At 42.2% G+C, this 144,179-nt stretch overlaps 4 protein-coding genes across 4 annotated transcripts; 1 reads left to right on the top strand and 3 right to left on the bottom strand.

The window, feature by feature from the left end:
- Positions 1 to 3,135: 3,135 nt before the first annotated feature.
- mrtfba (myocardin related transcription factor Ba) lies at positions 3,136 to 12,719 on the bottom strand (the record flags this gene model as incomplete). The annotated part of the gene is made up of 15 exons (XM_083903742.1): positions 3,136 to 3,647; positions 3,928 to 3,988; positions 4,147 to 4,281; positions 4,401 to 4,550; positions 4,661 to 4,783; positions 4,925 to 5,968; positions 6,739 to 6,904; positions 7,631 to 7,881; positions 8,001 to 8,123; positions 8,217 to 8,392; positions 8,478 to 8,639; positions 8,870 to 8,945; positions 9,274 to 9,329; positions 9,464 to 9,529; positions 12,560 to 12,719. 15 exons carry the CDS (start codon positions 12,717 to 12,719, stop codon positions 3,136 to 3,138), a joined length of 3,261 nt encoding a protein of 1,086 aa, XP_083759868.1.
- A 7,048-nt stretch (positions 12,720 to 19,767) lies between these two features.
- On the bottom strand, positions 19,768 to 24,311 carry ercc4 (excision repair cross-complementation group 4; the record flags this gene model as incomplete). Its single annotated transcript, XM_083903743.1, has 10 exons — positions 19,768 to 20,516; positions 20,611 to 20,723; positions 21,055 to 21,730; positions 21,862 to 21,966; positions 22,080 to 22,211; positions 22,294 to 22,474; positions 22,561 to 22,768; positions 22,854 to 23,049; positions 23,176 to 23,356; positions 24,135 to 24,311. 10 exons carry the CDS (start codon positions 24,309 to 24,311, stop codon positions 19,768 to 19,770), a joined length of 2,718 nt encoding a protein of 905 aa, XP_083759869.1.
- A 22,004-nt stretch (positions 24,312 to 46,315) lies between these two features.
- On the bottom strand, positions 46,316 to 73,451 carry cpped1 (calcineurin-like phosphoesterase domain containing 1; the record flags this gene model as incomplete). Its single annotated transcript, XM_083903744.1, has 6 exons — positions 73,326 to 73,451; positions 70,791 to 71,009; positions 61,985 to 62,157; positions 61,169 to 61,294; positions 60,851 to 60,983; positions 46,316 to 46,548 (listed from the first exon to the last, which is right to left on the bottom strand). The coding sequence occupies exons 1-6, from the start codon at positions 73,387 to 73,389 to the stop codon at positions 46,316 to 46,318; spliced, it is 948 nt and encodes a 315-aa protein (XP_083759870.1). The 5' UTR covers positions 73,390 to 73,451.
- A 2,039-nt stretch (positions 73,452 to 75,490) lies between these two features.
- Positions 75,491 to 118,860, top strand: shisa9a (shisa family member 9a; the record flags this gene model as incomplete). The annotated part of the gene is made up of 4 exons (XM_083903629.1): positions 75,491 to 76,005; positions 76,707 to 76,813; positions 110,259 to 110,510; positions 117,998 to 118,860. 4 exons carry the CDS (start codon positions 75,491 to 75,493, stop codon positions 118,858 to 118,860), a joined length of 1,737 nt encoding a protein of 578 aa, XP_083759755.1.
- Between the last annotated feature and the right edge of the window lie 25,319 nt (positions 118,861 to 144,179).

Consider the following 144,179-nt stretch of genomic DNA (forward strand, 5'->3'; position numbering starts at 1 on the left):
GTTTTATTGCAGCCAAACGGTTCTGTCAGATATGAAGGAAAAAAAACACCTCAGCAAACCAAAAATATACACATGAAATCTGATTTTACACAAGCAAAAAAAAACATATGTTCCACTGCCTTTTGGCAACAAAAATATCACGTCTGAGCCTTAAAATGGACAAACCAAAGAAACAAGGATAATTAATTACAAGTGTCAACTCCTCTATAGCACACATAGAATATATCAACTAGTGACTCTTATACTCATCCCTATGCAGGACTGACCACTCACAGCAATTTAGGAGACAAAAATACATACAACATATGTGTAGTGGAAACATATAGAACAAAGCCAGTCTGTGCAGTATTTGGTGCAACTCTAACAGCAAAGTGGGTTTGGGCACATCCAACTGATCTGATGATAAATGTGTGACTGCAGCAGTGAGTGTGTGGATATAAAGGGCTCTCAGTCACATTAGCTCAGGTTTCCACATTATTGCTGATATGAGCAGCAAAAAAAGAATGTGAAAACAACAACAAAAAAGTACAGACAAATAGCCCATTTTACATTTTATGCTGCTGGAAACAACCCTGAAGAACCACTGAAAATGTGCCTTCATGCCATAATTAACTGGAGCGCAGGCGCCCTCTAGTGTCCACAACAGAGTGGTTCAAATGGTAACTATAATTTCACTGAACATGACTGATGTAAAAAAAAAAGGTTTTCTTTTCTTTTTAAAAAAAAAAAAGCAATCTTATCTCAAAGTGCCATACAGTAAGACAAACAAAAACAAAACCAGACGACTGTCATAAATCAGTGTCATTATTTAGAGTTGATAGGAAACATTGAGTGGGATATGATGCATTCCGTTGAAAACAAAACACTGAGTATTTATGATGACTTTTTAAAAGAAAGGGAGCGATAAAGCCCTCAAAGGTGTCTGTGCGTTTTTTTGACCGTAGCACACCGAATGAACACAGATTCACAACAGTCATCAGAAGCCTTCTGAAGTATAGAATACGCAAAACGAAGCGTAAACAGTTTGATTTTATAGATTATTAGCAACGTCATATACGACAGGAGGGCGGTACGGGCAGGCGTCGGCTGTGAGGGAGCGGGAAACAGCCGGAGATTAAACGTGAACACAGTCATGCACACGGAGACGCACAGATGTTCATGCAAGAGACAGGAAGACGATTCCACACGTACACAGACACACGTCCACCCATAAATCAACATGCTTACTTCTCTCTCACACAAACGGTCAGGAAACTAACTTTGTCAACAGGCCGCAGCAGCTGATTCGTCACCATCAGACCATTTCACCAGCCAAACGCTCCTTTAGATAAGAACAAAGATCCTCAAAATGACGGTTGGCCTCGCGTTAAATGAGCTGGTCAAGTAGACTAAAGTATCAGCTGCAGGGGATCTACACCGTCACGTTTTGGTGGCTAGTGTTGCAGTTATTTCCCGCTCACATACGTACGCAAAGTGCAGGGATATTATAGGAAAAGCTGGATAATAAAGCTCATTTTCTCCAAAGACATCTTTCTCGATACAATTCGCAATTACGTGTCTTGTAAAATGGTGTTATGTTCCCTTCCTGTCAGTTTAATATCAGACCAACAAAAAAAAAAAAGCTGCCAACTTTGTAAGTTAATTCCTATTTTGTGTTGGTTTTTTTTCTTCAAAAAGTACATTCAAAGTAAGAGACTTGGCCAACAACTGCAGTATCACTCGAGCGATCGGCCACTCGATCGCGATCACTTTCTATTAACAATCACCTTGAATATGCAAGAGTTCACATTTCCTTGTTCTGAGGTGAATGAGGCTCGTCGTTCTATCCCTCGGCCTCTTTAGTGCATAGCTCTCACTTCTGGTCGGAGGAGCTGGCCTCCTCCTCCTCCTCCTCCTCCATCGTCCGACTGGAGTCCAGTCTTTGTTCTTTTAGAGTCACTGGTTCATCGCCTTGACCCAAAATGGCCGCGATGAATCAGAGGAAAACAGTCACGTCTGATACAGCATATCAGATTAGTCAGGAAAAAACACATTCTACAGTATGTAGGAGGCTGGACCAGTGTGGACCTCAGTTAGGATAGTTTTTAAAGTTGCCTCTGAGATGACATGACACCATAAAGGTAACAGACTGATTTGACTGTCCAACACCTTCTCAGATATCTTCTATAAACCGGTTTAGTCTAAGTGTTTGCACTTACTTCCATAAAACTGTAAATAATCCAACAATAATCCGTCATCTGTCTTCAGACACAGATAATACACATTAAATGCCACCATTTATAAGTCAGTATGGCACAGTGAGCCTCAGTGGGACAAAGGCCCTTCGAAATCATTACACCTACAGATGCATCTGTGGACTGTTACTGTGCTCACACAGTAATAAACAGATGCAGGAGTCAGTAGCTATTTTTACATGGACACGATTAATCAGAATCAAGGCCTGATCGGAATAAAAATATGTCATACACAGCCCATTCGGAAACAAATTTAATTCCGAATGAGCAGACACACATACACCGCGCATGTCAAAAAAAAGTCTGTCCTGACGGAATGCTTCACGGATGTGCACACAAATCACAATCGAATAATTTCATTTTGCGTCCAAGCAAACTACGGAATTTTAAGACTCCAATCGGAAGGAATCTTTTCGAAAATGTTGCACATGTGAACACAGCTACTGGAAGCACAACCAGCAACACCTCCAATAGGAATGACTGGGTTTTGACTCGGGGGTTATTTTAGTGTGGTGTGAACAGTATTTACAAACAGTTCATGCTTCATTGTCTACATTTGGCTCCGTCTCCCTTCTTTTCCATAAACCACCACTGAAAGTCTACTTCCTTCATCTCCATCACCTTAGTGATGACATTTTAGACCTTCTTTTTAAAGCTGTGCTAACTAACTCCTGCTTGTAGTTCAGCTTCATCAGTGTGCTGCCTGTACAAGGTCTCCCCTGTAGTATAGTGGGAATATTACAGATGGTATGGATGTACTATTAAAGAGTGATTTTTCACCTTAGTAAAAGTTTTTAAACTCAAACCCTTTTATGGCTGCCACCGTCTTCATCTTTTCATCCATCCTTCCTTCACTCCTGGCTCAGATGTTGCTCAGCTGTCTTCCTTATCGAACCCTCCTTCAGTCCCAGTGCAGCTGCAGATCTTGGGTATCCAGGAAGTCTGTTGGGATCCCCAGTGGTGTGAGTGCCCCTGCAGGTCCAGGCGGCATGGTGAGGTCAAGCCACTCCATATTATCCAGTGCCGGGTCAGACAGACCCATGTGAATTGACGAAGGTGAGGAGGAGTCGCAGAAGGACAGGTCTGATGTGTCCATGGGCGAGTAGGGATGCTGCTCCATCAGCTGAGCTTGAAGCTCCTCCATCAGGCCCTGCGTGCGCAGGTCAGATGCCGGCGACGTGTCGGCCAGTGTCCTCTCCAGAAAGGCCTCCAGCTGATTGTCTGTGGCCAGAGAGGAGAGGCTGGACAGGTTGGGGTCAACAACAGGGCTCAGACTGGTCGGAGGGGCCAAATGGATATGTGGAGGAGGTCTGCAGAGGGCAGTGTTGACAGGAAGGGTGGTGATACTGGCTGTGACTGGGTTAGTCTTATTGAGAGACACTGCCGGCTCCTGCTGGATGAATGGTGTCATTTCTGGGAAAGAGTAGGACAAAGGAATTAAGAAAAGGAATTACTTAATGGGTTCAACCCAATAACATGTTTTGAAACAGACTTTTCAAATAATAATAGAACCAGAGCAGTATATAAAAGGCTTATTCTAAGAATTTTAATTTTTAGGTGACTATAAACTTATTCTAACATAGTTATGGGTAGTATATAACATTTCTGCCTCTTATGCTCATAAATGTTACATTGGACCTTTAACCCCTCCTCAATAATTAACCGACTGTTCTGTCACTTTGCACAAAGTTACCTCCACTCTGTATGAGAATGTCAAATAAGTCATCCATTTGCTGGCTGGTTGTCGTAGGAACCTGAGGACAAAGTCAAAACAGGTTAAGAGATTTGAATCTGGTTCACAGAAAGCAGAACAATTACTTGAAAACACTGTTGTATTCTGCTGTTGTATAATATGATGCTAGCGAGTTGTAATGACTGTGATTATTGGTGCAGTGGCTGGTGAGTGTCTAACCTGCGAGGCGTTGTTGACGTGCAAGTTGCGGCGCTGTTTGACGGCCTCCTCATAGCGGGGAGGCTCTCGTGTCTTTGGAGGCTGAGTGATGAGAGAGGTGGGCTGGAGGATGAAGGCAGGCTGGGGAGAGGGAGACTGCAAGAAAAAGAGAAAAGTGGGAAAAAAAGGACAATGAAATGATAATGAAAATGCATCAAATAAGTAGCAATGACTTAACCAATGACTACACTCTGGTATTTACTCTGCTCTGATACCTTATGAAGAGATCCATTGGCAATGTGGCGGTTGGGTGAAGCCCGTGGAGAGACCCTGGTTTCTGGGGAGCGTCTGAGGAAACTCTGGGGGTTTATCTCCTGTCTAGTCTGGTTCTCCAAACCAGTAGTATTATTGCACATTGTCAGAGTCTGTCAAGGCACAAGAGAAAGTCGGACATCAGTCCATAACCTAGGATAACATGACAGCAAAAAAAGGAGAAAGAGCTACAAAAATATATGTTTGACGAGTAATGACTGACCTGTAACAATGGATTGTGGCCTGCTATCTGCTGGCTAGGAGCCGTCTCCATCTTAGTGCTCTGCAGCTGAGGAACTGAGGCCTGTATCAGACCCGGATTTGAGACTGTGGCCTGGAGAACAGGCTGGATGAGAAGGAAAAACAGATGCCTGAGCCTACACGACAAGTTGTGCAAACTAAACCTGTTTGTTAAAGCCTGTAAACATGATTTAATAATAATTTTAAAACCATATAATATGCCACTAACTCTTAATATGTCACTTACCTGCAGACTGACAGTGGTCCTTGGCAACTGGATCGCAGTAGCATTGTTGGGAAGTGACACTGGGAGGAGGATCTGAGTCCTAGCCTGGCCAGTAGTGGTCAGCAGAGTCTGCGGTTGCCTAGCTGTGGTTAAAAGGGTCCGAGGCTGACCCAGCACCTGGGAGACTCCACCTGAGTGGCTGATGAAGAACTGCTGCAGGCCCGCAGCTGTGGGTTGGGACTGTGGTCGAGTCTGAAGTGTGGGACTTCTCTGCTGCTGCTGGAGCACCTGTGGGCTCGTGCTTCCTTGGGGCTGGAGGTTTGTCATGAGCTGGATGGGCTTGCCAGCAGAAACAGTCACATCCTCCAACTTCACCACAGTCGGTCGGGGGCTAGAGAGAGTGTGGGAGCCTATGATAGAGTTTGGGATACTAGCAGTGGTGGATGAACAGTTTGACAGAACTGTGCCCTCCATTTTTACTACATTTGAATTCTGGACAGGAGGAACGGAATTCATGGCAGGTACAGAGCTGAGTTTGGGGGACACAGAGTCAGGAACGCAGCCACCTTGGCCCCTCTTCTCCACCTCCAGCTGCATCTTCAGCGCCTCCACCAACTTCTGCTCTTGCTCCAGCTTCCTCATCAACTCTTCTATCTGCCGCTCCTTCTCGTGGAGCCTTCTGTCTTTTTCCTCCGGCACTTGAGGAGGTGAAGACCATGGACCAGCTGTGCCGGAGCCCACTGTTTCAGTAGATGCCTCATACATGCTTACATCCTGCTGTCGAGTGGAGGCTCCAGTCGGATTGGGTGAGACTGGTGGTGTCGAGTGCACGCTCTCTGGAGCCACCTGCTTAATTGGGAAAATGATGGCAGGGGTGGTGATAGTGTTAGAGGCAGCGGTGAACTCCATGGGGATGGAGGTGGTAGCGGTAGTAGGAGGAGGAATGGTGGCGGGAGCAGAGGTGGCAGGAATGTCCTGGAAAGGCTTGAGTCTTTCTATCAGATCCGTCTTTGTCCCCGACACAGGAAGGCTTCGCAGCTTTAGCTCCAGTTTCAACTCCGCCACCTGCAAATATGAAAATGGGATCATGTCAGCATTTTAAGATTTTTTTTCGACAATTAAATGACGTAGTGCTGGGCAAGTTGACGCGTTAACGGCGGTTAACGGCGTCAACGTTAACGCATGATACTTTTCCATGACGACGGCCGGAAAAAGACGTGTGTGACGTTTTGTTTACGCGCCGCGGCACTGGAGCCTATGCACCGTTTACCAGTTAGCGCCGTTAGCTGCATTAGCTGTTTTAGCGCCGTTAGCGCGCCTACAGTCGAACTTGAGCAGTCTGTTTATTAAACGAAAAGAGTAGTGGTACAAATAACCAGCGTATCTGTGTACTGTATACGTGTGCCTCTGTTTTTAAAGTTTAGCGTTACTTTAGAGACTCATTTTAACAATCGGGAGTCACGTAAACATGACGTCGCGTATGTCTTTTTCCGGTCAGTCGTCATTGAAATGTGTCATATGTTAATGTTAACTGCCGTTAAATTAGTGTTAAGCATTAATTAGCTATTTCTCGCTATTTCACACATTATATCTTATTAAAAAAAGTAAAATTCCCTCAGGACAGGACAAAACTTTGTCAACCCTGTTAGAGTTGCCAGTTTCCAAAGAAAGTCCCTGTAATAATCTTGATATAGTTCGGTTTTACCAGCTGGGCAGGTTGTTAAGCAAATCAATCTCTCTGTGATTTATGAAGCTTGGATCATTTTTAAGCTGCTAAGACACGATGTTCCAAAGGTACAGGTGTGAAGATGACATGACGATAAGTTTCCACAGACCTTCATCTCCTCCAGGTTGGCAGGTAAGACTCCTGGCTTGCGGTTTGACAGTGAATTATTTGGCCGAGCTGCGGTGAGTGGGGGAGGCGGAGGGGCAGTGGGAAGAGACACCACAATAGAGGTTGGCAGGCTGCTGGCAGCGCTGCTCTGACCCTCTGCCACAGATCTACAGAAAGAAAGAGACACAAAATGTTGAGGTCATGGGAGAAGATAATTCCGTCACACGAGTAAAAAAAAAAAAAAAACAGAAAAAGAGGAAGATGAGGTGGGAGAAAGAGGGACGGTGGACAAAAGAGTATTGTTACTGAGAGGAAACGGAGAGAGGAAACTGCCCTGCGCCTCACTAACAAAACCCGTCAACCAAAACCATAACGCAACAAGCACAGTTCAAAGAAAGCTCAGTCATGCAGCTGCTGAGAGGACAGCAGCTGGTAAAACAAAATCCCGTTAGTTATTAATATGATTAAAAGCACGAGTTGTTATTGGAGACCAGCTACTGGGACGCTGAGTTTGTTGAAAACAACAATATTTGGCTTGCTTATCATGGAGAGGAGCCAGATTAGAGGTATCGGAGTAGAAACTGAATTGTAACATCCTGAAATTAATACCACACAAAATACAGCTGGGTTGGTGGACCCATTACTACTGTTGATTGTGCACAGAAACAAAAATAAAACCTCTAAGTTTTATTTTATTATGGATTAATAAAATACAGAGAAGTCAGGAGAATAAAGCACTGTCATCTTATGAAGAAAACATTCAGTCAGTGATCCAAATATCATTTGCCAGCTTCAATGGCCACAATCCAATTAAACTCTTTTATATATTCAGAGTATTGTTGTGGTTAATACATTTCCCCATGTTTGAAGAGGGCACTTGTTTATTGACGTACTTGAGTGGTGCCGGCAGAATGGTCTGGTAGTTGTAGTGCTGCTGCTGCTGTTGGCTGAGGATCTGCAGCTGCAGGAACAGCTGCTGCTGCTGCAGTAGTCGGGCATAAGAGGACTCCATTGGCTCCTCGCTGGCCTCCTGCTTCTGGTCTGGAGGAACATACTGGTGGTATTTGAGCTTCTTCACCCTGGGCCTCGAATCTTTGCCCTTCTTGCTGCGACTTTTTTCTGAGGGCGTCTTCTGCTGACTTTGCTGTGTCGGTCAGAGAAATGAAAAATCGAAATATGCTTTTGACAAACATCACGGAAACGCAAAGCAAACACATTTCGCAAAGCAAACACATTTAGGAGGTGATGGTTTGTTGCCCTCACTTTGACCAGTGTTGGGCCTGGTTTTGTGGGAGCAGGGGTAGCAGTTGCACGGTTGGCCAGAAGCTCATTGGCAGAAATCACTTGCACAATGTTTGAAGTTGCTGGTTTAGCGATCGGGAAGGTCTGAAACACAACAAAAAGGACTTCAAAATCTGGGATTACAGGACAGGTAAACACAAACCCTATTATTACACCAGTACAAATTCTCTATTGAACCTGCAGTATGGTGTTATGGAGCGTTGGTGGTGCTGGAGCAGGAGAGGGCGTCTCTGCGGCTTTGCTCTCGCCTGGTGAAGGAGCAGAACTCTGAGACTCTTGACTGGCTGGCTGCTCCGGAGACAGGGCTTCACAACTGTCTTCATCCAATACCTTAGGGTAATTCACCTGGCCCACTAAAAGAAAAAGAAAATGCTTTAAGTCTTAAACCTCAATAATGCCACGTGTCTTGTGGTCGTTTTTTTTTGCTCTGTCTCTCACCGATGATGGCTTGTTTAAGGCTGGAATCCACTGGGATGATGTTCTTTTCCACCAGCTCCATTGGGCCAGGTCTCTGAGCGATCTTTTCGTTCAGGTTGTCGGCCAGTCGAGCCCTCTTCAGCCTCATCTGCGTGGCCTGGAGCGAGGGCTCTGCACCGGTCTCTGGAAAATGTAACACACAGTTTAAAATTGACTGACTTTATTTGCAGTTTCTCAAATTTGATAGCCATGTTCTCAATGACATGGTCCACTGGTGCTGAGCATGCATACAGTAAGAGGAAGTTCTTCATGCTGCCATGTGAAGACAGCCTTTCTATTCCTGTACTATTGTTCAGGAAACACTACAAAAAACATATATGTGTGCATATTGTGAAGCAGAGAATTATCCGTACCCTGGAGGATGTGCATCCTGACGAGCTCTGCTCTCTCTGGACGACTACGGATCTTGTGCTTCAGGAAATTCTCAGTCTTATAGAAAAAGGTAGAGATATAAGAGTTAGTAAATAAATATTAAATAAATCAGAAATACACTCTATACATTGTTAATGTGGTAAACGACAATTCTAGCTGCAAACGTCTGGTTTTTTGTTGGAATATGTACATAGGTGTAATGAGGCCCATTTCCAGCAACCATCTCTCCAGTGTCCTAATGGTACATTGTGTTTGCTAATCACGGGAGAAGGCTATTGGCTATTATATTTTCTATTCATTTTGCAACTCTTTTGATGAATAAAAGTGTGACTTTTAATGGGAAACACACACAAATTGTTGAGGTGACCCCCAAACCGTGCCTTACCCTGGCTCTCTCCAAGCTGCGAATCTGCCCATGGAAAGCTGCAGGGCTTTTGAGAGCTGCGGGACATCACATTTATCAAGTTACCATATACATCATGTCAGTTATTGGTGTATTGGGTATTAGAAATCCAATCAGTCCACATAAGCTTTTTTCAGTGAGTGATGGAACACCTAGCATTACTGATACTCACGCGGCATAATGCCCTGGTCCACCAGCTGTTCCCGGGTTCTCCTTTGCTGGAGCTTCAACTGCAGGACTGAAAGCAAAAGAAAAAAGGAAAATGAGATCAATCTGAGGAGGTAACCGCATACTAACCTCTCATCTCCCCCCGGGTCTAAGTCATATCCTGTTTTTGAGTCAATATGTTGACATAACTAATAACAGTGTTATCATCTAATCAGCACAGTTACAGTTGAGGCACACTCATCATCATGACATCACCAATTTAAGCAAAAACTTAAGCAATGTGAGTTTACATTTAATTTAACCAGAGTCTGACATTAGGAACCAAGCAACCATGAGAGGTAAAGAATATTAACCCAAAACATCCATAAATGAAAGACTGACCGAAGCACTCAAGTCTACTTGAGTTGAACAATAAGCACCGTACTATTAAATGCAAGTAAAAGTAATGCTCACCTGCTTTTGCGCCGAACCTAGCACAGCAGTTATTAAAGGCCATGTTTTTACAACTTGCTGATAGAATACTCCAAAACAAAATGGAGTGATTAAGCCGTTTGATTCCAGTTTGACAGCCTTTCAATTAGGTTATGATGAATGTAACATGCAAAATCTGCAGCACTGTAACACTGCCTGATACCTCCTGTATTTCTCTATCTCTCTCTGACTTGTGCTCTTTTTTTTTTTTTTATTGTTACAAAGCCACAACCTCCCCCCTCTATGGTTACTTCCCTCTCTCACTCTTTGTCAGCTTCGGATGGTTAATTTTCTGGCTAAAAGTGATTCAAACTACACCGACTCCATGAAAAACGACTGAGGAACAACGGAGTAAATGGCTCAACGCAGCATCACAACAAACGTATGTGATGCAACTTGTGCCTAAAAGAAACGAGCGCGCTACAACAACACAAGTATTCTGACGTGCTTTCATGTCACATGGTAAGAGGGACGACAACAACAAAGGGAAGTGGAACAAGTAGATTCCTACAAAATCAACATCAGCCATGAGCACAGACACTTCTCCATTCAGAGAAAGTGACACATCAAAGCTTACTGAGAAAAACTATATTTTCGCTCGAGCAGGAAACAACCGGCACTATTTGATTTGAAGTTGATGGCAACGGCTTTCGTCATTCGTCACCACCGATTACATCACCTTTTTTTGCTAAAACGTTCAACAAACTTTGTTTGGGAAATAACACAGCAGCTTTGGTAAAACATTCACAAAAACTCGACCATGGCTACTGTTTATAAACTCACACACAAAGTTGGACAGTGGGGGAACAAAGGGTCAACAGCCCTGACAGTTGAAGTGAGCAGTTTCGGGCCACACTAAGGACACTTTTCCATTATACAGTTCAAGTGCTACTCGACTTGGTTTGGGTATCAGGCACATTGTTTTCCATTACTTCATAGTACCTCCTCTTAGCTTACTGCTGTGACATCGACAACCTCCTGATAGATCTTCTCGTTTTGAGTGGATCCATCCAGCTCTCTCTGGATCCCAATCGGAGCAGCGTCTGCACCTCGATGCAGCGGCCACGTATGCTCGATGTAGCGCTCTTGCTGTTTTTTGAAAATGACACGTTTGATTATTGGGTCGGATGACACTTCCAGTGACAACACTCTCTGACAAATCAGTGGCCAAGTAGCAGATATCAAAAACAGCACCAGGTACCAGATACCATCCCTCATGGAAAAGCAAAAACACCCGAGTAAAGTCAAGACGAGTAGCGCTTGAATATGTACAAAGGAAAAGCCCTGTAAGTGAACTGTGAGAAAAAGGTATTCAGCGGGGGAAATGTTTGTTCAAGGTGATTCATAAACACTTCCAGTCTGTGGAGTTCTCCTCAATAACTCCAGGAAACTCTCTTCAGCCGGACAAACACGAGCTGACCTATGACCTCAACAGGCTGAGGTGAGCAAAGAAAGAAATGACTGAGCTTGTGTTTACATCACTTAAATATAAATTCAGTCAATAAATGACAGAGCAGGGAGAGAGAGAGAGAGGGAAAACCTGTTGAAAATCCCAAGATGCAAACCAATAACTGATAGAATACAACAAAAATTAATAACTAAATAAGAAGACTTGTGTTTAAAGGTTTACTCCTGCCGAGTGCAGCACCATTCCCAGAGGTGGTCTGAGACACTCACACCTGTCATTGTGACGACTCAACACTTGCTTGTTAAAACCAATACGAGTAAAAGGACTGGGCAGAATGTGGAAAGTATGAGCTAGAAGCTAAGAAGATGAGCGGGTGCTACTACTGTTGACATTCCGACAGACGTTTTCCCCCAAACGAGGCATTAACGCACACAGATGGTTGTGTGCACTAACGCACAAAACACACGTCTAATCCAGTTGGGGATAGCTCGATATGAACACCCTGCGACTGTTGACGGTAACTGAAAAATTGAGAACTTTATATGCACGGTAATCAGCATCACAGTCAGTAAACCAGACGTAGATCTCCCTACGCCATCTAAGCCGTGATTAGGAACTGGCAAACGCGAGCGTGAATCTAAACCCATTCCCCAAAATCTGGAAATCGCATACCCATCCATCAGTGTCTGACTCGGTCCTACTTGGAAGCCAAGACAGCATCGAGAGGGCGATGAGAAGCACGCGAGCTGGCAAACGCTAAAGGATAATTTGGTTGATTCAGGAAGTATGCTCGTGTACGTGCTTTTAGATTAAAAAAAAAAAGTGTGACGGCCATCGATGCAGAACGGCGGTGTTTAAGGTCAAACTGGGATGCTGTAACTAGTATATCACCACAGTGGAAAAACTGCACCACAGCCAAAAGATCCTGACATTATTACATATAATAAATGCTGGGTGTTTGATTTTCATGATATTTTGAGTGTTTTTCCACAGGATACAACAGTGTTGGAGTATTTTATCACAGAAATATGACGTCTTTGGTAGGGTAGGCTTTTGATGACAAACACTAGAAATTGACTAGAAATGACTCAGAGCATGATGATGTTGCCTCAGACTCTTTTTTTTCTCCAAGTGGTGTCTTTTCTTTGATTTAGAAGAAGTAAAAATAAATGTATTTTTTTTTGTCTTTCTATGCCTGTGAACGGCCACGTGTGACCTTACCATTTTTGCGTTCGCTGAGCGAAGGTAGATTGGGCGCGGGCTGCAGCGACAGCTCCTCCATCTCGTGGGTCACCGCCTCGCTCTGTGGACTGGGCACCAGCAGACTCAACATCCCACAATCCCCCTCTGCACCAAGCAAGTGGTAAGCCTGGGGCTCCATCCTGCCTCAGGAGAGGGGTTTGGGGAGGGTTTTGCACACAAGCAACAAGGATATAGGTGACCGTTCCCTTTATGGTATGTCTCACTGCTACCTGCGTGGACACAAGGCAATGAGAAGAGAGAGTGAGGAGTTAGCAGGAAAACGAATGACTGCTCTTCTCTTGCTCTTAAACAGGAGGAATACATCACATTTTGTGGGCTCCTCATGAACAGTAATCCTGAATAACCATCATCATCCTGTTGGTATGACTACTTCACCCAAAGAGTGGCATTTAATTCCAGCCATCTGGAAGAGCTCAGTCGCAGCCCAAATTAGTCATTAAACGAGCTGGGTTGGCCATTACGGCGAATAATCGCTTCAAAAAAACCACTGCTCGCGAGAAATGAACGCCAGTCTGCACATGAATGTTCTCTCTGTTCAGACAGAGGCTTCATAATCTGGAATATGACGTCGCTGTGGCGATTTCAAACAGAAGTGGGGGCAGGAAAACTTTTTGGGGAGCAAAAACAAACAGTTTAGTAACCAGGGCTTCACAGCAGTCTCTTAACCAGGAGATGACGGACTGCTTCGTTCTAAACATGTAGGCTATTTATCGCTCTCCAAAAAAGCACCCACACAATCCATTCCAAGGCATGAGCGCACTTTATTTACCGTCCTGATGTGTTGTGTTTGGCCGAGAACCACCGTGGTTCCTTCCTATGGCTTCTTTTATTTCTCTCTGCAGACCCTGAAGCGAGCCTGAGGCATTAGACGGTGGAGGAACGACGAGTGAAACAACACGTGTGACTGCTGAACGTGGATGTCGTGCAAATGCATCTGAACACAACGAAACATTAACACCTATAGTTCATCACCTCATGCTTTTCTTTTCTAGCACGTTCTCTTCCTGAGGATAATCGTTTTTACATTTTGCATGAACTACCGCCCCTCTGCTAATAAAACACGGGAGGAGGATGGAGGTAAAAATTAAACGAGCTTGAATTAAAACTGCAAGCTCCATTTGCTAAATGGACGGATTGAGAAAATTGCTCCAATAAAATCAATGAAAACAATGCAGGGTTTTTCCAATGTTACTCGGAAATAACTTGATACTATTTGTAGTGCTGGGCACTACGTTATATAATAAGACGCGCGTGACGTCATGTTACGTGCCGCGGCGACAGAGTCCAGGCACCGTTTACCAGTTAACTCCGTTAGCACCGTTAGCTCCTTTAGCGGCGTTAGCGCACCTACAGTGGAACTGGAGCAGTCCGTTTATTAAACGAAAAGAGCAGTGCTATAAATAACCGGCGTACCTGTGTACTGCGTATGTGTGCCTCTGTTTTTAAAGTTTAGCGTTACTTTAGAGACTCATTTTAACAATCGCGAGTCGCGTAAACATGACGTCTGGTCAGTTGTCATGGAAATGTGTCATGCGCTAAACTCCGTTAACGCATTAACGTGCCCAACACTTATTATTTGCTATCTGACTCCCATTAAAATGAGTGTCAGCTAATCCCAGCTGATATGGCACTTACTAGTAATCTGAATCTGAAAACAAGTAATCAGGCCATTGCTTCACAATTCCCCCACTCCTCAAAACTTGGCTTCGCAGACACTTTTAATAATGATTAAGTATCCCCTAAGACACCATACAACAGGGAGTTTAAGCTCAGTGGTCCAGTAACAGCATGTTTAATAATTGAACTGGCCTTTGGTCTGCCACATGTAAGCCTTTCCTTAGAGATTACAATCAAACAGTGCATCGTGTAATATGAGGCTTTCACTTCGGATTTTCTGGGCCATGTCCAAGCTGTTTGAAGAGACTCTGCTAACACTGACCCTGATCGAGGGCTATTGTTCTACCGTCATCATGTTGGCTTTCAGTGGGAGAGGAAGCCGGTGTAGCACTGGGAGTATAACTCCCATTCCCTGTTTTAATGCTGGGAAAACAAAAACTAATTTTGCAGACATTTTTACGGCTCATATTTGGAGTGGGATCAAAGAGGAGAGAAAGTTACACTGTTGGGTCTTTAAAAGAGCATTTGTCAACTTTAAGTTTGACAAAGAGGTTCACAATGAAACGCACAAATACAGAAGAAGCGATAATGGGGGAGAAAAAAAGGAAATACACATGAGACCTCTTAAACAAAGTCATATTTGTGTGCTTGTACGTGCAAGTGTGACTGGCTACCACAACCACAGGGAAGGCTGCGGTCGTCGTTCTGTCGATGAGTTCACTCGTACCGTTGGTAGCAGAGGACAGCAAAGGGACGGAGGAGAGAGACGCCCGGGTTAGTTGCTGCGCAGAGTCACGCTAAGCCATGGAGTCAAATCTGGAGGAAGACAGAAAGGGAGCAACCATGAATATAACATGGAAATTCAGTACATTTTGAATCAAGGAGGCATTCGTTTCCTTTTAGATGACATTTGGAAAACATGGCGGTATTGCTCTGTTCATCCCAAACAAAAAAAAACAGAGCAGATGAGTCGATAATATATTTATTTGCTATTTCACAGCAAGAAAACGTCACCGAATCCAAACTTATCAATTAAAAAAAAGGGAATTACATAACGTGGCCTTACATAATTAACGCCCATTGAAATACAAAATGAGAACACACACCATCAGCGTAGGACCTAAACTGAAAAGGGGCCGTTTGAAGATTAATAGAGACTAAAAAATTCTAAGTGGCCACATAAAGACGTGTGAATGAATCGAGCGCACACTCAAGGCTGCACCCAAGGTTCTGAGCATTCGTGTTGCTACAGGTTGCTAGGAACATCTGCAGTGGTCTCTATGATAAAGGAAGTGGGTCATTCATGCAGACAAAAGAAAACTTAGTACTAATAATGACTAAAGAGCTGTAATGTGGTATCCACTCAGCAGCCTGAGGGAGAATGACCGACACTGACCTCACAGTCAACATCGCATGGTTTAATATAACGTCTGTTTTTTTGTGTGTTGGTTCCTTCCTTGATACAGCATTATTACATTATATACATTTTATAAATTCTTATATTAGAAACAACATCAACGGTCATTGGATTTTGGTTGCCATGAGCTTTCCATACACGGCTGATAGTTGAGTCACGACTGATAAGAAGCGATCTTTGACAGCGGCCTGTTAAAATATCCATAAAGTCTTTACCGTCCTCAGGCTGGCAGAATTTGGCATGAACTTGGAAGAAACCACTATTGCCACACGAGTGAATACAATGCCCTGCTTTCAAAACCTCCCGCACATGTGTTTTGAGGACATAGGAACTTCTTTTTTTTTTAAAAACTGCAGTGCCATGTATCTTTAACAGGGCCAGAGAGAACGTGTCAGTTCCCAGTCCCCTGCATTCCGACGCGAGGAGGTGATAGGTCAACTTTGCAACAAACAGGCCTTGGGCTGTGGAGAGACTTTTAGCGATAAAGAGCTCACAAGCAAACACAAATATGTCCGGAACCAGACTCAATAGTGCGACCAAAAATCTGTACATTTCACAATGGTGCACAATGCACATAACATTTCATTTCATTAAGTTTCGTCTTTCGAAATCTCTGTCTGTGAAGCAAATGAAAGCCTCTGATAGGCTTCATCTTGATATTCCTGTTTACTGCTCCCTGTGTGTGTGTGTGTGTAACAGTCATTATTAGAACAGTGACAACCAAGATGCACTAGAAAGTCACTCAAGATAGAGAAATAGGCTTATAGCAGTGGTGTAGCCGACGTGATATGCAAGACTACGCTAAATACCCACAACTAAAAGGGCCAGGATTTACATATAACCACCTAAAAATGCACGTTGATACAAGTCAATACCGTTTTTTTGCGCTCTTGATTCATTTGGCTCATATCAATTGGCTGTGTAAGCCATTAATTAAACCATGTAAGACATGTTAACCAATGTACCCGACATGCCACCTCTGTACACACACACAAATCTTGAGAGACACTCGGTAACAAACAAAAGTTTGAGTCTGCAGTTTTTTTTTTTCTTCTGCGCCTAAAATAGAAACCATGTCTTTCTTGTCCAAGAAAAACAAGTCTTGCTTTTATCCAAAGATAAAAACACATGAATGATGTCATCGCTGTGGCTCATTCACCAGAGTCACAGTTCTGCTCTGTTCCCACGGACACGCACACACACACATGCGACGTGAAGCCGTTTTCCTTCGCGAGCGACAGGGAAAAGGACTTGACAAATAAAATAATAATCATCATGATAATAATAATAATTTTAGTATGCAGTCAAAATCAATACGACGGTCACACCTTGATGTAAAAAATCACAGGTCAGATCATGCTGCCTGCAATGGCTTGTCATCACACTTGTTATATAAGGCAGTTTCTGTGGGGGGAATACAAATCAGAATATTACAATAGGGTCCTGAACTGTGTGCGCTCGGACACTAGAGATACACGGGGTGGCAGTGACACTCTGTGAGAAAATAGCTGTTAGCGCCTCCATATTAAGGCAGAATTTGTCAAGAATCTCAATGTCAACAGACTTATCACAAAAGATAGGTTGTGTGCTAGTTTTGTTTGGACAAGAAAATACCATAAATGTATGATGAAGAATGATTTTCCACACTTTACTTGAATACCTCACATTGCGACACCTTTCAGAGGATTGGTTTGACACTGTTGAATCCAGCTGCAACGCCTATTTCGTTCTTTAATTAGAACAATCTGGGGGGTGGTTTTGTTTAGAGTATTAAACGATGTTTTAATCCAATCCAGTTTTATTTATTTATAAAGCACGTTTTAAACCACAGGGTGGACCAACTCGCAGTACATCCAATACAAATCGACAACAAGAGGGCTAAACGACACACGTAAAAGCCAATAAAAGTGTAAGAAAATAAGCTAAAACACACATAAGAAACAACTCTCCTTTAAAGACAAGAAGTGTGGGGGCCTGTCTGATGTGGAGTGGGAGCTCTTTCCACAATTTAGGAGCTGAAACGGACATTTAAATCTTTCTTCTTCTTTTTTTTTTTTTTTCTTATGTTGCTGAGATGGAAATAAAGCATGTCATCGTTTGTTTTTTTCTCCACAGGCTTCTAACTCTGGGATTACTGTTGTGTTAGCATCAGAAAGAAATTGATAATCATTGTAGTTTAAAACCATGTTACTGAATGTTTACTTAATATCCTGCAGTCTCACTTTATTATATATATATATAAATACACATATATCATTATATTGTATTTGCCACAGGGAGAGACATGGAAACATTGGTATAAAGACATCTGAGCAGGGAGTCTTCTCGCAAATGACTACAGCACTGGGAGGTTAGAGGCACATGAAGGGATGATTACTTTGCCATCCAACCATATGCACAGTGCATATGAGTAGCAGCTAATATTTCACACGCTCCAATGACAGACAGTCAGACAGACTGGATGGATGGATGGGACTGAAATCCTCACATCCTGCCTGTCTGGATGATTCACACACACACACAAACCCCAAAACCCCTGCCAGGGGTTTGCTGCAGCATCAGCAGCACCTGATTCAGAAAATTCACAAAGCATCCACAATAAAAGAGGTGAGATGGAAACCCTGCACATTAATAATATATATAGACATTTAAACCTAATATATATATATATATATATAGCAGCATTAAATAACGAACGTGTGCAAATTGTCACAGAGTCACATGGCAGTCAGTCACTGTTATAGCCGGGGAGAAGGGCGGGTGTGAGGGGGGGGTGAGATAACGTTGGCATGTTACTTCAAATCTGACAGGTGAGTGAGTTGCAGACAGTCATTAAAAAGACAAATAGCCGCATTCACAGACATCATTTCTCTGACTAACGTTGACAAAATGTGGTCGAACACATGCTGTAAGAGCCACCCGGTGTTCGGTCACAGCAGCACCGCGTCTTGCTCTGCCCCGTTCGGCACATCATGAAACGCTCCCCAACAACAGCCGCCTCACAATTTTCGCTAGTTAGCTCGGCTTAGCGGACACGGGCTAACATGCTAAAAACAAGACAGCGCCGCGTCGGGTGTCTGCTCTTACCGAACTGTGGAGACACGAAATCCGAAAACGTCCGAGCTCGGCTTCACATATCCATTGGAGTCGGCGAAACCGTCCGCGGTGTTATGCTGTTTTTTTTTTTTCCTTCCCTCAAGCTGAGAGATTGAAGTTTATTTCACGGAGTAAAATGGCTGCGACTGGGTCTCGGTTCGGATGCAGACTGACGTCATGACGCAGACGGACAGGAAGCGTTAGGGGGCGTGTCCGGAGGGCAGGGATCAGGATGACCAGCAGTCAGTCATTCAACGTTCATGGACTCATGATCATTTTTAAGTCAAATTAAGTACATTCTGATGCCACAACAAAAGTTATGAACTTGCACAGAGAAATAAGGACACCTTCATAGACAAAATAAAGTCTCATTTACTGCAAATACTATTTTTTAAAACCAACAGCAAGAATACAGGATGCATTACAGCACAATAACAATATTTTCTTCCATACAAAATCTTGGTTCTCAAATGGACAAAGTTTTTCCAGGTTCTCCACTTTCCTCCCACAGTCCAAAAACATGCAGATTTGGGGATAAGGCACATTGACCATAACTAACGTAATGTTAACTAGTTCCTCTCCTTTAAAATTATAAGCAAGGTAAAAGAAAAGTCAATTATAGTTGCTAATGTTTGTGCGATATCAAACAGCTGGGTTAGGGTTAGGGTTAAGGTCTAACAGGAAATATATATTTTACCTTTCTAATATTGTATTTATTACCTTATATTTACAGCTACAGTTTACTCTTGTGTGTGCATTTACACCCATTGAAAATAAGGTCATAAAAACTATTATTCATAGCATTTAAATGTTTTATTCAATTTTTTTAGCAAAAATATTCTAATAATTTAATAAAAGGGTCCACATGTTGAACACATTTGCTGAGTAGATTCCAAAATACAATACAAAAACCTATATAAATTCAGTTCACTCAACACATTACTATAAAATGCAGTATGGACAAAGACACTGTACATTTTCATCCAGCTTCACAATCCTGATGTGAAGAGAATATACACACAGATAATTCATGTTTTTATTCCTTTGATACGTGTTTGGTCTTTTGCACAGGAGCAGGGACATCTGCAGCATTGTGCAGAAACTCAAACAATGACTTAGCATTGTTTGCATTTCCAAGTATTTCTGCGAGTTTGTCCTGGCTGAGTTTGGTCAAATCTGCCAGACTGTCTGCATTTTTTATCAAGGACCTGTAGTTTTTGGTGCTCACCCCAGGCATTTTCAACAGGAAGTCATAAGGTCCCGGGTTGTAGAGGCCTGCTGATTCGGTCACCATGTCCGACTCGGCCGTGACCGCCTGAGCTGCGGCGGCATCGGGTTCCAGGCGGCCTTTCTTCAGCTCTACAACGAGGTCTGCCGTAGCGTGTGGGGAGGGACACCAGAGTATTCGCAGCCGGGGAAAATGCAACGTGAGAAGAGTGAGTTTTGAGGAAACGTCATTCGACGATATCTCGTGCCGGAAATCGGACCGGGCCGTTAAGGAAAACGGTTTCGCTGGGTCGAACTCGATGAGCAGCACCGGCTTCTTGTAGTAGCGGGTCATAGAGAGACACTGGGTGTAGAGGCGGCCGCTCTGCAGAGAGCCGATCAGATCGCTGACGCTCTTGCGCTCCACGCATATGTCCGGCGTGAGGATGTAGTCGCCTACTTCGAGGGTGACCGGCTCGATGTCCAGTCCACGGCGATGCAGCATGGACGGGAGTTCGCTGCGGAACTCGCGCATGTCTACAATGACTCGCGAAGGCTCTTTCGGCAGCTCCTGGCCTCCTGGTGATTGGTAAAAAAAAAAAAACATGGAAACACTTTTATTGTAGAACTTTTCATTACACTACAAGTTTTAAAGAAGTCCAAACAGACTTGCCTGCTTTGCGGGTGTTGGTAGTTGCATTGGCCGGCTCTAAATTTCTAGCAAGATCGAGGTTGGTGTCTTCTCGTCCCTCCCTCTCCTCTGGTATGACCATAGTAGCTTTTTCCCTGCAGTTTTACACAAACAAACAACTCATTAGAAGCAGAATCGTAAAGTACACATATTATACCCTATTTCTCCAAGTTAACCTGGTTCCCTGGTGTCCTAATGAACATGTCTAAAACGTCATAATACTTTAAGGATGAAGCACCATATCAGTTCAATCACCCTGTTCAGAACGCTCGCTTTTGAGTGCCTGTTTCTTTAAATGCAAATGAGACACAAGAAACTACGTCGGCAGCTAACAGCAGTTAGAATGATTAAAAAGTTAAAATGATTAAAAAGTTGATTTTGCATAATATGTCCCCTTTAAAGATAAACACATTTTTCATTTCTGACCTGATGAGGTGTTCAAAGGCTTTCTTTTCCTTGGAGAGTGCTGTCAAGTACTTCTGCTCCTCTGTCGAGCCTCCGTAAATGAGGAAATAAACCCGGAGTGCCTTTCCAGGCCGACTGGCTTTGTAGATCTCCAGCTGTCGCACAAAACTCACTTCGGCGTCGTACAGCACCACAAAACTGGGTTCCACCTCGTGCAGCACCCGTGTCAAGCTGTGCGGGTCAGTGCAGCCTTTCAGAGGGTGGATGACAGTCAGAGGCTCCTTCAAAACACCGTAGTACGCATCAGAGGACAAATTCAACTTCATCTGTTCTTCCTCGCTTTCGTCCTCGTCCATAAGTCCTTCGTCATCTCCACTGCTGCCCAACGCTGCAACTTCCTCCGTCTCCCCGTTACCAACCATTTGGGTCAGGGTCAAAGATGGTCTGCTTTTACCCTTCGTGGATTTTGAGTTTTTCTTCTGTGCGGGCTCCTTCCCCTTGCCTCCTTTGTTGGGCCAACCTTTTCCTTTTCTGTGTGACTCAAGGTCCAAGACAGCAGCAGCAGCGGCTGCAGCGGAGTCCCGTTTACCGATGGTGCGAGCGTATAATCTGTGCAGCAGCCAGTCTGAGCCGTGCCTGATGTACTGCTGCAGCTGGGCACAAGTGCGGTCGTCGCTGGCACAGATCAGCACACGACCTGGAGGCAACATGTGGGGCATCAATTCAACCGCCATGGTGTAAATAATATGCTTACATCATAATCATTTCAAGCTATTAAAAATAATGTCAGTTGGACAGTGTCATGCTCTAACAACAGCAAGTTCTAACCTGGTTCATGTTCTGAGCTCTTGTTCTCTCTCTCAATCTCCTGCAGCACTTCAGTCAGAGCCTCCCACTTTGGGCTTTTCTCCAGCACCAGGTCTCGTTTCACCTCTAAAAAAATAAAACACAATGAGCCATAATCTCAATAATACATATACAGATGACTGATATCCACTCTGAGGATTGCTGCTGTCACATGGATGTGTTCAAATGTCGTCTGTCACCTGAGGCAGAAGATGACTTCTGTTTCTCAGCCTCTGATCCCACTTTGAGTTTCTTCTTGCTCTCAGCGATGCGGTACACTCGACTCCTGGCGTTCACAAACATGGAGGTGCTGGAGTCGAGGAAGAGCCAGCCTGACAACAACAACAAGGACATGCAATCAATCGTGGAACATTTTGGGCATTGAGAAAACAATATTATATTGTGGAGGTTTACCTGAATTGGAGCCAAAGCTCTTTTGGCTGGAGCGCAGTGACTCAAGGAGATTGAGGAAGGTGACACAGTCATACTGGGTGAGGTAAAGCAGAAGAACTCGGAGTACCTTCAGGTCCTGGACCAGAGCCTTGGTCTTGGCTCCAAGCTGATGCCACAGGGGGTCCAGATAGTGACGAATGGTCTAAGCAGTCGAGTAAGATGAGGTTTAAGTGTCATATTCTCAAAAAGTAAAGACAGTAAATCATCTGATGTAACACAGTGGCAGACCTTTTCAAAAGCCTTTCCGAGTGTGTTTTCCACTGAGAGGTCCTCAACCTCCAGAGACGGGTTGTAGCGTTTCAGCTCCTTCAGACAGGCACCCATAATGTCCAGGATAGCGCTCTGGATGGCCCTCATAGCTGGCGTCAGTGTCACGTGAAGCTCCACCACCTCTGGTTTATGCCTGTCCAGTGCTGTGTTCACTGATGCTTGGAACCTGTCAAATGAAGCAGGTGAAGAATAGAGTATGAATAGAGTACTCTTCTTTTACCTGCTATGATGTGTAATATGTCCCACCATACCTGGGCCACAGGTAGAGCTTCTTGACAAAGAGGTTCCTCATCACACGCTCCACCTGACAGAAGCCTGAGGAGAGCGCTGTGGCCTTGTCAGTGAAGGCCTTAATGAAACCAGTCTTGTTCTTTTGTCTGAACAGGCGCAGGATGAAACCCTCCTGACAAGACTCAATGATTTTATGGGCACGATACACCAGGATGCCTGAAGCATTAGTAAAGAAAACCAAGCAAATAGGAACACTTGTGAAATATACTGCAGTACAACACCAAAAATGAATAGATCTCTAATAAAGTGATCAGTACATAAGCTATAGTTTAAAGCTCTGACCTGATATGAGATGAGCAGGGATGCGGTCAGTGAGGAAGTCCACCACCAGGATTCTGCTGGTGACAAACAGCACTCCTCCCTCGGTGTAAACATTATAACGCTCTGTGCTCTGGACATCGCTGGTCACTGTCCTGGGCAGGTGGGTCACACCCTCCACACGCAGCTGCTCTGTGAAATACTCCTGAGAAGGAAGGACAATATGCAAGAAAATTAGACCACTATTATCCACTAAATATCGTTTTCATGTCTGCTCCCAATTAGGGGTCATCACAGTGGATTTTTCACCTTTCCTTTCCACATCATCTGACATGGATTTGGCATAACATGCACCTTCCTGAAACAAACCTCTCAATATATTGGGACTTGGGATCAGCACGAAGTGTGCACTTATACAGTGGCTTAATTCTTTATGTAAAGTACACTCACCACCAGAGGAGAATGATCCGTTTTATAATGACAGAAAGGCAACAGTTACAAGTTTCAAATAACCACACGTGACAACCACAGTATGCAGAGGATCATCTATGAACACACTAGGTATAAAGAAGACAATCATATTATGTCGAAATTTGAAGGAGATGGCAGAAAACCTCACCTGGAGTCACTCCTGACACTTTATTAGTGCACATAGCAAAGTGGCTAGTGAGTGTATTAGCAATAAATTAATAGAAGCGCTGAAACATGATTAAAAAGAGAAAAAAGATTTGAAATGAGACCTGCTTGTCCATGATAGCATTATTTATTTATTCTCCCAACTCCGCTTCTTCTCCTCGTTCACTTGCTGTTTGTTTACATTCGCGAAGCCATCAACATGGCCGCCACGTCCCAGAATGCAACGCGGTGCCCGAGCCCTATAGGACTTTTGAATGCATGAAAGATAGATACACCAAAAGGCACGGTCTTTGGTGGCTTTAAAGTGTCCACCAAAGACCTGGAGCTCCCTCGTTCAGCTGACAAACCTGTTCGGCTGTGGTTGTGTTGAGCAGAAGCACCAGGCTGCCCTGCTCCGAGTAAACCCGCATGAACTGCAGCAGTATGCGGTCTATGCCGAGCCCCTCCGCCGCCACCAGCAGCCCGTCACAGCCGAACACACTCAGGAACATCTCCGTCTCGTACTCCAGGAGCGGCCCCGCCATGTCGGACACACCGGAGCGGTCCTCTTCGCTAAAAAGTCAACAAGTTTCCTTTCACTTTTGTGATAAATATCAGCTAAAGACGCTTATTTGAGACACACGGACGCACACAGACGGGTTGCTCGCACCTGCTATTCAATGTTTTGAAACTGCACATCCGGTCACGTGGTAATAAAAACAAAGGAGGACTTGTATGTGAGTTTGACGATTAAGACCAAGAGCGCCATCTAGCGACTCGGAGGTTTATAGCGGGTAGAAATAGGATTTTTTTTATCGACTTTATTCACTTTTCCCATAATAACAATACAAAATACAGCATTTTTATTACACTAGCTTTTTTAATGGAGTAAGTGCAGCAATAATTAATGCACATTAATAGGGCTAGGGTTAGAAATAAAAGCTATAACAATAGCTATATTGTGGCAATAAGTAGATATATTATCTATTAGTAGATAATATTACATCCAATATCCATTGTACTGTAATTTAAACTGTTACCACATGTAATTATTGTCACTCATCAAATCTTGACTCATAATGACACACCTACCAAATCAGAGAAAAATAACTTATGATTATATAAGAAAATTAGGGATTGATTTTAGAATTTAAGATTTAAATCAGTTGTATGTGGTTTTCCTTTTTAGCACAACAGTGTCCCCGTGCAAAGGCTGTGTGTATTTGAATACAGTCAGAAAGCAAAACAACAACAACACCAAAAGGGCCAAATTATGTAATATTTCATGACAAAGATTAGGAAAAAAGTATTGCAGAAGGCACTTTTGTTTTTATAACTCCTGCTACGACAGGTCCACAAGAGCAGAGTCTGCTGTGGAATGACCAAGAAAAAGGCAAAAATAGATCAAAAGCAACATGAGATCAAACACGAATGTTCTGATAACTGTAACTGTAACATCCAACCTGGATGTCTAGGAAAACCAATATCCTTTGAATTTTGAATCCTGCTGAATTTAAAGTGACTGATAAACAAAAATAGAAAGTTTATTTCAGTCAGAGCGTCTGAAAAAGCCGTTTGATCACTAGGAACAATAAATCTTCAGCATTTCAAACGTCTCCACTGTTGCAGAGGCACAAATTGACTGAGGATTAAAGCGATGCACCGTCTTACACAAACCTATAGGGAGCAGTGGAGCACTGGGTTCTGCAAAGACCACGGAACTCTGTGTGTGTGTGTGTGTGTGTGTGTGTGTGTGTGTGTGTGTGTGTATGTGTGTGTGTGTGTGTGTGTGTGTGTGTGTGTGTGTGTGTGTGTGTGTGTGTGTGTGTGTGTGTGTGTGTGTGTGTGTGTGTGTGTGTGTGTGTGAGATCAATTGTGTTCTCCCATTCTTCCTCTGGGACACAATCAGCAGCTTCATTTCAGGATGACACGAAGACATGAAGACGTGAAGAAAGGCCATTTGGATGAGGCGGCAACAAGACACCTTCAGCACTGGGGGGAGAGGAGAGAAAAAAAAAAAGGCAACATAAACTGTAATTATTACAGTTCTATGGCACATGAAATTGAATCAAACGATCCATAACTGTGCTCAGGGGAATGAGCGCGTTACCATAGACGACTGGCACATGTGGGGAAAAACCCAGGCGAAAGCTGCTCGTGGTGAGCAAAAGTGTACATTTGGCAGCTGAGGTGTATCCTGATCTGATGACTGGTCTGGCACCGCTGTAAATGAGAGGAGAACAGCTTGAAATTGATGGCAGGCTGGAGGATAAAATAAGATGAGATAGTTAACAGTGGCTTGCCTGGCTGCACGTGTAGGAGGGAGGAAAAAATGAGGGAGCGACGAAAAAAAACAGCGAGAGAAGAGAAAAGAGCTAAAAGCCTGATAACATCCCTCCAGCCCTCATTAGGAAAAAGAGAGATGCAGCAGGGTTTTGGTTGTAAATGGAGGGCTAAAGCCTGAGAGCTGAACACACACTGAGGGCCAAACATAAAGCCTTGATGTTAACTCACACTCTCTCTCTTCCTCCTCCTCTCGTTCACTCTCTCTCTAAAAGGAGTAGCTCAACACCTCAGGAAATACACTTGCTGGGAATTTGTTTCCATGTCAGCGAGTGACCACCTTTGACACCAGGTCCTCGAGAACTTCCTGTCGGTAGCGAGAAATCGTTCTTTTTTTTTAGGCATCAAAGCACAGTGTTTGCTGCTCGTTGAGCTTCTGAAAAAAACACTTTCCAAAACTGCAAATTCAAGTGGCCGCGGAGACGGAATGAGAAAGCGACGGCGTGATACAAAGTGATGATACAAGTAAACAGCACTAACGCTTATATACCGAGGCGAAGTTTGTGAACAGGCAAGGCAGGCAACTGCTTGGGGCCCCCGCGTTGATAGGGGGCCCCCCGACACACAGAGCCTGAGGGCTGTTTTTACTGAAATGTGCAGTGACCAGCCGCCTCCCTGTCCCCCTTAAAAAACAATGGGCGATTTGCAATGACGTCTCAGTAGGAGACCTCCCTAAAGGGGCCCCACCTCACTTTAACCTGTGTGAAGTTATCGTTCTGCAAGTTTATTTACAGTGTAATGCATATCTTTTTTTACTCAGTTTATATATGTTTTTTTCAGTTATCTATATATTTATATTGTTTTATAATGTAGGTTCTTTACAGTGTAATGTATTTTATTTTACTAAGTTTATATAGTTGTTTTTTAAAGCTATTTACAGTATTTTATTGTTCTTTACATTTATATTTTCACATACTTTTCAAATACATTATATTTCATTCATTTAGAAAAAAAAATAAAAAAAATTGAACTCATACATTTTTCTTTGGTGTCAGATTATTTATAACATAATGGTGATGAACACTGGTTGGAAGGAAGGGCCCCCTGGCAATTTTTGCTTAGGGCCCCTACAGACTCTAGAATCGCCTCTGCTTATATAGGCCCATTCCTGTAAGTGTTTTAATGGTCTCTTGTGTTTAAATGGCAGAGCGGTGCCGCGGCATGCTCGCTCATTTAGAACACTACAGAACAAACTGAACCAAAACATAGACGAGGGACATTTTGGCTCCGAGAGCTGAGGTCAAGCATCCGCCCGTAACTGCAATGACAAACGCGCGCACGAGTAATTGCGTTGTTTACGGAAACGGCGGGAAGATGATTACGAAAAAGAAAAAAAAAAAAAAGACGGACATTTTTGTCTGCAGAGCTGCAATTTGAAAACATTATCAGTGACAAAAACAAGAGGGATTGAACATCACAGCCTTTTCTTTCGTGGTGAAAACACAGCATGCAAAAAGACCGGAGTTAATGCACGGCTATGATGAGACACATGGTTGACCGTCACGTCCACTTTTGCAAATCACTGTGACGCCGCGTGCCAATAGAGGAGGAGGAATGTGGCATTTCAGAGAAGAACAGAGAAGCTGATTTAACAAATTAATCTTTCTTTTGATGTTTGGGAAACTGTAGGACACAATGGCTGATTTTTGTCAACCGGGCACGATGAGATTAATAATTCAAAGCGGCCTGCAGAGTCGAGCGTTTGGAGGACAGTGTCAGTAGGTGAGAGGGAAGACAGATGTCAGTGATGCATGAAAGGGCTTTAAGTTCTTGTATTTGTTCCCTCTGTAGGACCTTTTTCTGAGTCCTCATGGAGACCAAAACCTGGTCCTAATGAGGTAGAAGGCCATTTCTGAGGTTAAGTTTAAGGCTAAGATTGACTTGTTATGATCACGGTTAGGTTAGATAAGGCTTTGGTTACCGTCCAAATGAGTCCAAAAGTCAATGCAGGTCCTTAAAAGAACAGCTGCACCGACCTGTGTGTGTGTGTGTGTGTGTGTGTGTGTGTGTGTGTGTGTGTGTGTGTGTGTGTGTGTGTGTGTGTGTGTGTGTGTGTGTGTGTGTGTGTGTGTGTGTGTGTGTGTGTGTGTGTGTGTGTGTTCTTGTATGGGTATCTTTGTGAGGACCAAAAAAAAACTTATATACCCAAGGAAGTGAGGACATTTTTGGGAAAATGTGGACATTTTGGCTGGTCCTGACTTTCTGACAACCCTAAAAATGGCTTTTTCAAGATTAAGACCTGGTTTAAGGGTTAGAATTACTGTAGGTTTAGGGTAAAGGTTGGGTATTTGGGTTAGGGTTAGTGATGGGTTAGAGTTAGGGTAAGGGACTAGGGTAATGCATTATGTCAATGAATGTCCTCACTACACTTTGAGAAATAAAAGTGCTAAGTAGAACCTTATAAGGTTCTTCAGCTTGTCCTCATAGGAGAACCCTTTTTGGCTCCAGGTACAACCTTGAGGGTTCGACCAAGAACCCTTTTAAAACTCTTTTAATCAGGAAAGGGGTTTTAAAGGGTTTTCTGGATCAAAACGGTTCTTACTGGAACCATTAGTGTTACCAAGAACCCTTGAAAAACCCTTTCCTGAAGAAAGAGTTTTTCAGAAGCAAATGGTTCCAGGTAGAACCTCAGCCCTTGTAGAAGGACACTTTTGGAACCCTTATTTCTAAGAGTGTAGGAATGCTATGCTCGAATGCAAGGAAACCCTTAAAGTTAGTTTGGTGAGTATCAGTGGAAAAAAGGTACTGAACATTTCAGATTCTGAACGACATGCTATCATTAAAAAAAATACCCATAATACACACAAAGACATTCCAGGAGCCATTAGTGAATCTCCCTCTGTCTTTCTTGATGGCAACGTTCTCACCCCAACAAGAATTGTCTGTTTGATTTTTGCAGACAAACACTTTCCCTCTGCATAAACCAATAAATCCTGAATCCCGAAGACAGATCCGAGGCCCACCGTCATCGACCCGGCGCGGCCCGACTCAAATCGACAACGCTACACTTCCTGGACTGCAGAGATAGAAGGGAGGGCGAGGAAGAGCAGGAGGAAAACCAGAGAAGGCAGGCAGAGATCAAAGCCGCTCGGAGGCTGATTTAATCTCTACCAGCGATGTCCTGGCGTGGTAAACCTCTCTCTCTCTGTGGGTGTGTGTGTGTGTGTTAGTGTGGCTGATGTTTTCACAGCAGTGGCTGCATCTCGACGCCGAAGCGATTCAAAGCCGCGGTCGTGAAGTTTCGAGCAGGAAACGGCGTCGTCGTCCCACCGCCTCCTTCATCTCAGAGTTTGATAATATTTATTTTTTTGATATAGAAAAAGACACATGAACAGAACATGATGGACTGTCTTGTAATGAGGATGTTATTGTTACACCATGCGGTCGCTGTAATGTGATCACTAGGAGTCGACCTTCCTTAACTGGCTACTATTGAGCTACTGGAATTTTAATTTGCAGGGGGGAAAAAAGAAGGAGAACAGGTCCATCCATCAATCCATCCGTCCAGCTGGAGGCAGAGTATGGACAGTAATAGGAATTAAGACTTCTGGTTTGGAAATTGAAGCTCAGGAACGGGCGACACTGCTGCTTGCAAGAAGAAAATGAGTCCATTGTACTACTCGCTCGAGTTGTGACATGAGTAAAGAGTTTCTTGAGGAGTTCATGGTCTTGGTTGCTAGTTTAAGGTTCTCTTCAATCGTAGATTTTGTTCCCATTGAGAGGAAAATGGATGACGGTTCACCCAGAATCGTCCAAAAGGGGCCTGATCTCAAGGCTTTCAGAACGGAAGTTTGTTTTGCTAAACCACAAGCCGGTCTTAAAGGAGCCATATGTAAGAATGTGGCCCAAAAACAGTTACTACATTCAAATTCAAAATACCGAGGTCTTTTAGGTTTCGTTTTCTGACGTCACTGGCAACCCGTGGTTGCTCGGTAGCTTAGACTCTACTGACTGCAATGATTGGTAGACGGCGGTAGGTGGCGCCACATGCAAAAACATGATTTCAAAACATAAACATGATTTTCAGTCTGCAAAATATCTTTTTTAGTGCAAATGTTTTGTCTGTACTGTTGTTGTTGGTGAGTTCAGTTTGTTATATGAACATTATTCCTGAGTCTCTGTGACATATTAGGAGGATTTTATGGCCAGTTGCTTTAGATTTATTACATAATGCACCTTTAAGTATAAAGTACCTTAAAGGCAAGTTAGATACTTCTAACTTTACTACAGAAAATGACTTTGGTAGACGTTGAAGTCACTTTTTTTTATAGTATTACTTCACTAAAGTCTTAAAGTATATGACTATTATTTACTGTACTTAGGTTTCAAAATTAAGTTTTGTCCCAAGGTCATGGGTTCAATTCCCGGTTCTCAATTTCATGCTCTCTCCTGTGTCAACAATTACGTTGGAGAGAAACGGCCGCGCACAGACCACCGCAGATATATGCTCGACAATTTCCAATTTTGAGCGCGTTATTGACAACATTTATTCAAATGTGTACAAACAGCCAGTGTGAATTGCAGTTCCTCTGTAGCTGCGGGCGAATGTTATAAAAGAGAGCGCCGTCAGACTCTGTGCTGCCTCCACACAGGTGCTTTATTTATTTATTTGTTTATTTTTTTTTCCTTTCTTGCCTTATTAGGCTTTGTAGACACATACAGATTGTGTTTATTCACACCATAAATCACGGCAGACCCTTATTTCCCAGGCAGATGTGTTGACACGTAATAGCTTTTAAAAAATGCGGACGACAAATACACATGCATAAATCTTACAGTCTTTTAACAGAGGTTTGTTGTTTGTTTATTTACAGCAGTATGTGTGATGGATATGTAGACTTTAGGTCCATATGTTCTGCATGCTGGCTCCAAAAAAATGGTATTATAATATTAGTTACATCTGTGTTTTACCGGCTATGAAAAGTAAAAAAAAAAAAAGGTATAGGACTTAAATTATACTTATTTTTACATGGATGTCTGGTGACATCACGGAATTCCCAGAATAACCAAACCCGAGTCCAATTAGTCAGAGTAACGGAGAAGTGTGTGGGCGTCTACTTCCCCAATTATCGTCTGCATGTATTGTATATGTAAGCGATTCAACAGCTAAACCCACCGGAGGCTAAACTAAGCTAACTGTAGGAAAAACAACGCAACCGAAAGCTATAATTTCATACTTTAACTTGATTTATTATTCATCACCATGTAATCACCTCGGAGGATCAGCAGGTTTGCTAATTAACACGGGCGAGTATATAGACCCGCAGTGCGCGGCTCATTTAAATTCAGGTCAGCTATAGGCTAACTAGCTAACAGAGGGAAAATGTCAAGGTGCGTGCGGGTGTGACGCGTGATTATCAAGACTCGGGAGTTCAGATCTGTGTGATGTCAGAGTCCCCGAAGGAGACGAGAGGAGGAGACGAGAGGAGGAGACGAGAGGAGGAGACGAGAGGAGGAGAGCCTGGATCACGGTTCACACACAAACCATCTCAAAGAATCATCTGACCTATTGTCGGCTGAGCGCTGCACAAAAAAAAGAAGGTTCAGCAGCTGTGATGAGTGACGCAAGGCCTGGTGTATTGACACGGGATAAAGTACACACTGGCCTTAGCCAAAGTTTAGCAACACACAAGGAATTACACACACACACACACACTAAAAAGCCAGATAGCTGTCAAGCGGCTGATGCAGTTTAAGTCAAAGGCAAAGGAGGATTTTCAAACATTTGCATTCCTCCATAATTCCTTTTTAATCCAAACACTAACACAACAGTAGGAAGTGCAATCTAAATGAAGAGCGGATGAAAGCCAAGTGTGGGAAAAGATAGGTGGATTAATTAGCATTGTTGTGCGAGTGCGTGTGTGTGTGTGTGTGCGTGCGTGCGTTTGCATGCGAGAGGGTAATTGTTACTTTATATGGAGCCACTATACTTCATCATAAGAAGCATGTTTGATTGGATTTTCCTTCCCCAGTTTTAATCTCTCCGCCTCTATTTTTTGCTCGTTTTGGTGCGGGCCCCGGCTAATTACAATTACGGATTCAGTTTGAATGTCAACATGTTAAAGGCATGCGTTCGCAGGCATAAACGCACGGAGGATAATCAGGAGGCGGCCATTTTAATTAATCCATCAGTGTTGAGTGTTTGTTACGGAGCCTGGGAAGAGTCATGGTGGGAAATGTTTTGAGACCCAACTTTTGCATTTCCTTGCAAGAGTTTTTGTGCGATCCCTTGCGAGACATTTTCGTTCCCTTGTGATACTTTTTTGCGTTCCCTTGTGATACTTTTTTTTTGCATTCCCTTGTATTACTTTTGTGTTCCCTTGTGATACTTTTTGCATTCCCTTGCACGACTTTTTGCGTTCCCCTGTGAGACTTTGCGTTTCTGTGCAATACTTTTTTGCGCTCCCTCGTCATGCGTTTTGCGTTCCCTTGCACGACTTTTTAAGTTCTCTTGTGATACTTTTCACGTTCCCTTGTGATACTTTTTTTTTGCGTTCCCTTGTATTACTTTTGTGTTCCTTGTGATACTTTTTGCATTCCCTTGCACGACTTTTTGCGTTCACTCATGATACTTTTTTGCGTTCCCTTGTGATACTTTTTTTTTTGCGTTCCCTTGTATTACTTTTGTGTTCCCTTGTGATACTTTTTGCATTCCCTTGCACGATTTTTTGCGTTCCCCTGCGAGACTTTGCGTTTCCGTGCGATAGTCTTTTGCGCTCCCTCGTGATGCGTTTTGCGTTTCCTTGCACGACTTTTTAAGTTCTCTTGTGATACTTTTCACGTTCCCTTGTGATACTTTTTTGCGTTCCCCGCAATACTTTTTTACATTCCCTTGTGATACTTCTTTACGTTCGATTGTGATACTATTTTACATTCCCTTATGATACTTTTTTGCGTTCCCTCGTGATACTTTTTAGCGTTCCCCGCAATACTTTTTTACATTCCCTCGTGATACTTCTTTACGTTCGATCCTGATACTATTTTGCATATCCTTGTGATACTTTTTGCGTTCCCTCATGATCATTTTTTGTGTTCTTTTGCAATGTTTGGCATTTAATTTCATTTCTTTTTGCGCTCCTTCGTGATACTTTTTGCGTTTTTCCTCACAATAGTTTTCCCTTCCCGGTGCCTCAGGCTCTCTCCGTTCCGCAGGCAGCTCTGCCCGGCCATGCGTGACACTTGCTCCCTATACGACAACTCCCCGGAGCTCCGTGGCCCCGTGCCCCAGGCCAGCACTCATCCTCCAGGTCCACGACTCCAAATAAATGGAGCGCGGAGCGAGTGCCATGCACGGCTTGGCCTGAGGCGCGGGGAGAGCTGGGGAGGAGACACAAAAGTTAAGTCCAGCGATCCCTTATTTGTAGCTGCAAGCTCCAGCTGGAGGGTAGCGTTCAGTGGAGTTGCCCTCTGGTGGCGACACAGTATATTATTTCCTCCTGATTGACTTCACAGAGGAAACTGGAAGACCTAACTAGGCTTATAAAACTGTGTATTTTCAGTTGAGGAGAAAATAGAGACATTCCAGGCACAGTCAGCCCTACATCAACATGGGAACGTGTTCAGTGAAATCAACAGGTTCACCTATATTCATAGCGGTGCCTATATATACACAGCATTTCCCCCTTCTGTTTCCCATGTTCACATGTTTCTGTTGACTGAATATTGCGTGTTTAACTGAGGTCCATGCGTCCTCTCTTATTTCATTCTTCCCCGAGAAACTGAAGAATATTAAAATTTAGAGTGATCGTTGCCTCGCCTCGCGATGCCGTGCCCCAGAGGCACTTTTGGCGAAGCGCAGCATGTCGGCACCCGTTAGTTTATTATGTTGTTAGCCTGGATCTTAGGTGCTAATGTTCCCCCACTGTTTACCGCTCGGTGAAAAGGCTCCATTAGCGCCGAAGCTCGCAGTAATGGCATGCAGATGGGCTGTCATGCGTTAAAGCAACGGAGAGCTGTGAGTCAGAACGTCTATACCTCAATTCAAACTCAGTGTGTGTGTGTGTGTGTGTGGCTAATGTGCCATATTTCCCCGCACCTGTATATAGTACAGTCAGTGCACGTATAGAAAATCTGTGTGTGCACATTATTATGGTTGTGTCAGTGTGTTAATGTGTGAATGTTTTGCAGCTTTTACATTCTGTTGCTCCTCGGGGGACTTATACAGAAGCACAGTGCAGTGGTGGGGGTGTGTGTGTGTGTGGGGGGGGGGTGGTGTTGCGATGACATTTGGAAATGGCTGCTATGTCACACTACAAAGTGCTCTGCTGGATCAAATGGCCTGCAGGAACTCAGAACTCAGTGGGTACATTCCAACTATAATTATGCGGGAAAAAAATGTGCTGCCTTCAAAAAATGGAACTCAACCGAGCTTGTGGTTACAAAGTGGGAAAATGGTGTGTCACAGCACGCATGGCATGGCGGTGAAGGGATAGGCACACCATGGATCCTAACGTCAATGTCACTGTTGGTAAAATGTTTTATTTATTCTTTATTTCAAACGTGGCAGCCACGTTTGTGGAACGAGCACAAGTTCAGAACACCAAATGTCGAACCGGCCCTCATGTTGCCAGCAGGTGGCGCTATGCCGTTGACTTTTCATACATGCTGGTGATCACTGGCTCGTCCCTTGTCTCACGTATGATATTTTGTACAGATTGGTCAATGTACGGCAAAGTTACAAGCCACTTCCTGTGTCCTGGCAAAAAGTTGGTCAAATTCAAAATGGCTGTCTTCCTGTTTGGGGGCAGTTCATGCTCAGAGACGCGTTCAGAGTCGGTCTCTTGTGTCAGATAAGAAGTTTCGAGTCGATCGGTCAATGTACGGCGAAGTGACAGGGGGCACTTCCTGTTTCCCGCCAAAACGGCTGCCAAATTCAAAATAGCTGACTTCCTGTTGAGTTGAGGCCATGGTGCTCATGGAATTTTTTGTACATAATAAATTCCTAATCTGAGCTCTCTTCAACAGTAACAGATGGGCAGTGTCGCTCTTGGGAATTAGGTTAATCTGTCATTAATTTCACCAGATTAAGATAAAATGAACACTAGAGCAAAAATACATTCAGAGAATCTGATATAGTAACAATAAATTTGGTACACATAAGTAACTTTCAAATGTTATAATCATTTTCTAACATCCTCGAACTTTGTCCAAAAAGTGTAATTTTTTTTTATGTGTGTCAAGATAGTTGTTGATTTTTTTTTTACATTTTCCCAATAATTAAACTGTGAAAATTAATCCAATATTTTTCACCTTCTGCTAATCATTCTCTGCCTGAAGTGTGCAAAATGAATGTCAATAAAACTGCTATGTGGCTCCTGTGTGAACCAAAAGTGAATTTATCACACAACACAATTAAAAAAACTTGCAGACTGATGTTGCAATTACAGCCTTTTCAGCGTTTGTTGTTCTCTCCTATAACGTCAAAAAAGAAAATCTAAAATCATTCACCGGCTTCGTCTCAAAGTCCCACAAGATGAGTTGCATCATTACCCAGAGATATCACGTTATTGATTTATTTATTTCCTCATCTATTTTCATCAACGTGCTGCCACAGCGGACCTGTGCTACGCTTTGCTGCTTTTAAACAGGTCGCCGTGTGTTTTTCATGTTTCACAAGAAGAGGCCTGTGTCTCCTGTGGATGATCATGACCTCTGACCTCCTGAAAGCTCTGGGTTCACGGGTCGTGTTTGCTCACACAGTTATCGACTGCTAATGAAAATTATATTCTCGAATTGTATGTTGTAATATTATTGTCATTTCTGTTTGTTATCGTTTCATCATTTTCAATTTGTCTGAGGGAAAATTACAATAATCCCAAAGGCCTGAACTTTTCATTATGCTCTGCGTGATGTTTCCGATAGATTACCAAATTGTCAACGTATTAAGGACCCATTGGAATAACTGGAATTTATTAATTCCCCCCCCCCCAAAGGATCGTACTTTGAGGCATTATATATTAGTGAAAACGTACATAAAAGTGGTGGAAAATGGCTCAGTAACGCCCACAAAGGTGAAACACGGTAGTACAAGCCGAAACGAAGTTGCACCAAATTTCATGAAACTTGGTAGAAACATGTCACACACCAAGACGAACAAAAAAGTCCATTAAACCATGGCCTTAACTCAACAGGAAGTCAGCCATTTTGAATTTTGAAATTTTGAAAATTTGGTGCCCTTGGTAAATTATTGGGAAATAATACACAACTCTTTATAGACGTTTATAGGTCACATCTTCAGGGCTTTACAAAATGTTTATGTGTTGTTGAGTCACAGTTATGATTAATTTTATATTGTATATTTGAAAAAAAAAAAAAAAAAAGTGAAAAATGATAATTGTGCAGAAATCACAATATACAGTTTTTCTTTCTTTTTGTTCATAAAAACAAGCCAACTTTGAAATTGAAACATTTTTAGTCCTTTTTGCTCAGGTGTGTTTATATAGTATGGAAAAAAAGCCTCTCTATATATTCGTTTTAACATAGTAACGGAACAAAGCAGCCTAAATGCTCTGTGTTCTAAGGCTTGAAATGCATTCATTTGTTTATATTTAAAAGTGATGCACTACAGCATCAACATGAAGCAATCACGTCGCCGTTTCTCACTTCACAGTGGTCCAGCCGTGTGCACTAATGTATTCACACCAATCACTCAGACACATGGACTTCACGTGCACGCAGTGGAAAACACACGACGCCCAGCGTGTCGCTCGGTGGGCGCAGGTGCTCGTCGTGGTCCTAATGAACCACTCCAGCCTCACTCAGCCTACAGATCCATTTACATCCCCGCGCGCTCGTACGTCGCCGCGCTTCGGCCATTTTTAGTCAGGCAGGTGTCCTCGTTGTCGGGGAGGTTTTTATGCGGCGCTCGGTGCAAATAAACTGTTAGAAACAGGTCCACCATCTTCACTTTGTGAGAGAGTGGGAGTCCAGTCGGTGGTGGTGTGAAGAACGGTATTGTGGGTAAATGTCACGGAGAGCCTTCTGTTGCATATGTGACTAAGAAGTGAACGAACAATAAAAACAGCTCAGCGACTGTATATCCACCACTTTGCCTGCTCGATGTCGCACATACCGTCCTTTTAGAGGAAACGCACATGAATTATTTAGATTCTAAATGACTTGATTTAGAAAATCCGATGAACGATCCGATTGGTTTTCCAGTGAAAACTGTCACTTCCTGTGTGGTGGGCGAATCTACAGAAGGCACACGCTGACTAATGATCGAAACCACAGACTGTCACAGGCATATGGCTCACTTCCTGTTGCTTGCGCCTATGACAGGGGTTGGATTGCACAGAGATAATTATTCCCAAGACGACAAACTACAGGTGATCGCATCAGGATATCGTGGACAGTGGGAAGTGAACATTCACTGGGGACAATCCCAGCTGACGGAAGGCGAAAAGGCGGAGTGTGTGAGTCCATCGTAGAAACACATCTTTGCTATTTGTTTACTTTGGATTCTTCTGCTTAACATATATATATTTTTATTTTTATCACTTAAGCAAAATAACGTTGTATGACGGTTGTGACAAAGTAACATTAGGGGGGCGTTCTGGGAACCAAGAGAGAACGTTATCTGAAGGTTATATGAAGGTTGTGAGAAAGTAATGTTGAGGAAACTGCATGTGTAACCAAAAAATAACATTAGGAGATTGTTAGGAAAACTTTCCATATCAACCACAGGAGAACCTAGGGGGAAACCTTCAGGGAACGTTCCCACAACCAAAAGGTAACATTCTGGGAACCAAAAAATTGTTAGCTGGGAGGCCCAAATGGCTAAAAATACATTGGTAAGTTTTTAACTGTAGATATAATCCAATATCCATGAAGTCTGAGTGCCTTAGAGTAATCGTATTTCCTTGTAAATTCATTCAATTTGTTTTAAAATTCGGGCATTTGGATGTGAAATTTAGAATTTAGAATGTCACAACAAAGAATTGGACATTTATGGGAAAGTAATACCTCTGACGTGGACCTTTTTTCTTGACCTAATTCCTGATCTCTGGTAATTCATTATGTGCCGGACTGCAACCAGGAAACTTGGAGCTGCATTGTGCAGGAACAGCAGCAGCTGTGATTGACAAACGCAGTCTAGAGAGTCTTGGTATTTTCAACTTCATACAACCGTCTTGCTTTACTAGTGCGGTATAGTTGTTGCGGTATACTTTTAAGTACTTAAAAGTACCATTTGACAATGGATTGAACGTAACGGACATTTTTTTATACTTAAAAATTACACACTGTAGCTTTAAATGAGCAGAATTGACTATATATATATACAAATATTGTAGCCATATTTCTTTTAACACGCTTCATTGACAGTTTCTAAGCGGTTTTACAAGCGAGGTCGTTCAAAGGTTTCGAAAAACTGACCTGTGTGGGATAGGAATTCAGGTCCAATCCACATGGAGTGTGAATAAAAATCAACCGTCCAGATTTCAAAGAAGAGAAAAGTTTCGGTTTGGAGCAGAGAGACAATTAGCATTTTCATTTCCTCGCCGTTTCCCACTCTCCACCTACTGAATCCTCCGAGTTATGTAATTCTCTGTCAGCCATGATTAACCTGGCTGAAAGGTATTTAAACCATCACTCACGTCTTTGGCTGTCTCCGTTATATCCCCCTCGCAGATTTATTGCTGTGACTGCTGGGTTAGATGGAGATAAATGAAGAATGAAACCTTCGGGGGGAGAATCTCGTATTCATGAATAAATTTGGTTCGGCGATGTTTTAATCTGTTTTCAGCGCCGCACTGACTCCAGATCATCGGTCAACGCGGAAAAACAATGTTGAACGACGGCGTAAAAAATCAATACGCATTTGAGCGGAAATGTGAGGTATTATTATTAACGCAACAGTCGGGGACGCATCTGTGACCAGTCAGACCAGAGAGTCTGAGGCCGAAAACAAGTCGTCGCATTAAATAGAGTGAATCACGGACATCTCTGACCTCACCGAATACTAGAATCATCAAAACATGCTCCAGATTGGCGAGCGAGAGAGAGAGAGCGCTGATCCCAGCCAGCTCTCCCAGTCTGTCTCGCTGGCTCTCAGCCCGGAGGACAGGCCACAGCGATGGATAGGCCTGTCTTCGGCTCTCTGCTGCCCAGATGGCTCGCTCTGTCGGCGGGCTCGCGGCCAGAAGGGGCGGTGCCGTGACGTCAGGCCCCCCCGCCCCCCCCGTCCCTCCCACCCCCACCACCGACACCTGTGGACTGTGTGGAGAAATGATGGGGCGGTGGTGCCGGAGCCTTGCTGAGTGTGTGATTGTGCGGCTGTGGACTGATTTTGTCTCCTTTGAGCTTGAAAAAAACAGGCAATAATGTAAGAATAAATACAAGATAATATATGAAAATACATGCAAGCCATACATGAAATATAAAGTCAGTCATAGATGTGGTTATATAGCCTTATGCAGGACCGGCCCTACGCATTCTGGTGCTGTAGGTGAGATTGGGGTTCGGCTTTTACTATTTTACTGTTTTTTTATGGTTTTACTTTTTATTGGTCGTACAGCACAACTGTGTTGTCTTTAACTTTTTAACACTTAAGCCTCAAAATGTCCATAATTAATTCAGGACAAATGGGTAAAACCACTTAACTCACAGGACATTTCCATAAAAGAGCCAGAAAATGTCCTGTGAGTTAAATGGTTTTGCCCATTTTTCCAAAATAACTTTCAATATCTGTGAGTTATTTACAATGTACTGCATGATAAAATAGTGCAGTTAAATATTATATTACGAGTGAAATTACCGTAATAACCACGTTTGCTTTGAAGTGCAATTTGTATATAGCACAAACCATCGCTCAATTATTGGAAAGTCCACTTACGCAAACGTGTCGTCTACGATACACTCGGTGTTAAATTTCTTTATAAAAAAAAGTAGTGCTTACGGCATTGGTTCTCAAAGTGCGGCCCGCGGGTTTATTGGACATTACTGGATACAGACCAATAAGTGTAAACTGTACAACTGTATTCACTATGTCATCAAATTTTGGATGACATAGTGACACAGTATAGTATGACGTTTTTGTCAAATTTTGGACCAATTATTTTTTTTTTTTGAAAAAAATTGTCAAATTTAGGACGACATAGTATTGTACAACGTTTTTGTCAAATTTTAGACCAAAAACGTTTTTCCCCAGAAATGTAAAAATTTTGAACGACATAGTATAGTATGATGTTTTTGTCAAATTTTGGACAAAATTTTTTTTTTTTAAATGTTCACATTTTGGACAAAGTTGTATAGTATGACATTTTTGTCAAATTTTGGACCGAAATTTTTTTTGAAGAAAATTGTCAAATTTGGGACGGCATATGTCATTTTTGTCAAATTTTGGACCAAATTTTTTTTTTTTTTTAATTTTCAAATTTGGGACGGCATGTCATTTTTGTCAAATTTTGGACCAAATTTTTTTTTGAAAAAAAATTGTCAAATTTAGGACGACATAGTATTGTACAACGTTTTTGTCAAATTTTAGACCAAAAACTTTTTTCCCCAGAAATGTAAAAATTTTGAACGACATAGTATAGTATGATGTTTTTGTCAAATTTTGGACCAAATTTTTTTTTTCCAAAAAATGTTCACATTTGGGACAACATAGTATAGTATGACGGTTTTGTCAAATTTTGGACGCCATAGTTATTACAAATGTGATTTCTTTCAGTTTTTTTTCCTTTGGCGGCCATCAGTCCAATGTTGGGTTCCTAAATTGGCCCTCAGGTATCAAAACTTTGAGAACCCCTGGCTTACGGTAACTTATGTTAAAGGCATTAACAGCGGATAAAGGCATTAACGGCGTCAGCGTTATGGTCATCTGGTGCCCCTCCAGTAGATGGTGCCCTAGGCAACCACCTATATGGCTTATGCCTCTCTGGTCTTATGGATGTTGTACAAGCGAGTGTGAAGGTTTACTGTGTGTCTTTAGAAGCATCTATGGGCAGAAACTGAATATAAACCAACCCATAAATATATGTTTATAGACTAAGTGTATGATATAGCTTTAGAAGAAGTCTTTTAATATGATCGGAAGCACAGACGAATAAATGGACCTTGCACTGGGACTGGATGTGAGTGTTTTTTAGCTTTTTACAATAATATCCATGTTTACACTACATGTAGAAGGGATTAAGTCTTTTGTCCGTTTTTCCATTTCACTAATTTCACTGGCTGAAGAGAGAGAGAATTACCGGTGCTCACAATAATAACGTGATTTCTCGGGAGTCGAGCGGCTCAGCGCGACTACATTCATTTCGAGTGAACCCTTCTACTTAAGCCGATAATCATATCACAGAAGAAGAAGAATGAATAATAATGCCACGACGACGACGACGACGACACAAATCCATTTAGAAAAGCAATTCTGAGTTTGGGTGTAATTTTTGATAAAGCTCTCAGTGGTGTCATTGTTTACTGCATAAATCTGCGCCATTTTACTGCCACTTCCTTACAGACTCTGCCACAAAGTCATTTGAGGGAAACCAGACAATAGTGGATCCAAGTCCTGGGGCTTTATAATGCAGACAATTTCAGTTTGTGAAATGACTTCCTTCTCTATTCCAAACAAGAGGAGTGAGGCTGTAATTGAACTGCCTCCGCTGTCATTACTCTGAGTTTTAAAAACCCCCAACAACTTTTATGAAAGTTGGCAGCGTTATTCTTTTCTCTAAGTGTCAGCGTCACATTCAGGATGTCTCACAAACTTCCTCACCTGTCGTTATCCTTCAGATTATTATTTAATTAATGTCTTAAAAAGCTGTTGAAATCTGGCAGGTCAGTTCAGGTCTGGCAAAATGGGATATTGGCATAGGGCACAAACCCGTTTGCAGCCCCAGTGCTCTATAGCGCCATCAGAAGGCGGATCACGGTCAGACAAAAATGCTCGAGAATGTGGCCAAAATTGTGTTAAATGCAAAATTTCTAATTTGCACATAGTTGTGCTAATTTGAACCAAACTTGGTGCACGTGTTGCTCTCCTGATTCCTAACTAATTTCTAATGTACTTTCATTAGCTCCGCCCACCCAGAAGTCTGCCATTTTGGAAAAACAAAAAACTTACTATATCCATGGATATGCGTTCATTTTTGAGGGGGTTAACTTGTAAAAAAAAAAAAAAAAACTCTTTTGCATGGAGGTCAGTTCTGGCAAAACTGTGATATTGGCTTAGGGCACGAACCCATTCGTAGCCCCAGGGCTCTATAGCGCCCCCAGGAGTCGACATTTGGTGAATTTGTCAGACTTAATCCAAAGTGTCTTGGGGAACTTTTTGGGGAATTTTTGACGCTAGAGAAAGTAGCCAAAATTGCGTTACATGCAACATTTCAGCACATAGTTGTTTTGATGTTAACCAAATTTGGTACACTTGTTGCTCTCATGATTCCAACCAAATTTCTAATGTACTTCCATTAGATCCACCCACCCAGAAGTCAGCCATTTTGGAAAAACAACAATGGCTAGTCTACACATTCAAACCCACTCATCCATTTGCTCTCGTTATTATTATAATATCCTTGGCTTTGCGGAGGGGGTTAACATAAAAAGCATAAAAACTCGAAACTTTGCATGGAGGTCAGGTCTGTCGAAAATGCGATATTGGCGTAGTTCCTAGACCCGTGTGTTGCTCAGGTGCTCTATAGCGCAAATTTCCCCGATACGAACAAAAAAAAGTCTACTGCAAGCATGGTGTCAACTCAACAGGAAGTCGGCCATTTTAATTTTCGTCGCACCGACATAAAATAAGGTTGTGATTAGAGACACAATCTACGGTTTACCCAATAATCCATCATGGTGTGGTGTGGATGACGTCATGATGTGATGTTTTCCATGGGCCTCTCAGATGAAGTCTGCGATGAAGTCAGTGACCCCAGCGTTTCGGATCCATAAACAGGAAGTACATTTCAATCCGTCACGGTAGAGTAAAAGTCTCCTACAGGGAAAAAACAAAAGGGCAAAGGTCACAGTACACTGACCTCATGTCAGGTCAGGAATCTGCAATTGAATGCGTTTTTCATTTTGTAATGTCAGTCATTTGTTGCGACGACAGGGACAATGATGTTTTTTTTCCTTGGTTTTCTTTCTTCTAATCGTCACAATAACACACAATAATAATCTATACCCACCTGCTCGTTCCCATTTGGCTGCAGTGAAGTCAACTATTGTCTTATTTAACCACATAATAATCAGGACGACGACATGAAGAAGGCAATAGGATTCAGTTTTAGACTGAACGTGTCGCATCTTATCATAACAGTAAATTCTTATTAATGCAAATCTAATACTTCAGTGTTTTAATGATCAAAAACTTATACAAAAATATATATATGTATATATATTTAACTCTGAAATAGCGGGCGCACCAGCAGAACTGACGCCGAAGCTTTGTTGTTTGTTCGTCTGCAGAGACCAAACACAAAGTGTGTCGCATGAATACTAAAATAAACCCAGACACGACGACGACGACGACCGCGGCACTTTCACCAGTTTACATCACAAAATCATGGGACTGCGATTCCTTGTGTGTGTGTGTGTGTGTGTGTGTGTGTCACAAAAGCTGGACTTCAGTGAGTCTCAGAACAAGCAGGAAAATAAAAAAAACAAAGGTGTTTGCAGAGTTAACTCAAGCTTAAGAGAAAGGTAAAGTGACGCACAAAAGGATTTCGATGTATAAAAATCAACATTTATTAATTAAAAAAATACAACCGTCACGGGTGTCAGGTCAAACTGTGAGGAGCGGCTCTCTCTCTCTCAAAGTCACAGAAGAAGCTCATTCACGACGAACACAGGATCAGAATATTGTGACCGAGCTCGGGGTCCTAACACGGAGGATATAAAAATAGATAAGGAGAACAAGGACGTAAGGGTTCCTCCTCAGACAGGAAATGAAGGCGATGGACCGAGTCGTCTTTCACACATCGCACTCATTTTCAATTCCTCTCAGGCGCAATCCCCCCCCCCCCCATCCCCATCATCCCCCTCTTCCTCCTCTCGTCTTCACTTTTTTAGAAAAACGGACAGAATCTGTAACTGTGAAATGAGGTCAGTGATGGAAAAATCACCTATGGTCTCCACCAGATCACGGACACACACACGCAGACGAGGAGTGTGTGCACACATTCTCCCAGTTTCTATCTCCGAGTTATACACACTCACACACACACAGATGTGTTGCTAAAGGGTTGCTATGACAACTCTCTTACATTTCTACTTGGTCAGGGCGAGTGTGAGAGTGTGTGCGTGTGTGTGTGAGAAGAGTAATGGAGTAGAGTCATTAAGGGCTCACAAAGGGAAGTCATTTTGTTGCAGAAAATGTCCATTTTTTTCAAAAATGACGAAATAAAATGTGCAGCCAGAAGAAGCTCAGGACTAAATAATCTCGGGGTAAATCCAGCGCTTCTTCTCCTCTTTTACCACCGTTAATCACGGCGTCTTCATTCAACAACACCGTCGTCAACCAGATCACCGCGCAGCTCTCAAAACGCACAGGTTAAAGAGATTAGACGTGATTTCTGCGAGAAGCGTCGCATCAAAACTTCAGGACTGAAAAGCACAGAACAATAAAAAAAAACAAAAAAACGTCAGGCTGCTACAGATCCACGCCTGGATAGAAAACAAATTGATATTGCAACACTTAAAAGAAGAAAAAGACATTTATGTCCTCATCCTTTAAGGTTCTGATTGTTAATGCTACCATTTAGGGGTTAGAATGTGTGACTTGTTCCAGTGCATTAAGGAACAAATCAAGCATGTTATTAGAATTAAGAGTTGTGCCTATGTTCCGATTTGGTGCTATACAAATAAAATTGTTGTGGAAAAAGTCTGGAAAATTAGCATTTCTTAACTTTTCAGATGTGGCTACACAACAAGTGCATTTGCTTTTAAATGACAGCACATAGCATCGCTTTACGATAATCCCTCTCATCGAAGTTAATTAGAATCGATTCTTCAACAATCGTCCAGAATAAATATTCTCACTGCGTGGGCAGTGGAAGGAGCTTCAGGATCAGAGGTAAAGAGAGTCAGCGATATATATATATATCTTTAGGTCAAACATGTACTGATTTACACATTTATAAAAACACACACACGTAAAATAATGACGATGTTTGCATAGGACGGTCAACAGCTGGATATTTTACGGATTATCATCATCGCACGAGACATTCAGCACCCGTTCTGCTCAGCGTCGTCGTTTTAGGAACGGAATCTTTCTATAAACTCTCGCAGGCAACACCTGACGACAGCAGAGCATCATGGGATTTGGTTCAACACACCGCACGAAACACAAAGACGGAGCAGGAGCAGGTGTCAGATCTGGTGCTACTTCAGACAGAGGACTGTGCAAGAAAGTAGAAAGAAAATATTCACTCATCTTTGAGGACACTGAAAAGAGAGCATTCATTCTGCCAATGGATTCTTTTTGGAAAACATTCAACTTGATCTTATGATTCTGTAATCCATTTGTCGCTTTGAGGGTTTTTACATGATGAAAACAACATTTCCGATAATTTTAGCATCTTAAATGTGAATATTTTCTGGTTTCTTTGCTCCACATAAACAAAATCATTTGAGAACATCATCATTTCCTGGTTCGACAAACACTGATCAACGGTTTACGGACCAAACGATTAGTCGATTAATCTTTTGAAAATACTCAACAGATTAATCGATTAGGAATATCATCGTTGGCTACAGCTCTAGCTTGAGGTTTTCATTCACTACATGGTCAAACACACGCTGAAAAATTCAACTCGCATACGACCACACAAGCCTGGTGATAATGTGGGGCTGCTTCAGTTTCGATGACCTAAATCTACTAAAAAAAGACCATGTTTTTTCAGGCATATTCCAAAAATGATAATCCCTCAACACCACTGAGAATATCTGAGATGTGCTGCTACAAGATATTATTAATATATGAATGCAAATATGGATTGAAATAAACGTTTGAACGTTGCATAAGCTCACGTTGGTATTGAACTTCCTCTGCATCGTCAACTATCCCACGTGGGTATGTGAGGAGTTAATCTGACCAGAGACGGAGCTCGTTACGGGGGGTTTTACAAAAATTTGGCCTGGGCAGTGACAAATTATGAGGTTTTATTTTGATAAAGAACGGTTTATCATATTCTAAAGCGATGAAAAGCCCATTTTGTGCCTCTTAACAACTTTAAAATCCATACAAAGTGATGGACTTCCTTCTGGTTTACTGTTGGTCCTGCAGAAGCTTCCTGAGCTCCTGGTCCATGCCTCCAGCTCTCAGCTGCTCCAGGCTGTGGTAGCGGTGGACGACGCCGTCGGCGGTCACCACCACCACCCTGACGCCGTGGGCGTCGTCGCCGAGCTGGCAGCCGATGGCCGAGCTCACGACCATGTCTAAGCCGCCGTGGCAACCGCCGGCGTTCCGGTGGTAGTGGCCAGAGAAGACAGCCTTCACCCCTGCGGCGGAGGGGAGAGAGAGGTGTGTGAGAGAGAGAGAGAGAGAGAGAGAGAGAGAGAGAGAGAGAGAGAGAGAGAGAGAGAGAGAGAGAGAGAGAGAGAGAGATTTAGTACAGTGAAGAAATGAAAACATTTCAAATGTGAGAAACAGTGGAAGAATATCTGTGGTGACCTGATTTAGTTCAGTCTCTGTTTGCGTCACTGATCTAAGCCGAGACGTTCACACGAATAGACAACAAGCCGTTTTTAAGACGCATATCATTCACACCATAGTGCAAACAAAACCACTGTAAACACACGATCTCTGTGAGGAGACGACAGGCCGAGTGACCGACACCACTGACTCAATATATGCTCTGAAGATCTGAGGCTTTAAATAAACGTACTTTACTGATTCTGCTGCTGTGTGTTTTTACACAAGAGGAAGAAGAAGCTGCTGCTGAAGCTGCTGCTGCACGTTTGAAAGACTGATTTACATTCTGTTATGGAAATGTTTGCAAGCAGGAAAGAAAGACAGAAAGAATGCAAGAAAACATGAAGGAAAGACAGAATAAATGCAAGAAAGAATGAAAGACAGAATGCAAGGAAGACGGAAAGAACGCAAGAAAGAAAGACGGAAAGAATGCAAGAAAGATAGAAAGAATGCAAGAAAGAAAGATGGAAAGAATGCAAGAAAGACAGACGGAAAGAATACAAGAAAGAAACGGAACGAATGCAAGAAAGAAATATAGAAAGAATGCAAGAAAGATAGAAAAAATGCAAGAAAGACGGAAAGAATGCAAGAAAGATAGAAAGAATGCAAGAAAGACGGAACGAATGCAAGAAAGAAAGACGGAAAGAATGCAAGAAAGATAGAAAGAATGCAAGAAAGAATGACAGAAAGAATGCAAGAAAGATGGAAAAGGCAAGAAAGATAGATGATTGCAAGAAAGAAAGAATGCAAGAAAGAAAGAAAGAATGCAAGAAAGAAGGATAGATGATTGCAACAAAGAAAGATAGAAAGACAGAAAGAATTCAAGAAAGAAAGACGGAAAAGGAAAGAAAGATACCAAGAAAGTAAGATGTTTGAAAAGCCAGAGAAGTTTCATTAAGAGCAGCAGACTTTTCAATTAATGTTCAATTACAACGACATGTTTAATAGAACGTTGCTGGAGCGACTCAGCCCTGAGGCTCTGACTCTGTCTGTGACAACTGGAACAACTGCTCACTTTAAAATGGCACCGCAAACAAGACCTGCTGTGAATGAGAGGGACAAAATGAGCTGTGTGTGTGTGTGTGTGTGTGCGGTGCTTGCTTTGGTGAATAATTTCACTTTGTAACAAGTTGATTTAGCTTAGAATATTTTAAATGCAAAGAAAAGAGAAGGAAACCATTGGTCTGACGGTTAAAGAGTGTATAGTATCTAGAGTTGACAGCATGTGGTGAATTCTTACGTCTTCTTGCAGGACGTGTGTACGTCTTTATACGAGCGTGAGGTTAAAAAAAAAGGATCCCAGTTGACTTTACAGCAGGTTTTTTGGCAAAAGAAATGAGCTGCTCTATTTTCTAACCGTGCTCCCATTTTTAGAGGAGTCTGGCTGCTGTGTCTCGTCTCCGTGGAGACACCCAGCCAAAAAATATAATAATAATAATAATAATAATGAAAGCCCAGCAACAAAAGCGGATAAATTGCAGCCTGTGCGTGAAAAAGACATCGGTCTGTCCCAGAAATCTGCACAACAAAGACCAGGAAGATCCCACGGAAGGAAGAAATAAAATATATATTTCCATTTCTCCATCCAGTGCTGATAGTACTCCAACACTTTCCATGAAATTGCTCAGAATCAAGTCTTGCCGTCGCCGGCGCAGTTATCAAAACGGCACCGGAATACAAATGTGACCTAAATTTATATGAATATTCGCAGCTATGCGAGGACAACAGTTGCACATTCATTCAGGACCATTAAATAATTAATCTGCCATAGATGGAAGCTGATGATTTAAGCCCGGCGTGTGCCGCCGCTAAATTAATTTACAATCAAAACCTGGGGGCCAGCGCAGAGTGAAGCCCACCCTCCTGTGACTTGTGAGTGGGCCGGCAGCTATGTCATTAAGAAATGCACATTTAATGAGTCTATTTGTGTGAAGCCGCGTACGAGGAAAGGAAATTATTGCATTTCTTATAACCTTGCAGCCGCTCTAGGTGAATAAACAACCGGCCAGGTCTCAAACGCGTCCCCGTGTTTGCTGGAGTAAATGTGCGAGTCCTCGGTGTCGTTTCTAGATGACGGCCGAAAAAGGCCACAAGTGCCCTTTACGTCTCCGGGCCTGGAACTCATTACTCCGTCGTTGACGGACACCTCGGAGTTTTCCATCTCTCCGGCGAGGCATTACACAGCTCATCCGCAATTAATCAGAGCCCGCGAATGAAAACAATGTGAAACAGCAGCAGCAGAAGAAGAAGAAGAAGTGTGAGCCAGGGGAAATGTACGATAGGATAACCTGATGACTCAGCACGCACGCAGCGCTGATTGTGGAAATGTTGGCTTTGTTACAGTATCCTCTCTGTCACCTAAGAGACATAAGGAGGTGGGAGGAGGAGGACGCTGCTAAAACGGCGATAGTAAAGAAGTGATAGACACAAAATGATGACGAATGAACCGCCGGGAGACTGAGAGAAATCTTTTTAAAGCTGAACCTTCTCTAAAACTCCCAAAGACGCCGTGATAAATCATGCCATCAAACACAGGCGCGTGGGAGTGTGTACGTGTGCATATGTGTGCACGTGTCAGTGTGTGTCGTCTGAGTTGTGTCACCGCCGCGTCTCTGACGATCCACGTCCCACACAAACGCGCCGCAGCGCTGCGACGCCATCACCACGCAGCAGCCGTAAGCTTCTCCTACACGTACTACAAGTTGAATATTTACTGTATGATGCGTCCATGTGGAGTAGTCTTATCTAAGTGAAGCACTTAGTCCTAAATGTTGCCGCAATTACTTTCCCACTTATTGTTTGGCAGCTGATTAGCTTAGCTTAGCAAAAAGTTAACTGCTACCCTGGAAAAACAGCACACTATCATCATGTCTGTTTTTATTCAGCAGGCTTTAGATGCTTGTAGGTGAACGTTGTTAAGATTTCCCTTGCTTCCTGTCTTTATGCTAGGCTAACTAGCTACTGACAGTAATAGGACAATAAAATAGCTATAGGCACAATCTAGCCTGAACAAAACTAGCTCTACTTTATTGTGAGTGTGAATGGTTCGTATTTAGCGTGTAAGCTTCTCCTACACGTACTATAAGTTGAATATTTACTGTATGATGCGTCCATGTGGAGTAGTCCTATCTTTAAAAGTGGTGCTGCGTTTACTTTCCCGCTTACAGGTATTATCTTGTTTTGCAGCTGATTAGCTTAGCTTAGCAAAAAGGCAACTGCTACCCTGGTAAAACAGCACACCGTCATTGTGTAGTAATATTCAGCAGGCTTTAGATGAGATTGAGATTTCCCCTGCTTCCAGTCTTTATGCTAAGCTAAGCTAACTAGCTACTGACAGTAATGGGACAATAAAATAGAATAAACTAGCTCTACTCTATTCTGAGAGTGAATGGTTCGTGTATAGTACTTTTCCAGGCTTGATGACCACTCAAAGCTGCTTTATCCTAAGTGCCTTGCCCGGGGACACATCAGCAAACTTCCGAGTTGAAAGACGACTCGCTCTATCACTGAGCTACCTCTGCCCCCGAAGTCTATCTAGATGTCTCCTCCCAGGTACAGAAGTCCACAGATAGTCTCACTTTGCCGACCTCTGTGAAAGAAATTTCATTGGAGTCATCGGTGTTGGTTAAATCGTGTCTTTACTTCATGCATGAAGGAGAGAATCTGTCACCGAAGCTGGTCTAAATGTTCTCTGAAGTTGCTTCAGAGAGCTCAAACATATATACAGTCACATCAAAGCAAGTTACAACAAGACAACCCACTTCCTTTATGACCCACACATGTCATCCTGTGCCCCTCATGCCGACCCCTGCTTTTACAATCCATCATTTGTTCACAGCTTGACTTTTGGTTAATTGTTATCTTTAACAACATGGAGATAGCCTTACACTAAAACCATCCACGAGAACAGGAACACAATTTATTTCCCACACCTCTCCGATGTCTACAGGGCAAAAAGTCGTCCTTCTTTGATCGTAATCGCACATGCAACAGACCTTCTTTCGACATCTGCAGGAAAAGGATCTGAAATTTACTAAAGCCACAAACAATTCCCATGTCATGTAAATAGATCTCACTCTGCTGACTTGTCCCACAGGACCTTGTGGCGTAAAAACTGGGATTTCAAAGATACAATTTAGCATGGATCCAGCATTAACTCCATGGCCTGAATTCATTTGGGCATGTCCCTTTTAGCGCAGCATCATTACTCAGGCTTCAGATGTCAAACCACTCCACCTGGGTCCTTGTCTGCTGAAAAAAATAATAATAATAATAAACTATTTCTGAGAGAAGAGATGGCCCGTCGTGGACAGAGAAGTATTTTCCACTTCTAAAACATTGGCTCATGAATAAAAGATCAACGATTGGAAAAACAAAATAATAATAATAATAAAGAAAGAATAAAGAAGTCAAGAAAGCTCCACTGCAGTGCAAAAATTGTCTGCCGGAAAATAAATGGGGGTTGAGGCTGAGATCGTCTACATGCAAATGCAAATAAATGCATAGAATAAAAATGTTAAAACAAACAAAACATTTTTAGAATCTGCGTCACGGTGATCAGCGGTAAACCCAAATTGACGACGTTGGGAGATGGCACGCATATTAAAGAGTAGCAACAGAACAAGCAGAAACTAGACTTGACACAGGTCATATACCTCCCATGTCCACATGTCAGCAGAGGTCCATTTCAGTACAGGGCTATAAAAATACCATTTTACGCCCATTTTCCGCGGTGGCCATTGTGTAACCTACAGCATGTGGGCTAACACTCCTACCGTTTGAGTGCAAGCACTGGAAGACTGTGCTCTCTCTTAGTGGCACAACAAAGCTTTATGGTGCAGTTGGTGGCCTTTTTTTTTTTTTTTTTTTTTTTAATGGTCAAAAGCAAGAAGGTCTGCTGATGCCCAGACATGTACAACGCACTGCTCAAAGACAGAAAAAAGACGGTAACCACATGACGACAACAAAAATACCGCCACAGACTCTCATGTTGGTATGAACAGAACTGCGGCCTTGTAGTGGCTCTCCATGGACATGGAACATAGAAGGAATGACCCAGGCCTTAAAAGCCTTTCACATTCACATCCTATTTAGTATGAATAGGACCAGGTGTTCCTTTGTGGAGCAGCTTGTTGAGGTAAGGCACCCAATGGCAGTATTGGAGAAGATGAGCGATTGTGTGCGCAAACTAGGTCAAAGTCACCCAAAATATGGTTCACATTTATAAGATACTTCTTCAAAACATGGATAGAGAAACAGTCTGAAGCTCATGCTAATCAACATTGTTAGCATTAATGTGATATACAAGGGTATCGGATATTTGGATTAAGTAGTGGAACCCAAGTAGTCTTTTGACATGTTTCCACCGGCTCGACTCGCCTCAGTACGACACAGCAAAGTTGTGTTTCCACGAGCATAGTACCTGATACCAGGTACGTGTTTTAGTGCCTGCTCTGCACTCTTTCTATAGTGGTACAGGACCATTTGTCATAGAACAGTATTACCAAGTGCACCTTGCTGCAGTAGTTCTTCTGATGAAGGGCAAACTTGAAAGTTTGTAGACTTCCAATTGAATGTTCTAAGCTACCGCTGCCTACAGGATAATCACAGCTGGCACTCACACTGGACTTAATTAAACATATTTTCCTTTGCATCGCAATCACAGGAGCACTTTTTTTTTTTTTTTTCCAAAGTGCCTCGTGCTGCAGTCAGTCGGCGTGGGTGGCCTGGTGGGACGCAAACCCTTAACTGCGGTAATATGAGAGCCGCGGCTCAGACCACTAAGCTAATTCAAGAATGAAATCCAACTCCATTGACAATATCTACTTCACCCATTCAGCGACACAGAGAATGAAACGCACAGTATATCCAAGCGTCTTGATTTACCCACTATACTGAGACGTGGGTATGTGTTCAAAGTGAGTTAGATCAGCAGTGTTGCATACTGTAGAGCAGGGGTCACCAACGTGGTGCCCGCGGGCACCTGGTAGCCCGCGGGCAGCCAATACGGTGCCCGCGGGCTCACTTCACTTCACCTCACTTGCATGTATCCGTATGATCGCTCAGTAAAATATCTTTGATATTGTTTATAAAACTTGGTAATCGTTAGGAGTAAGCACTGGAATTAATGTGTATGCAGTTGAATGCATAATATTAATCATTTAAATGGTAAACAAACAAAAAAATATTATATGGTAGCCCTCCATATTATTTTTTACCCTTAAGGTAGCTCTCATCTCAAAAAGGTTGGTGACCCCTGCTGTAGAGGAATGTTAAAGCCAGTTTCCTCACAGTTTTTGTCTCGGTTCCCCTTTTCTCTCTCCTTGCTGAGCCCCGTGCCCTTGTGAAAACATGCACTCTGTACTGATAATTCCACGCCTTGTCTCAGCCTCTGTGGAAATCCCATTTACCTGTCAGCCTTGAAACAGCGCCGGTTCTTTTGTGCTTTTCTTTGTGATAAAGACTCCCATCTGGGGGGACCGGCCTTTGCTTTGACAGACAGTGGTGGGGAGGGAGGCGAGGGGGGGGAAGGGGGAAGGGGAGCTAGATGGGGATGTTACGGCGCTGAGAAAATACACAGAGTAAGCAGGCAGAGTGATGGAAACACACTGAATGCAAAGGGGAAATTAAATTCTGACGAGGTGTTGCAAGAAAATGCTAAGAAATGAGAGAAAGGTGCAAAAGTCACCTGAGCTATGTTGAAAGACATTTTTACAAAGACTGATAATTAATGCCGATATAGTGCACTGAAAGAAGTGAAGAAACATCAGTGAGTGGAGTCTTTTGTTTCCCACTCTCTGATATCTTCCTTTCATCTCTGGCTCACTGATTTGTAGGCAGAAAGATTGGATTTGCAAATTGCAAGCTAGGTTTTTTTAACCGTGCCACTACACGTCTTGGCGATTACCTCCAGAAAAAAGGCAAAGCAATTTCTCCTTCACACCATGTTTTTCCCGAAGACAGCAGGTCTTCTTCGTATCTGCGAAAATGGAGTGCGTGCGCGAGAGAGGAACATGCGACACGTGCGCTCACGTTGAAGGGTAGCTGTCATTAATGTGCAGGTCTAGGAAACGATTCATCATGGAACGGAGGCTGTTAATAATTTGCATGACAGGGGCGGATAGAAAATGATGAAGCATGGTGAGAGGCATGTTGCAGCCCTGGCTACCCATAAATCACTTCCAGGATGTCAGTCATTGTGCAGCTTTTCCCTCATGTTCTCCACTTAAAGTTACAAAAGGGAAATGATAGTAGTCAGCATGATATCTACCGGCTACAGCCATGGAAGCGTTTTGACCATTTGGTACCCAACGTGGTACCCATTATCGCTAGAAAGGCTTGATTGTGCTATACATCAGACATGTACATATGTATACATAGTGTTCCCAAGTCTTCTGAAAGCTTATGTACAAGGACAAAATGTACAAAATGGAGCAGTACAATGGGAAATTGAGAAGACCATAAAACACAAAGAAGAAATGTGAACAATGGCAGAACTTATTTGAGAAGAAAATCAACAACAGTGACAATGATGTGTCCACTTTAGGCTCTTTCTTAAGAGGTAAAATGTATTTCACTCTCTTTTTTAACAACCATGCCAAAGTACAGGACGCCTACGTCCCAATTGTTACCCCCTAACCCTTCCAGTATTCTGAGGTGTAGTGGGCAAAATCTACCCCCAGAACATTCAAGGACATGAAGTCATCACGTAAGATGTAAGACGGCACAAAGTTATGTTGCAGTTAGCGAAGCTACACAACATGCTAACCAATGCTAACTTTTCGATGTTCATGCTAGTTTCTTTAGATTCAGTTTCTGCAAGAAATATAACCCTTTATTTGAGACGTAACCCTTAAAAGTCTCCATTAAAAGGGCTAGGGGTTAGTTCTCACACTTAACCTGAGCACTCCAGCTAGAATTGACAAGTTGTGTTGCAGTTAACGAAGCTGCACAACATGCTAACCAATGTTAACTTCAAAATGTTCATGTTGGCTTCTTTAGACTCAGTTTATGCAAGAAATATAAGCCTTTATTTGAGACGTAGTCTCCATTCCAGTCTCCACTCTACCTAAAATTGAGCCTCAGTGCAACAGGTCTTGTGGATAGAACCATTGAGGATTTGATCTTTGTAAGAAGTAATCCCAGGGTTTGAGACCTTAATCATTTCAAATCAGAGTCTAAATCATTATATAGGTAAACAAGGATATCATCCACTTAACTATTTAAATTATTTCAAGCATGGAGTGGTAACAGGTCAGTACACAAATGCCTGGATTCACTTATTCAGAAAGGCTGCTGCAATTGGCAACAACATACAAACAGATGTAATTCACTGTAGCACTCTACCAGTATAACTTCACTGCTTAAAACTGACCTTCCCGGGCCACGTTTTATCATCTCATCCACAACTAAAACAAGACTCTATGACTAATGTGGCTCATTTTCAGCCCGAATGGCCCGCAACTCGTCTCCACCGACCTCCACCTTTGGCTGCAAGGAGAGAGAGAGAGTTCAACAAAAGACACTCGAGATGGGGGTGAAAAAGAATAAGGCAAAAGCATTATTCAGCCTCATCATTAAAACAATGGGGTTAAAGGCTTAGCCGTAAACCTCTTATCAAATCCACCCAGTGGATGATAAATGTGCCTTTGCTTTGGAAAAAGAGAGGGATCCTCGCTGATAAAGATAAACCAGCAGCAAGAGAGCGAGTAAGAGATAAAGAGGTGGAAAACTGGAGAAACTATGCAGAGCAACATACTGCTCATCCGCGCCTCTAATTAGTTACTGTACGTACAACTCTATAGCCCCGAGCAAATTTGGGGAATCCCAACGTATTTCTCGACTGCTTTCTTGTTTTTTTTTCTCATTTTACATAAACAAGGTTTGGAGGCGAAACAAAAGCAGCGGGGGGAGCGTGCTTCTGCCTGTCTATCGCCGCTCATTTGTCCTTGTTTGTATGTGTGCGATGAAGGTATCCCGAATGTAGGATACAAACCTTGGGAGAGAGAGAGAGATGGAGAGAAACGTGGCAAAGAAATCTAATTACAGTATTCCATCTATGAGGAGCGGAAAAGGCTGACAGCACTGCTGGGATTTGTGCATCTACAATCACGTCTCAGAAAGGAGACACCGGTCCCAAAAGATTCTGAATGTGAGCAAAAAAAAAAGTGTTTTAAAGAGAGTTATGCTGCATTCAAACACAGTGGCATAGGTGTGTTCGAAACTAAACCCAAGAGAGCATTATTTACTATAATTAAGGGTTTGACACGCAGTGACAAGACAACACATGAGTATATAGTACATAATAAGAGAAGAACTTCCTCCAGGGTCTTCAGGGTGAAGAGTGAGTGTTGCAAATTGACCATACTGTACCGACCTGTTCCCGTCTAGTTTTCTGGTTACCGTAAAAAATATCTTCTTCTAATAAGACGCTAGGTTTTAACAACCGGAGAGCTAACTTTAATATGTGTAAAGTTGTAATTGTTTGTGCAATTAAAAAACGTATTTCCATGATATTTGACGTGCCCGCGAGGGGGTCATCGAGAGACAGAGTGTCGCTGATATGAGCTGGATCGCAGTCAACGGTTCCCCGGGTGGAACCGTTCCCTCTGATGAGCCAGAGGAAGACTAATTGGTGCTACACCTTTCCCATGTGCAGCTGTGTCACCGAGATAACATACAGATACACACTCTGTATGAATGTATCGTGCCACGGCAGAGCAATTTATATGCAAAATGCATACATGGATGCAAGACATGGTCGAAATAAAGAGTTCTGCACACATAATTAATCAAACATGTCCACACATTCAAATTATATGAGTAGAAGAAGTAGGCAGAGCAATGAAAAAATACCCCAGTGAGGGAAAAAAATCTATTAAATGTATCTTTGTCTGCAGGGGACGACTCTACATTCTCTATTTCCATTACGTGTCAGTGAAGTGGTGGTGGTGGTGGTTGGGGGAGGGGGGGGGCTGCAGGAAACCAGCAGCAGCAGCAATAACAGCGTCTCATAATGGTGAGGAAAAATCCACAGCTGCCTGTAAGTTAACCGACACCATGAAAAGACGTCGGTGTCTGGAGTGACGACTAATCTGATGCCAGAGAAACATTTTGTGAAACATCCGGTGATCCAGTTACACGGCTCCCTTCACTAGACTTTGAATTAGGAAACAGAAGAACGAGGAAAGTCATCCAATTTTACCTTATTGTTCTTGCCAGAGTGAGGTTTCCTCTCTGCTGAAGCAGAACTTCAAGGCTGCCAGCGAAGGAGAATGATCAGAAAGTGTGTGTGTGTGCTTTTTTTTTTTTTTGAGAAACACGTGTGTTATTAGAAGAAAGAAATACTATTAGACGTTTGTAACGCATTTTCCCCAGTCTTCCAATAAAGAATTTTACAGCAAGAAATGTGGGATCCTTCAGCTGCCATAATGGCTAGATTTGTCTTAGAGGGCAAATGACTATATATGAGAGCTGGCTGCACAAACTGAGAGGGGAGACTTATCCATGTCAGCTGCTGGATTTAATAAAAATCTGATAAAAAAAAAAAAAACGACATTCATGCTTCATCTGTGCCAATGTTTGAACTGTACGACGAAATGGCTTTTCTGACATAAACACTGACCTTGTCAGGGCGAGTCGTCCAAAAAATGGTTTCTAAATCTCTGAGGGGCAGGTTAAGTTCAGGGTGAAGATTTAGGTTTAGGAATCAAGTGGTTTTAAGTGTCTGAGATTGGGAATAATGCTTCGTATAGGCTGTGCCGTCAGCGAGAGTCCTTATAAGGATAGCCGTGCGAACGTGTGTGTGTGTGAGGTTAATGATGCTGCCCTTTACTGTAATGACAGTAATGATCACCAGAGTAAAAGAACACATCTGGAGGATTGAGCGGTGAGGACAGACAGATGATGCGTGAATAAAGCAACGCAAAGAAGGGGAAAAAAAAATTACCAATGTGGCCAATGAATGTGGAGAAAAAGGCACGATTTAGCATGGATGAGCGGAAACGGAGACAGAAAGATAACCCGTGCACATATATTCCACGGTTCTTTTCTCTTTACCATGCAGTAAATAATGTGAAATGGCCTAGTTTGCCTCAATTCTTCACTGTTTTTTTTTTGTTTTTTTTAGGGCTTACAGTCTCTCTCTTTGATATATTTGTCAAGCATTCGTTTGCTTTTCAGGAATTTCTAACCTCGTACACTTACCAAATGTTGTTTTTATGTGAAGTGCACACACAAAATAATTTTTTTAAAAGATTAAAGCGGACCTAGACCAGAAGCTCCAATTAACGCTGTTTTTTTAGTGTGTATCCTTACCTTGTTTAAGAAGCCCTGAAGGTTCTAAACAAACAGTTCAGCCACTGCTGAGAACGCTGTGTTGTATTGTAATCTCGGGCTCAGCGAGATCTCTGAAAAAACCCGGTCCGGTTACGTAAACACCGGTTCTCCTGAACAGCAGATCCTCCTGCTCCGGGCACTAGTCCGGGTACATCCGGTTGCGTACATTGAACCGCAGAAGAAGAATAACGTCCGTTGTGGAGGTGTTTCACGAGCGACAGTGTCTTCTGACTCTGGGTCTAACTCCGGGTCACAAAGGAGTTGTGACGAAGCTATTTTTAAACAATGTTTTGATAATGAGTAGCAGTGCATCCACCGTTCCAGAGGGGGGCGCTGTGCTTCTGAGAGGGGGTGTACTTCCGGGTACTGGCCAATCACAAGACTCTGTCTTCTGGGTGAGAGAGTTGAGTCTCAAATCGGCTGGGAAACACCGTCAGAAAAGAGGATTTCTATCGGCTCGTTTACAAGTTAATGTATGCAAGTAGACCTCCATAACTAACATATATGTGCAACAGTTACAGGACCACTCTATGTGAGCTTTAAGATAAGATTAACACTAGATCGATCCACACTGGGACTCAAACGTTTGGTTTCAGAGCCACTTTATTCTCAGTAACTTAGCTATGTGCCATTTCCTGACCTATCAGTGACCCTGGTGGTTACAGTGGATCAGCAGCTCTATCATAGACAGACACACAGCGTGCAGAGCTAATCACAGTCTCTTTCACAAGTGTGCCTCCAGGACAAAAACTCCAGCAGATTCCCGAGCACAGATGTTACAGCATAAGTCATCGCCACAATATTCCTAGTCGGAGATGAAGGGGGCAGAGAGGAGTAACCACAGGAAGGAGAATCAGCAAGAACTAAAGACACGAGGTCTGTATTATTCAACGGTAAGTGCAAGTCATCTGATTTCACACTTTTTTTTAATACATTTAGCAGAGTTATAAAGAGCTACTGTGACAAAGCTGTGAAACACAGCTTCTTCTTTTTTTCTTGGTTTATTCTTTATTCTTAAACTTTGGCTGTTTCCTAACTTTGCTGTGATGTCACGATCTTACACTGTGTGCAAAGCAAAATACAGATAGATAGATAGATAGATAGATAGATAGATAGATAGATAGATAGATAGATAGATAGATAGATAGATAGATAGATAGATAGATAGATAGATAGATAGATAGATAGATAGATAGATAGATAGATAGATGCATATCAAGCTAGATAGATAAAGGATTAAGGAATGCTTTCAATAAAAACCCCGCTGGAAGTGATAATGGTACTGCATTCCTCTTTTTTTAAGGACTAATTATTAAGACAGTGACATACAACGACATAGGTGGACTTTTCTTTCTAAAGGGAATATAAGATGGCACTCTGGTTTCTTTATTGCCTAAGAAGAACCTTTGAACCATTCTGCCTATAGTGCAGAACTAATAACCAAAGAGAATATTGCAGCACCTACCGTGGATCACGCACTGATGTCATAAAAGAGAGTCGTACGAGTCTTCAAAAACACGTAAAAGCCTATAGATTATTATTATTATTGTCACTAATCATTGGCTGGTTTCTGGTTCCAAGGTATAGCACAGTATTAAAAAGTCACAATGTAAAAAACACACTAAAATCTCTGTTTTAACAAGGTCAAAGAATCAGTAAGCGTGCACACCTTTCAGTAACTAAACAGAGATACCGTTAAGAAATCACGTCCTTTCTCTTGCAGTAATAACAAGGAGCCAAATACACAATGAGCAGCAGCATGTTTGACGTCAATTATTAAAAAGCCACGGACATGTAAGTATCTATATAGCTCATAAAATGTCAAGTGTGTGCAATTTTAATTTATAATTGCTGATAGAACATGAGTGTAAACGAGAAAGGGACACTCGCGCATGGGATGTTCTGCCACATACAGGCCACATCACAGCAACACCGCCCCTCTGTTCCTGCACACAGAAAGCCTGTTCGGGTTGCCCTTTAAATATTTAACCACTCTTCCCATGAAGGAGCAATCAATTATGAGAGAAAGGGTCACTGGACCAAAACGGGCAAACATGGTTAAATACGTGCAGGAATAATGGCTTGATAATGAAAAGAATACCGTGTCCTGCCAGTCACCTTGATGCATGATTGAGAAGCGATGCATGAGTCCGTATGAGAGGTCCTGTCAATCAGCTGTGCAGAAATAGCCTCATGGAGTCACACGGACGTATTTGAATGACTGTGTGCATGTGTTCAGCCCTTTCTTACTTACAGACTTAATGTCCTTGTGAGAGTTTCCCCATCCAATATCCTTCTATCACACTATCATACGCCAACAGTGGATGTTGATTATGGAATTACTTCTTCCTCTTCTTATAGGTTTTCTATGCATTAAGTCATTTAATTACGCCCGTGTTGTTTGTGTTGATGCCAGGAGCTCCTCTTAAGCTTCTGGCTAATGGCATATTAATCCTTCAGGCTATGATGTGAACGCTGCTGTAGGTAGATATGTTAGACATTACCAGGTTTTAAAGGAATATTAGAAAAGATTAATTTAACAACACTTCAGAGTCACTTAAATCCATAATCAAAGAAAACACTGGATCACAAAGCTGCATGACTTAAGTAAACAAACACGAAGATACCAAAAGGAAATCCTGTGCAAGAGACTAAAGGTATTACACGCCTCAAGTATCCTTGAGCAAAATACTGGGCATAAACTTGCTCACTCAGTGTAAACAGTCTAATAAAATGGTTGAAAAAAAGACATGTAAGTCCTTGTTTTCTTACCTGCCCTCTTGAACCTGTCCAGCAGGTTTTGTCTGACGTCTTTCTGCAGATTGAAATAGTCGTCGTCCTCATCGGGGGTTTTTAGATAGAGAGGAATGTGCTGGAACACCAGGACGTGTTTGGGTTTAGGCTCCTGGACACAGACACATGGAACACTCAAATTGACAAAATGCAATTGTTGTGTTTTTTACGGCCGCGCACGGCAGCAACCATCCAAGCCGAGATGTACAGACGTCTCAAGAGGAAGACATCATCATTATCCGAATGTCCTCGTGAATCAAAACAGAGAATAGCATCATGTCATAGATGCTTTACTACCGTCGGAGACGAGGCTCTGCTCAGCTGCTCCTCCAACCACGTCTCCTGGGCCTCCTTCAGCTGAGGGCAGGCTGAGGCGTCGTAAAACAGCTGGGAGTTCAGCACCAGGCAGAGGACTCCACCCACCTGAGACCACGGAAGCAGAGAAGCAAAGTGATAAAAGACAGGGTTATTATTTGATTGTATTGTTTTTTTTCTTCTATTCAACTGATAAATCAATGACACAGAGCCAAACAGAGTTGGGGAGTTTGTGAAATATGGAAGGTGGAGAAAGAAAATCAAGACATCATCTATCTCGTTACTTCAACTATGACTTTTCTTTTTAAAGTTTTCAAGTCATTCTAGTAGAACAAATTTGCAAAAAAAAAAAAAAAAACAATTTTAAAGAAAAATTACTCCAAGCAATAATGTCCTGATTAAGCCGAATGTTTTTGAAGTTTGAACAGAAGAACATATGGTGATATTGTTTGCAGCAATCCCACTAATGAATAGTCGAGATCCATTAGAGACAAACACACATTATAAAAAGATTTCATTAAAAACAAAAGAAAGAAAAAATGCTAAACAACTTAGTGGCCAATGTTATTCCTTCCTCACTCTGATGTTTGTCCCAGAAGTGATAGCACAGAGAGGTGAAGAGGATGAAATCCTGGAAAAAGCAACCCAAATGAAATGCATCATCTTGAATAGAGAATGTGGATTTGAATAAATTGTAAGGCGTGATGAAAGGTTTTGGCTAATTTAACACAATAAAATATAGAAATCCTATAGAAGAAAAGCTTGTGCTACTACTTTATGTCTGTATGAACTGCTTACCCAGAAGCTGAAGTAGTCATCCCCCCATGCATTGCAAAACTGCTCCACTGTATTCAGAGTGGGTGTGTTCCCCAGGTCATGGTTCCCACTGACAAACACCAGTGGGATGGATGGATCTGTTCCCTTCAAGGCCGCCTTCAGGTCTCTCTCCTGACCTTCTCTAAACGGAGTGTCTGAGGGGGGGGAAACAGGAGAGCTCAGCTTATGTCCTTGTGATAAACGAGGTGCCTGTCAGAGTCCATACACGGAAACAACAGAAAAATATCGTCTCGGAAAAGTGGATGTCGGATAACAGAAACATCTTGGACAAGACAATAATAAGACGAATGTAGAGAGAGAGTGAGAGATTTATATGGACGGTGATGCAAAGTGTCAAGAGTATGTGCATGAAGGGTAGTAAAGGTGAGAGCCACCTAAGGGAAAGAGGATTATTTGGACGATAATGATGACAGCGCAGAGAATGATCAATGATCTGCGCAGCAGCTCGACGTTACATCACCATGGTTACCGACATGATGAGTGGTGTTTCTGGTGGAACCCTCCTCAGTCGGCTCGGTAAAGCCCAGCCTCTCTGTGCAGAGCTGTGCAGCGCAGGCCACAGCACTTGTCACAGATCCACTGGTCTAAGATACATGAGGCTTTAGTGTTTTACTAGGCCTTTACAATGTGTTCGGCTGTTTGTTGTGCGTAAATCAGCCGCACAACTCCATTAAGCCTGGAGTTCACGAAGACGAGAAGAACTGCAACAAGGAGGGAGTGAAATTAAATCAGCCCCAGTGTGCGTTAAGGGCAGAGAATTGGCAGGACTCAAATACATTTATAATTTAGAATGTATATCAAACAAACCTATGAGTTATTCCTCGCCCTCCTTCTTTTCCCCCCGCTCTTATTTCCTTTCCTTTTTATTCATCCGAGTAATTATTTTACTGGCCTACTTTTGGAGCAAATGTTTCCCTGGATGTTTGGAAAAGGACTCATTACATTAAGAGCATTTTCTGCTAGAACATCTCGCACATCGCAGAGTGACAGAATGCAGTTTAATACATATCCATATTAAAAAAAAATAAAAAGTCGACTTTAAACTTTCTTTCATAACGTAAGCCTGTCACACTTCCAACCATCAATTCAACACACACAAACCTGCACTTGAAGGGACGTGAATGCCCTTTTTGTTATGCAAAACAGTTTCTGTGTGACACTTTTAAGACTGCATTCGTCTGGAAACTTAAGGTCTGTGTTTAAATGCATACAATGTCCTTGTGTGCAACAGGTAGTATTTTAAAGTATGGTTATATAATAGCTATAAAACGCTAACGGATCATTGCTAGCTGTCAACAAATAGCCCTGGTAGCCACATACAGTGGCAGAGAAACTGTGCTGCATTCTGCTTCTGTGAATCATCCCTCAAACCAATGCTTAACCATTAAGTAGCTCATCATTCTATATCTTGCTTAAACTGACTTTATCATTCTGCCTCTGTATAGTGTTTAAAGAGCAGTTATAGCCAGTACATTTACATGCACAGCTTAATCGAGCTAAGGTCATAGTCCGATTATGACAACTTGCTGAGCCAGAGTATACATGTGGGTTAGGGCTACACTATAAGCTAGCTGTGTTGTCCGGAGAAAGACGCCACCACCGTATGATTTCCGACAACAGTACTGCAGTTTATACTATTCTATTCTATCTATATCTATTCCGGGTCAAAGACTTCAAAGTACGACTTCAGTCCAACTACGCGTATACATGCAGGAGTAATCAGACTATGGACTAAACTAAGACTAGCTCGATTTTGTTCGGACTAACTTGACAATCATTAAGAAAACAAAATGATCGTCTTTCGGAAACACTGAATGTAGCATTACTTATACAGTATGCTGCATCCTTCATCTGAAAACAGGCTCTGTCAAGCAATACTATCAGACAAGCATTTGTGAGTATACAGTGGCAGCACAGGGGCAGGCAGGGAGGGCAAGAAGCATCAAAATGCCGAATAACCGGGTTGTTTGGGCAGTAGAATTCACCTTTGTTGGCGCTTCTTTGTGTTTTCACGCATACTCAAACCGGTTTGCGGCCGCATCGCTTTACTAGCACAATGCTGCTATTGCTTCCGTCTATCTTGAACTCATTTGGCAATTGTTTGAATCTAACAAGCATCTGTTTATATTTAAGTTACACTCTACAGTTTTAAAGTAACAGGTAAGTGTATTGTTCAACATTCATAGGATAATTGGATACCCATGTCCTATTGTGTTTGAAGCAAAAGCCTGATGTGAAGCCATGAAACATTTATTTCATGCATACACTTTCACACCCTGCATTCTTCACTTAAAATAAGGCATGCATTTACTCAGAGGGGTACGAAGAAAGGGAGAAAAAAAACAACAACAATGCTGCCCTCGGCTCTCTCTGGAGGTCTCTGACTGAAAGGCCTTGCTCTTTTAATGAGATTGCAAACACTGTGATTCTCAAACTCTGACGGGAGACTTTGGCAGGTTCTCGTTGAGCTTGTCCAAGAGTGTAAGCAGTTCTCTCAATTTCCACTAAAGACTGGCTGTCGACACTGCATGCAAGCCTTAATGTGCGGGGTCCTGCTGTCGCATGCATTTTCCCTCACTTAAACAACTGTATTTGTGACTAAATAAAGTACGCAGTGGTGGTGACAGGTTGTGCTGATGTAGTGCTGGTCTGGGTTTGAGTTAGTTTATGTATGACAAGGTGATGGCTGAGATTACTTTATAATTACTCTTTCCAAATACAACCAAGTACAATTTGGTTCACAAAATTTGTTGTTGTTTTTTTAATTGCAGTTGGCATCCGTTCCATCCTTTCCTTGTTCTTCTCCTTCCCCGTTTTACCCTTACACTGGAAATGGACTGATTCCAAATGTCACTATCCATCATTGGTGCAATAAAAAAATACTTGGTACAACAATCTATGTGCAATATTTCATGTCCAATACTTCTCTGCTGCTTATGTAAATGACTGTGCCCTTATAAATCCTGTGGGTTTGACAGCATAATTACATTTTAAACAGTCTCTGCTTCAAGTCATTAAACAGCTTTTTTCTGTACATACCTTACATTCACACATTCTACTTATTATTCACTTGTTTTTATTGTCATAGAACTAAAAGGGTACTATGTATCTCTTAATAAGCACAACGTTTTTGACATATTAATATTTTTTGTCCAATCGTGCATCAGATACTGTGAAATGCTAACTCCTGTGAACTTCCGAGTACTATTAACGATGAGAAAATCAGGAATTTGGCTAAACATTTTGGCTAAACCTAAACAGCTAAGTCCATCCTCTAAATGGCCATGACTGATTAAGTTAATAAAGTGATATTTTTGGTAATTCTGCCAAGTGACTTTCTCAGTTGGCCGTTGCTGTTTTAAGAAGATTTTGCCCAATCATTCTCTCATAAATCATCAGGGAGTGTGACCTGCTTTTGTTGGCTGCTCCAATCCAGTCAGACGTTAGCCAGCTTTGCCAACCAACCGAGAATTGCACGTCCATGATGTTAGCTCTCCCCTCCCGTTTTTTTCAGCCACTTTAATCTCCCAAAAACAGAAATGGGGCCACGTCGACAATCTTGCACAATGCGAAGACACCAGCAGCTTCAAACGATCACTTGTGTTTGCACATGCCGACGTGAGGCTGAAAGTGTCTTATGTGCCGACGCTGACTTTCCTTGCGTGCACAAATATCAAGCAAGTCCACTTGGAAGCTCAGCCTGAAGGTGAGGTTCTTCATTCACCAGTCAATCTTCATACCCGCCATTGATTATAATGTTTAAAAGCGCTCTCACTTCCACAGGTCCCAAAAACAAATGAATCCCAACACGGTCAATTCTTCATAGCCTCATCGGTTTCACAATCCCACAGAGAGACCGATTTTATCCACCTTCAACGGCAATTAGACAGGCTTCCATGTTTACAGAGAGGGGGGCGGGGATATAAAAGTCCCAACCTATGCAACCCACACTTCACCTCTGTGAGTTCTACACACCGCAGCACACACATGAATCCCGCTGTACCATGTGTAACATCCCTCATGAAGCCCCAGAGACATTGTTTGAATCCTTTGTAGTGCTCATTAGGAGAGTGTTAGGTCCAGCATGTTCCTCTAATCTAATCAGCTCTCCAGCTCGCCCCTCACCACCGCCCCCTCCCTACTCTTTATCCCCTTCATTTGTCAGCTTTGAAAGTAAGTGAGAGAAAGACACAAGAGACTGTAAGTGAGGGAGAAAGAGAAAGAATGGCCGAGATTGAAGGAAGCCCTTGAGAGGAGAATAGTGTCTCTTGAGGGTGAGCTGAGATTGAAAACAGGGAATTGGGATCAAGGAACTTTTTTTTTGACAGTGAAGGTCTTGATGGCGTGTTGTGGGAGCCAGTGCAAGGCAGCATTTCTTTCAAGAAGCTGAACGGGTTATGTACAGAATATAATTGTGCCTCCAACACAGGAGTCCATGTTGTGCGCTTCTTCTTGCCTTGATAAGAACAGGGATTTATTGAATGGTGACGTCAAGTGTCCTTGACCTCAAATCAAGACCTCGAGTTACACAAACGATTACAAGACCAAAGTGAACTTAAGATTCAACCAACCAACTCAACCAATTCACACCGACGCTGCTTGAAAATAAATTTGCACGCAGCCGGAATAACAGCGTGTTTGTGTACAGTGTCAGACTTGCAAATGAAGGCTGTCAAAATAAGGTATGAGGCACAACACTGCAGCGGTTTACTAAAGAGACAGACAAAGAGAGAGTGAGAGAAACAGAGAGAGAGAGGAAAGAGAATGTGAGAATGAGAGCATCAGAGTGGAGAGAGAGCGAGATGGAGAGTGAAATCCATGGGAACAGAAATACAGTTGCCAATTTCCCGTCGCCGAAAGGCAGCAGTGTTGACATTGCCAGTTGACAGCCAGCTTCCCCTGGCCACCGCTCATTCATCCCGAGTTGTAAATAAACAGTTTAAGGGGGAAATGTCAGCTGAGAGACGGAAGGAGCAGTTCTTCATATTTCCTTCCCTCCTCCTCCTCCTCACCAGTGCAGCAACCCAGTTGCCAGGCGAGTGACGGACACGGCGAGTAATGAGGATGGCACGCACAACCTGTTATGCTGGAGCTGACGCTAACAAGGGTTGACACCGCAATGTTTAAAGGTCCGCAAGGCCTCGCCGTTTAAACCCCCCCGTGGTTACATGATCTACTGTCCCAATATGCAGCTGAAATAGATCTCACTGTGACCTATAAATGTGACTCATCAGAAGGAGACTGGGGGGGGAAAATGGATGTCAGCCATTTTTGGGTCTAAACGGTGCAATCATGGAGATGATAAGGATTACTTGGACGCTTAGAGCCAGACTCTTGTATGATAGGGGGAGACAGCTCTACGAGTGCTCATAACTATCTCCGTCCAGTGGAAATGACTGGTCATGGTGACCCAAAAAATAGAGCAGGAAGGAAAGAGCCGCTCTGACTAAGCCAAATCTGTACAGTTTGCCTTGAGTCAAGAGTTAGAAAACAGCCAAGGACATTCTACACATGACATATTGCACCAAATGTAACTAATTATTCTGCCTTTTGTGTTCCATCTTGCATAATCGTCACATAAAGATGAAACCCAGCATTCATCCCGATCCAACACAACAAATAAAACAAAAAAGGCACTGCCAGACGTGCAGAGGTGGACACAGGAAGACAGGTTCACCTGTTGCACTATTTTTTCTCTCGCTACACATTTTCTGAAGACCAGGAAGCCAGGCAGGCACCTCATGCCGGCTCCCTGATTGCCATGCAACGGCAGTGTGCAGTGGTTGGCGGCTAGCGGCTCTTTCTGCTGAACCACAACTCCACAACACCTGCCAAGCTACACTTAAAGGTCTGAGAAATACAGGAACACTTTCTAAGGCTTCAAAGGGCCTTTTACTTGAAAGAGAAATTAGGTGATTTCTGTTTGCTACATTAATCCTAATATCTGCAGACACAACCGAAACAACAACAACACACACACACAGGAGGGGAGCACAAGTGAGCACAGCGTGACTCAAACGCAGCATGTCGGCTCCAAATAAGGTAGGAAATGAGCGGTAAAATTGCTTTATTTTGTTTACTTGGCCGGGGCCATTTCTGTATCCAACTTTTTTTTGCAAACCCAATTGTGCTCTGAAAATCTATTTGTCTGGCTGGACAATGACAGCATCTGGTGAATCAAGAAGTCCAGCTGCCACTGTGTCAACACAGGTCTGTGTGTTTTCCTGGTTGAAAGACGTCTAATAAAGCAGAATGCCAGACTGATTGAGAAAAGCCGGCGTACACATTATGACTGTATACAAACAGCCTCATACTCTCCATCTCCAACCAGGGTTCATCTGCTGAACCCTTTCAACAATGCAAAATCACAACAACAGCTTCAAGGCAACCAGGAGTTTTATTTTATTTTTTACAGATAGTATTTCTTGGGGTCATGGAGGTCGGGTATTAAACTTGACCTGGTGAAAAGGGGAAAGAACAAACTTCTTTTTTCTTCTTTTACCTCCAAGCTGAAAGTTACCATCCTTCAGAGTTTGAGAATATAAAGTCTGGTCGGGCTAATCGATAACTCAGGTTTTCCTCAGAATAGCCAGAAGGCCCGAGCTTTTTCCTCAGATGAGTATCAGCTGCTGTCTTATGGGAGAGCAATGTTTACCAACTTTGGTTTGGAAAGAAAAGACTAATGATGAAACCTCTGCGAGTACTTGAACAAGTGAACCATACATAAGCTGATATGTTATTCAAGGACTACCTTTCATCAAATATGGACTATCAGACAGCGGCTGAGAATATATTACATCACAAATACTCCATACATTTAAAGATGGACTTAGAGAGAGGTCACTTGCTTTGGAAGAAGAAGCTTTTAAAAATACTTTATTTACATTCAATCAATCTTGAGAGCTAGAACTACACACACGTAAAATGATATGAGACAACACATCTGTTATTGGTGTTATATTGCAAATTTTGGTCAAATCCCAGTGAGCATTTCCGCAGGAATATACATGCATACATACACAGACATTGATTCTGGAGGTCATTACAAACCTCCTGCACTGGGAATGCAAAAAGAAAATCAATTCTACTCGAAGCTCAAAAATGAGACTCAGATTACACTGCATGTCTGTTCTTTTGACTAAAAATTCTATATGACTGAAAAGACATGACATTTACCCAGTTTCAGTCCAAAACATTTATGTCACATTTTACTGTTATGACAAGATTGTCCAACACTGGCATTACAGCTCCTTTCAGATCTGTTTTTTCCAAACCAGTCATTTCATACTGGACAGGTCAGTCACTTCTAGTCCAGTTATACAATAACTGAATAATGCACGGTTAAAATAGGACACACCGAATCCCTGGTTTAAGTAGTAAAACATTCCTCTGCTTTGGGTAAATAACCAACAGATTTGGTTATTTTGGAGGGGACGGTCTAAAGGTTAACCTTAAAAACCCATCCAAGTTCAAAATATTAGGCCAACCTTGGTCTGAGACTCACTGTGAATCAATCACTAAAATAAAACACTGATGTTTTGTTCCAAGAACTGAGGTTAATTTAAGTTTGGCTGTGGAAATAGAGGACACAAGCAAACTAATTCGTCCTCCTGAGCGAACAATAAATAGCAGACATTTTGGGTTTTACATCGTAGAAGACAAGTAAGGAACAAAGCTGTGGACTCACCTGTTAGCTTAGCTTTTAGCACCACCAAAGAGAAGTGGCAGAAGAAGCATTACAGACCATCAGTGATCAGATCAAGTGATCAATGTTGGAAAAAGTTGATCACAGACCTATTAACTAGTGTTAAAACTAGTGAAAAGTACTTAATATGCTGTGGGTGAATAACAGGGTGTGATTGGAGAGTTTATGTAGCCTCAAAACAATAATATATTATATTGTTGTCCATAAATATCCATCATTTAGTCACATGGAGCTGGACCTTGAAATAGATCACCGTTATCTAATGGCTGTGTTGACGATGACTTCTGTTCCTGCCTGAATCTAAAGTAAAGGTTCTGGCTCCAGACGGTTAAAATTAAAAACATCACTTTATCAGATCACGTCTCATAAAGTAACAATGTGATGTCCCTTCATTAACAACCTGAACCATGCATATTGTTAGCAGCCTCATTACCCCAGAAGGCAGTTTGTTCATTGACCATAAATCTGGATAAGTCACTCGTTAAAATTACTTTACCACAAAAGACGATAAAATACACGACTTGGTTTGGCTGATGACTTGATTGAATGGTACATCTTTTGCTGAATACAAACGACGGCATTAAACAAGATAATGGGTGAAATGATGTATCGCCTGTGCAATGGCAGCTCTGATACCTGAGCGCTAATTTGGAAGTGTCACTTCAGACATTTTGAAGTAAGTGTGCCACTCACTGGGCCAAGTCTGCGTCATTTGATTTGACTGAAATAGAGTGAGTGGGGTTGAAGCTCGTTGGCATCTGAAAGTTAGCATTTTGTTGTTCTCCAACACTGGAGGGTATATTTTTGTTTACTGTCCAAATGGCTGTGTAATCTACTTGGAGCCTCTCTTCACTGCTGTGGTGTATTTTCACCAGTTCTTTTAAACTTTTCATAACCCTGCAGGTATTAACTAAAATAAGTACTGCAATGGACTCTGTAAACACTCTTTCATTATTACGCAACAGTTGGACATATTTTTTTGTAAGCTGCTACCACTCTTAACCAGATAAATGAGGACAGAGGAGTAATACTCTAATGCAGGTCATTTAAGGTTATTTTTACCTGGCATGGCGTGGACCAGATCCCCACACAGCACCATGAACCTCGGCCTTGGGGTGAGTTGGTTAACGGCCTCCACGGCCTGCTTGGTGAGCTCAACCTCCTCGGCCCATTCGTCCCCTCCGCCATCGCAGTCGCCTTCCCTCCAGGCTTTCATCAGCCCAAGCTGGGGGTCCGCGGCCTGAATGAAGTAAAATGGTCCCGTCCACTCATGTTCTGCATCTGGAGGAAAGAAAGGCAAAACCAAAGCATTACATTTTGAAAATCAATGGAAGTTCTCCCATGATTTTTTGTTAATTATTAAGTTAACTGCCAATGATTTGTTGTATTTTTTTCATGTCTGATGTGCATTAAATGGAAAGGACTTTTAGTACTGACCCATTCCATTTATCTTACAGGGTATTGACATTCTGGCAGCCTCTTAACAGCTTAAACTCAATATGTTTCGGGTCAACGGATGCTACCACAAAGCACATAATAATATACAAAAAAGCCATAGGGATTAGCTGTGCTCACAGCATTAGTCATTCAGCGGTGTAGGGCCTGCTGTGAACACTTTATGCAGAGACCTGATATTCATTCGTGGAATCAACACAGCACTTGATACGCTGAAAGCACTGTGATATAGGAGCGCTTTAGTCACTTCCTGAGTAACCAGCGCTAAACAACTAACAAACAGCCACATGAATGAGAGTGATTGACAAAGAACAAGTGTTTTCCGCAGCATAATCACCTTCAAATATCGCTAACAAGGCAAAGTGCGTCCAGCTTTTCCCATTTAAAGAACGGAAATGGACACTTGACACGGCTTGGCGGATGGTAATGACAAGCTATGACATGAAGGACACAAGGGAGCAGATGCTAAGAGCAGGTGTAAAGAAAGGCTCTCCGCTCCACTCATTCAGTTTCCGGTGGGTACGTAAGCAGTACTGTAGTCATGAGCGGCTGTCACTATGGACAGTCTGCGTGTGCCTTCCAACACAAATCCCCTCACTCGCACTCAGCAGGGGCGAGTAGTAGCTCTTCAACATCCTCTGTTAACATGCTCTCCGTGTGTCCCTCTCCCAAATGAGTTTATGGTAATTCTGTCCGCAGAGAAACTTGAGCAAAGATAGAGAAAGAAAAAAAAAAAGGCTAGTAGACAAAGACTGTCTTGCTCTTGGAAACGGGATGAGTATAAGCTTCACAATGATCACTAAGTGTAATTGATATTTTATGAAAACAGAAGAGGAAGCAGAGTCTAGGTGTATGATTATAATCATCTCTTCAAAGTACATTAATTGAGAATGCCTTGAGTCCAAAGGAGTGAGGAAAGCTGATGAATTCAAACCAGTTGCCATGACCACTGTAGTGGAAAGTTTCCTAATTTTAACTCCGCAGTCTATAATCAGCACTTTCTACTCGAGTAAACACAGAGTAGATCTGCTTTGAACAAATCAAAAATTAGGCACATCTTCATCTCTTTCATCTTTCTCACCTGGCAGACAATACCTGCTCATGCTCGCAAAGGAGTCAAAATAAAGAGAGTGCATCTGATGCATAAAAACATAATATGTAGATGTGCGTTAGTCTGCCCTACACCATCTTTTGTGACGTTAAATGAAGTTGCAAAGATATAGCAAGATTTCTGTTGGACAGAATAGACTTGTTGGTGCAGCCTCCATCTCTGGAGCCTTAGGAGTAAACCATTTTACAGACAAACGAAAAAGAAATGAAGGGGGTAAAAACACACACACATGCACACACCAGGGACCTGGAGAAGCGAGCAAACCTCTCATAACACCAGATAAGAGGCAGCAGCATTGTGTGTGTGTGTGTGTCTGCACTGAGCGAACAGAACTTCAAACATCATCGCAGATATTTCTCAGGTGGCAGATGGTGTGCTCCGAACAAAACTAATCATCATTTTTGAGATGAAAGCACGTGGAAGGAGCATGGTTTTGCAACAAACATTAAACTGCTGAACATTTCAATGTATTCCCTTGGGCTTCCCTTATAATAAGTGTTTTCCTGTACACGGTTCTTAAGAATATTAATATATTAGTGAGAGTTAACCTTGCTGCGGGCATGTTCCTGTTTAATGCAGCCTCTAAGGCGAATGTACTAAATGATGCAAGTGGTACAGTCCTTAGAAAATGGTTTTAAATTCCACTATAAGTTAGCAAGACTGTGTCACAATTAAGAATTCCACAGTAGTGTGAACAATCAGCTCGTTTTTGTATTTTAAAACGGGGACTGTACGGGTTTTGTTTCGCTATTGAAACACGGCAAAACAAAAACACCAAGGGTACATTCGTAAACACACGCTAGCATGCTACATTAGCCGAGCTATGGTTGACAGCAGAGACCTGTTGTTAAAACGAAGCCGAGGAGAAGCTGTCAAACGACAGACGTCCCTCAGTCAGTGTCAGTCCACACTGACCTGTTCTCAACAGCAACTTGTGTAACAGTGCAGGGATGACAGAGAGTGTTGGCTAATGCGCTAGCATGCAATTTGGCTAACAGCCGGGTCTAATGAAGTTAAAAGCTGTCGGCTACCTTCAGTCAGTCCGCCAAATGTCCGATGTTTGGCTCTGAGAAAGATATCCACGCTCTCAGCCATAAGATCCACCACTCAAGGAGCCGCCCGGGCGCGCTATTTTTCCGCTTGTGTGCCTGTCAGAGAGCCGCCGGACGGGGGTCTGCTGTGTAGCCACAGACGTTACTGAGCTGTCCTTGCTCTGCTTGCTAACGCCGGCGAGGATCGGCGATCGATTACTCCGCCTGTTTGTAGATCTGTGTGCAGCGGCCCCCAGCGTGGCTGCAACAATACATGTCTCACAACATACCAGGAGCGGTTCAAGGCAGAGTAATTACAGCCCCAGGCAAGAGGGACCGGGGTGGGGGGGACATTAAGACAACAAGGAAGCTTCTTCTAAAATGTTGTCAGATATATATTGTGTTGTATTTACATTTCAATGCTAATATTAGAACTAGTTTGTTCCACTGTTTATCACAGATTATGGCTTGTCTTAAAGGTCCCCTATTGTGCAAAATCAACTTTATTCAACTGTATTCCTGTAGCAACCTCCACATTAAAACTGATCTCTTTGGCACAGCACAGATTAGTTTTTTTTCCCACTGTGGTGAGCTGGTGAAAAATAAAAAATCTTATTAGCTGTTGCAACACACAGGTATGCATGACCAGACATGTGGACCACCTCTTGGTTCTCATGTGAAGGAGTTTATAAGGGTGTGAAGAAGTGTATGAAGTATGTCACAGTGAGGCAGTCACTGGGGTTCTGACTCATTGTACTACGCAGGTCAGAGCATGATTACTTGGATATCACAAAAAAAAGTCATAACACTACAGGACAAACTCATAGTCTGACAGCAGACCATGAGTCAGTCCTGGAGGACAGTGTAACTCCAATGAATGAACATGAAAGTCAGGCAAATACCATGCTTTAATTCCTTAATATATAGGATCAAGAGTCAGGTAGTGCCTGCTCCCAATGTCTATGACTGTAGGGGCTCTACATTCAACAAAATCTGTCTCATTCCCCCCCATTCTCTAAGGTTTCCTGTCTTTTTTGACCACCTGAAGCATGTGCTTCATGGTCCAAATGCTGATCGGAAAACATGAGACAAAAAAGACCTATTATTGAGGGTTTTGTCAATGCTGTAAAGTAAACAGTTGCTCTTTGGGGGCCCCTCTCAGTTTGGGGCCACAGGCAATTTGGCCCCTACAACATACCTGTGTTATACTCACTCTTTCTCTCATCCATCATCATTGAATGGTTATTCTGCAGAATTAATCTGCATTATAATCAACTTTTTGTCCAAATTATTTTGCATTCCATTTAAATAAGTACATTTTAGTCCTGTTGTCCACTGTGTGGTTGTCATGGTCCCACAAAGGTCGGTACCATGGACAGAGACTGGAGATTTTCAGCACCACGGACAGAGCTCATGTATCCGTCATCCATCAGCGTTTGAAAGTGTTTTTACTGTGTTATTTCATTTTCTTCATAAGAAGTTTAACCATGTCACTGAACACTAACTGCATCTTTATATAAAAACACAAACATTTTTTTAATCATATTTTGTGATTATATTATAAATCAGATTGGCGTAAAGTGGACAACAGCCCACGCATTTCCTTGATGGCAAAACAGAATAATATTCCGGGGATTTTCTCATAGTATATTCACTACATGCTCTCTCTCTCTCTCTCTCTCTCTTCCTATCCCCCTCTCTCTCTCTCGCTGTGTGTCCCTCCTCTCCTTCAGGCTCTCCCACTCTCAGTTCTTCTATTCGTTCACTGCGCTCTCATCCTCGGTGTGGCTTGTGTCTCTGCCTACTCCTGTGCGTAAGAGCGCACCGATGGATACGTGGTGGTGCACTGCTGAAAACGCGAAATCCGAGACAACCGCACGCTTGTGGAGAGACACGTAGGTGCGCAGCTGGATATCAGTCGCTTAGATGATAATAAATCCACTCCACTGAGATTCATTTGATTCTACTTTGACTTTATTTCCCTCCCTTTTTTTTTTTATTTTTGGGTGATGGCGATATGTTAAGTCAAGCTTCTCGTCGGCGCGGATGACGGTGCTACTTGGATGTATGTTTCTGGACTTTTCAGCGTATCATGACCGCGCGCCTCTCCCCCTCTCCCCAAGTCTTTTCGTTTCCGCGTGAAGTTGAAAGGAGGAGAAAACACAATGCGAGGGAAATACTTTCTTCTCGGCTTCTTGTTGCTCAAACTTATGGCTCTGGTGTGCAAGGCCGACGGCGAGCCGGGGATGCTCGGAGGATTCGTCATGATCGCCACCTCCAACGGCTCCAGGGAGGAGGAGAGCGTGTCCGAGGAGACCCCGCACACGGAGGACAAATGTCGGGGTTACTTCGACGTCATGGGCCAGTGGGACCCGCCGTTCGTCTGCAAGACGAGCAATTTCCTCTACTGCTGCGGCACCTGTGGCTTCCGCTTCTGCTGCTCCTACAAGCACTCGCGCCTGGACCAGAGCACCTGTAAAAATTATGACACGCCATTGTGGATGAAGACCGGCCAGACGCCGTACAACAAGAAGAACAAGGCGCACGACAGCACCAAAGACAAGACCAACTTAATTGTTTACATCATATGTGGAGTAGTGGCCATCATGGCTCTCGTGGGGATTTTCACCAAATTAGGGCTGGAAAAGGCGCACAGACCCCAGAGAGAGAACATGTACAGGTGAGCGCACCCCCCCCCCCTTCTCCTCTTCATCATCATCATCGTCCAACTCTCTCCTCCTCTTCTTCACTGTGTGCGCTTGTTTACACGGAGATTGCAGTAGTAGCTTATACGCACTCGCAGCGTGTCTTCATCACTTACCTCATCCGTCTGTGTTTGAATGTCCATAAAACTGTGTAAGGAGGAGGAAAAAGAAGAAAACAGTTTTAATGACACAGTATGATGATGCATAAACGCTATAAACGCATTAGGAAATATTACAGCTCCTCTGCCCAGGGCTGTGGTTTCTGGGCAACCACCAGCACAACTTATGTCATATATCTTGTGTGCAGACTCTTAATGAAGAGGGATGAGACTGCTGCATGCTTTGTCCACTCCAGACCAAACCATTGTACCCAATAAATACACCTTTATGTGAGATACTCGTTCTTCTCTCACCATTGTGATGTGAGATCGGTGAAAAGGCTGTTTATACACCTTCACTGTGTCATGTGCAGCGACTGCAGGGCGAAAAAAGAAATCAGGACAAATGAAAGCAACGTTTTATTTCTCCTCCCCCCCGTTCATTCATTCATTCATTAGGGAATCACATTCTTTTACACTTCATGGAACGATGTGCATCAATGGATAATTAAATGAACCATGTCATGTACAGTTACTAATGTCTGCACACCTCATCCATCCTCTCCTCTCTCTGACAGGGCCGTTGCCAGCGTGCTGCAGGGCGGGTGTCCAGGTGAGCAGTATCGCGGGGAGGAGGCCCTGGGGATGCATTCGCAGCACTGTGTCACCAGGACCACAAACCTCCGTGAGCGTCTTTCTCTTCTTTATGCTCGGGGAGTGTTTTTTGTTGTTGTTGTGTGTGTAACTTGAAGCAGCACATGGGAGAGGTGTGTGAGTGTGAGTGTGAGTGTCAGCTAAAAAAAAAAAGAAAAAGCATCTTTTTAAAACCAACTTGAGAGATTGGGATTAGATCAATCATCTCAGCTAAACTCAGCACAAGTTAAATCTGGATGATGGTTGGGTCCTTAGAGCTGTGGAGGAAAAACACATCCCCGCAGGCTTTTTCCCTTTGTTGCAAATGACAGTGTTTGGATGTTGTTGTTTTTTTCTTTATCTTGCATCGGCCAGATATTCATCCATTTCATGGATTTTTTTTCAACGCGTTGGAAAAATGAAAAAGAAAGAATATCTGCCCGTCTTCCTGTTGCCTTTCAAATCCAGCTGTTATTCACTGTTTTATTTTTTGCTCATGCCCACATGATATGATGCGAGAGAGAAAGAGGGAGTGTGTGTGTGTGTGTGTGTGTGTGTGTGTGTGTGTGTGTGTGTGTGTGTGTGTGTGTGTGTGTGTGTGTGTGTGTGTGTGTGTGTGTGTGTGTGTGTGTGTGTGTGTGTGTGTGTGTGTGTGTGTGTGAAGGCAGATCTGGGAGGGGGATAGTATACAAAGCGTATGAATGCCATCTATTTTTGTTGTGTCCCGTGGGCTGCTACAGTACCGAGCGTCTTTGTGTTTTTAACACTAAAGATGAAACAGATGAATGCACACAACCACACACACACAAACAAACACACACACACACACACAGCAGCCAGATTCCCTTAAAAGTTGCTTCCCCAGTCCACGTCGTTCTTGCGTCAAAGCAAAATGGGACCCTGAGATTATTTCATTCCAAAAATAGAGACGGTTAGACCTGTTTTTTTTTCATGCGTACTATTAAAGGTAAGGTCGGAGATCCTGGGATTCAAAAGCCCAACCCCCTTTCTTCAGACTTCCCTCCGAAACTCCGCCTCCAGAGCACAGGAACGCACAATGCTTGTTCACGAAGAGCGTGACGGTAACTTTTTTGGATACTTGGAATACGGAAAAACAACAAACAATCTCAAAAGATCACGGAGACACAAAGTTAGCCTACCTGTCCAGGAGAAACAGCGACACCATGTCATAATTTCTTGGCTCTCGCTTCCCCCCCCCCAAAAATGTCTTTTGCTTAAGGCCAATACCTGTTGATGACACCATAACGTTGCTGCGACTGTCTCGGGTCTCGTTGGATTTTTAGCGAGCTAGCCTATAATCTGGCGTTATCATACGATGAGTACACAAAGAGGTATGGGGTTTTTACAGGCCTGTCCGTTCCACAGGTGACTGACAATTTATCATTTCTGTGACAATGCATTAACTAAGCTAAAGATCTCCTACCCTATATTTACTTTTGAAACTGACACTGTTTTGTGTAACTTCTGCAGAATAAACCTTTAAATGAACTCACACGGTGCTGATCAAGCCTGATTCAGCTTCACGTTACTCTCGGTAAAAACTGCGTTTAGAGTCGCCCGGTGGACAGGAAGCTATTCGTTTTATGTCAAGAAGCAACCATCAGGCAAAGGGAGACGGAAGGAGAATGATTAAAATTACAAAGATGTACCCATAAAAGTTCCACAAGTGAATTCTACAATAAAATGATAAATGCTTCTGACCCAAATCACAAGCTGATTTTTTTCCCCCCATTGTTTGTGTATCACTCTCAGAAATAAGGGTTCCTTCTACAAGGGCTGAGGTTTTTTCTACAAGGGTTTTTCAAGGGTTCTTGGTAACACTGATGGTTCCAGTAAGAACCATTTTGATCCAGAGAACCCTTTAAAACCCTTTTCCTGAATAAAGGGTTTTAAAAGGGTTCTTGGTGGAACCTTTATAAAAAGGTTCTACCTGGAGCCAAAAAGGGTTCTATGAGGACAGGCTGAATAACCTTATATGGTTCTACTTAGCACTTTTATTTCCAAGAGTGTAGCTACCTCTGTTGGTGAGCCTGAAACAAACGTGTAATCCTAAAGCAGCGCTCCCTCGACTAACAACGACGTGACATAAGCCCTACTCGGCGTGAAGCGCGACGCCCACAGACGCCTTCGAACATCACGAGTGCACACCTCATGGACAGGGGTGAAGGTTAACATGCGTCAAAAGCCAAGTTTTTCGAGATGAGGCGGTCTAAAATTAAAAGAGATGGAAACTCTTCACTGCGGGAGAGATGAGATCGTGGGCTGGCCTATCACCTCAGCGGCCAATAGGACACCACTGTGGAAACGGAGATTATCGTTATTGCAAATGGTGGAACGTGCTCCTCTGAACCCTCTCACCCTCGGGCCTGTGGGTAATCATGTGGAATGTTATTAACCTCCATGATCTGGTGGGATCCTCCTTGACAGCCACCTGATTGGTGTACGGGGCCGATTTATCTCGGGAGGATCATTGGGGGGGGGGGGGGGGGGGTGTGTGCTTAGATATGGATTCTCTGGCCGAGGCGATGTTATTCTTGTTTTAAGTGATTAACGACGGATAAATAGACTGAAAAGGGCAAAGACGACTTTCCATTAAGAAGAGCAACGCTCTGAGTGCAAAGGACAGAGGAGGAGGAATTAGAAGAGTGGTAATTGCGATGTAAAGATACGTTTCGGGTTTGAAGGACCACGTGTGCATGTGTGCTTTTTTTAGTACAAACTACGTATTGATTATAGCTTATGGCCAGATTGCCCTATTATTGGCATCAATGAATCAGGTCTGGCAGATCTCTGCTGCCAGTGTAGGAGGAGAAAATTCCTCTGGGCCTCGTGTGACTGTCAGTCACAGCCTGTTATCTATCTGTCAGCAGAGGAATCACGGATGATGACCACCACCGCCGCCGCGTCAATTTTATCATTTTTATTTTGCTTATTTCTCAGCACAAGTGCAGAACCAAGTGTAGAGTGAGCCCATACGTGTATGAAGTCATTAAAAAGCCTGAAAATAATCTTAATGATGAACATAAGGAGTCTTAGTCCCTCCAGTTTTGTGTTTTCTAAACCCACCGTTTAAGCTGTAATGGTATGATCTGATGATTCTGTTGTACTGAAACGGAGCAGAGGAGTTAGAAACATGTGCCCCATGTGGAATGAAAAAAAAGTTTTTTATCATTAGAAAAGCCTAAATTACAGTCTCTAATCCATCCTGGTAATGGATTGTTTTTTCAGGAACGTGGACAAAATGCGTCCTCAAACCATCTCTGAATGTGGTTTCAGTGATTTGCATCTGATTTAGATCATTCAGACCTGATCTTGACCATTTATCTGGCCTTGATCGGATCACTGAGGAATGACAAAACAATATTTAGGCTTTCGATTCTATGGTTGAACTCATGATATTTCATCTAATAAGCGTTATTGAAGCTCTGAAGTATGGAGCTCTGTCTGTTATACGTCTTATCTGTGATGGAAAAGTCATTCACGGGGACTTTCAACGTCCTTTTAGCACTTTGAAGCAGCCGATCTCATTGTTTCTACTCTTACTGTATCATAAGATGATGAAATTAGACATGAGATTTAATTTAAACATGCAAATTATTGCATCCAGTGCTACAATGTTGTACTTTTTAAGTTCTGTAATTGTTATTTTGGGTATCACACTTGAGCGCTTTAGATGGGGCAACAGTCATCGAGACAAAACACACATACACACACAGCTATAAGTGCACACTTACACACACACACACACATGCACAATGATCACTATCCAACATTCAGTTTGCCGCTCGGAGGCTTAATTACCTCCCGAGCAGTTCTAACCTTTTGCTAAACATTCTGAGATGGGAAGGATGAAATTTTAATCGGTAATTGCTTCAGAGATTGCACAGACACTGTCTGCAAAGAGCTGTGTGTGTGTGTGTGTGTGTGTGTGTGTGTGTGTGTGCATCACGCAACTTCAGGTCTGTGCACGACACAGGCCTGTCAACAGGAGCTGTGCATTCCCTTCGTTAAAGAGTATAGGCGAGTGTGACCTTGTCTTCCCAGCTGCCATTTGAGCCTTCAGCGTGTCCCGTCTGATTGCACGGTGTCAGAGCGGCGAAGAGAAGAAGAAGCTGCAGCAGCAGCAGCTATAGTGAACCTCTGAGTTGTAGAAACAGGCAAAGAGAGAGAGAGAGAAGGGCTGTGGAGGGTAGTTATCTGCGAGGCGTCACTCCAGCTCCGGCTCCGTTTGAAGCTCAGCATCTGTCCTTGTGTTCAAACAGGCAGAGGAAGAAAAAAAAACAAAAAAAAACGGTGGAGTTAAAGTTCCCTTTCCCCCAACCTTGTCTTTCTCTCTCGTAGCCTGCTGGAGCGACAGGAAAAGGCTCCCACCTTATTTACAGCTGCTTTTTCCTTTGATCCAAGCCACTGAGGTTGGTTTTAATTTGATATGTTTGAAACCAAAGCTTCACACAAACACACACACACAGTGACTCAGACACTCCAGGAACTTGTTTATAGAGCTGTTCATACAAACACTTAAAAACAAAAACTCTCTATTATGTCACCCTGGATTAGGCTGTCCTCAAACACATTCTGTCATTGTCCTGAAGGGTCCAAGCAGCTGAGCGGAGTCACTAAATGCAGGGGGGGGCAGCAGGCGCCGTCACACCTGGGCGCCGCGAAACAGTTGACCAGATGTTCCAAGGGCTTGAGCGTAACGACGCCCGAGGCTCAGGTGTGAAGCTCGAAAGAAAATCCAACTTGAGCATTTTAGTCTTGTCCAATTTCGATGCCTAAAACTTCTATCGCACCTTCTTATGGACATCAAATACAAAGAGCCAGGTCCCTAAAGAAGACATTGAAGCTTCTACATTTACAGTACAGTTGACTTAGAGACTGTAATTCCTCCCTCAGCCTCAGACTCTCAGAACAATCTGCACCGCCCCCCCCCCCCCCCCCCCCCCCCTCAGTCTTCTCTCCAGACTCTCATTCCTGCACCTTCTTTCTGCCTAATTATCTAAATGTGAGCCCCCTCTGCATCCCGGAGACTTCATTAGTCTCTGGGATGGGTCAGTCGTGTTCATGTTATTGCCTCCGCATCATCTCTCTGGTTATCTCTGGTTAGACTTGTGGTGAAAACTGTGGTGCTTTCATTCAAGAGAAGCCTACATGTTCTTATATTCATCTGTATTTTGATTAACACTTAAGAATGCGTTTTTAGAACTACTGGAACTACAGCTGTAGAAAAAAGATCAGCGTAAAGAGATCTGCATTCATACTATTACGCTTAAGTTGATTGTCTCCTTTGTTTCAGCGAGTATAGCTAACAAGAAACAATTGTGAAAAGGGCTGGATTCTGAATCACAAGGTCCCAATTTGATTAACATTTACAGATATTTCAGTGTTTGTTCTAATTTTCTTGGACCTTTTCCACAGAACTAATGCTGCATATTGTACAAAAATCCTGGTGCATCATTAAAAAAGACTCGAAAGTCATGCAAAGACTATCGCGATCAAGCTTCGCAAGATATGTGCTGAGGTCACAGGGATCCATCCACTGTCAACATCCGCTTTATCCTCCACATGAGGGTCGCGGCGGGGGCCGCTGGTGCCAATCCCAGCCGACATACCCGTCGAGCCAAACGCTCGGCTTATTTCGTGCAAGTGCAAATGTCAATAAAACAACAAGAACAAGAAGTGCAAACTCCTCATTTAAATAAGCAAAAACCTATGGTTTCTATACGACGTAGGAGTTTCGGCCTCCATTCCCAAGGGGTCACAAGATAAGTCTGAAAGGCCACAAGGTGATTAATGAGTATAAACGATCCTAAAGCAACATAAAAAACAACAAAAAAATACATACGTATTTAAGTTGAGCACACACTGGATAGGTCCCCAGTTCATTGGAAGGCCAAGACATAGAGGAAAAACAACCATTCACTCTCACGCTCACATTTAGTGTCCAATTAAGCTCTTATGAAGTCCAATTTTGTGGACCCAGAGCTAATGAGACAGACGATGATTTAGGTGAAACCAAAACTGAAAGTAAGTCTTTCAACTGAGCTGCAGAAGTTAAAACCCGATCAGGAATATCATCCGAATGTCTCCAATTGTGCCTGCCTATACCAAAATTAAGTTATTAAAATTTGAATATGGGCATATTTGGAACAGATTAATTGTTTAACACTTTAGATTAGGGAATACATATTCACCATTAACTAGGTGCTTACTAACATGCATATAAGTAGCATACTAACCCTTTATTAGTAAATATTAAGCACGTATTAGCACATTATGTAGGAAAAATATTAATTCATGTCGTAATAGAGGTAGAATAAGGTGTTAATACATGCTTTATGATTACTAATAAAGGGCGAGTATGCTACTTGTATATGTTAGTAAGAACCTAGTACATGGTTACTGTTTTTTAATGAAAATGAATCAGTATGTATGTAGTCCATGATGATTGCCTAACCTGGCACAGGCGTCATTAAAGCCCGAGAAAACCGTGCGTCTGAAGCTGTCGACGACGGTGAAGGGCTAATAAGATTTAGAACGTAGGACAAATGGAAACGCTCACAGTAAGTTATTATTTTCACCCATTAGTCCACGATCCGGAATCCTAATTAAGCAACAGGACGACCCTGAGCTGTCACACTCCTGTTATTGAGCAGTGTAAATTTGAACAGGCACTCATTCAAGGGAGAGGGGGGGGGGGGCAATTAAAGAAATTAAATGGTGTCCTCAAAGAGTTGTGTGTGATGCACGCCGCCCGTCCTTCTCTGTCCTCAGTGTTTGACATCTTTCAGCGTGTAATTTCCCATCTTGTCATTGTGGTGCGGAAAGATGCAACGAGGGACGGTGAATATCTTAACTTCTAATCAGCTCAGCAGCACTAACCCCAACCCCCCCCCCCCACTTTACGAATATTAATCAGGTCTTTTACTCCCAGGAAGTCACTTCTTGCATTTGACAGGTAATTACTGAACGTCTCTTTCTGTGTGCGTGTGTGTGTGTGTGATTTTACCGAAGTTGTCCAAGTAGTCGACGCTCACTTCCATGTTGTGTAAGAAAAGGAAAATAAAAACTGCAGTGGACTTGATTCAAAACCTGATGACATCGATTTAACTCCCTCATTGACACTGCATCGCGCCGTGATACTGCACTCACAGGCAGTCGTGGTATCAGCAGACAGATTTCCCATCTGTATGTTTGAACAGGTGGTTATCACCACTGCTTTCTAATTAACTGCTACGCTGACTCCCCTTAATCGACTGTTTAAATTAATGACTCGAGCCCTTTTTTTTTGCAGAAATTAGGATTAATATTTTGTCAAATGGGTTTTCGCGCGATGACAAATTAACATTTAAATAAGGGAACTCTTAATAAGTTTTCAAAGATGCTCCCGCGTTTGTGTCTATGTTTGCAAAGGAGGAGCGGCTATGATCCGTTTGACAATAACAGACAGAGTGATGCTTTATGTCTTATTATGCGCCTTATAATAAGTGCATGTACAGTAGCTGTGTTGTGCTGTGTGAAACCATCAGTAATCTGCAGCTATTGTCACACAATAATGGGGAGAAGGAACGCTAATAATGCCAACAATCACAGCAGCATACTGTATATGTTCTTGTCACTTCATGCCATTGTTAGTATAGAAGTCTTAGTATATCACGACTGATATTTTGATTATTAACACTATACACTATTGTTTCCTCACACAGAGTCGACTGTAAGACATGATGAGCACAAGTTAAAGACTGCAGCAACATAAAATCGAACCCTTTAAACTGCAGTGCATATCTTTTAAATATGCCTTCAAACCGTTTTAATGCTGTTGGCACACATACGCAGTACACTGTTACGCTGGTTATTTGGAGTGCTGCTCTTTTCGTTTAATAAAGCTAAAGAAGCTAACGGAAAATAACTGCTAACTGGTAAATGGTGCTTGGACTCTGGTGCTTTGGCACGAAAAACTGCGTTTTTTAGAGACTACGAGTCACGTAAACGAGGTCTTTTTCCAGTCAGTCGTCATAGAAACGCGCTAATGTGCCCAGCACTACAGAAATGACAAAGAATTACCCAGAGAAAGCTTCAGATGTGACTTTTACTGCTCAAAAAAACACGGTAGTTCAGCAGTGTGATGGGATAAGTGCCCGCCCGCCCATGCAGGACCATTGCATGCACACAAATGCTCCATCTGTCAGGTCTGATAGTATTGCTTGACAGGGTTTTGGTTGCAGATGCAAGACGAGCACATAAAAGCGCAAATTTCGGACAGGATTATTCTTACACGGGGAGGTGGAGTCATGTCATTTTACCACAGGACTTCTGTAATTTTAACGGCCAATTCGGAATATTTACGCACATATTTACTGCCGGTCTATTCGCACGGGATTAATCTTACCTGGGGTATTTGTTCAGGACCATTTTACTCAAGAAAATTCACGTAGTCTTTACTGACATCGGTCATTGGTAATGATTACTGCCATGGCACATGTCTTCTTCCCTCAGTCCAAAAACCATGCAGACTAGATTTAGACTAATGGGAGAATAAATTGACCGTAGGTGTGAATGTGAGCATTAATGCTTGTTATGGTCTCTATATGTTGGCCCTGTGATAAGCTGGCAAACCTCAGCTCTACCGCTCACCCACTGTTAGCTGGGACTGGCTCCAGCTTCCCCCACGACCCTCAAAGTTAAGTTGGCCTAGTGGGGCAGAAGAAGTAACATTTGTGGGGGGTGAAATGTACTTGCCATTCACTTCTGGGTTTGTCCAGAATCTTAAATTTAAATCTGTTTTGGGTTTTGAGTGTCCAAAGCACCAGATCACTTCCTCTGTCCCTGAAGTTTGGAAAGCTCCTTTTTCAACTTTCTCTTCCTTCACCACACACAATCATGCACGGAGACACACGCATACGGACACCAAATGCACCCTTGTGTGTACAGATTGCACATACACACACATACTGTATTGTCTGTTCCAGGCTTGTGCTCCCACACTCGGCCTGGGGGCAGGTAGCAGATTTGCTTGGCTGGCTGATTGATGCCACCAGCGATGTTATGTCACAGGCGGTGGGGGGAAAGCTCATGCTGGGGGCTCAATTGTGAACCTGATGCCCTTCCCCATGTGCCATCTATGTCATTCTTCACCACACACACACATACACACACATCACCAGAACCAGGATTGTGGTTTTTGGAGAGCGCCTCCTCTTGCCTGCAGGCTTCAGTATGACCTGGCTCACTCACCACCCTGCCCTGAGGACATGGGGATACATTGGCAACCATCCTGCCACTCTCGCTCTTCCTGCCCTCATACATACATATGGACACACACACACACACACACACACACACACAAACAACACACCAACTCATGGCCCCTGCTCCCACCACCCGTCTGACTGAGCGCTGGCCCATGAATATGGGACATGTGGCCGGGCAAAATGCGTCACGAGTGCTGGGCTCTTGCTCCGACGACAGATCTTGTGCCGAAACTGCCTGCCTGCGAATTACCACCCTGGACTGCCTTACAGAAACAGAGGAGTTGTGTTTCTTTGCCCCTCTGATTGTCGCAGAGCCCTGCTCTCGATTCATCTCAGCTTCTCTGGCCACTGTTGCAGTTTCTCTTGGCATTTCTCGTCTCTTATGGCAGGAGCTTGTAACACGATCCCGTCTCCTTTCCCCTCCTCGTGTTGTTTTTGTTTGCCGAGATGAGATTCTCACCATTTCCCTCCGGAGTATCAGAAATGTCCATAATACACATGCAACAGGCTGAAAAGGCATGGACAAATGTGTTTAAGATTGGCACATCGCATATATTTTGCAGACTAGAGTCTATAACGGAACAACAAATCTCTGTTCTCAAAGGATTTGGACTGGGAGGTTTCCGTTTGGAGCGTTGCTGTCAGGAAAGGTCAGATGATGTCTTTATTTATGTCATCCTCTGCCTTGCAGATCAAGGAGAATTGACTGAATACTTTACTTTATCAGTCAGAGGTTCACCTATCGTCTTCCCTCAGATCCATTGATAATTGTTGGGTGGAGAGAGATTGAATTAGCAACACTATGAGTTAAATGAGAGATTAGACTCTGATTAAATATAAAGCTAGCCATACCCGAGCTCAGCAATAATATCATATGAACTTTCAGCCATGAGGATTCTCTCTCAGTCAAAACAATTTAAAAAAGACCCAACATGGCTTTTATTTTGAAATATTTGCAGAACCAGCGGATGTGTGGCTTCACATTGGCAATTTAGGACGAAGCCATTTAAAGGCGACGTACGAAACAGTCCGTTAATAGAGTTAATGATCTCATTCGCCTGTTTCGGGTCTTCTTCAATAGCACGTGATGTCGATTTTGTAAATGATGTTCCACTTTAGAGGATATTTTAACGCAGAAACTCCATGCATATCATCAACCCAACACTATAAATACACTATATTTACCTGCATTGTCAACTTCCAAAGCAATCTTTTCAAATCTGTGTAACTAATATGGACATTTGCATTGTTTTCTTACCCTTACCATGCTTTACCTCTATATGCAAATTTACCATTTCACATCGTCTCATCTGTTCACAGGCAGCAGCGTGGCACTTTGTCTGCCCACAAAGCAACTTAATAAGCTTTATAATCCCAACAGGCGTTTACCTTATTGGAAAATCAGAGCGCTCACTTATTAAGGTGGTTGTCCAGTGATGTTTAATATAGTGCGCTGTGCATGTGATGACACATTCAACTTTTATTTTGCTCCATTATGGTGAGTAGAAAAGCCTGCATGGGCGTTTTAATACTTCCTTCAAGTTTCTCCGTCGCAGATTGCAATCTTACAACTCTGTACGACGTAGCACGTAGAGTTCTTTAACCACTGCCAATGATACTAGAAAGGGTTTTTATTTTCCTATGGCAGTTGCACAGCAGAGGAATAGGAATTCTAGACAAGCTAACGTGACAGACATCCAGAGGGAGAGCTACCTTCAGATGTCACTGTCAGCCTAACCAGCAGGCATTGACTGAATCAGTCCCCCCTCAGGAATCTTGGGAAATGGATTCTGAAAAGCCTCAACACCCAAGCCCCTAATTCTGCGATACGAGGCCTGGTGTAGAACAGTTGTACGTGTCAAGGCTGAGGGGGGAAATAAAGCAGCAGGAACAAGTGCAACTAGATGAGAAAATAAAGATTGTGGAACCGACAAAGGGAAGCCTGAGCGCGTTTGACAAATAGACGGAGAGAGGAAATCTTTACCGAGACGTGAGACGCAAGGTATTTCAAACCTCTTCAGGAAGAAACGGGGGCCGCCGAAAACGCTCCCTGATGTGCACCTTCATGGACACAATGACAGCATTCCACTGTTGTGGCAACAGAACTTAAAGTGCTTTGGCATTCAGTTTCGTCGCAAATTGATCACAAGCTGCTATTTCTACAAAGTCCGACGGCCGCTTTAGAATTGAGTTTGTCACATGCCGCGCACACGGGGCATCGACGCGAGCGCGGACGGATGCATCCGTCTTGCACGGAGCAAGTAAAAGATGTGGGTCATTGATTTCTTGTTGCCGGTAGACAACGAGAGGGTTAGTTCATGGATTCACAGAGAATTTAAATGTGGCACAGAGAGAGAGAGAGAGAGAGAGAGAAGACAGAACTGGTGCAAACATGCCTGTCAACATCTGTCACATGCAGTATAACACTTCATCATTTCTGTAGGTTTGTTATTCGCGATTTATTACTCTCTTGGTCTTATTTGAGTAGACGTTAATAACCAAATGAATGGATGGATTTTGGGAGCACGGAGCAGCAACCAGGTGGCAAAAAAAAACTTAAAAAAAGAAAGAGAAAATGAACGTTTAACCCATCTGTCAACAAGCAATCGCCATATGCTGCTTCCTGATTTCCATACTACACAACACCGATATATATGTAGATAATGAGGTAAACTGTTTCCTTAAAGCAGTAGGTACATATATTAAAATTTAAATTAGAGGTTATTGTGGACATATTTGGTTTGCTCGCTTTCTTGTTTATCTCCAAATAAAGTGGTCTTGGACGTCTTCAGAATCTTAAGAATTCATGGCAGCAGTCCTAATGTTTTTTTATACATAGCCAAGACCAAGTCGACCAAGAGGTTTAATCAAATACAAATCCTTTTGCTTGAAGTCCTAATAAAAATGCACATATCTAGTCTCCAACTTAAGCTTCTATAGCTCCAATATCCATAAAAACATGTATGGATGTGTTTGTATGTGTGTGAGGGCACATGTGATGTATAATTCATTGGATTCTCCTCACAACAAACAGGATTTATGTGCGTCTGCCTCCTCCAAACCAGCGATATCCATTTCTTGCCGTCTTCTGAAATTATAATGCAACTCAGACACTTCTTCGGGTTCTACTTTACTCTTTGTTTTTGTTGGTGAAAAGTTTAGCTCAGCGGATCGGTCTCTGGAGCTCTGTCTGATTTAGAAAGTTGATTAGCTACGTACGACAATAGCTAATGCATTATGGAAGACGGCGTCTTTTTGTGCGTCCTCAACAAACACGAGTCGGTGTTGTGAATGTATTAAAACTTTTATATTTACAATGAAAGCTGAAACTCTATTGCAGTGTATTACACTAAACAAATACGGCCCCCTTTGAAGGTACTTTCAAAGGTACCTATGTTCCCCTTTCTTTGAAAAAGGGTCCCATGTTCCCCTGTCACATACAAAATGGGGAACATATGACCCTTTAAAAAAAAAAAAAAATCCTATGTTCCCCCAATCGTAACATAGGTACGACCCCCTTTCAAAGTCATTAGCTAACTATGGCACATTAGCATGTGGGGTTACACGTTGCATTTAAGCCATGTTTCCACTGAGTGGAACAGTTCGGTTTGGTACGTATTTTTTTGCGCTTACATTAGGAATAGGAACCAAATAACTGATCCCCAACAGTTCCATTTTCCCATAACCTTCGCTTGGGGTACTAGAGTACATTACAATACAGTACAGGTTAAGCGGGACCGTATCTATGTTCCCCGGGTCCTATGTTCCACGCTTTGTATGTGACCGGGCAACATGACCCTTTCTCTAACCCTAACCCTAAAAAAGGGTCCTATGTTCCCCTGTCACATACAAAGTGGGGAACATAGGACCTTTTTTGGGAAAACGGGGAACATAGGACCCGGGGAACATAGGTACGACCCCGGTTAAGCTAGCCCCAAGACAGTTAGCTGATTGGGCCACAGAAAAGTGTTCTTAGTTGACCACAAATCTGAGTTTTACAGCTTTACAATTCCAAACTGTACTATACTGTACCAAAACAAACTATACAATGATGGAAATACAGCTTTAAGGGCTCTATTCACAACTACTTCTAACTAGCTTAAAGCCAGTCCTGTGTATTGTCGGGCCTAAGCTAATAATTTACACTTGGGGGCCCCCTGTCATCTTAAAGGAGACTGTTAAGATTAAGATTTAATATGATGTGATTTATTATTTAAGACTTCTTTTACAAGATTAGTTTTGAAACACGTCAGCTGGAAACACTAAAGCATCAGCTACAGGCATTTTCTTAACTGTGCATGGAGCTAAAATTGAGTTTGATAGCTAGTTACAAAGCCTTGGAAAAGAAGATGTTTTTGTCTGCTTCTGCTGAACAGTCTATGTGGCGATGTGTGCATTTTGTTTGTCCAAATGGATTATTGATGCTGAAATACAGCACCTTTAATAGCCTATCTGTTTGCCAGCAGTTGCATAATGCTGCTTTCATGCAAGCCCTTGTTTGGAAAGGAGATTATCGTCATTATCTGCAGAGAGACACATGTTCACAGTGCGCGTCCAACAAACCTGCCAGCCATGTTGTCAATATCACGAGAGGAAAATCAGAACACGTGCTGAAATATCCCTCAGTTGCCTCATCTCTATATATATCTGCTTGTCTGGTGGGAAACAGTTGGCGTTATACCGTTCTGATTACATTTGCACTAGTCTTCTTTTAATTTCATACAGTTTGATTGCTTTGACTGTCAAAATAAAGTTGTGGAAATGCAGCACTGGCTGACTCAGAAGCGCCTCGACTATGCGAGCATTAGCTCAGTCCTAAATTATTAATCCATTTCTCCGACTGCGTTTGCCCACTGATATCTCAGGTTTCTCCCGCGGCCACGCCCTCACTCATCCCAGACACCGTCAGAGGCTAGGAGACAGCAGAGGAGACGATGTTAGGAGTGATGTTAGGGAAAACCACGTTTTTATGGGGGATAATTTTCCTCCCCAGAAGGCAGTGATTGGCATTAATTACCTAACAGGTGCTAACAGTGATGAGTCTCATAATTAACCATTTTAGTTCATTTGGGAAGACATGAATATGAGCCTGGTGCAGGAGTGCTTCTCTGTGTGTGTGTGTGCTTGGGTAGTTGAAATATAGAAATACAAAGATATAGGGTTAGGTCGAGTCAGAGAACAATTTATATAGATATAGATGTCTGTGTGTGTTTCAGTTTGTCAAGAATCGTCTTAGTCTGAATATGGAGTGACTCGTTTTTGTCTAAATGGGGATTTGCCAACTTGAGAAGAATACAGTACATTTTCTTGGAGAAAACCCTTGTAGGTCTGCAGACACTTCACCTATTTATGATGGAATGTGAAGACTGGAGCGTTGCTTAAGAACACTACACTACACTACGTTGTTTTCAAGAGCATATTTGTCTGTATAAGGATTCTGGAAGATGTAGAAAGTTGGCCTATTCTTTGTCTAAACTGACGTGCCCAAATAACTTCAGATCCAAAATCTAAAGATATTCTATTGCAATGCTGCTTCATTGTAAAAGGGTTTTCTATTTCTATATGTTAGCCCTGTGCTAGACTATTGGTAAGGGCGTAATGAAGTGTAAAGGTGTGCACTGTCTTATAATAAATAATGGTATATTTGCTGGATCATCAGAATCCCTATTGTTGACCATTTTAGCTTGAAAAAAAAATCACTACATTAACTACTACAAAACTAAACGTGAAGAAATGTTTACTTTTTCTATCAAACATCGCCGGCAGCGACCGCCGTGAACATAGTAGCAGACTCTCCGACAACTGTGCCACTCTCAGAACCATTAAGATTATTCATTTGCCCTTTTCCCAACGTTCAACTGCAGCAGCCAGTGATTCAATTTTACTGACTAACACCAAGTGATGCCTTCCGCACACACTCCCTCTCTCACACACACACACACACACACACACACACTGGTTTCCATGACTTCTGAGGGCTTACATTCATTTCCTGGAGACTTAATCTAACCATAACCATAGTTGCTACTGGCCTAATCCTAACTTTAACCTAACCCTAACTTCTTCACCTAGTTAACATTGGTTGATTTTTCATATTGTGACTGTGTGAACAGATTTAGGTCCCCACAACATAAGGAATACCAGGCACACACACACACTCCGTCACAGGACATATAACTTGTAGAATGCACAATCTGTGTCGAAGGCTGAGATTATTCCAACTAAATTTGTGGCTCAGTATAAAATGTGGCCGACTGTTTTGCCCCCTCTGTGCTTCTCACTCAGGGCTCTGGGTAAGTTCGGAGGGCTCCTGGCAGTGCAGGCGATGCCCCAGCAGGATAATATGGTGATGATGGGAGGGGGGGGGGGGGGCATCCATATGGGGATTTCCTACTGACCCACTTCTTAACCCCATGCTGTCGCACAGAAGTCTTGCTTGCTCTCTGCAGCGTTTGTCGGGCAAAAAAAGAAAAAGGGGGAGGCATCTTTGTCTGCCTCACACTCGCTGTTGCCAAGACACAGAGCTCTGCAGAAGAGCCGACACGTTACATTGCCACTCTGCAGGACCCATTGCCTTGCACGGACCATCGCATGAACGCTATCAAAGCAAACATTCAACAGATCTTTTTCAACAGAGTACGGCGCGAGAGCCAAAGCACATGCAAAAACAAAGGTGTTCGAGGGAAAATGCGCCAAAAAAAAAGAAGCGTCTAAGCGTTTCTGCCGTTCTTTTGTGGAACGCTTCCAGTCGCTCCCGTCTCTTTCACAGCGACGCGGCGACACGTAGGCATCAGTCACACAGTAGACTTTACACGGCGCACAATGACGCACGCTCACAAACTGTACACTTTGCTCCCTGCCAGCGCTCGTGCTCTCCTGCTTACGAAAGGAGCGCGGCAGCCACTCTCTTCTTCACTAACCTACTTTTCTCTCTCTCGCTCTCCATCTCCGCGCTGTCCTTTTTCTCTCGCTATGGATGTCGTGCTCTACTGCAGTCAAGGTTCTTCTGCAGCGTGACCCCAGTCAATAAGCGCCGCATTTAGTTGATATCACTAATATTGGGACGTCAGAGCGGTCGTCTTTTGTGGATGGAACAAAGAGAGACAGACGGATAGATACTGAGGATGCTTTGAAAGGAGGTGCGGAGGAGACAAATGAACAGGTAGATAAAATAAACATGGATAAGAAGAGCGTGCTGTTGACACCGTGTGCTGATATCAGACGGGCATATGGCAACTACGCAGAGAGAGCAGAAGAAACAAGCCTGTCAATGTGGACCATGTCTCACCTAATGAGGCAAACACCAAAGCTACCAATCACATCCATCCATCGTCTACCGCTTTATCCTCCACATGCCATTCCCAGCTGAGGCAACTTGACCCATTTGGTCGACCACACTTTAAGTCACTATATCTCGTTGAAAAATGCATCAAGCTGAACTCACTAACACTTAATGTGACTTGTTCTGAATGTTTGCGCTTTATGGATTATGCAAACCAGGTTTATTATGAACAGACGTCGCAACCGTTTGGTAGAGGCCTGTATCTGAAATACCGTAGGGTCTAATCTCACGTAAATAAAATAATAAAAAAATGCTTTTGCTTTTTTCTTGGTGCATACCTTAAAGGGTTAAAGTGTCTTATTAACCCCTGCATGTTTTTGGATTGTGAGATGGAGAAAACCCACGTGGAGAACATGCAAACTCCATGCAGAAAAGGTCCAATCTCATTCAAATTGAACTAAAAAATTGACTTCCACAGCTCAGTTAAGGAGCCCACAATAACACAGATCACAGCCATGGCAAACTTCAAGTCACATAAATCCTCCGAGAGAACAAACAGAAGGCAAAACCATAACTTTTAGCGAAAGCGAAGAGAGCGGGCATGAGGCAGATTATGGACGTCACAGATGGGGTGAGATGCAGGATGCAAGGCTTTAAGGCTGCCTCGCGTTGACTCCCGTTCCTCCTGTTGTTGTGTTTGCTTGTGGGTTTTTTTTTCTTTTAGAAAAAGGGGTCTAAAATGTTGTTGCTGCGGAGGAAGCAAAGAGAACAAATTACGCCTGTAGATGATGATAAAGCATCATGATATCTCGCCGTTGTTCTTCTAGCCAACACTAGAAAGTCAATAAAAGGAGGTTATTTGCACTGAAGCTCAGACACAATGAACCCCTAGAAGCACTGACTTTTTCCTCTTTCATGACCAAATAAACAGAAGCATGTTAATGGGAGTATATATATATATATATATATATGGATTGATTAGTTTGTTCTGATGCTGTGTGAACATCATGAAGTTTACTGCTTGTATTTAACTTTTTTAATTACTTTAGTACATGTTTCATCCTGCAGCTGTTGATGAATATTGCATTTGCCTAAAGGTTTTTGTTTTTTTGTGATATTTTAACCCTTAGCGCACCCATGGTAAACCTTATATGGACATCCTGGAGTGTGTGTTTGTAGGTCACGTATTCAGGCGTCACAAAATGCGTTTTTTTATCTTCTAATGTGTTGATGAGTGGCGTTGGTAGTGATATAAAGTAGCAATAATTGTGCAGAAGTCACATAATAGACTGTTTTTCTTTTCTTTTGGTTCATAAAAACAAGCCAAACGAACTTCGAACTGTGACGGATTTCCAAATTTTGCAAATTCGATCCAATTTTTTAAACTTTGAGTATTTTTGTATGTGTGTTTATAAAGTTGGTGAACATTAAAATGTCTTCTTTTTTTATCAGATGGAGAAAAAGGATATAAGACACTATATTGCATTCTTAAAGCCTCTGTATGCGTTTTAACATAGTCATAGAAACAGTTTTAACAGCTGAAAATGTACTATAGTATAACATTAAGTGATCATTTTCCTTTAAAACATCAATTTTAAACATGTAGTGAGTTTAATTTGGACATTTTTGGCACTTAAGGTGCTGAGCGTTGTTTTTTTCAAGGCTTTATGCGTCAAGTTCGGGACACAGGCTTTTAAGATGAAAGTTTTAAACTTTTATGCCTTAGCCAAGGTGAAAGAAAAAAAAATGACATCAGGGTTAATGTTTCAAACCTTGGACGGCTCCCTCCAGAGCCGTAGATTACACAACTCTTCTCACCGAGCAGCTCCTCGTGACAAGTGAAGTGAAATGTGAAAATCGATGGGGTGCCCTCTGTGCTCCCATTCAAGGATACCGACTGTAGTTTATATCACACTCTTAATTCATTGTAAAGTTTATTTTTAACTTACTATCACAGTACATTCCACCAGTTTAAAACTTGTTTTTTTTTTTTTTTTTTTACCTCTGTCATCATAAGAACAATAACTACCTGACAGGCTTTGACAAGCAGCTGTTGGAGAGCAGTGTCCCGCCTGTCTCTCTGCTGTTCTGCTGCGGTATCTGGGTCAGCATCTCTGACATGTTGTCAGAGGTGTAAGACCCCCGCGGAGACACACATCATTATCATCACCATCTCCCACCGCCTCCCTCCTTCCCTATCTGTCTGTCTATGTCTGTGTCTCTCTTTTTTTTTATTTATCTCCCTGTACAACAGCGTGTTGCCCTCAGCTGATTGAGCAGGAGTTCCACTGCTGCTGACTCATAAATCTAAAACTGGCGGGGGGGGGGAGTGAAGCAACATGGCCCAGTAAGTCAAGGTGCCACCACAGTGATATTATCCTGCCAGTCAGGAAGCTCAGGGTGCATTTACATGACGACCCGTGTCAGTCTGACTAAAAGCAGACTTTTAAAATAGGTGGAAACATGGTACCTTGACGAGGACTCCCTGGAAGAAGAGATCTTGTATCTCAATGGGACCTTCCACCCATCCATCCATTTTCTACTGCTTTATCCTCCACATGGAGGATAACCCTAACCCACAAGGTCACAGGGGGGTGCTAGTTGAAGAAGATGATACACAGAAGAACAAGGACTGATGAGGACACAGATTTAAGATCCGTCAGCTGTATATAAATACAGTGCAACCCATAATAATAATAATAAGCTATCGCCACCTAGTCAATAAATTGATTTCCCTCGTGTGCAATTGAACGGCAGTGGAGTTGTAGCTGTTGTAACCGTGCATGAAAGTGGACGGACTCAAACAAACACTTGAAGCAAAAAGTTAGAAGAGGACAAACATAAAGGAAACTAACTTTTATACTTGGCCTCTTTTACTGGCAAAAAAACAACAACAACAACAACCCAAAAACATAAAGAATCCGACAGTGGCTTGAACACTTTTTCCCGTGAAAGAGACAAAAGATTCTAGAGAAAAACAATAGCCTCATAGATGCTCCGTTTCCCTAAGTGGTGCATCTTCATCATGATGAATAAAGGCACCTCTTTGTCAGTCATGTGCTTTAGTGGAGCAGGTATTTATTTCTCTGTTTTCACTCCGTGTCTGTCCTCGCTCTCTCTCGCTCTCTCTCTCTCTCTCGCTGTGGACCCGGGTGACTGATGAAGCCTGTCACAGAGAGGAACACCCAGGTTGTAGCACCCAGAAATGACTGCCCCAAGGACTTATGAGATACAATCATGAGGCGCAAACCTGAATACTGGTATTTTGAAATACCAAAGACAGAGAATTACCTTCGGAAATCTTCTGGGGATTTCGGGCGTATATGTGTGAGGAAAATGTCAACTGCTGGCTGCCGCAAAAAGAACGGAAACAGTCCGTCTTCATCTGTTAATGCGACACCTCACCACAGACCTTGTTTTGTGTGTGTGTTTGAGATTTAACAGTCCAACTGTTGGATCTCTGATCCACTCGATGTGTTATAATCAATACAATCAGTCAACTGACCATTATATTCTTACATTCTAACATTGCTTACAAGGGCTGAAATAGAAAAATTAAAAACGTCAGCCATAATAACCTGGACTCCATCTAAAGCTTCGCAAACTGAAGTTCAGCCGTCACATGGAACCAGGCACTTGGACGATACCAAAAATACTGTATAGAGTGGGAAGGAGACCAGTCCTCCAATAAAACGTGACTCGGGGTCGTAGGCAGGAATTACGAAATGTACAAATGTACGTTTTTAAAGTAGGCGCCCACTAGTGGTAGTATAAATCGCAGCAATCTGGTACCTTGGGTGTGTCGTCATCAAGTACTTTCAATGAGGTTCGTGCTGGCAGTTCACTTAGTGGTTAAAGCATTCTACTTTGATGTAATCGACAGGTTTGACTCTCACATTACTGCCTCGCCTCGTCTTTTTAGCCCTAACCGTAAACTTCACTTGTGCCCAGTTGAGTTGAAAAATACTGGTGGGCTAAAAACGTACATATGTGTCACGGGGAAAATGTGGCACAGGGGAAAGCTGGCAGAAGGTAATGTATACAGTAGCGTGAAAGAAGCTTGTATTCTTACTTCCTGATTGACCTCAACTGGCAAACTGTTAGAATATGTCCATTTTGTATATATTATGGTCTAAAGGAGCTGAGAAAACACTATCTCACCACTTTTACAAACGAGGAAACACTAGAGGCAGTTACAAAAGACTACAAAGTATATCCTGCTCCAGATTGATTTGATGTTATTGAGAGAACTGGGCTTCAACCTGAAGTGACGGCATCATTAAATTCAGTGTCTATGTCCGTGACGTTTAATCAATCACATACAGTAGCCTCATGTTACATGATATCCACTGAATGAGAATGACATGTTTTACATGTGTGCTCTGTACTGGGACCTGTGTTGTGGTATGTGGCAGAAACAAAGTTGGTTTTTATCCCATGATATTAACCGTCGACGGGACTTTAGGTTTTGAAGCGTCTGATAGTCGTGTCTCGTTATCTCGAGGTGTTACTTTGCATTTGTGTTGGTTTCCAAATGTCCTTCATGTGTGAGTCGTTTCCATCCACCCATGCAGCTTGGATGCCCCCAAGGTAGATTCTTTTTCCATTTAAATATGCGTGTGAAGTCGGCTGCGATGACACATCGGCGCGCCGTCACAATTGGGTGCCCCCATCTGCCACGGTTTAGTATTGGATACAGATAAAAATCTAAGAAATCTGTCCTTGTGTTCAAGGAAATTAAAGTTTAGGAGAAGACTTTCATAGAGGAGTCACGGCTATTATCAGAGCGTGTATGTATTGTTATATATTAGTGTGTTATTTTTAAATCTGTCACAGTTTACTTTTAAAAAAACAGGCCTAAACCTTCTGTAAACGGAGACGTTTCGACCGCTTTAAGGTCTTTAAAGATCAGAGTGATATCTCGCCATCGATTCAGCGACTTGCTTTAACAATGTCCCGCGAGACGCAAGTCAATGCATTGTCCTGCGAGAAGACAATGGCGAGAAGAGGACGGCGCTCGTATCCTGCAGGAAACGGTCCAACTTGAATAGAAGAGGGGGAAAAAAAAAATAAAATAAGGCACAATAGAAATCAATAGCTCTTCAAAATGAGGAAGGTATGACGGAAGGCTGTAATCATAAAAGGGTGCAGCGGAAGTCATTGTCCTTTCAAAGGCTCAGGGAGGAACAATTAAGGGTAGATAAGCTATTCTTTCTGCTATCATTCCCGTCTCAATTTCCCCTGACACACTTTTCAATAATACGGTTTCTCTGCATCGCGCTCTATCTGTTTAATGGTCAGCCCTCGTGAGACTTACTCGGAGATACGTGATCAGTTCTGGAACGGATTTGGCTGCACCCATTCCGCTGCGTCTCTCTTGGGAGTTTGGCAACGCTCCTCATCTCTGCCCCGCGTCCTCCACCGTGAGCTCACCCTCTCTCACTCTCACCCACTATCTTTTCCCCCTTCCTCTAAATGGGTGTGTAGTGATGCGTTAATGAGTGCAGACAAAGCTGGCAGCATATGACGATGATAATGAGATGAACAATATTTGGAAAACAAGGCCATGTATAAGAGTGAGTATCTGACACGTTGCTTTGGAGCAGACAGATAGTGTGGCGCGCTGAAAACCCGTGCAGCTGCCTCATGGCTCAGCTACATAAGATAAATTATTCATGGCCGTGCAAGTCCAAGTCCTCACTGTTTCGGGGGCCAATACATGAACGCCGTTGCCAGTGATATGTTCTGAGATTAATGCTTTGACACATTTAGCACACGAAACGGCATGTTTACTGGGATTCTCTAAATTCCCAGATCCCATTTTTGAGTCAAACGGACGCTAAAGCGTGACATGTATCGGGACACGGGTGACTGATTGGTGATTGACAGCTCGCACTGTCTAATTGATGCATGGTTGCAGGTGTAGGTGGATGTGCAGAAGACAGGATTTGAGTCACGTCCGCCCCCCTGCTCTTTCCAAATCTGGTTGCCTCAGGTTTCAAATGAGCAACGTGACGTTGGGCCAAAATGCTAATGCTAAAAAACAAGGTTTCAAAGGAGCAGTTTATAAACGGGCGGCCGTTTCCATATGCACGGTCTTAACTTGTTGCACTCTGAGCCATAAATTGGCAAACTTTCTAGACTTAGAGAGATTTTCAGTCAGTGCAAATTTAAAATGAATGTAACAAGTTGCATCATATCCTAATAAACGCATAGCTGAATGTCCATTTGCAATATTCCTGCTCTTTCCTGGCAGCATCCAAGAGGTTTTAGTGCCAAGGAACTTCTAAAACATGGACAAGATTCTCAATAAAACAACACTAAAGAAGAGATACAGACATAATTTGATCGACACCACTTTCAGGGCATTGGAAGTTATGCTGCGTTCCAGTGCAACTCCAAAAAGAAGGACAATTTAGCGTTTTTTTTAAATCCAGACATATGGCCCCCCCAGTTTATAAGACAGGCTAGTTTCATTAGCACTTCTTGTGCCATAATTTTGTCAAAGGAAATGGAATCCTTCTCTTTTAGCTAACCAGTGGTTGTAGTGATCTAGTTAACCCTTTAACACCTAAAGCCTCAAAATTACTTTTGCTTATTTTAACCATAAAAGGCCAGAAAATGTCCTGTGAGTTAAAGTAAAAATAAAGTTTTACTTAGAAAACACCGTAGTACACTCTTAGAACTAAAATTGCTAAGTAGAGCCAGATAAGGTTCTTCGGCTTGTGCTCATAGGAGAAAACTTTGTTATGAAGGTTGCCCCTGGAACCCTTTTGGAGGGTTCCACCAAGGACCCTTTTAAAACCCTTTATTCAGGAAAAGGTTTTTAAAGGGTTCTCTGGATCAAAATGGTTCTTACTGGAACCATTAGTGTTACGAAGAACTCTTGAAAAACCCTTTCTTCGGGAAAGGGTTTTTCAGAAGCAAATGGTTCCAGGTAGAACCTCAGCCCTTTTAGAAGGACCCTTTTGGAACCCTTATTTCAACTCTCCCCTCTCTGGTGACAAAGACGTTGATTCGCCTGCTTCCTGCAACAACGCGAGTGAAATTACCGTAATGACCACATGTTGGCTTTGACTTGGCAACTGCTCAGCTTTCGGAAACAGTTGGAATTTCTCCGATAGCACAAACTGCAAAACGCTCGGTGTTAAAGGGTCAAGTAAAATATTATTATTACTTATTTAAGTTATAAGTTATTATAAGTTACTAAGTTATTTTTTTTACCAAATGTCCCCGGGCAACTGCAGCCCTCGGCTCCAGGAAGTCATGGTTGGGATTCACTCAACCAAACTCGGTGAACTTTTGAAGCGCCTCTGAAATCATGAGCGCCGTTTGCTTGACTCTCGTGAAGCCGGCGCTCCCTTAAGGTGTGAGCATCACCGTCAAATAAGTTCCTATATCTGTCAGCTTTTTGGCCTTTTCTCTTCAAAGACGCCACCCACTGACGATCGTGCCTGCAGGTAGCGAGACCCATGGAGCCTCAGACATCTGTTCTTTTCTCTCCGTCTTTCTTGCGAGGAAACTTTCTTGCGTATGTGTACAGTAAGTATGCGATGCTACACCTCAGCCTGTGCTGTATATCTGACCTGTTTACCTCGTCTTTGATTGAGCTCGCGTATGAACTCACTCTCTATCCGTCTCACCACACCAAGAGGGATTTTATACTCTGCGCCTGCTGAGATTCCCATGAGCCTGACGGTTGTAATGACCCCCTCCTCTCCATACTCGCCATCATCCGTCCTGCAGGAGAGCGATACGGACCGAGAGGATGAGGTCGGGGCAGATACGCCCGCCTCTTACTGTACTGTAAACAATCAGGAGGGGAGGGAAAAAAATAGATGCCTCCCGTCCGCCTCACACAAGGCAGCCTCACGCATAAACTGCTTACCATCTTTCAGTGTGACTAAATATGCATATGCAGAAAAACAGAGAAGGTACTCCTACTCACACACACAGTGCGTCTGCACTGTCACATGAGAGTCAGGAGCGTTTTACAGCCACAGAATAAACACCAAAAGATTGATTTTTTTTGCAATCTCAGATCATCTTACATTAGGTTTTTTCCATCTTCAGTGTCAGTTCTCAACATCCAAGGCCTTTGTACCAAATTAGAGCGAGAGTCTTTCAATAAAAAAATATATGAATGCCTCTTTCTTGACAGCGTCGGACAAAGCTGTGACCTTAAACAAGCGCAGAGGAGGCGAGCAGACACGTGAAGGATAAGTGGGGAGAGAAGATGAAGAGACAGGCCGACGGAGCAGCAGGCAACATAACATAGGTTGCATAACAATGACTTTTTTTTTTTTCAGTACAGTGCAGCCGGCCTGCCTGGCTGTTGATATGTGGGCGCGGGTGACTGCAGGACAATGCGAACTTGCCGTGTGCTGCAGAGCAATTTTCGACACGAGAGAGAATACTGTTGCCATGACAAGAGAGAGGAAGCGAAAAAAACGAGACGAGGAGAGGGTTGAGTAATGACAGAGAGGCAGTTTTTTCGCAGCTGAGGGGAAGAAGAAGAAGGAGAAGACGGCGAACGAGAGGGGTTCATCCGTTTGCAAGAGTGAGAAGAAAGCGGGAATAATGGATGAGTCAGCTGCTCACCGTTTATTTTCAGTGCCGAATCAAACAAACAGTGAAATTACACTGTAAAGCCAGTAGCAATGGAGCCGGGCCAAGAACGAGAGAGAAGCACTCCTACATACATGTGCTCTTGCTTTCTATTGATGTCTCTCTTTATGCTGCTTCATTCTCTCCATGCGTGCACACAGATATACGCAACACATCAAGGAACTGGGTTGTCTACCCTATTTCCCCCCCCCCCCCCCCGTTTTTTATAGCGTCTATAGAAGAAGAGAACATTCTCGTCTGCAACATGAAAAAGGCGCAGACACCACTTCTACCCTCGGAGGATACCCTCGCGGCTCCATGCTGGATGTCTGGCTTCACACGAGGGAGACTGCGCGGCTTTGAAATCGCTTAGTGCTTTTGGTGCTGATCTGTACGAATGTGACTGTGACTCTGCAGCGTTTGTGAAGTGCACGCTCACACCGTTGTGCTGCTGACGGCACTGATGACTGCCTGTTACCTGGTGGTCACAAGCTCGCGGTGCACGCGGCGTCTCATCAGCGCAGTCACACTTACTGTAAAATCCTGACATCCTGACACCTTCGTACTGCAGTCTGAATTAATGCCAGCGTCTTTTTCTTTCTTTCATTCTTTCATCTTCAGAACAAGGTTCCCTGAAACCAGAGATGAAAAAAAATGTAGATGTAGTTTTCTGGTTGCAAAAAATGTACACGTGTACATTTCACTTCAAAAAACTGAAAATACCATTTGATAAAACGGCATTCAAGAAGCTGCCGTGTGGACGTTTTTGAAAATTAAACAAATGCTACATTCAAACCGTTGTCAAACACAACAATTAAAAACTGTCGATGCTGCACTTCAGTGGGGAAATATACAGGAAAAAATTGATTTGAAACGATGTCTGAGACTTCACATGACAGCCAGTGTTCAACACAGTGATTGTTTTATTAAAGTTACAAACAAATATTTTCATATGTTTATACGTAAATAGATACTTTTGTTGGTTAGTCTTTGTCATGTTATTCCAACATTGGCTAACTTAAGTGGTTTGTTTAACTTTTGACTGTCATTTTATATGCGGAGAGGTTGTTTTTTGTGGCTGGATCACAGTATATGCAGACGATGGTCAAATTTATGCCTTGATCTTCATATCTTCATTCATTCATTCATTCATTCATTCATTCATTCATTCATCTTCTAAGTCTTTATACTACAAATGGGAGTCACGGGGGCGATCTTGATGTTGACACATATTGATATTTTTTTAGGTAAAGACCTGACTGCATTAATATGGTTTTTAACCTGGCTGTGTGCATGTTTGCTGTTCTGTTTGTTTGTTTTTGTCACCTGGTGTGTTTTGGTTGGTCTACATGTGGTTGACTCGGGGTCTGTAAAGTCGCTGAATATTCGCAGGGACACGAACCTTAAACTTAAAGAAACGGACATTATTTCCCTTACTTTCCTCTGGCTCGGTTCATTCCGTCTCAGTTTCTGTGATTGTATCTAATGTTTACAACTTCTTCTTCTCTGTTTTTTTGGGTGTATTGTTACAGCGCACCATACAGTGCTGGCATATGTACTTGCAGTGTTTCGAGTCTTTAAAAGGTTAAGTAAGTAGTTTATAGTGCCATCTAGAGGAGAGGCTGAAATTTACAACAAAGAACTGCTCCTCTGCTCACCCCCTCCCTTCCCTGAGCGCTACGGTATCCTCCGCAGGTCAAATGTCGTCCTCGTCGTCTTTCTCCGTGTCAGCAGATGAGGTTCGTGAGGCGAGGGAGAGGGCGGAGCTACCGCGGCCGTAGCAGACGAAGCGGAGAGAGAGGAGGCGGGACTTCCGCTACAAGTAAAGAGACGCTTGATTTGTTCTCTCGCGTTTGTCCTTACAGGCTCCGGTAGAAACATGGCGTCTCGCTGCTAACAGTGGCTATGCAACCGCGGCCCGCGACCGTGTTATTTTACATGACTTTTTGAAACACTACGAAAATGAAACAAAAACTATTATACAGCGACTAGACAATGCAGGAGCACATAATATGTATAAAAAAGTGGATTTTGGGACATATAAACCCATAAATACTACACATTGTCACTTTAAGGGGAACTTGTTGAAAACGGCAAAGATTGTTTATATTTCTTGCCGTTTCCGTGCTGACGTGGTCTGAAGTTGTGGACATTTCATTTATGTATGATTTGTTTATTTAGCTTCATCATTTTGTTTTCGAGGGATTAAGCCTAACAAGAAAGCGACACATTACATAATGTCAGGATGTTGTTTTCATCTGACAACATGGACACATACGAACAAACACTGTATTCGTCAGATAATTTGCCGATGTGTTCTGAATACGTGACCGTATTCATGCACGCTGAACATCCATTAGTAGCACATTCACAAACCGGTGCGGTTCACTGCTGAATGGGCTGCTTTGTGAGGAAAGTGTAGACTGGACAAACTTGGTTTTTTTTTCTTCTTGCACTCCTACCCTGCAATTTGAAGCGGGATCCCTGTCGCAGCAATACAGTCTCACAATTAGTGAAATAAATGAGACGTCTGGATATTTAGCCACTTAAGCCCTTTTAAAGGATTACATTCCCTTGCAGGATTACATCTGCACTCAACACTGAATATTTCCAATAGCATCAAGACCGTTGCTATAATGGATAGCGGATAATGTGGATGCTGTGATATGGAACAGCAGTGTCAATATCCATCCATCCATCCATCCATTTTCTACCGCTTTAGGCGGGGTGACACCCTGGACAGTTTGCCAGTCCATCACAGGGACACATATAGAGACAAACAACCATCCACTCACACCTACGGTCAATTTAGACTGTCCAATTTACCTAATCCACATATTGCATGTACAGCAGTGTCAATATAAATGAGGCAACGTTAGAATTCCCTAGTGCAGTTCTTTTAAGAGAGTCACGATAAGTCACTGTAAATACTTAATTGTTCATAAGATAGATTATTCAGCCGCTGATTAGCTCTCCCACACAAGGTAGTTGTTATAGCTGCTGCTGCTGCTGCTGCTGCTGCTGCTGCTGCTGCTGCTCTGTGTATGATGGCGTTTATGGAGTAGACTCCGTCCGTCCATTGGTCTGTCATAAACACAGACCATCTGTCAGACCTCCACTGGGTTTTAAAATGCATCTGGCAACATGAAAGTTTGACAAAATGTCTTTCCACTACTCTGCCATGGGGGCCAACCTCTCAATTTTTTATTATGGACATAAAAATTCTGTCTTTTTGTTGTTGTATAACAAAATATCTTCTGTACGTTCGAAGAGACGCGTAGGTTTTGTCGACGACCAGTCACACTCTATACACCTTCTGAGAACTCCTTGGCTGTAACAGCAAATAACATGATTTGGCTTTGGAATTCTGAGAAACTACCAAAACACTGCTGGCACCTCTGTACATGACATGAGCCTCGGAGATCTCACAAAACTCCCCAACTATCTGCAAATCCGCTTATCGAGTTAAACTGCTCGTTAAACATCTGCAACGTTTCACATTTTCATTCATACTCCAATAGGGGGCGATATATCGCAAATATTTGAATTAACAAATTAAGACACAATAAACACTTACTGCCAGTTTCCAAAGCGATCGATAGATGGATAGATAGAAATGCAGCAAGCTTGATATAAGATAGCTAGATATTAGATATTAGATAGATAGATAGATAGATAGATAGATAGATAGATAGATAGATAGATAGATAGATAGATAGATAGATAGATAGATAGATAGATAGATAGAAATGCAGCAAGCTTGATATAAGATAGCAAGCTAGATGAATAGAAAGAAATGCAGCTAGCTAGATAGATAGATAGCAATGCAGCTAGCTAGATATAAGATAACAAGAAAGATAGATAGATAGATAGATAGATAGATAGATAGATAGATAGATAGATAGATAGATAGATAGATAGATAGATAGATAGATAGATAGATAGATAGATAGATAGATAGATAGATATGCAGCTAGCTAGACATAAGATAGAAAGCTAGAAAACAAGCTAGAAAACAAGATAGATAGATAGATAGATAGATAGATAGATAGATAGATAGATAGATAGATAGATAGATAGATAGATAGATAGATAGATAGATAGATAGATAGATAGATAGATAGATAGATAGATAGATAGATAGATAGATATGCAGCTAGCTAGACATAAGATAGAAAGCTAGATAGCAAGCTAGATAGATAGATAGCAAGCTAGATAGATAGATAGATAGATAGATAGATAGATAGATAGATAGATAGATAGATAGATAGATAGATAGATAGATAGATAGATAGATAGATAGATAGATAGATAGATAGATAGATATGAGATAGCAACACAACAAGCAGATAGTCAAACATAGAGAGATGCCCTTATCCTGGGGAAAACCCCAGGAACACTGTCATGTTCATAGAATCATGAAATTGCAACTGGTGACAGCTGTCAGTCATCCAGATAAATGTATGGTGTGGTGATGTCACTCAGGGTGTTGTGTTTCTCAGCACTGTAGAGTGAGTAAAGTGTGTGTGTGTGTGTGTGTCACTGTCAATAGAAAGATGTTTGGAATAATTTAGAAATGGTGATGACACTTAGAAGACGAGGAACGATTCATTAGACAGAGAGCGCCATATACTGTTCTGAAAAGAAATGTCATACTAACCACTTCACATGGATTCATGGAATCACTGCACACCTATTCATGTCAAAGGGCCCCGACACCTGCCATGCTTTGATGGTATATTGAATTTTACAATTGTGCTCCTCAAACCAAAAAAAAAAAGAAAACCATTATGAAAGCTGGTGACCTCATCCCTGACTTGTTGGCTTCTTGTGAGAGATCAGCACTCTGATGTTCACCATGAATGGAGTGAATTATACTTGAGAGATGATGAGATTTTAACAGCATAATGACTCGCTGCCCTCAGCTGTGATTCTGTCTTATTCTACCCGCCCTCCCCTGCTTGACCCCGACCCCATCACTCAGTCTCAATTTCAATTTACTTCAAGTCATGTTGCCTTCAGTGAGACGGGATCAGCCCATCACGTCAGTGCATCACAAAGTGTTGATTCAAAAAAAAAAAAATAATAATAATCTGTGAAAAAGTCTGTGATGGAGTTCAGAGGAAGGTATTTATTTGAAAATAGAACAAAGGCAAAATCAAGACGGGCATGTTCCCTGTCTGACACCGTCTGATACTCAATTTCATCAGAAGCAGGAAGACACAAACTCTCTCTGGAATAATCTGCCATCTATGTTTTGTTTAACAACTGGACTTCCAACTAGCAATGGCTCTATGTTCATAATAAATAACGTTTAATTTTAGGATGGGACGATACCCCTTCTTTTTGTGTCCGATACCGATATCTCTAAGTATCTACCAATACCGATATCGGTCCGATACAGTCATTTTAGACCATGTATGAACGTATGAAGCTGTTAACATAACACATTAGTGCTGAGTCATAATTCTGCAACTTTATAACAAACATCGTTCTCCCATAGAGAAGACATAAACAGCCACAAAACATGACTCAGATAAAATGCTTTTGTGGATTTTTATCAACATTTTGACACTGATAAGTGATATAAGTAGGATTTTTGGATTGAATCAGATTTTACATTTTATCTGTCCGATATCCAATCCAGTGATCATGACCATTATCGGACCAAAACTGACCGATACCGATCCGCATCCCTACATCCCTACGAGTATGCATTTTCTCATCACAGTAGTGAAGTTTAGTTCAATATCTGCCTGTTTTCCATGTTTGTGATTAAAAGACAGATGAACAGATGATCTGTTTTGGTATATTACTCATATATCTGTTGCATTCCTTTATTCAAACAGGGCCAAAGTTGCTACAGCACACAATGGTGCCCATAATAAGCCACGTTCGAAGGCTGCAACGCGACCCATTAGACCGTTATCCGACAGACGGACGTTTCTTGCATTTAAAGAGATAATTTCCTACTTTGTATTTGCATTGCATCTGCGAGGTTACGTCACACGTCTTTTCCTTTTCACCAAACACCACGGAAAATTCTGTCAGTTTTTCCGTTCTATACCGACGACCTCACGCTGTTTCTGTCTCCACTCCTTTTCTCCTCTTCTCTACCTCGTCAGTCATGTGTGAGAATGTGTTTGTGTGTGTGGTTTGAATCAGTGCCAGGGCTAAGTGATTAATTAGTAAGGACACGACTTGCTTTACCGAGCTGTGGAAGGTTTAGGGCCTTTGAACGCACCTTGTCGCTTGACAATGAGACACAGAGAAAATGGTGGATCACATCGATATATTTTTTTCAGTTCTAAACTCACAACTTTTATCTTTTTGGCAGCGCGGCAACAAAACACCATCTGCAAAAAAACCCAAAAAAAGGGCTAAAGGAGAATAGAGTTTGTATTTGAAGGACTTGTTGAGACTTCATTTATGTGTCTACATTTTTTTTTCTTTTGTGGCGTCTTTACAAATGTTGCCAAGCTCACTTCCTTTTCTGCCAGAACATTTCTCAAACAATCTTCATCCTCCAAGAATCCGTATACCGTATCTCACATTTTCAAGTGGCAGTGCTGCGGCTTTTAACTGATTTTTTTCACCTAACGAGGATTCCTTTGGGCCCTTTAACGGGAATATGCATTTTTCCCTGTATAGGCTCAGTGCACGGAGAGAACAATGCATGAGAGAGTGTCCTCTGAATTCACACACACGTGTGTTTTCTAACGCTCAGCTGTGCTTTAAAGTCAGACGTCGCAGTTTTAGTTCCCCGCTGTGCTCTTACAACTCTGCTGCCACGCTTGCGCTGTAGTTTATTTTCGTGTGTTATCCTGTCATCAAGTTTGTGCGTCGTGCAGAGGAGGTGCAGCGTGAAGCAGCCGACGTGTGGGAAAAGGATGATCCACCAATTTATCAGTCACGGCCGGGGGTTGAGGAGGCCACTTTTGAAGGTGCTCGGGTGCGATTGCTAATTACAATCATTACTAATTGCTAATTACGATCATTACCCATGAAAATACAATTAAGATGTTTTGCTTAAAATAAAAATCCATCTGGTTGGTGTTGATTTTTTTTTCCTTTTTTTCCTCTAGTTTTAGAGCCATTATTTCAATTATTTAACAGTATAACACTTTCTCATGCAGAGAATGCAGACAAAATATTGATGCATGTTCTTCAAAAATCAAAGTACATTTTTAATAGTTACTCACATATTGAGGTGGGCAGCTCTTACATGTTACCTGGAATAACTGGGTACCACAATACTGCCCAGGACTGATTAAGACTGCCTTTCAACTTCCTTAACCTATAGTGCTAAAAAGAGCATCGGCTTTCAACATGGTACGGGAAAAACAATAGCACATTACATTGGGAGTGAAGTATTGTTTTAGTGGCTCTGTCTGTTTGTTTGTTTGTTTGTGCTTCCACACTTGCACTTGCCAATATGACCAACAGAGGCCGCCAGAGGCTTGTTGCTTGAATTCGGTGAAGTCTGCCATCTCTGATTGCCTTGTAGAGCTGCAACTAACGATTATTTACGTGATCGATTAATCTGATGATTATTTTCTCGATTAATCGATGAATCGTTCGGTCCATAAAATGTCAGAACATGTTAAAAAAACGTTGATCAGTGTTTGTCAAAGCTGGAAATGATGATGTTCTCGAAAGTCTTGTTTGTTCACAAACCAAAATGATTACATTTTAAAGATTTCTTTATGTGGAGCAAAGAAACCAAGGAAATATTCACATTTAAGAAGCTAAAACAATCAGAAATCTTGTTTTAATCATGAAAAAAGCTTCAAACCGATTATCGATTATCAAAATAGTTGGCGATTAATTTAGTAATCGATTAATAAGCGATTCATCGATTAATCGTTTCAGCTCTATTGCCTTGTTTTATTTGTTTTTAAATGTCTTCATGATCTCAGTCTGACCTGCTTCAGTTGTACACGGCAGAGTTCTCACTCGGTTTGAGATGTTTGTGTCTGTGTAGAACACTTTGGCCAATTGTGTTAAAAAAGTGCTTTATAAATAAAGTTGGATTGGATTGCTTGCATGCATGCACGGTGAAAATCACATGCCATGTTCAGCAGATGCAGCTAATCAGTCTACATTCTATGTGTCTGGGTTGAGTCCAAACGTGTATTGGGGAGCTTGGCATTCAATAAGCTGCAGCTGTTAAGTGATGGCGAGTGTTCAGAATGGAAGTTAATGGATGCTCATGTGTGTGTGGACATCTTTTTTTTTTTTTTTTTTTTTTGAATGACAGATGAGATGTTCCTGTTTGGTTACCATCCCTAAACTCGATTATAACCTCGTCCTTTTACGTGTGTCCTTGTCCACAGAGGGCGGTCAGATCAACAACAATGTGGGTGCGGGCTCAAACATGGGCCAGCAGCACCCGTACCCTGCTCTCAGCCAGCTGGCTCACGTCTACGAGCAGCCGCAGCATCAGCAGCAACAGCATCATCAGCAGCAGCATCATCAGCAGCAGCAGCAGCAGCAGCAGCAGCATCATCAGCAGCAGTTTCAGCTTCAGCAACAGCAGCAGCTTCAAAATAGGGATCTTAATAAGTACGCCTCCCTGAAGGCTGTGGGTGAGTATCTGTCAAGCCTCTAAGTATCTTAACATTTTCATAGGTTTTTGGATGAAAAGGAACAGAGAACATTTTTTTTACAGTCTGAAAGACGCCATGTTCTTGAATATGTAACTGCTTTTAAAATCCAAGAATTTTTTTTTTTCACCACTTGATTCTTGGCTCGAGTATTTATTATTTATAGTTTGTTTGAAAGGGACAGTGCGTGTTAATGAACGCTTTCAAGAATGTAAACACACCAGATTATAGCCAAAGGCCAGTTTCCATCTGTTGTCCCTAAAGATGGTTAAAGTTAACAGAGGCAAAGATTAAAAAACATAGTATTATAACTCATTAGTACAGTTTTTCACTTGGGTTTTGAAATAGTTATACGTGGGACATTCTCTTAATATTACAGGTATAGGCCATTCCACAGTTTAGCACCCTGGACAGACAAGACCGTCTGACTGAAAGTGGTATAAATACAGCAATTCTAGCGGAGGCTTGTGTTTGTTTGAAGCTGTAGCTAGCTTTTTTGCAGATTATCAGAGCTATCAGTTTCTGTGACAGCTAACATAGCAATCCACTGTTGTTGCCTGACAAAAATCATTGCTAACAATTTTGTCAAAGTGCTCTGTTTGAGCTGTGTAGTGTTTGAGCAAAGGTGTTGTGATTGGTTAGTGTAACCCTTTTATTGATCCGCCTCAGGCATTTGACACTGTAGGTCATACACTTTTGATTAAAGCACTACTACAGATTTATCAAATAGAACATAGCGTGTCCAAATGACCGGTTCCACCTCCTCTTTTCTTAAGGTCTCTGAAGGAGTGCCACAAGGCTCAGTCTTAGGACCCATATTATTCTCTTACATAAATAACCTGTGCGACAACCTGTCAAACGCCATGTAACATTTTTATCCCAATGACAGGTTACTCTACAGCTGTAGTTCAGTCTCATCTGTGGCCACAAAACCAAATTCATGGTATTTTCACATACACAAAAAATACTCAAATATTAATAACATCTGCCCAAGGCAAAAAGTATAGAATTTGATTTTTGGAGCGGTGATAGTGGGCATGACTAGAGGTGTCCATGAGAAATTTGGTAATGATTGATAAATGTTTTTGGACATTACGCTAGGCATCATAATTTGGTTGTTGTTTATTCAGTGACTGTCTTTGCTGTGTAAGTAAAAGTAGTGAGGTGTGGCTGGGCCACAAACTGTGTATTTGAGGTTCTTGCATTGTGTGCAATTGTTCCTTCTACAGATCACAAACATCCCTTTTTATACAGATGCTATTTTGTATTTCTTCCACATTGATTCATACAAAAAAAAACCCCCCACTAAATTATAAATGTGGGTCAGAAAAGACAACAGATCATCCCCACCCTCTCCCCAGCAAAAGGAAGTTTCCCTCTTTTTTTCTCCACCCCACCCCCCCCCCCCCCCTTACCCTCCCTCTTGAATAATTGATGTACAGTCCCTGAAGGTTTTATGATCCAGACAGCAGTGGATTTCTCACTGGTTTCCAGATACGACGCCGCTGAGCTCCAGCAGTTACATGGGGCTGATCTGACAGGTGTTATTGATCACCAAACTGGGCCTGGTGTAAAACAGACACAGCCTGCTTATCAAGCTGTTTGGCAGCTCGATGCATGCCGCCACATCCAATGAGGTCATTTGCCTGTGCAGCTGCTTCGGATTTTACCTCACCGTGCTCATATGTTATTGGCAGTGGCATCACTATTTCATAACCTGAATTAATGTGAGACTGACTTGTGAATTTTTCAGTGTGTGCGTCTCGTCCGTCGGCTTGTTTACGCTAGGCAGGTGTAGCGGCGCGCTCCTCAGGATTCAGCCCACTCACACTCAATATTACCTAGTAACGGTGAGATAAGCAGCAGCAAATTGCTATTTGTCCGCATTTGTGCTCTTTACTAGGAGAGGGATCAGCCGTAGATTGTGCTTTGGCAAGCCTGTTTATGCCCGACCAAAGAGCGGAAAATTAAAACATTATATTAATGTAGGTGTAAACGTACACAACACAACACTGCACCTCGCTCATCTGTTGACACGCCGCAGTAATAGACTGTGCTCGTTTATGCTGAGTACTGCTTTGTGCCCCCGAAAGCAGGGAGACGTTGTGTAATTACAGGAGGACATTTATATAACTGCGCCGAAAAAAAAAGAAGAAAACAGATGGAAACGGATGAATTGTAAAGTGACAAGTGGCCGCATCATTCATGAGCCCAAAGGGAAACCAAAACGGTGATTAACGCAGTCATCCTGAACCCCGGACGTCTTCATTGTTTGGTGGTGTATTTTTTTAACATTTTTCCCCTGACAATTTGTCCAAACATAGATCTCAGAGAGTGGATGGATATATTCTCAGCAGAGCTACACCTGTGTTTGATTCGGCAAAATTGTTCAGCTTTGTAAGAATGTCAGTGGAAGATGTCCCGATTTGACTCTCTCGGGACCTTAGAGCAAAAAATATATATTTTCTCAACGTCTTCAGCAAAGAGTGAAGGAATCCGTGATTTGCCGAGATGTTAATTTCTCCACTGACAGTTTGAGCACGGTCTCCACTGTTTCTCAAACTCTCTGATGAAAGGCGTATGTTGTTCCTTCATCTAACATGGGGGGGGGGGGGGGGTTGTTCTTACATTACTAGTTGTTTTTTAAATTATTAATACAAACAGAGACACCCAGCTCTCCTTACAACTCCAACAATGTTCACCGTGTACACTGTGCTGACATAAATAAGCATAAAAGGTCTAAAATGCTGCAGTACTGTATGCTTTATCCTTAAATCCACACCATTTCCACTCTTTATATGCAAAAAATGACTGTTACAGTATGTTTGATTTACAATGAAGCACAGATTTTTCTCTTTGCAAAGACTAAATTGAGTCCAAGCTCTGGTGTAGAGATTGCGGTCAAACCTTGCCGCACATGTCTGTCAATATTCCCCTCGATCCTCCACTTCAGCTCCTTTTGAGGACACTTGTGCGTCTTCATACCTGAATTGGCCCTCGTCCTCTCTTCTCCACCTCTCCTGGACAATTTCCCCCCTCCTCCAATTGGCTCTTCTAATCTTGCTGTTTTCTCTGTTTCATTATGTCCCTCCCTCTCCATCTGCCTCATTTCCACTCACCTCTCACCCCGCTTTATCCTTCACTCATATTTCCACCTTTGCCGTCACCTCACCTTATTTATTTTTGCCTTACACACACACACAGAGAATCCATCACATCTATATCACTCCTTAAAGAATTGCTGGGGCACTAATCTTGATCCGCCTGAATAGGGGCTCATATTTGATTCCATTTCTGTAATTGAAGGAAGGCGCCCACCCCCCTCCACCCTCCGCGGGCTCACACTTGACTGACAGATTTCCATTCCACAAGTGGTATTCAAAGAGGCATCTATGAAATGATTGGAAACCTGTTCTTAGATATACATCACATAAGCCTGGATTCCAGGAGGCAAAGGGCCATTACTGTGGCTCCAATGATAGGATTGTCACTCATAAGCTGTGAAAAAGATGTTGTTGGGGGGTTGAGGAGGGCAGACGGAGTGAGGACAAGGAATAAAAGACAGCAAACAACCAAAATGCCAGCAGTGTCTCTTTTTGAAAGTCGCCTTTTGGTGAGCTCTGTTAATCTAGAGCAACATAAATGACTTTGCCTTTCTTTTCTTCCCCTCTGCTACATCGTCTGGCCTTTTCACCGTCTGTTGACCCCCAAGAGGAATAGCACCGCGCCTAAGATCAACACCATTTTCTGAAGTGCCTTTTTTCCCCCCTTTTCTTTAATTGCCTCTGCCACTTTCCCAATGGTCTACTGTCCGACAGCTAAGCCACACTTCTGTCAATCAATAACCATCTCCCACCGTCCCCCTGTGCATCCATATAAGGTCACTTTATCGAATTCTAACTCTGACCAAAGCAAAAACCAACTAATAATGGTCCCTGGATGCAGACCTGTAACTCAGCCTTAGCGAACAAATGACCAATTATAGACCACATCCATTACAATCTGCTCTGCAACCCGAAAGGGAAGAACTTCTTACTTCGTTTCCTATAGACTTGCTAAAAGTTAGTTTTTTTCGTTCAAGATCAACAAAGATCCTGTAATAAAATGGATTTCACACTACACATCTTTCGAAGTTGTGAGTAGAATGTAAAGTGTATAAAAGTCAGAAAAACATTAGAAATAGTTGATAAAAACCAGACTTGGTTCCTTGTCTACACTGAACTTTTCTGGTAGCAGTTCTGTCTTCTGGTGAACTGGTGTTGTGTTCCTGTGTAGGTTTCAGTCACCATCACCGCAACCTGGTCTCTTATTGGCTAGACTCGTCAATGCTAGCCATTTAGACGGAATAGTTGGACTAGATTTGTCTAGTTTGACTAAATATGTCTGGAAATCCATAGTCGCAGCCTGCAGCGTGAATAGGATGCATCTCAATGTCCAATCTTTAAACTGAGATGACATCTGAGCTGTGGATATGGGTGTGAATACTAGGATTGTTCTTCCTATACATCCTATTTTAACTAATTTACTGCTTTTATGCATTGTGGAATAAATGAAAATTTGGATCTGAGGGGGACATAAACGATGTCTAGATGGTAGAAGTTTGAATGAAGAGGCAAATTGCTGTGCGGTCACAGATAATGTCTGTCTTTGTAAAAATGTTCTCCATATTTGGTAGAGTAATCCCAAGTAGCTCACTGGCAGTTGTGACCATCTTTCTGATGGGACTGTCATTTTCCCTGCCTCAGCTGCGTTACCAAACCAGCAGATGACAAAGTAGGTTCAAACACTTGAGGACTTGCATAAAAACAACAAACCAGTATATTTACAGCCTTCAGACAGTGTCAAAACAACACCCAAATTCGGTCTAATTATACTTTTAGCCAATATCGTTCCAAAAATCACCTAAAACAACACATTTCCAAGAAGTAACCATTCAGACCCTTACGTTTCCTCCTATGTAGGAGACTTAACAAAACAAAGAGAGTATCGCTGAGATGTTAACAATATGATAAGGTATGTACAGTATATGGTACAGCTACAGTAAATTGTAATAAATAACGTTCCTAGAGTAGAATTCACCCTGATCTCCTACCAATGTCTGTGGACAATTTCCTGTCAATCCACTGAATACGTATGGGGCTGATTCAAAGTCGACCAAACTCGTTCAATAGCCCAAGAGACCAGCATTGTCATTCGCAGAGCAGAGGCTGCTGTGGTGGCTAAAATGTCAGCATTCCCCCAGCATTTTACGACAGAGCTCAAACCGTTTGCAGCTTCATCTCTACAGAAGCCCATCACCATGTGCCAACATTTGATTTCCATTCCGCTACCGGGGAATAAAAGACATAACTTCACATTCACAATGTGAGAAAAGTAACATTTACTTCATTGCAAGACAAAAATAAAATTTGACTGAAACCCAGAATAATGAATGTTTTTGTGCGCCTGGCTAATTAGACGGTTGATTCACACAGTGAAAACCTCTCAAGGATAAATCAGGTCTTTAATATGGCAAAAAAAAGAACTGTATTGACAGCTTTAAACGGTCTTAAAATAGTTAACCCTGCATTACCTTGTTAGAAGACAAACCTGATAAAGCTTAATAAAAAGCAGATTGACTTACTGCTCTGGCTTTAATACGATCCATACATCATTAATGCTGGGAGACTTTAGAAAAGCAGTTTTTTATTTCCCATGATCTATAATGTGCGAGTGTCAGTGGGGTGCTGGCCTTTCTCAGGCAGAGGCATGCAGAGCCCATACTGCGTAACAGCAGTGTTTTCCATTTCCACTCACGTACACCACTGGATGTGTGCACTGTTGAGCTGACTGCCGCCGGATTGATTCACCTGTCGCCTGAGCAAGTTTGATCCCCGGGGGGCGGTCTAGCTGCATCTCAGTGGGTGAGACACTGCTCCCCAACCCACCTTCACTCACCCCCCTCGCTTCTCTTCCTGTTATCAGACTCCCAAAGTGGATTTATAGTTACTGTGGCGAGGCAAATTCGCTGATTGCGTTCAGTGTCCGCTGTGTAACATTTGGGATGGGTTTGTTGGTAGAAATTGAATAAACTACCCCGTACGTATGTTTGTATGTGGGTATGATAGCTTTAAAAATACAAAATACTTAGTTTTTGTATCCTGAACATAAGCGTTTAATATGTACAGCACTATGGAGACCAAAGGCAAAGTCCATCATAGTTTCCTGACTAAAGGCCCTGGTATACTTCATAACACATGCCTCGCGCACCGAAACGCCCTGGTATGCTCACGTCAGGGTTCTGTAGTATCTGACTTCACCACTGCGTGGCGGTACAAGTCTGGACGCAAAGAATAGTTAGCATTCCTACCAAAGAAGAAGAGAACGATGCTACAGCTCCCTCTGACACGTCCTGTTCGAGTTGCTCACAGCTGAAAGGCTCCCTCGGGGGCAGGGGAGTCGGGGTGTCGGCCAGTTCGAGGGTTGCCAGGTCGAGGCTTGGATGACTCTCCTTGGCGACTTCTTCTTTTGTTGTCGGAATGTTTTTTTCTGCTTGGTGAGCGGGGCTTAATATTCCAAATTCATGTTAGCACATGCTCTGTCCACGCACACCCAATGACCACACAATGCCCGCGGTTCCAAAATCTGGGCTGGGTTTAAGGAGTCCTCCATTCTGCAGTTTCACCATCAGATGTCACTAATTCTAACAAATAACCTTTACGTTTGGACCCACAAACACAGCAGATATAGTAAGGTATGCTTTGAGCAACTCATAGAGATAAATGTGTAGGTATCTGGGTGGCACGTTTGGTGGTATGTCCCTCACGCCAAGAGGGCTTATGGCTCGAATCCTCCTCAGAGTCTTCTCCAGGACGTCAGGTTTCCTTTCACAGTCCAAAGACTGTGGTTGGGGTGAGGTAAATCGTAAACTATGAATTTCTCAGTTGTAAATATTGTTTTTTTCCCCCTTCACATACTTTCTCCAAGATAAGATGTCTTTTTGTCATAGCAAACATATGCCCACTACACTGTGATCAGGAGGAAGGATGAGAGGTGGTGGAGGAGACATTCTGGGCTCCCTCTCTTTTGATTCCTCTCCTCCGGTGGCCTCTCTGTGTGCAGTCGTTTTACAACCTGCTTTGTCAGTTTGATGAGGGAAGGCTGACTAACAAAGATAAAGTATATGGGGATTGTTACATGACCTTTTCAGACTGTGGGTGTAAAGGATGAAATGATTTCTGTCCAAACTTCTCCCCGTGTGCGTGTCTCGGTTTTTGTAGCTGATCTGCAAACTGCTGAAAGTCTTATTTTATGAGTCACACTCTAAACCGTTTTATTTTCCTGTAGCACAAACAGAGGGAATGAGAATACTGTGGTTGTTGTTTTTTGCAAACCGACAAGTCTGAAAACACATTTTAATAATTACAATTTCAGCTGTGCTCCTTCACGTCCACCTAACATTTCCATCACCTCTCTGTTTCCTCTCTCAGCTGCCAAGTACAACGGCGAACTCTACACCAAGCGTCGCCTGATGGTGGAGCTGCCGACAAAGGGCGGACTTCCTCTACAACCGATGGGCAACTCCAGACCCCCGATGGGCACCATGTCGTCGATGACTCCTGCGATGACTTCCAACCCGATGGCTTCGAATCACATGACCTCCAACCACATGAACCACACCATCACCCAGATGACTTCCATGACCCCAATGACCTCCATGACACCCATGACATCCCTCGCTCCGATGACCTCCATGACCCCTATGACTTCTCTGGGTCCATTGACTCCAGAGCCAGTGGCCACCTATGTCACAGAGATGCCCAGCATCTCCTCCGTCTCGACCCTTCCAACAGAACGGCACATAGCAGGCGGCGGAGGAGGAGGAGGCGGCGGACTTAAGCCAAACGGCCAGAAACCCAAAGTCGCCTATGGCAACGTTAGCCACAGCTCTCACATCTCTCACCCTCACGCTCACAGTCATAGTAGCAAGCCACCAGGACTTGGGGCCACCTCCTTGGCACACATGGCAGGGACCATGCCAGGTGGAACATCCTTGGGTATCTCCAGGGCTGCTGAGACCTCCGTTATTGGCTCCAGCTCAGCGACAATGGGCCGCCCACTGGTGTACAGTTCCAACACAATTGCGACTGGGCACGGGATGGGGCTGGGGCTGAAGGGCTGGGACGGGACTGAGACGGTGGGTCGGAGGAAGACCTACGGGCACAAGAGGCCTCAGTGTACCGTGCTGGAGCCAAACCAGCTCCACAGCAGCAGGGGTCAAAGCCACAGCCAACACTTCCTCCCCACACAGCCCTACTTTGTGACCAACAGCAAGACAGAGGTGACTGTGTGAGAACGAGAGAGAGAGAGCGAGTGGGAGAGAGAGCGAGAGGACGAAAGGGAGGAAATGGCAAAGGGAAAGGATGCATGTGAAGTGGCGTTCAAACGGTTTACAGATCCTCGTATGCGTTTGTGTGACGAAAGTGAAGCGTGAAGTGACAGAGAGACACTGCGTCTGAGTGCTCCTCATTTCACAACCTGCAGAGTTGACCGATCAAATCGCCGAGCGGACCTTTGAGGACGGCGTCCAGGATGGTTTTGACTATCGTTGTCTCATGGATAATAATACTCACGATATCTGAGCATTAAGGACGCTGACGCGGGAACCTGCTGGTAATAAAACGATTGGCTTATACTGTACGAAGCAAACCTGGGAAGCAATATCAAAAGGATCGAGTACCGAAGCATCTTGGTGGAAAGAAGAACTACGACAGGTTTGCCCACAAACCTCATCAGCGTCGACCGGCTTGAAAGGGAATAACCATTCCCTCATAATTCAGTCCAGAGACCGACTGAGACAGACACACATGCTGGGCTTTGGAATGCAGACAGACAGACAGACATGCAGGAGGCTTTGTGACTGTGGCTATTCAGAAGCGCCCTCATAAGCTCTGCGGCTGAAGGTCGCCCTCTTTTTTTTTTTCCCCCAACAGAGAATGGACGCTGTCGCTCTGGCATTGTTCTGTTCCGATCTCGTCTGTGTGGAGACAGCTGGCCCGAGAGGAGGGGGATAAGGAGGCAGCGAGGGCGGCATCTGGACGGTGCCGCTGCTCGCAGAGGCTCACGCACGTTCACACATACACGCAGATATATGAGTATACTGTAGCAACACAAATGTCAACTCAACAACTGTACGGTGGTAGCACTTTACAGTACAGTAACAATATGGGAATAACAGTTAATATTATGGTAATCTTATTTCCTGATGATGCTGAGAAAATCCAACTTTATAATATAGTAATTTGTAAACTCCAATACGATCTATTAATCTAATAATAATTATTAATAATAATAAATAAAATCTAATAATGATTATTAATTGATTACTAAATTGCCCGTCAACTACTTTGACAATCCATTGAGTGTTTTTACAGAATTAAAACAAAAGTTTTCTGATTCTTCAGCTTCTTAAATGTGAATATTTTCTGGTTTCTTTGCTCTATGACAAAGAAATCATTACAACAGTTTTTGGTTGAGATTTGGTTGAATCTTATTAACCCTTAGAACAAAGAGCATTAGGATGCTTTTTTTCTAATATGATGTTAAAACAGATACAGAGGCTGTAAGAATGTGTTTTATTCCATTTTCACCAATTATATAAACATACCTGAGCAAAAAATACAAAAATTTCATTAAAAAAATCTAATTGAATTTGTGAAATTTGGCAATGTGTCACAACTCGAACTTGGCTTGGCCCGTTTTTTATGAACAAAAATACAAGAAAATGGTCTATTTTGTGACTTCTGCACTTGTCTGCGATATAAAATGAAGCATAACTTTCACTCAACGACACTTAAGAAGACAAAAAAACATGATATAACTCGAAATAAGGAACTGTGTATTATTCCCACTGCAATTTACCATGGGACTAATGGTTACCGCACTACTTTCATTACCATAATATTATCCTATATATTCACCATGTTGTTACTGTAACGTAAAGTGTTGTATGTAAACTATGGTAACTAGCATATTTTATTATAAGTGGACCAAATGTAAGCTTTGGCTTCTCAACATTTCATTTCCTGCACACCATTTGCACAAATAATGGGATATTTCTATAGTTTTTAGAAGTAAACAAAAAGAAAAGAAGAAGCAAGGAATCATTGTTAAAAAAATAAACAAAAATTGGGTATAATTCACAACCAGTAGAAGGTAGAAAAATAACTATTTATTCTGGGTTACGTTACTCACTTATTTGCTACTTTTTTAATGATGCATTTACTCTCACCTGCAGCCACTGGTGTTATGTTAATACACATTATGGTTTGATTGCTTTCACCAAATCTATTAAAAATGCAGTTATTTATAAAGAAATTTATGTGCAAACGTCGACGATGACAGGCGACGACGGTCGATTTTAAGGCCTGTAAATATAAAAAAAAGAGGAAGAAGCGCACACAGCGACTGTCACACATAAAACAAGTGAGCCGGCTGAGCGTCAGACAGATAAGGGAGGGTCGACAGACCCCCCCGCTGCGTCACATGACTGGATACCTGAGTCCAAACTGAAGCCAGTGACGGGGGAGATTTGAGTCTTTGGAGTATTAAAAACGTGTCACCTGTCCACACACACACACACACACACACATTACAAGCTGATCCTGCTTCCTGTCTGATCACACGGTGCCGAGCGGGGCAGGCGAGACGGGGAGTCGGTTACTGTTACTGCGTCTGTTGTACATGAAAGACTGTGAAACTCCAGACCATGGCCCTTTGTAGCGATAACTGATAATATGCTTTTAATATCTATATATATATATATATATAAATATATAAATATACATAGCCTTTTCTTGCTTAAGCTCTTTCTTTTCACGCTTCTCGTCCTCCACGTCTCTTTTACCCCCCGCCCCCCCCCCCCCACGTCTGAATGAAATATGTGAGAGAAACAATAAAGGGGCTTTGATGAAGCGTCGCTGTGATAGTGGAGTGCAGTCACGATAAGACAGTGAAGAATAATAATAATTCAACCCCCCCCCCAACACCCGACACCCCAACCTTTGGAGGCATGATTGGTTTTGTCGCTATTGTTCTAACAGGAAATATGAGTGATTGATTCTGTGTGCGCTGAAATGTAATTTAGTTTGCAATTTTTTTTTTTTTGTACCCGTCTGTTTGAGAAAGAGAGAGAGAGATAAATTATTGTCTCTGAGGCAAATTTCTTTTAGATATAAATTGTACTTACAATCCTACGGAAGGAGAAAAAATATTTGAGTTCTGGGAATAAACTCAGAATTCTGAATTTAAAACTGAGAATTTTGACTTTAAACTCAGAATTCTAAGTCAAAATTCTGACTTAAACTCAGAATTCTGACTTTATTCTAAGAATTCTGCCTTAAACTCAGAATTCTGAATTTATTCTAAGAAATCTGACTTTAAACTCAGAATTATAAGTCAAAATTCTGACTTTAAATTAAGAATTCTTACTTTAATCTAAACATTTCTGCGTTTAAAGTCAGAACTCCAACATTGTTTTCCTGTGTGGCTCTAATCCTCTTCCGTCCAATCCTTTTCTCGACAGCCGGTTGTTGTTTTTCTGTTAGCGACAGAGTTGAGGAGCAGGTCAATGTTTGCTCAGGAAGTGCATTATTATCAGACCCAATTGACTTAATTCAGCAAAGCATGAACGTGGAGATATGAACCCGATTTGTTGCCCTTCCTTAAAGCCCATTCAAGTCCATAAAAGCAGACAGTGGAACAATTGGTAAGCAGGCAAAAGGCAGTGGAAAACAACAACAAAAAGGACGGCCTTATCCGTCACTAGAACAGCTCAAATAAACCTGATAGAAAGCAGAGAATTGGTTGCGCTGTCTGGGTCACGGCTGACAGGGTCAGGGCTGCAGATGAGTGGTTTCAGGAGGCAGTCATGTCTGACATTTTTCATCAGACGACTCAGTGGAACAAAAAAAAAAATAACCAGAGCGGAGACAAAAGGACACTTGTTGTCTTACAGGCTTCGGAGAGGGAGGGACACACAGGACCTGGGACAGAGAGAATTCTTGTCCATCAAAGATCTTCTTTCAAAACAACTTTAGTTAAGTCTTTTACTAAAGAAATCCAGTTAATTCAGATTTAAAGAAAATGTTGGGCGGAAAGTGGCAGCCGGGGGGGGGGGGGGGGGGGGGATTGACGTCTAAAAGGCCAAGCTGCTCTTTGTGCGCCCTCTGCTGGACTGTGCAGTAACTACTTCAGAAGTTCTGCTGTGCTTCTAGACTGTACGTTCTCAATTCAACACTTAAGGGTCTGAGTGTGAACTTCAGCCCCCCAACGTCACAGAACAGGGTCAGTTTGCATTATTCCTCATGATTCCTTAATTAATGCGACAGATTCATAGCTCAGACATGGTTGCCTTTCGTTGGCTTGTTTACATTTTCTTAAACTAACTTTATCTCTTTTTAATTTATTTACTTATTTATTACTTGAGAGTGAGTTTGATTTTATTGCTGGAGCAAAATGACCAACTTTTTCCACAACTATTTATCAAAAACAGGGTATGAAATTCATTCATTTCTATGATATGGTATCAGCGATGTCCAACGGCAATCTCTTTTTTATAGTATAAATCATGCCAAGGTTTCATTATATAGAACAAATACAACTTTTTGCAAAGACACACGAATGATATTTTGTTATTCACAAACTTAAAAGTGAGAAAACGTCTTTCCCGCCACCAACCAAGACGTGGCAAAATGAGATCCAAGTGCAGGAATGACCACCCAGTGGGAACTCATTGCTCCCCGAAACCCCCGGGTGTCTGATTGCCCTGTGGGAGCGCTCGCTGGAGAATGCTGCAGCTCAAACTTTGAGTTGTTTTTCTTATTTTTGAATGGAGGTCAGAGAAAGATTGGCCTAATTACACGAATCAGACCCCGAGTACAGGGGTTGCAGCAGTTCACAGGTACACTGACCGGTAACAGAGGCAGCAATCAGGCCCCGCACCACTTTTGATTGGTTTGAAAATGAGTCCTCACTTGCTTTTATTTGTTCTCCCCCCCCCCCACCACCCACCCACAAGAACCCTGCCGTTTCTATTTCTTGTGCCCAGAAATTGAACTTGCTTCGATGTGCGAGTTCTTTTTTTGATCCACCATGACCACTGTGCTCAATTTTTGATACGCTCTTAATCTTGTGATCCGAGAGGTGAAGCTTGTGAATGATTGGAGAGAGACGGGCGAGTCCAAAAAGTCTCGCAACGGTCAAATTAATAAGGAAAAGGGAGGATTTTATTATATATATGGGAAAAGAAAAAGCTGGAAGGCAAACGCCTTGAAAAAATCACCCTCCTACTCACTCACTCACACACTTGGACAAGCACCAGGAGTGACAAAATCGAGCTTGTATCGAGTTCTCGCTGTGGTCTTTAATCACAAAGACCACACAGTAGGAGTTTTGGCACTGTAGCATACTCACTCCTGTCCTACACTCTTAGAAATAAGGGTTCCAAAAGGGTCCTTCGACAAGAGCTGAGGTTCTACCTGGAACCATTTGGTTCTGAAAAACCCTTTTCCCGAATAAAGGGTTTTTCCAGGGTTCTTGGTAACAGTAATGGTTCCAGTAAGAACCATTTTGATCCAGAGAACCCTTTAAAAGCCCTTGCCTGAATAAAGGGTTTTAAAAGGGTTCTTGGTGGAGCCCTCCAAAATGGCTCCAGGTAGAACCACAAGCCGAAGAACCTTAAACGGTTCTACTTAGCACGTTTATTTCCAAGAGTGTATAGAGCGAGAGTATGTTTTTCTATAACCTGCAGTATCTCAAAAGTGAAGCTGACGACGTTAAGCACGGACATGACATTCGGAATCACGACAGTGCAGTTACGTCTATAAACATTCATTAATTTCAGTTCCTTTTTTTAAAATTCACTACAGACAAAGATGCAGTATAGTCTTTTCATTAAGGACGAGACAGCGGGATGTGTACAGGTCATGGGAGACGACACTTAAGGGCTCAAAACACAAGTCACACTTTCACCGGATTCTCCTGCGTTCTTTTCCCTCGTCTATCCTTTTACTGTGACGCTCACGACCTGTGAAGAACGGCGGTTTTGTCATCAGCTCGATATTTATTTCTCTCACCACTTATGCAGAAACACAGAAACGCCACAGATGCAGCGCTTTGTTGTCCAGTGACGCTCGACATCCGCGCCGCTTTATATATATTTATGTATGGTTTTAAATCACGAGCCTAACGTTTAAATAATACTCGCTGTCATCATCACAGAAAGGGGAACGATATCAATCATAACATTTCCAGCTGTCGTTGACCTCTCTGCCCAGAGTCTCGTTTCCCCTTTTTGACTGAATCAATAAGCTATTTGCGATATGACGACTATTCATTAGCGAGCGTATCCTTTTTCTAGAAGAACTCATCGATTAACTCATTTTTGGATGTTAATCACTCATAAACATGCAATGTTTTACCAGATCGGATTTTTCTATTTTTGATGTTCAGACCAGTTTGTGGTATTTATGCATACGTGTGTGTGTGTGTGGCCCCAACACTGACATTTTCTATGGTAGAGTCCCATCTCCTACAATTGTTTGTTTTTTTTGCACAGTAGCTTATATTATGCACCGTGATGCCCCGCCCCCCCCCCCACGCCACCATCGTCCGTTTACCGTTCACCCACTTTATAATTTTGTGATTTAAGAAAAAAAAAAAAAAAAAAAAGCTGTATTTTGGTACTATTCAGATATTGTTAGATAAAAAAAAAAGAGCTATAGCAGATGTTTTGTCCGAGACATAATTATATTACCATAGTGTTGCTATAAATTAGTCTGTTTTCCTTATTTCAAGATAAGGGATGACAGGGATATTTTTTTTTTGGTTCTTCTTTTGTTGTTGATTTGCAAATCTGACAGTATATCACCATTGTTCTATATACAACTTTCTTACGTGGCAATAAAAGATGACTTCTGTAAAAAAAAAATAACTTCCTTTGGTGTCCCATTTTTGGTTTATTTATCCTTTTGAAATTCAAGTAATCCCTCAGCCTCTTCCTCCCTCTCTTCTTCAAAGCTTCACTCCTCTCCGTTTTTTACATGGCTGGAAACCAATTTTGGACGGTGAAAGTTCTTTGTTGCCAGAATCGATTTCTTGCAAAATTGCACTAAAAATGGTTAACAAACACTCAATAAATGAAATAAAATGAATATCTTAAAAATAATCTATAATACAAGGGAGTAAACGTTTGTCAAAGAGATCTTACGGTCTTGAGAATGATTGATTGTGTAGCTGCATCGGAGCTGTAACGTTCATGCTGCTTCACATCAAACCACGGGTGACTTTAACTGTGAAGCAGTAATGCACAGTATGTGCTACATACGTTTGTATATAAAGAGAGTTTGCTCATGTTTTGTAGACACTTTAAATATTAAATATATTTAAAAATTGCAAAAATGTCATTAAATTACTCTATTATTTTATTGTTGAAGCGAAATTAATTGGATGCAGCGGCTGCTCTTTTGTCGAATTTGTACTATTAAACAGTTTTATACAGAAATCTCCCTTTTTATCTCTCGTGAGCATGGGTTTCACACAGTGAAAACGTAAAGTTATAGCTTTAGACTTCAAGGTAGGGTTGGGAGATCATTTTCTGGAGCATTGTTTCACTGTATTGCTTTAAAATCCTCTTCATACTAAGATTATAACCAATACATTAATGCATTGTCCATTCCACAAAACACAATCCAATCAAATCCAATGGCCCAAGTGATCGCGATGCATCAAACAAACCCCTCTTCGTGCGCTAATCGTGCATGATCGGAAGACAATGCTAATAATTCAATGAGACACCAGACAGTTGCAACAACGTTATGGCACAAAAGGTGCCAAATAAAGGACAGGGGTTGGTCGCAAACGAAAGACGTTTTTTTCAAGAAAGCTACTACCAAGATAAAGGCTGATCCAAGACCAGCGTGAACATCTGGGCTGCGTTTGAACGGTGGCGACAACATAACGACCAGAAAGGGCTGCAGAGGGATGTCATGGTGGTTGTGTATCTACTGGACAGGTATGTTCACTTTATTTCTTTGTGATCTTTTGAGAGCATTTGTTAAAAGTCAGCGCGGGGCTCGTGAATCTGTGTGAAACCAACGCTCTTCGTCAACAAGCAATGCGCGTTCCAGAGCTTTGGAGGTGTGGCTTCCAGGATCCAGTATTTTCCTGGATCTCCACACCTACGTTTAAGACTAAATGACAAACAGAAACCAAGATTGTTGTGTTCATACTCTCTGGCAGTTTGCCCTTGATCAATAATAGGTTAATACATGAAAATATGAGTAATGTATTGTCGATCAAATTTGCCCAAATCACCATCTATTCACCATAAAAACGATCTCGTCTCCTCTGATCTCACTTTGCCGCCTTCTTCTTCTTCTTCTCTGCACGTCGAGCCGAACGCCACAGAGTTAACTTGTCCTTGGGTTTGAAACAAAAACATCACTGCCACACAAATCAAACTTAGTGTTTTCGGTTGTAAGCGTAGTCCAACCGTGCGTGCGAGGCTTTAAAAAAGACGACGGGGAAAAAATCCTTTAACTGCTCGCAAATGTTTTGCCTTCACACTCATCCAAAGACAAAACATACACAAACACTCACACACACACGAGGTTTACTCTAATTACTCACACTGCCAGTGCTATTGGCAGTGAGGGAGAGCAGTCCAGGGATTTTAACTCAAAAACAAAGCAAATCTGCTTCTCTTTTTTTTTCTCCTCTCTCTTCGCACTCCCCTGCCAATCCCCACTACCTGCCTGCTGAATCCTGCTCTGCAGAGCGGAGCTGCTCGACAAGAGCTTATGAGTTTAAAGCCATCTGGCGCTAATCTCCATTTCAACCATCGGGGACATCGTCGCTGTCGTTGTCGCCGCGATTATTTTATTTCCACTGGTTCTTTGTCTAGGTTGTCATCAGTGCGGTTAACAACATCGTCGCCGTCAATACCTGCTCTTCAAAAATGGGCCTTTCTAGTTTGCTGGTTCTCCACCGTCCCAAAAACATGGGAGATTTGAAAACGAAGCAAATTGGACACTCTTAATTGACCGTAGGTGTGACTGCGAGAGTGGACGGTTGTGCATGTCAGCAGGGATTGGCACCAGAGACCCTCATGTGGAGGATAAAGCGATAGAAGACGGACGAATCATCGCGGAGTGCCTCAAGGTTGAATTCTAGGCCCAATCGTTTTTCCCTTATATATGCTCCCAATTGCCTATTGATTAAGGATGAACATAAAATAAAGTAAGTCTTATCTGGTAAATATTTTTCAGCCGTCGTATACTTCCATTTACCCTGTGCCAGATGAATGGATGGAGGTTACGATCATCGTTCTTCAGTCAACTTGAATGCAAAGATGCAAATCCTTTAAAAATGAAGGAAGAAACCCTCACTTTTACCCTAACGTATTTATTTAATAAGAATAACTACTAAAATGAAATATAGCACTTTTTAATTAAAACGAACTGCCCTTTACGAGAATAAAGCAAAAAAATGTGTGTTTTAATTTCTTATTATCAGTCGCGCAGCTGAGCAGACGACATAAAAGCTATGAATAATATAACCGATATGAAGCGAAGCTCACTTGGAACTCAATGTTCAAACAAATAACAGTAAAAAAAGACACTGCGCTCGTCATCACTTTGGTTTTCCTCCAGGCGCAACTTTCTCACCACAGTTTACAGCCGCGACTCTTCCTGCTCTGGAGCTTCAGAATGTAATGGTTTTAATTCTCACAGATTCCTGGCTGTTGCTGCCGTGGGCCATGAGAAATTACATATGCAATTTCAGAAAAGCCGGCGCGCTGCTTTTGCTATATAATTGATGTGCCGTGCAGCGAGAGCTAATGCTGCGGTGGACTTAAAAAAAAAAAAAAAAATGGAACAAAAAGAAACACTGAGATAGACAATGAAAATGACTGTATAATATACAATATATGATGACGACGATGGTGATAAAGGCAACAAAATGACGATTCAGTAAAGAGTTTCAATACAGCCTGCGGAAGCTTTATCGGATAATACGTTTTCCGAGAAACAAATGTTTCTCTTTAGAAACATTACAGCACATATATAGTCTTCCTATGTTAATGCAATATTTTCATTTTCACCCATGCAGCATCGATATATACAGACAGTGGTTTAGCATAATCTTTATGCAGCATTGCAGTGACTTTAAATAGGATTTCTGTTATGTGGAGTGCCTCAGGGTTGAATTCTAGGCCCAATCATTTTTGCTCCCCATTGTCATTTATTAAGGGTTAATGTAAAGTAAAGTATGTCTTATCTGGTAAATACTTTTCCCATTCCCTTTTAGCTCTCTTGTAAAACATGTACCAGATCATCTATCCCGTCTTTCCAGCCAAAGTTTGTCATCTTTTTTGGACGTGCCTGTTTTTCTTTGAGACTCATGGTCCAGATGTTGCACATCAATGTTCTTTTTTTGCTTAACCCATAAGCTCGAACCAGCAATGATCTAATGCAGAGAGGATTGACTCCCTGGAGACACTTTTCAGAGAGAGAGAGAGAGTGAGGGTCTCTATGTGTCTTCAGGGAATAAATGCACTATGTTAAGCTGGACTTGTTGTCTCCGTGCTCTCCTAAAAGGGAAAATAATTTGGAGTGCTTGAGTAAATACGTTTCTATTCCCTTCTTTGTCAGACATCTTGCTGGTTTAAATGACAGGATATGTGTCGGAAATGAGTGTTTTCCTCGGTCTATCCTTCTCTGGAACCTTTTAAATGTATAGCACAAGGTTTTTTGAGGCAATGGAGAAACATTTGGTTATGGTTTTAGCTAAAGTAGCAGGAGGCACCGGTGCCAGAGCGATAATTGATTGTCGAGTTTCACACACAGGTTGTGAAAATACTAGACATTTTGAGCCACATCATCTTATCAGACAGATGAACATGGACAGACGCTCATTTGCAACATGACGACCAGAGATAATCTCTCCAGCTCTAAAACTCTCAGCCAATATTGACTTGTTTTGATGCGTTTATTGCACAACTCTCTTTTAGACTGTTGTCCTTTTTTTCTGTCAGAGTTCAGAGGAGGTGCAGACGTGTTACTCTCTCTGTATTTTTGTCCAATTCTGGACAACATACTACAGTAGGAATTTTCGGTGTTAAAGGGTTAAAAATAGCTCAAACAAATAGATTATATTGCGATGTTTATTCCGTGCAAACACAGAGGAATAGTGTTAACCACAACAACCACACTTTAATCATTCCTGCTGATGAAATCCATTTTACACAGAGACGTGAGTGAGTGGCTACGCTACCGGGGGTCAAGCAGCCTCTAGAGGGGGTGAGAGTGAAGAGTGAGGACGCACAGGTGTTATGAAGAGGGCAAAGGTGACAGGTGTGTGTGTGTGTGTGTATGTGTGTGTAATGTGTGTGTAAGAGAGCACAAGTAATAAACCTGTACACCAGATGGTTCATCAGCAGGTCACCGTTTGTCCTCATTGACAGGAAGTAGATCACCGTGGACCAGACTGTTACCTACTTACTACAGGGACACACACACACACACGCATAGTAGTGTTTCTATAGTAGTGAGGACATTATGCATTCCCTTGACCCCTAACCTTAGTCTTAGCCTCATGACTGGGTTTTGGTCTCCATGAGGACTACTGGTCCTGACAAGATAATATATTCAACACACACACAGAGCACACACAGAGCACACACAGTGCCCTGGTTGTCAAAATAGGCCATTCTCTTGCTTTCCCCTTTCCTTTTTCCCAGAGTGCATTTTGACACCGGACCTGTCAGATGGCTCCTCATTTCCAACTGTCCCAGTGTGTCCTGCCAAGCCTACACACAAACACACACACACACACACCCCCACACACACACACACACAAAGTGACGACACCATATACACAAACACCATAAGTATCCGTACACATATGCTAAGAGTAGAGCAGAGGTTTTAGAAGCACGTTTATGTAAAATAAGGAATATTATAGTATTCAAACTTCACCTTTTCCACATTTTTCTCTCACTTCCTCACATCTCCATGTTTGCACATTAGCATTTCCTCTCACTTTATTATCCCGCAGCTCTTTTCATCCTCTTATTACACACACACACACATTCTTGTACTTGCTGCATACTGAGGACCAGCATTTCCACTTTATAAATCAACACAATTACAAATATCTACTTCATGAATGACATCTACAAAGAACTACTGTTTGCAGTACCATAAAATGTCTGCAGGTGGAGCCCCTGGAGGGCTGGAAAACTTTTTCGATTTTATTTAATTTTTTAAATTTTTGGTCCAAAATTTGACAAAAACGTCATACTATACCATGTCTTCCAAAATTTGAAAAAAAAATTTGACCCAACATTTGAAACAAATTTTTTACCCAAAATTTGAAACAAATTTTTTACCCAAAATTTGAAAAAAAAAAATTGGACCCAAAATATTTGGTCCAACATTTGACAAAAACGTCATTCTATACTATGTCGTCCAAAATTTGAGAAAAAAATTTGACCCATAATTTTTGGTCCAAAATTTAACAAAAAAAAAATGGGATCCAAAATTTGAAAAAAAAAGGTTTGATCCAAAATTTGAAAAAAAAAATGGTCCAAAATTTGAAAAAAAACCATTTGGTCCAAAATTTGAAAAAATTATTTTGGTCCAAAATTTGAAGAAAAAAAAATTGGTCCAAAATTTGAAAACAAAAATTTGGTCCAAAATCTGAAAAAAAAATTATGGTCCAAAATTTGAGTAAAAAGTCGTCCAAAATTAAAAATTTTGACAAATTGAGTATGGCATGTTACCGGCCAAAATGTCCTCACTCCGTAAAAATGACCTCACTTTGTTGGTTAAAAACCCTCACTGGTCCTCAGTATGCCGCAAGTACAAGAACACACACACACACACACGTGAGTTTATTGACTGATTATTGAAGCATATTCCACCTTTTGCGCTAATCGGTTTTCTCCGAGTTGCAAAATAAAGGAACGAGAACAAAATTGGAAACACCTGCTGCGTGCATTGAATGAGCACCTGTCGACGCCTTCACTGTCAAGTCAATAGTGTGAGAGTGGCAGATTTAGCTGATAAACATGTTTTCAAAGATACTTCCAGGCATTTTATCGGCGTCTAACATCCAAAAATAAGCTGCAGCATAGAGATCCAATAGCAACAATACAACACTTATTCCTAAATGCCAACATTTTTCCAACTTTTTAACATTTTATTTAATAGAGGAGTCAGAGAGGGATAGAAATAATGCACAAGTTTCACTTCAACCTAATCCTTTTGCTGACTCTGACTTATGTTTTCTTATCTTGTTTTTTTTGTTTTGTACTTTACTACAGATTAAATGGGCAAATCCCCCGTTCTCATTTCTGCACAAGTACACTTGTTTTTTTCTTTCATTTCATGCCTGAAATGAAATGATTTCATTGTAAAAGACGATACCGGGTGAAATCTTTGTGAATAAGCCTTGATGAGAAGGAGAATAAAACAACGCAGGGACAAAAACCCACCGACACCCTGACAAAAGACTTTGAACAACAACAAAAAACACACTGACACTCTTACAAAAGTGTAATCAGTTGCTGGAGTGTTGACGCCAGCGTTTTGGCCAGTTAAAAGTGTAAATTCTGCCAAGACACAATCCCATTACTGTGACATCTCCAAAGTGCATTTTACTCACTGGCACAATACATCCCAAAATGTCACGTCTCCTGTTGCTGTTGTAATAAGCATCTCAGTTGCCAACTGGCTCCCGTGCCTTTTTTTTTTTTTTTTTTTTGCGAGTAGCGAACAGTTTTCGCTCACCAGCTGTGCAGCATTAGCGTCTGCAGCAATATCTGTGTTTGACCAGCAGGGGTACGGCAAGGCAATTACAAACCCATGTGGAGGACTGTGGTTCTCCTCTCTGGTGGTTCCTTTATCTGCTCTACAATCGTTATTAAAAACACAGAGCAAATGATGACGTCTGTCAGTTATAGTGAATTAGAGGTGTGTCTGTTCGTACTGTAGAAATAGAGCAGGAAGAGAAACTGTGTGACAGTATAAACAAATGACAAACGTTTATTTTACTCTTTTCTTAAAGGCTTTTCAGAAGCAGATTATATATTTTTATATTAATTAATTGCAGAGGAAGTGGAGAGAGAGAGACATTTCTCAGGGACAACAGAAATGCAGACTCATCCCTGAAGTTGATTCTTCTCTAAACGTTGGGTTGAAGGGGGCGGGGCATGGAAAGAGTTATACTCCACTTTAATGGATGAAACTTTGATGAGTCATCAAAAAAAAACCATAGAGCAGATTCGAGGGCATAGCAACCTCTAAAATACAAATAGCTTTTTTTGATATTATTAGGATGTAGGTGCAGCATCTACAACATAATTAACAGCATTGGTAATTCTCATAAACTCTTTTCATGTTTCTGTAATGGTTAAAACATCAGTATGAAGAAGCTCTTTAACCAAAATTATAATATTTAATGCTTTAGTATAATTATTATTGCTATACTAAAAAATACTAAAGCACATTATTTCTTGATTAAAATGTCAAATTATAGTTGTTTACTGAACAGAAAAATTTGTTTTAGTCGTTGAATGTTACGCTTGATTAATTCCTGACTAACTCTGAGAAGAAGCCCAGTAAAAGCTGAATTCAGTATTTTTTGCAGAATAAATAACAAAAACAATTTTTTAAATTTTAAACAAGTTGTTGAAAGGTTTCTAAAACATTTATGTTTTCTCATTTTTATGACTCATAGATTTGTTAAGCGCTGTATGCGACTAAAGGCATTAAAATTGATGTCATGGGGACAGATTGTGATCTTTTTACTCACCCTGGGTTGTGTTTTATTTGCATTTTTAGTTTATTTTAAAGTTAAAACAGAGTTTCAACCTCTTGACTCGAGCCTTTTCCTATTTTTATTCCAACCCGTGTTGTGTTTTATTGTTGTATTTTCCTTTTATTGTGAAGCAATTTGAGCTGCAACCCGTGTATGAAAGGTGATATACAAATAAAGTTAATTATTATTAGTATTAATTGGGTTAAATATTCTTCTATCAGTTTAAGATAAAGGGTATATATTTGGGATCTACAGGCTCCTATAGAGCTGTCAAGTGGAAGGAGGTCAAAACCCCAAGCAAACGTTTCTTCAAATCACAAACTCAAGACTCTTGTGAACAATGTGAGAATAATATACATATATATAAGTACATGACCACTTCTTTTAATTAAATGTTAGTTCCATTGTACGAATAATCGAAGTGGGGAGCATTTACTGTCATGAGTCACGTCACTCTCTCTGAGAAAAATGACAGCACATCAGGAAGTCTGAGGACACATCATTGAATCAGTATCCAGTTCCTGCTCGTGCTGTAATCTCAGATTATGATGAAGGTAAATCTACAGGTTTTTTTTATTATCTGGTTTGGTTTTATTTTGATGCGACCACACGAAAGCCAGAAAACGACGCCTGAAAGATCATGAAATCTATTCTGGTCCACTTTGATCTGTGGAGCATGTTCGGCTCAGGTCATCACCGCTCGCTGCATCGAGACAAAACAACACCACGAGTGTTTCGCCTCCCTGACACAAACGAAAAAAACACTGAATCTCCAGCTGTTTTTCCACATTTCCCCTCCGTCGTCTGACGTGGAAGCATCAGCACTTGACTGATTTCCAAGAAGAAGAAGCAGAGAGAGAAATAGAGAGAGAGAGAGAGAGAGAGAGAGAGAGTGGCCTCCATCTGACAGCGGTCAGCGTCAAAAGGCGGCTGGAGTGAGCGGACCGGAGGGCGGCGCACTACCAACAATGGCCTGGAGGAGAGCCAAGCGTTGCCACGGTGACCGAGCTGCCGAAGAAAATCTCTTTGTGTTGTTACCATGGCAACAACTGTGGTTAGGTAGGAAGGGAAAGGAAGGAAGAATGAATGGATGGATGGAATGAGGAGGAAAAAAAAGAGGAGAGAGAGGCAGAGACACAGGTGCCAGAACGAGTTGAAAAGAAGTGTTTGAAGATGATGATGATGATGATGATGATGATTCCCTCCATCTCTGCCAGGTTTATGGCTGTAACCTCATCCTTAACAAAGTTACTCAGCAGATTCCTTTGATTCAGCAGCAGCTCAGACAGGACACAATAAGTCAGTGTTTCCTATACTGTACTGTACGTCTGCGGGAAACACCTCCTTTTTATTCCTCTCTTTCGCTCAGGGCCCATTTCTGTTCTTTTATCTCGCTTTTTTTTGGTTTTCTGGTGCTGAATCGTGACTTCAGAACATTAATTGGAGTCAGTTTGAACTGCTTTTCTCTGTGTGTCTGAAATGAGGATTGCGTAAGTCTAGAGGAGGGGGGAGAGAGAACACCAGTAGTCTTTCTTCCTCGGCATCTCTGGATTAAGCACATGCGAGTTTGTCTCTCCACAGCCGTAACATATAATGAACAGTTTAATAATTGAACTTTGCGACGAGGTCAGAGAAGTGTAAGTTGAGAGGAGAACGTGACAGAGAGAGGACGGATTACTCAGCTCCTGGTTACATTTGGGTTATGTTATGCAGATTTATGCAACGCGACTCTTTACTCAAAGCAACTGGAGATTTTTCATCATTTTCATCACTTCACACGCATGCCCCGCATATTCTAATGTGCATGAGGGAAGGCAGATTACAGGGGAAATTGAATCGAATCAAATCCAGCCCAAAAAATTGCACGGCGCTCGGTGGAAAGGTATCCGTCAACCGACACCAGCGCTGCGTCTCATCTCATCTGACCATGATCGCCTGGGGAGGGAATGATGTAGGACTTCTGACTTTTGGTCAGTCTTTCCCTCGTCTTCACCTCAACACAATCAGGCCACCGGAGGAACAGGAAACTGACACAGCAGGGAGGCGGAGGCAAGGGGAATTAATTGACATTCCAGCCAAGGAGTGGGAATATTCAAATGTCAGTAAAGCTCTGTCGTTATCTCTCCTGGGAGGCGGAAGAGATTGAGCAATAGGTAAAAGCAGGGGGAGCCAAGGAGGTATTACACCGCTTGAATGCCTTACATGCAAACACACACACACACACACAATAAAAAATAAACCTACACAGATAGAGTGTAGCTCACTCCATCCGACACTTGTTGTGGTTGATACGTGGGTTATAGGTCATACACTGACGTAATTAATACAGACACGGCAGGACGCTCTACTTTTATACACACACGGGCATAACGTACACACTCCGTCACCTAAATCTCTCCCACCCGACAACATCGGCAGGTAGGAACCAAAAAACACGATGGGGTGTAAATAAAATAAATAAATTATACACATTTTATACAATAAATACATTCATATTAAAATAATCACCCATATTATTTATATATTATGATGGAGTATTATATTTACGAGAATAAAGTAACGACATACGTCAACGACAGAATAAATTTACGACATTAAACTCGTAAATTTTACGACTTTATTCTTGTAAATTAAGACTTTATTCTCATAATTTAACACTTTATTCTTGAAGTCTGTGAATTATTTTGTTTTCTCAATGTGGCCCTAATACTCCGTCGTACTATACACCTATGGATATGCATCAACACACTCCGTCACCTAAATCGCTCCCACCTCACAACACGGGCAGGTAGGAACCAAAAAACACGAGGGGTGTAAATAAAACATGAACTCACATAAAAATAATCACCCATATTATTTATATAATATGATGGAGTATTATATTTACAAGATCAAAGTTGTAAATGTACGAGATTAAAGTAATACATTTACAACTTTATTCTCCTAAATTAAGATTTTATATACATGTAATATACACACAGATATGTATCAATTTACTCGTCAAGTTATTAGATGTTTAATATGTTCTATATAATATGCAATGCACATCACTATTTTATTCAATAGCCTATAAGAAGATATAATAAACTTAATTTATAATCATGTGCAACTGAAAAAGGGGCATCATAAATGAACATAAACACAAAACAAGACTCACTCACTGAGTCGCGCTTACAGTTCGTCTCATTGGTCACTGTTTGAAAAAAATCAATATTGCTGTAAAGGGGAAGCCTGGCTGTTAAACACAGAGAAAGAGCATTAACGCACAGTTAGTGCTAAATCATTATTTTCTCTCCTCGTTCCCTCTGCAGCCTAATCTCAACTAACTTGGTCATAATTGCGTGTATGGATTTTTGGAACTCGTGACCTCCAGGTGTCAGGATCTGCATGTGACGTACACCAGTCGGTCAGCTGAAAACCTCACTACAACAGAGCTACAGAGATCCAGAAATCACGTTACACCGCCATGTTGGCAGGAAGCGTTTCCGAGTCATCAAGTCATCCTCAGAGTTAAATCCATGAGACCAGAACTGACCCATATTCTTCATATAACCCATATTTCTGATAAACTTGACATGAAGTGATCGCTAAACAAGCAGAAGCAGTAATTTATGGCAACGATCCATCTCTGCTGCCTCTTGGGATCTTTGGGGTTCCAGTAAAAGACTTTCCCCTTCGCTCCTTCACCAAATGTTCTGGTTTCCAAAACAGCTCTCGACCAAATTCACTTTTTTATAAATACAGACATCAAAGAGACAAGTTGCCTTTAACTTCCTGCCAAAACGGCACTGCTTTGAACTCAACTGTTGCTACCAGAGCTCGATAAAGACATTTGACTGAGCAGTCCATACTACTATCATGATATTATATCCTGGAAAAAAACAATAGAAAACTGGACTATTGACCCAAGACCGGTTATTCTATTAGTTTAAAGCACCATCAGAAAGTAATGTTCACAGAAGCAAGTCTCAAGTCTTAACCTTCAAGTCTCAAGCGAGTCCGAAGTCATTCTTGCAAGAATCAAGCAAGTTACAAGTCAAGTCGTATGAATATAGAAGATGATTTCCAAGATATTTCCACATTTAAATAAGCTAAAGTTTTTATTTGAAACACTGTATTACTCGTTCATATAAAAAAGAAAAAGATCAATAAAATGAAAATAAATAAAACTACACAGGCTTAAATGTAAAGATTAGGCCAACATTAAACCATATTAAGCTAAAAAAAAAAAAAAAAAAGAGGCATGTTTCACACACCTATCATAATGACATTTCACGGTGTTGGTGTTGCTCGGTTGCCAGGTTTGTACGCAAGGCCACAAAAGCAGACACCCAATGTTTTCTGTGTTATTGTACAAGTAAACCCTCAATATTTGAGAAAATGGAAATATTCCATAAGTCAAGTCAATTTGATCCATTTCACTCGAGTCTTCACCAATGTTTACTCACGGTTATTTAATATACTGTATTTGCACAGCGTTCTTTATGCTGGTGAAACTAGACTTCAATTCAGAAAAGCTTACATATCAGTAACTTTTTTCAGATTTAAAAAAAAATGCATGATATGTAGTCATTTTTCAGAAAAGATTTTTACATTAACACACAACTCTATTTGCACTGAAATGTCAGAACAACACTGTTACACCCTGTTTCCCTGCCTCGTCTTTAATAAAACAAACTAAAAAAAAACACAAAAGGCAAAAACAAGGAGGCAGGAGAGGAGAGACGAGGCAAAAACAGAAATATACCAAATACCTTGAAACAGGCGGAGGAGGAACACGGACGAGAAGAACAGGTGCGAAAAAAAGCAACAACGAAGAACTCGTCAAGCAGCGAGAAGATAATTACTCACAGGTGGAACTGTGTAAGACACAGGAAGTACAACTGTCTAATACAGGAAACAACTAAGACTATACAATAAAACAGGAAGCAAAGTTAAAACACACATGAAAACAATAGAAACTACAACAAAAAACTAAATAGAACTGAAAAATTGACTCAATTCCAGTTCAAGTTAAATATAAACATATAATATCCCAAATCTCCACCTCCTGTGCACTTACATATTTCATAAAACAAGAAGTTGGAGACGTTATGTTCACAATTAACCTGAAATCTTTTAAAAAATCCTCCCTATTTTGAGAAAAATAAAAAATGGGCCATGTTTTGTGAAAATTCCCTTTGCTCCGGGAGCCAAAAACCTGATATTGGCTTTCATCTCTTACACACACAAACACACACACGTACACACACAAACACACACACACACACGCACACGCACACACACACACACACACACAAGAGCTCCTGAGCTACAACAAACAGTTGTTTATTTCACAGTTGACATTGTTTCCCCCACATCCCAGTTTCACTACAGGCGAAAAGCTCACCAGTCAAAACAACACACACATGAACAAGTACACACACGTACTACACACACACACACACACACAAATATACTGTAAGGATACGAGAGGTTTGTGTTTATTAAAATGCGAGCCAGAGGCTGTGATCGTGCGACGCAACTATACGCCACTATTTTAACAGAAACCGTTGCATTTCTGGAGCCCAAAAAGTGCCGGAGATACATTTTAGTTTAAGTGGTTCTCATTTTGTGGTTTATTTATTAGGTTTTATTGATATTCACTAAAAAAAGAAACGGAAAATATACTTTATAGTTATACTTAATGCCGTTTATTCAAAATCCACCTCCACTGCATTACTACGATGCCAATATGTTACAGTAAATGCAGTAAAATATGAATATGGAGAGTCAAAGGGTCCACCCTTCACTGGCAGACAACGACAGCAATAATTCAACCCTAGCGCTCAGAAACTACATTAATATAAAGATAATTTGTTTTCCCGGCTGTGTTTTGAGGGGAAATGTAATTGCTGGCTGTTTAAACAACAACAAAAAACCCTTTAGTTTCTTTAATGGTTTTATGGTAAATGATAAATAAAGTAAACGCACTGTTCCTGACTGTTATTAAAGCGGCGTGAGAACTTAATATAGAGGGGGAAAAAAATCATTAGTTGAGTGCATAACTCTTTACAGAGTGGCGTCTATGTGATGAAATCAAAACAGCTGTTATTAGACAGTAGACCTATATTAATTCACAATTATTAAAAAGTATTCTGCATAGAGACAGATGTAGCTATTACTACTTAATATAATCATTTAAGGACAATAGTATGCGTAGGTGTCTAATGAATAATTTATGTATTTCATAGTAGTTTCAGTTTATGATTTGGATTAATATTGGGTTATGGTTATATATAAAAATATACACACGTATTTACATACGTATGTACATACGTGTGCACACGTATGTACATACGTATGCACACGTATGTACATACGTATGCACACGTATGTACATACGTATGTACACGTATATACATGTATATACATATATACACACGTATGCACACGTATGTACATACGTATGCACACGTATATACATACGTATGTACACGTATATACATACGTATGTACACGTATATACATATATACACACGTATACACATATATACACACGTATACACATATATACACACGTATACACATATAAACACACGTATACATGTATACACACGTATACACGTATACACACGTATACACATGTATATGTGTGTATATACACACACATACATACAGTATGCATATGGAAAGTCAAATAATACTTGATCAGTCACGAGGAAAGATGCAGCTGCCCTTACACACGACAAAATAGATGACAAGCACTGTATGCTGGCGAATGCAACAGGATTTTGTTGAATATTGATGTTTTTCTTCATTCACGATTAACACGATAATAGAAAATTCACCAGGATTAACTTATTATAAATGCTTTTAATCCGATCGTCCCAGCGTTACACAAGAAGGAAAAATGAAAACCTAAATGAGGAAAGTTCAAAAGAGAGATAAAAAAGTAGAGACATGCTCTCTTCAGTTATGACACCTGATTCCACTGTGCAAAGTGGCACCAAATAGAAACCAGCAGCAACAGGTGATGATGAGCAGTGGGAGTTCAGTGTTCAGTGTGAAGTCAAAGTAGTGAGGATGATGATGATGACTGGACTCAGGAGTTACCTCCATGTCCCAGCTGGGAAATTGGTTCCTGCCTTGACAGCAGCGATGACTTGTTCAAGAATCTAAAATAACAAAAAGAGGAAAAAAAGAATGCCAGTGACATTCCTCACACAGCTGCTGTTTGGTGTGTGTGAGGGAGTCAGAATGTGCCTCTCATTGTTGTTGGCCTGCTTTAATGAGCTTCGCCTGTAGCCCAAGGTAAAAGTGCAGATGGATCGCGGTGATAATGAGAAGAGTAACGTCGCTCTCTCTCCCTCTCTCCCACTCCCACTGCCTTCCCTCATGCTCTCCATTAAAGCCAGACCTGGTAACGAACTTGACTTGAAATTAGAGTTTGAAAAAGAAAAGGACTGGTGAGGAGAAAGACATTAAAAGCCTCTGAAAACACAGGCACAGTGACACGGACAGATGGCGTTTATATGGAGCAGCTTCATTTATCCACAGGCAAAATATCTTTGTTTTTGTCGCCCTCGATCGTCTTCATGGCTGGTTTCCACTTTAAAGAGTTCACTTTTGATCCTCTGTGGACTGGTGATCAGTAAGCTTATTATTATTAGTTGAAATAAAACACAGTATTCTCTTCCTCTCCAATTATGAGGCAGTGTTTTCCACCATCTTACTTACTTCTACTTTTACAGTTTATTATTCCTCATAATTTGAAGTCAGTTTTCAAACGTGAAGGGAAGAGGATACTGGCACCCGAGCTCAAACGCTGTAATATACAGTATAAAATATACCCTCATTAAATCAGCTCACTTACCTGCTTACTTACTAAATTTATGAGCCATTGGCTCACTCACACACACACACACACACACACACTCACACTCACACACACTCACACACACTCACACACACACAGGGCTCTTTCGTCGCTCATCCGCCCTGCTCTGGGCGCCGTGCCAGAGCTTGCAGATGGCATTAGTGGAAGATGAAGTGGCCGCTGCCGCAGCCAGTGAAATGTGAATGCCGGTTAGTAGCCTAACTGCTCACTGATCTGCTTTTGTTGAGAGTCAAAGACTTGTTGACTCAGAGAGAGAGAGAGAGAGAGAGCTACAGGTACACAGAGCTGCTTATGCACAAGATGAAAGAACACGCTAATGGCTAACAACAACAACGCTGCCGTACTGTGTTGACACAAGTTTCAAACGCACACAATTCTTTGCCTCGCTTGTCCATAAAGGCCAGATAACGTAAATTAATCACTCGCACAGCCACTTGGGGACTTGGATTTATAAGCTTCTGACGTATGTATATTCAAAGTAAATTATTTCCGAAACGCAGATAAAAGGATTTGTTCCATGTTGAACGGACACAGAACGCACTTTGTTCCTTAATCGAAATTCTTACTAGGAGAAACTCCCATTTCAGATATCTTCAATCCAATTGTTACTTGTCATAATAACATTTGTGGTAATGAAACCACACTGAAGTGACGTCATTTGTCCTAGGAAGAATGACATTGTGGATAGGAAGACTATCATTGTGGATAGGAAGACTATCATAGTGGATAGGAAGACTATCATAGTGGATAGGAAGACTATCATCGTTTGCGTCGCCACTTTCAAAGTTGACAATTCTAAAACAGTCACTTAATGCGGCTCTGTTCAAAGTTAATTGTGTACATCACCGTTAGTGGATCCACTGGTTACTGTTGAACAACTTTGACTTCAGATCAATACAACATTGTCACAGCAGCCAAGAACACACACACACACACACACACACACAACTGCATGAAAGACAGAGTCGTGCTAGTATTTTGGATTGTTTCAGTGTAGAGAACTGTGTGCACTCGCTGTGGCAAAGCAAGCTGGTCAGTAAATCCCTCCAAATTGTGAGGCTTTGTCTGTTCTATTTTCTGTGTGTGTGTGTGTTCACTACCAAAGATCCTCTCTGGCTACAGAGGAACTGTGTGGACGTACAGTTGACACTTCAGCGAAATCAACAACACACTGCTTCACTTCAGTATTTTCAAGTAATGAGTCATTTATTGCTGTTTTTGAGTAACTTGTCCATCGTGAATTGGTAAAAAGGTCGGCGTTTTTCCACTGCCCAGTTCCAGCATGGCTCGACTCGGCATGTTTTTTTTCTCGCTTTTCCATTAGTTATAGTATCTACTCTGACAAGGTGACGTTGACATACTGTCGGCCGACTGGAAGAGTCATGAGAGCGTGACGTCTGACACAAGAAGCAAACCGAACAATGGCGAACTGTAGATCGGTTAAAAAGACTTCGAAATCCTGGAGATCATTTAGCAAAAGGAAACGTCTAAAATCGAGCCGCATCCCAACCCCTTCGGCCATATCTCAGTTCAGTGACTTTGTCAGACTGAGTCTGTGCTCCAGTCATGCAGGAAGTACTGAACGATTCTGTGAACGAATCTTTGAGTCTAATGATTCAGTTGCACCGAAAATAACTGTTTTTTTGTGTCCTGTATGTAACAAAGTCACGGCAGTTTAATGCAGCCGTGCTATGATGATTCCACACAAAACCGTATAGAGTCGAGCCATACCATACCGTACCATACTGTGCCGTGTCGAGCTGTGCTGGAACTGTACAGTGGAAAAGCACAAAAAACTCACACAGGTTTCTTTAAAGGGAGACATGAATAAGACATAACACAATAAGTGTCGTCTGTTATTTAACAAGTCAGCGATTATGTTTGAGGCTCATGCTGTGACTGATTTGTTTTGATTCGAAAAAACAAATTCAGGAGATAATTTGGGATTTTTATGTTTGCGTGTTGTTGTGAAAAGTGAGTCAAGGCGTGTGGAGTGGAGTGTGCGGCTGCCAGCCACAGCCGCTCCGCACTACTCCAACGGTCCAGTGGGCTGGTTTGTGCTGTTTGTGTCTCCAGTGCCACGTGATTGGCCACTTGCTTTTCTCATTGCCTCCATCTCTGCCTATGTTTATGCCTGATTATGTGTGCGTGTGTGGGCGCGTTTTCAGTCTGCTGTAACCCTGTGCAAAATAAAGTTAGTCAGCAGAATATGGAATAAGAAGAGATGCAACAGCTCTCTCTCTCTCTCTCTGTTTACTCACGTTTTCTTCCTTCTCTGAAGATGACTATTTTTCTTTGATTATTTAATCATTTAATCGACCTTTCGATAAATCAACACAGGGATTTGAATCACTGTACGAGATAATGAATTGCAAAGAAGAGAGTGCTGATACAAGAGCTTACACCACTTCAAAATACAGCAGAGCATGGGGGTCATTTCTGCCTCTACTCCAACACACACCTGTCACTATGGCAACAACACACACGCACACACACACACACACACACAACCAGATAATGTTGGTGCTTGGCTGCTTGGCATAAAAAATCTGAGATTGAAATAGCATCCAAAACAGAGAATCTACACAGATATTGAAATAGCATATTACGGTTGTAAGGGAGGGAGTCATGGAGTCAAACACACACACATACACACAGGTTTGAGCAGCTATTCTTCTGAGGACACTGCATTGATTTACATTCATTTGAACAACCTAAACAAAGCATTATTCCGAACTTTAACTATAACCAGTTAATTCCTATAACATTAAGCCTTAGTGCTCACAGGTGCACCCTTGGTAAATTGCCACGGGAATAATCCACAGGTCCTTATATGGACATCCTGGTGTGTGTGTGTGTGTGTTTATAGGTCACATATTCAGGCTTTAGAAAATGCATTATTTTGTCTT

Source organism: Microchirus variegatus (genome assembly GCF_963457635.1).
Source record: "Microchirus variegatus genome assembly, chromosome: 17".
NCBI lineage: Eukaryota > Metazoa > Chordata > Actinopteri > Pleuronectiformes > Soleidae > Microchirus > Microchirus variegatus.